General features: G+C 36.0%; 7 protein-coding genes across 13 annotated transcripts; 4 read left to right on the top strand and 3 right to left on the bottom strand.

Annotated features, from left to right (window-relative positions):
• Positions 1 to 11,268: 11,268 nt before the first annotated feature.
• Positions 11,269 to 62,723, bottom strand: LOC132205091 (LIM domain only protein 3-like). 5 transcript variants are annotated; one of them, XM_059633955.1, is made up of 6 exons: positions 62,705 to 62,723; positions 23,744 to 23,843; positions 22,798 to 22,935; positions 22,308 to 22,433; positions 18,222 to 18,363; positions 11,269 to 13,229 (listed from the first exon to the last, which is right to left on the bottom strand). In XM_059633955.1, exons 2-6 carry the CDS (start codon positions 23,824 to 23,826, stop codon positions 13,062 to 13,064), a joined length of 657 nt encoding a protein of 218 aa, XP_059489938.1. In that variant the 5' UTR covers positions 23,827 to 23,843; positions 62,705 to 62,723; the 3' UTR covers positions 11,269 to 13,061. The 5 variants fall into 5 exon arrangements, with proteins under 5 accessions (XP_059489938.1, XP_059489936.1, XP_059489937.1 ...); XM_059633953.1 differs by lacking the exon at positions 62,705 to 62,723 and adding an exon at positions 49,142 to 49,312; XM_059633954.1 differs by lacking the exon at positions 62,705 to 62,723 and adding an exon at positions 27,755 to 31,266.
• LOC132205090 (uncharacterized) lies at positions 49,344 to 52,286 on the top strand. Of its 3 annotated transcripts, none has more exons than XM_059633949.1 (10): positions 49,344 to 49,473; positions 50,323 to 50,521; positions 50,592 to 50,635; positions 50,697 to 50,780; positions 50,861 to 50,969; positions 51,028 to 51,102; positions 51,161 to 51,197; positions 51,257 to 51,321; positions 51,380 to 51,497; positions 51,572 to 52,286. In XM_059633949.1, the coding sequence occupies exons 2-10, from the start codon at positions 50,435 to 50,437 to the stop codon at positions 51,805 to 51,807; spliced, it is 855 nt and encodes a 284-aa protein (XP_059489932.1). In that variant the 5' UTR covers positions 49,344 to 49,473; positions 50,323 to 50,434; the 3' UTR covers positions 51,808 to 52,286. The 3 variants fall into 3 exon arrangements, with proteins under 3 accessions (XP_059489932.1, XP_059489935.1, XP_059489934.1); XM_059633952.1 differs by having other exon boundaries at positions 49,349 to 49,473; positions 50,867 to 50,969; positions 51,572 to 52,280; XM_059633951.1 differs by lacking the exon at positions 49,344 to 49,473 and having other exon boundaries at positions 50,296 to 50,521.
• LOC132205089 (EEF1A lysine methyltransferase 4-like) lies at positions 52,593 to 53,756 on the top strand. The gene is made up of 3 exons (XM_059633948.1): positions 52,593 to 52,898; positions 52,954 to 53,225; positions 53,277 to 53,756. The coding sequence occupies exons 1-3, from the start codon at positions 52,742 to 52,744 to the stop codon at positions 53,454 to 53,456; spliced, it is 609 nt and encodes a 202-aa protein (XP_059489931.1). The 5' UTR covers positions 52,593 to 52,741; the 3' UTR covers positions 53,457 to 53,756.
• On the bottom strand, positions 53,928 to 57,715 carry LOC132203181 (membrane-associated progesterone receptor component 1-like). The gene is made up of 3 exons (XM_059630764.1): positions 57,233 to 57,715; positions 57,022 to 57,171; positions 53,928 to 55,171 (listed from the first exon to the last, which is right to left on the bottom strand). Exons 1-3 carry the CDS (start codon positions 57,558 to 57,560, stop codon positions 55,071 to 55,073), a joined length of 579 nt encoding a protein of 192 aa, XP_059486747.1. The 5' UTR covers positions 57,561 to 57,715; the 3' UTR covers positions 53,928 to 55,070.
• A 232-nt stretch (positions 62,724 to 62,955) lies between the features above and the next one.
• Positions 62,956 to 76,829, top strand: LOC132205308 (endothelial lipase-like). The gene is made up of 5 exons (XM_059634279.1): positions 62,956 to 63,116; positions 68,704 to 68,833; positions 74,738 to 74,886; positions 74,944 to 75,000; positions 76,563 to 76,829. The coding sequence occupies exons 1-5, from the start codon at positions 63,056 to 63,058 to the stop codon at positions 76,760 to 76,762; spliced, it is 597 nt and encodes a 198-aa protein (XP_059490262.1). The 5' UTR covers positions 62,956 to 63,055; the 3' UTR covers positions 76,763 to 76,829.
• An 825-nt stretch (positions 76,830 to 77,654) lies between these two features.
• Positions 77,655 to 82,082, top strand: LOC132205129 (pancreatic lipase-related protein 3-like). The gene is made up of 3 exons (XM_059634010.1): positions 77,655 to 77,868; positions 79,848 to 80,007; positions 81,022 to 82,082. The coding sequence occupies exons 1-3, from the start codon at positions 77,667 to 77,669 to the stop codon at positions 81,200 to 81,202; spliced, it is 543 nt and encodes a 180-aa protein (XP_059489993.1). The 5' UTR covers positions 77,655 to 77,666; the 3' UTR covers positions 81,203 to 82,082.
• A 2,994-nt stretch (positions 82,083 to 85,076) lies between these two features.
• Positions 85,077 to 112,155, bottom strand: LOC132205331 (uncharacterized). The gene is made up of 3 exons (XM_059634313.1): positions 111,849 to 112,155; positions 92,357 to 92,774; positions 85,077 to 86,609 (listed from the first exon to the last, which is right to left on the bottom strand). The coding sequence occupies exons 2-3, from the start codon at positions 92,690 to 92,692 to the stop codon at positions 85,674 to 85,676; spliced, it is 1,272 nt and encodes a 423-aa protein (XP_059490296.1). The 5' UTR covers positions 92,693 to 92,774; positions 111,849 to 112,155; the 3' UTR covers positions 85,077 to 85,673.
• Between the last annotated feature and the right edge of the window lie 260 nt (positions 112,156 to 112,415).

Here is a 112,415-nt window from a genome sequence, read left to right as displayed (position 1 = left end):
TGAAAACACACGTGGCCGCAATAATATTTATTTCTGCCTGTCACTCATATACCAACAATACAATTATACCCGCGTCGAATAAAAACGGAGCGAACTGCAAAGGAAAGGAAGGAAGTTGGCCTTTTTCGGCTTGGCCAACTCCTCTCCATCATTCTCGGCGGAGAGTGATTTGATTTTTTCGATCTCGCTACTCCTGATTACACTTTTATTTAACTGGCTGAAAAATTCAATTACACGGCGGCGATCGTGGGGCATGCTTTTGGCGGGAGGGACGCCGAGGGGTGCGGCGGCCGCCGCGAACTTGGGCAATAAATCTAAGCGGGCCTTTTATTTCACTCGTCATTCTGTCGGAGGCAAGCAACTTTGCACTTAACATTTGCGAGCGAGCGCCACGAAACAAGAAAAATATTCTTTATGATTCGCTCGGCCAAAGTTTGCCGGACTCGCTTTCTCGTCCGAGCAGAGCAAACACACAACAAAACCGGCCGCTCTCGGCAACTGCCAGCGACACACTCGAAAGAAAGAAAGAAAGAAAGCTTCTCCTTTTTAGCCGTCGAGATAAAGTTGAAGACATTGATGCTTTATTTCTGGCAAGTCAAACAAGATACACTCTCTCCGCTTAAGTGGTCTTTGTGAGCGAGCAAAAAGGCTTAACTAAAAGTCACTCGAGTCCAACAGTGGCACACTTTTGCAAGTGCGTACGCCAGTGAAGCTGTGAAGCTGTAAAAATATGAATTGGCATATTCTTCGTAGCTTTTGAAGATTCTGTTTTTAAGCTTATCTCTATTAAATGTATAGGAAGTTGATGGTATAGTTTGTGAATTAAAGCTTACAGAGATATAGTTAAAAAGGCACAATTTATTTGATAAAAGTCCAGTTGGATTAAAAGTTTTGTTAACTTTCGATTCTTGTGAAGAGAAACATTTATGATAGGTTTCAAAGTTAATCCTTTTTTAAATATTCAAGATTCCAATTATATAAATCTCAATAATATTGACTAATTATAATAAATAGCTATGAAATTTGAAATTTTGTTAAATTTTAACATTTAATAATAATTTAATAATTTTAACATGTAATCATTAAATTAAAACGGGATTATTTATAATAAATCAATAATAAATTTGCGGCGCCGATTTGCGGCGCCGATTTGCAACGGAATTTGTTAAAAAATTAAATAAATTCAAACAATTTTTATTCATATTTCTATATTTTTTATAAGAAATTTAATACTAAAACTAATAATAAGTTTCTAAATTTATGAAATATACATTTTACGAGAAAAAATTTGAATCTTTTTTTTTATTTTTTAAAGCTTGCGCTCGTGCTGCACCAATGTGCGGCGCCTATTTGCGGCATCGACGTTGAAATCAAATTTCAAATTTAGTGACCTTTGACCTACACAAAAATAAAATGATACATCAATGTGCCGAAACAGAAGAAAAACACATCAACTACTTATTTTACTAAAGTAGTGTTTTAATAAAAATAAAAATTCCTTTTAAGTTTTAAATAAAAAAAATTGAAAACTACAAAATAACAATTTGCTAATTGTAAGTATCAAACGAATAAAAGAGTTTACAAAGAGCAACCAGCAGATTGTATCTAACAAAGCAGTGTGGAGCGAGTTTAAACCGATAGCGAATTAAATTAAAATTGCAAATTAAAACGGGCGTTTAACAATTTGGTGGCGCGCGGCGATAAAGCGTCGGCGGTGGCGAGCTGGTGGCGCCTCGGATAAAAGAGGCCGCTGGTAATCCAGTGGGCAAACGGCGCTTGCTTTTGGTTAGCACGGCTCTAAACAGGCAATTGTCCGAGATGAGGCAATCAGCGGCGGGCCCAGAGCCAGATAAGCCGGCGAAACGAGCGTCGTGGGACGCATTATGTCGCTACGCCTTGTAAGATTATACGAGTTGGCGCCGCCAGCCAGATTATCATTATTTCTCGCTGAGGCAAAACTTTGATAGAGTCGTAATCGGGGATAATTATGGACGGGGAAATTAGCCCTGGTGGAGCAAAAGAAAAGCGCAAGAAAGTCACAAACTCGGCAAAATCTTGTGCTTTTGGAGAGGAGGAGTTTTATTGCTCGGCCCTTTTGTCTCGGCAGCCTCATAATTGTGCGCCAGCCAGAGATGCAGCAATAATACTTGCCAATGACGCAAGACGCGAAACGACACCCGAAGGTGCCGTTCACTCACGCAAATTAGAATTATTGCCTTGTTTTGTTCATCCACAAGAGCCGAGTGACAAATGTTTGGAGTTATATTTAATTAAATAGTAGACATACACAATGCGAAATTTTTTTTATTTAAATATTTAAAATTTTCAATGGAATTTTAAAAATTATAAAAAGAAACATTGAAATGAACAAAATTGTGTACATCATATACAGTGGGTATGCATGTTTTAAATTTGAAGATTAATTTTCTTTCATTATTATTTTTACACAAAAAACTTTTTTTAGCTGAAGATTTTATGAAAAAATATAATAATAATAAATAAATAAATATATTATAAATAAACAAATGTCCGATCTCATCACTTTCGTGATAAACTCCTCGAGTGCCAATTTCTTCAAAGTTCTGCTTCTGATGTTGTCAAATTAAGTAGTGCAAATCATGCTGCATTTTTCGCCATAAATTCTTATCCTCCGTACACTGTAATGATTCTGGTGAAACGATTCTCAAAAATATAAAAATTCAAGAGAACCAACCATGCGTCAATCAAAAATGCAAACAACTTTGCTTGAAAGAACATATAAATTGAACACAAATGTGATGTCGGTGTTTTTGAACGTCGCCGACTGTTGACTTCGTCGCTCACATACATAAATTCAAACAGAAAAATTAACTGAAAAACCTTTAAAATAATAATTAGAATTCAGTTAAATATTTTTACGCTGATCTATAATTTGCAGAATGCTACGAATTAAGAATATTTTGGTAATTTAGTGCTTGGGCTTGTATTGTAACTTTTTTACTGATAGAAAAAGAATTGACACTCGTAGGAACTTGTATTCATTTTGCCTTTTTGGCGTTCTCCGCACGCGTCTGCCGTATCAGCTGAGGCAAGCAGGCAAGAGCTCTCTTGGAATTACATTCGCGGATTTGCATTAAAATGGCCCGTGATGTATATTTGAGCAGGTCCTGGCTGCGAGAGCGGGGGAATATCTTTCGCCACTGGTGTATAATGGGCCATTACTGTGATTTGCCACGCTCCACCGACTTTTCTCCGCAATCGCCAGAAATGTAGCAGCCGTGGATTAAATGTGTTGTGTGTTATAAAAAGAGGGAAAACGAAAGAAAGAAAGAAGTAGAACCGTATTAAGTCTTTTCCCACTCTCTGTGTTTCTTTGGCGAACTAAAATATTGTGATAAGATTTACTGATGGCTACGTAAACTGAATTTTAATTCGGTCCGCTTTTAATGCAATAATAAAGTTAAACGCAGCAAAGCTCGTGATGTTTAATGTCTTTTATAAACTTTTGCCTCGCAGACTAACTTGAACGAGTTTTATTCTCTTTCTGTCTCTTTCCTCCGCCGCCGCCGCCGTGAAACTTTCCGTGTAATCGTGCGCATTTTATTAATTTCCCTAATTACTCATACAGAGCGCTGCTCGCCCGCAACTTTTAATTGCCCCTTATTCCTTAAACAAATTGCGTTCTGCTCCCTTTTCTCCTTTACTGGTGCCGATTTGCCTGCCGCCGCGACTGGTTAGGCCACCCGCTGTGCACAACTGCCATGCAAATTGCCTACGCAAATAAAATTGCTTTTCGACTTGGTCGATTTTCAAAGTTTAAATTGAATGTCATTTTTTATAGGAAGCATACGATTGCTCTGCCATGAAGTTAAAAATAATAAATCGAAATCTTAAAACCATAAAGGCTAAATCAAAGTTTTATAAGTTGGAAGTTATTGTGTGGTTTGGATTTTTTGTTTTAAATTTAATCAAGATTTACGACCAAAGTTATTATATAATAAACAACAGTACCTTGAAAATACTATACTGACTTTGAGTAATATAAAATTGTTTAATTGGTAATTGGTATGAATGGGTATGAACTATAATTATGGAATAATAACCAGAAAAATAAATAAAAATAGTCCAAAAAATATAATTCATCTTTAAAGTAAACCAGAAATACCATCAATTAATTTTCAAAGAGAGGTTTGCAATATAAAGTAAAAATATAAAATTGTGTGTTATCAGAATCTAATTTAATTAGAAATGATAATTCATTACGGTAGCTGCAAGTAAATATTATTATGCTTTAATGCTGCATCTAATTTTAAGTAAAAACTAGGGATATAACAAAGGTTTGGAAGAAGCAGGAAGTAGGAACAAAATTAAAATAATTTAAATTAGTACTTTTGACTAAACGCCATTTACGTGGAATTAGGTTCCGAGACGCGATTTAGTTCAAAGTACTAATTTAAATTATTTCCCGTTTAGATTGGTTTCTTTCGGTTTTAAATTCTCAAAAAACAATTAAAATAATTTGTGGTTTTAATTCTATGTTGCCCAAGTTGTTTTTCTAATACTATCAGTGTATGAAATCACCATCTTTTCTTCTGTTTGTATTAAACTCAAGATTTTGATAGCTAAAGCATCAAATTTTTAAAATAAAAAAGGCAAAAGGCAAATAATCCAGTCACATATTTGTACCATTTTTTAGTACAGAACAGATAAGGTTAAACTCTGCTTCAATATTTATTTTATATCTTCAGCATAATTAGATTATAAACTATTCAAAATCATAAAGCTAATTTGCATTAACTTTATTATATTATTTTGATCTGTTAGCTTTTTTATGTTATGCACAAGTAAATTATTATTTATTTTTTAGGCATTTTTCATTGACAATTTTCATAATAAGCAATAAAGAAGAAGAAGAATAAAATTCAAACTAAGCGTTTATATATTTTGGAATTATCTACATTTAGTCGTTTTACATTCAAATATGGGTTGGCGTTGGCTAAAGTTAATAATAAAATCAGCGTGTGCGGCGGTGGCGAGCGACTGGCGAAATTGCACAACAAGGGGTGAAATAATGGGGTAGAGCGGGGTGCGCGTTGTTCAGAGCTGCATCTAGTGTATTCAGTTACCACGAGTGGCGTTGTTATACGGCCATTAAGGCGATATCAGATCAGAGCGGCGGCGGCTCACCTCCCCAAAACTCCAAACTCGATTCTCATTTGCGTGGGACAGTCGGCAGCATAATAGCGCAGGGAGAGAGATTCATCGTCTGCTTTTATAAGCCACATCATATACACACAGCACAAAAGGCAGTTTCGCTCTCGCTCGCTATACAACCACCAAGTGCAAATCTGCTGTCAACCTCTATTCAATTACGATCTTATCTGCAAAATAGATGACAGTTATTTCCGAGACTGGCGGCGAGGAGCGACGTAAGACACTGTTCTCTCTCTCTCCTCCCGCTTTTTTCTAGCAGCAAAAGAATAAAAATAAGCGGTGGAAAAAAATGAATGTGTCACGTTGTGATTATTTATATATTTTTGTTGTCAAAAATTCCTCTTCGCAAGTTGTGCTTATTTGTAAAGAGTTTTCTTTTCTCTCATCCGCGCGGCGCGAGAAGAGGAGAGTTTTAATTAATCTCTTCTTTATTATCTTCCATTCTGAAACACATTCGAGCAATTATAAAGAAATTTTAATTAAACGAAATCTCATTAATTTAATCTGCGCGATCTCCATTATATTTTTAATTAAGTTGATTTATTGCGCGTTGAGCAGCGTTGTCTGCAGACCATTGCTGTTCGCTCTGCTTTTCCTCACCTCTTTTCTTAAAGTTGATTTCACTCAATTTTTAAAAGGGTGCATTTTTTTAACAAATTCGATCTTCTATTAAATAAGAAAATTATAATCGATTTCATTTTATGTATTTAATGTTAATATGATATATATTAACAACAAAACATTAATTGAATTTATCCTACTAAATAATTTTAATATTTTATATAACGTTGAATATATTTAATTCTGCTATCGATAATGATCACCAATTATTTAAATTTATTTAAGATTTATTTAATATATAATCACAAGCCATTTATAAAGAACAAATTTAATGTTGCATTCATATAAAAATTTTAAATTGTAAATAAAATTCTCTGAGAACTAGGGAATAAAAAAAATTGTCAGCTTTATTTGAATGACAAAATTTGCAAGATAACCGCTTTTTCCATTCCTTTTTTTTATGACGTGTGAATTTAAATTTAGTGTTTTTACTTTAATAACTATTAATTGAATAATATGAACTGAAAAAATCAATAACAGAGAAGGATATTGATGGGTTGGAATAACATCCATTCCGTTGCTTAAAATTGTGAAGAAAATAGTAAATTACTTTTAACAAATGGGATTTTTGTCATCTCAACTGCATAAAATAAAATTAAAAATTAATTATACTCTCTCGTTTTCTAAAAGCACTTTTAACAACCAGAAACAAAGCCGTTGCCTGATCAAAAATAAAATGCATATCAACCAACGGACAGAAAAGGATCGCATGCAATAATTGTTAAACGGTAGGCGCACCCGAATTAATGAGAATCGCAGACCCTGCGTGACTCAACTTATGCAAATATGAATTTCTCCCCACCACGACGGATCGCTCCTTCTTTTTTGTTAAATTTAAAGCTTAATTTTAATCTGATTAGAAGTGGTGGCAAACGGCCCCGGCGCGCGATCGATACGTGGGGAGAGCGTGAAAAGTCGGTGAGGGATGCCACGGCCCGTCCGGCTCTCCCCACGACCGAGAGCGCGCGACAAAAATGACTTTTGATGGGTGTTCGATGGCATTAGAAGAACTATGGACGTGCTCTCATTCAGGGGGAAGGGCCTGTGTTTGTGTGGGAAAGTCGCGTTTTCAATGTGGAATTGAACCGAAATTAATTCCATCTCATGTGCTCGCTGCCCGGAATACGCGATGCGTGAATTAATTTCATTACTTCCAGCTATCGATTACTGCTGCGGCGGTCAAATAATTTTGATTTATATGGAAAATGACAGTAAGAACTGGTAGCATTTAAACAATATTACTCTTTGCTTTCAAATTTAAATATAATTTATAAAAATAATTTAAATATAATTTTTTTAACAATTTTCACAGTTAAAAAAGTTATTTTTAATGTATAACTTATAATCAACGTACAATTATTATAAATATTTTATTTAATAAATTTTTGCTTCACATTTTCTTTCACCAAAATTCAGCATTAAGCTACTACAAAATTTACCAGATAAAAAAAAAAAATTATAAATTTCATGTGTTATTATCAAGATACTTAATATTATTAACTTGCTAAATGCAGATTAATCTGAATGAAATTGCTGTCGCTAAGGTATGTGAAACAACATTATTTTAAATATTATTAAAAGTTAACTATAATAATAGGCTCCAACATTTCCTGTGCTGAAATAGCTAATTACAAGTCTTATTATTCAATAAATTGATTACTTTTCTTTAAAAAAAATACCCATGAAGCTCTTCAATAATTAGAGATATCTATTCTGTCGGTTAGTTGACCATTAATTTTTTGAAAACCTTTCAAGCCTTTATTGACGAAGAGAATGAAACGGATATTATTAAATACCCCACTGTGGTGAAAATCTTGGTGCCTTTTTCAGCTCTTTTATTTCCTTTCGGCATTTGGCACGCTCCGGTCGTCGTCGTCTCGGTCGTCATCATCATCAGGGCCTGAGACCTATCACCGCAAATAGAAAAACATCTTCGTCAGACCATTAGAGGAGCGCCAACAATGAGAGGCAGAATGTTGGTTGGTTTCGGCGCTGCTTTTTACCCTCCGCACTCCACTTCCTTATATTGCCCTTAATGGCAAGTTGAAAGCGAGCCTCATTTCCGTTTTTAACACAAATATACTCTTTTACCGCTTCTCTCTCGTGCGCGCTCTCTCTTGCAGATATACACTTTCTTGCACACCCGCAAAAGAGTTTCGATGGCTGAATCCCCTCTGAGAGAGGAAGGACCCTAGAAGTATGTGTTTGTGCACTCGAAATTCGCATCTCTCCTGTAATGCGTTTTGGAAAAGACATTTTCGAAAATAGTGAGTAGAATGGAACTTGTGAAGAAATATGGTGCCGCAAACAAGCACTTTCATGGCTAAATTAAATAACTTCATAATGCAAAATTCTTAAATTAAATAGTTTTTTAAAGAAAATATATCGTGTCTGAAGAAAATATATCTCATTTTTTAATTTTTACTATCACCATCAGAATCTTATTAGACAATAGTAAAAAAAAGAAACCATTTATCTTTAGAACATGCGCCACATTTTTCTCAATGATAGTCTCTTCAAGTGTGATCTTTTCCATTCGAAAGTGAATCAATAAAACTTTAAATTATCCAATTTGCCATCTTTTTGCAGCCTTTTTTTATTTCTTTGAGCAAATTTTGACACACAATTATTGAAAGTTCATTGAGACATAATTTTTTTTTTCATTTATATTCTAGCTTTATTTTGAAGATGGAAGAAAGTGCTTATTAGTGTAAAGATTTCATTTAATAAATATTTTTTCATTCAATTATTTTTTTTTCTTCTATTTTTGAGACATAACATATTCAATTTTTAATTAGAAAATTTTTTCTTTATCCAAGCTCTACCTAAATTCATTTACATTTTATTTTTTTGCGATCTCATGTGTGACAGTAAATAAATTTTAAATTTACAAATAAATCTTCAAAATCTTCAGCATTCTCTCTGTTCATTTAATCAAATAAAAAGCCTGCAGATTTCAACATTTTCACAAATGTATGCATCTCATTTTATAATAAAGTTTAAAGTGTCCAGAGGATCGTTTGTATGAAAAAAGCCTGTGCAAACTGAAAAGCAGCAGGAGAAATCGCAAAGGGCCTTTCTGATGCAAAAATGGCTTTTTCGCCGCCCCAGCAGAGCCACCCGCCCGCGTTGGATCCATTTAACATGGTTCACTCTGTGTATGCTCACACAATATATTCCACGTGAAAGAGTTTGGTATAATATTTGCTTAAACTTTTTTTATATTAAACCCCTTAAAAGTACACTTTGAGAAGTGGCGCGGGCGCGTATATAAAAGTTTTCAATTTACACACCATTGCTATTAAAGATAAAAGCTCGAACAGCTCTCTTTCTGCAACTTTTGTACAAGCTCACACACTCAAGCGATCGTTCTCTCTCTGCGAAAAAACACACTACTTTCGCCCGGCATAATGTGGAAAAGTTTTTGAATTGAAATCATTTCCTTATTCGGCGGCGGCGGGCGCAAAAGTAGCGTCGCATTAGTCGTGTTTGGTTTGCGCCTATCTGGGGATTTTCGCGTCATTAAACCGCAGACAAATTCCAATACGCGCGTCTTATTCGCAGCTCGTGTGTGGTACTTTGTGATGCGCGCGCGAGAGTTTGCTTTTTCTTTTATTCGGTATTGACTGAGTGCACTCAGCTGCAGACCAGATAACCCTCTGCAAAAAAAGGGAGGATGAGCCACACCGACGTGTGCGTACGTAACGCCGCCAAAACCCACCCCTTTTCCAACGCACACACGTGCCATCAGATTGTGCATTTTGAATAATGATTTAATCGTGACTCCGCTCATCCCCACGGCTAATTTGCTCCCATGACTGACTTTTCCGTCCCAGCGGTCAAATACAGAAAGTAGATAAATAAATTTAAACATTGTTTTTAATATTTTCCATCTGTCTTGAACTTTGTAATTTTTAATGTAAATTTTATAAACCTTGTACATGCATTGTTAATTTACGTGAACTAAAGTTACAAAAAATTTAAAATCCAGTAAATGAATCAGATTTTATTTCACTAATTTCTAGGCATTGGAAATATTGTGATAATTTTACAACATAGATAATCTCCCCCTTAATGTAGTTGAAACAAATTGCTAATATTTTTCGAAAAATTACTTTGGAGAAAGTTTTTAGCTTCAAATTTTTATAAGAGGAATTTAGGCGTTATTTGCTGTCAATAATTTCACTTGATAGAAAATTCTCCACTATGATACAATGATTAAATTTTTTTTCTCAAAATTTAATATTTACGTGATCCCAACCTAACTTGAAAAGAAATAAAAAATGAAGTGACTGCAGTTGAGTGAAAATTTTAATTTGAGCTTAGTTTGTTACATTATTTAAATAATTATACATAAGCCGAGACTAAATTGAATTAGCGCAGACACACCGTAACAATCCTGAGATTATTTTAACCTATGCCAATTTTTTTTTTAATTTAATAAATTTATATGAATTCCATGAATTCAATAACGAATTTGCATAAGAGAACGTATAACTGAGTCCAAAAGAGGAATTGTTAAAATTGATACCACCTATAATCAAATTGTTGAGCATATGATTATAATGAATTTCAGCATTTAATATTAAAATTTTTAACAAAACATTGAACAAAAGTAAATTCAAAAGTTACTTATATAAACAATTTATTTTCTAATTAAAAATATTAAAATAAAAATATTAATTTTTCTAATAAAATCTACGTAATTAACTATGTTAAGAAAAAACATTAAAATTGTAATTTAAAAAAAAATATCATTACATTGTAAACATTTTAAAAAATGCATGCAATCAAAAAAATCCTCAACATTAAAAATATAAAATATTGCAATTTGACAAGGCCGTTCTTGCGCTTCATCTTAAGCTCATTACCACCATAAAAAAGGCAAATTTCCCTCCGCCATACTTGTGGCGAGCGCGCAAACAAACATCGACGTCGGCGCCGCCGCCAAATTGATAATTCGTGCTGACAAAAGTGGCCCTGGCATCATTTCCTCCGCTTTGGCAGGCAGTCCATTAGCTTTTTGCGGCACGTTTCATTCGAAAAACACACACACACACGCACCGAGATAAGAAAAGTAGCCCTGGTGCGTGTGCCAAACTGCATAATTTAGCTCGGGGGATGGATCTGGCCGGGATGCTGCGCAAGGAAAGCTAGGAAGGGTCGTCGCAAATACAAACCGGCGTTCAAGTCGGTTTTGGATGATGGGTTTAGGGTATAATCAGTGGTCATGCTATCTACCACGCTACAGGATGTGACCAGCTCCAGGGGGGTGGCTTTTTCCATTAAATAATCCTCCACATTAATGCATGACTTATGAGATCTAATACAGATTGAAACAAAAATAATGAGAGACGACGTAGGGCCATTAACTGCCCTCGGCGTGACTCAAACTTGTGTGTTTGCATGGGTGGGTCGGAATGAAAAGGCAAGTCTTGTGTCTATTTATATATCCATTTATTTGATGAAATGATTGATTTTCTTCCACTGTACGTAAGTAAAAGGAGCTATCACAGGTTCAAATTGCTGTCCTTTGCCGTGTGGTCTTCCTCTCTATTGCAAAGCAACAGTGCATGATTTTTTTTATTTATATTTGCTGGATCCAGAGTGGCGTCACATTAATCAACATCAGCTATATCAATACTGCACTACAATTTTACAAAAGTTTTTATTACAACATGTAACAAAAAGACTGGTGAAAGTCTTTGTGATCTTTTAGTTTAGTTCCATGTGTAGATTATTATGATTTTACGATCTTTGTGAATTTAGTCATTCTGATTCATGTTTTGTGCGAGTGAAATAAATATTTAAGTTTCATGCAAAAATATTTTGACTCTATTTTGTTAAGAGTTTGCCATTCCTACAAAAGCCTACAAACTCATCTTTCCTGTGGGAAAACAGACTTTTTCACCAGTCTAGTAACAAATAATCAAAAAATGCATTTTTCTTTTTAACAATTCTTGTGTTTTCTTTCAACCTATAAACTGCGCCACTGATGGATCCGCATATGATAATTATACAATCAAGAGCAAAACAAGAATGTCAACAACGGTGAAATTGTGTGTATGAGATTTTTTGCATATTTATAAATTATATGGCTATGGCGAGAGAGACAAAAAACGCAAATTGGCGTGTACGTCACAGTGAAATTTACCTCGCCGTCAGTAGGGGAAGGGTTAATGCTGCGCACAATGAACAACGATGCTGAAGTATAAACACGACACTTAATGAGCAAGTTATTATGCGTCGACTGCCTGATGAACCAGTTGCCTCTATACTGATAAATAGCTCTACATTTTTTTTGTGTATTATGGGTGTGTGAATGCGAATTATATGTACACATTTTTTAAATTATCGTTGGCCATAAAACCGTCGGCTGCCAAGCCTGGCTGTGGAGGGGGGCGTTAAAAAATAAAAATTCAGAGGACTAGTAAATTAATGAGCAAAATTGATTTTTGAAAGACGAAAAAAAATTAATTACAACCTGCAAACACAATCCGTTCAACACAAAAATTAGAGTTGGTTGATAATTATGGCTTATTTTATATTTTAATTGTATACATTATTTTGGAATCTGGTAGATTCGGTCAAATAAATTAAAAGATATATTTACTAAAATGCCATGGCTATCAAGGTTTGTTTTACAGATTTAAATTTAAAAAGCTCTTTAGAAATTTAATTCTTAATGATTCAATTTATATTTTCAATTTCCTGGATAATAAAGCAATTCATTATTCGGAAAAGAAATTTGAAAAATTCTTTATTATTATTAGCTTAAAAAAATACACAATTAAAATCAACAGATTGAATTAAACTCTCAATACTTCAAAAGAAATTGGAATGTTATTAAATAAATTAAAAATGCAAAATGTCAACAGAGCATTTTAATAATACGTTTGTATTATTGTAATCGATCTCTATACTTAAAGAAAGGTCTACTCATAGCAAACCTTCAACTGATCTGAAAACAACCCGCCCTCCAAGTGCAGCCAAAAAGCAGCGCAGGAAGCGAGGAGAATCATTGTACGAAACACATTGAATTTTCTCTCTTTCTTTATACTGGCGGTCCAGTGTTTTTCGGAGACCAGTGCGTCCGTCCTAGCTCGCCACGACTTGCCTCTCATTTTACTTTTTATTTACACATACACAAAACCGCACTGCGCGAGTTGGTCCTAGCTCTATTTACACAGAGAATGAGGAGCGTCCTTGTCGTATACTTGTCTGCAGGCCGATGGGCAGCCGCGTCTTCAGCTGCCACCCTGAAGCTGCAGCGACGAACATCCCGCAGGACTCTTGGCCGCCGCGCCGCCGCCGCTACCTGACGTGTTGTTGTTCATGTCCCCGAGGCCGCCGCCGCCGCGCGGAGCCGGCCCTGGAGGCATCACGCCGCCGTTCAGCACGCCAGGGGGGGTCGGCTGCAAGCAAAAAACAAACAAACTCCATTAGACGCGCTGCCTCGCCAGTATCACTGGCACACACAAAGTGCTTTTTCTATGGACGCCGCAGTTAAAAGTGGCAGCAATGAGAGTGAGCCAAAGGAATAAATTTTTGCAAACTGTGTTTTTCAAATACGTATTTAAATATTTTCTTTGTGGAAACGGATCATTGTGAATAGAATTAATTTCACATAGGATTTTAAACGTCCGATTTTATTTTTGTTAATTGATCTTCATTTTCATCCATACAATGCGTCTGTAAAAATTTAAAATTAATTTTCAAATTAAGAAAAATTTTGTTATGTGTATGACAGATTTTATAAATTATCCCAATAAAGAAATATAAGAATGTAAAAAAGAGGTCCAATTTTAAAGTTCAAAGTAAAATAAGAATAATTATTTTTTATTTAAATTTATATATATTGTATATTTTTTTTAATTTAATTATGTGGTTATATAAATAAATATGTTTAAATTTAACATTTGACATTAATATCAGAAAAAATTTTAATTTTCATAGATTTTTTTAACAACATATCTCGTTCATGTGTAATTTTTGCGTTAAATATTATATTTATAAACAGCCCATCAATGCTCATTTGAAGAATCAAGAATCAATTGATAGTTAGAACTCGACAAACTGCTCTTGAATATACCTCTCTGTTATGAAATATTATAAGATTCAAGTATAAATATTAATTAATTTGTCTTTACAAATATATTAAGTTTCTTCAGTGTGACTTATATTTAGAAAGGATTTTAAATGAGTTAATCACATTAATTATTGCAAAATAATATTACAATGTGCCAAGGAAATTACTTATCAAAAGTATATTGATTATGCCACCAATTGCGAAACAGCTATAAATAATGAAATATTGACTTCCATGATTTTAGTTTATATAGAAATTGTTGATAAAAGTGAATATTATTTAAGTAATTAAAGTAATTTATAGTTTATTGAATTTATGGATGATGTATTTCGGCAGAGAATACCCGGTGATACATTAATAAATATGAAACTAAAAGTTCTTTTTGTGGTTGCATTTAATAAAATGCTGTCAATCCAACAACAATATCAATTTTATGATAAATAATTAACGTTTTTTTATAGCTCTTGAGGCACTTTACATTTATTTATTTCTTTTTTTTTTAAAGTAAATGGATTTTTGAAAATAAAAATTGTTTTGTGAATAAATCCCCAGATTAAATTATATATTTCTAGGACTCTTTAACCATTTTCGGACCAGAACTATTTGGCTTACAATGAGTGTGAAACTGAGAGGCGACGAGGGTATAATTGCAGGCGAGGACAACGAGTGACGCCTCATTAAAATCCGAGATTGCTGTGCCTTTGTCGGATGGGTGGGCGCGCTTTGCTCGCTCTCGCGTTATTGTGCACATTATAAAATGTGCCATTAATTCCTTTTGAGCTTTGTGACACGTCTGTCTGTTTTGATACGGGTTTCTCTGGTGCCCGGCTCGTTCTCGCTCGCTCTCTCGTCGTTTACCATGGCTGTTAGTGTCGGATAAATAATTACGGGCGCCTGTCGGAATGAGTGACACCCGATAGGCGCTCCATCTCGTTAGCGCGGTCATTATTATTGATGGTGTGTATAACTGTGCGGCGGCGGCGGCGGCGTTATTCAGTCGGGGGTGGGCGGCGGTTATTACACAGCGCCGACCGCGCACCGCCAGAGGAGCTGCTGCCTTTTTGATGATGAAGATACGCCAAATGACGAGCAGCCAGCGACCTTTATGGCGTTTATAACAATCACCCTCAGCAGCCACGGCCGCTTTTTTAATCAGACCAATCTCGGGGCTTCCAATCTTTTGTGCTCGAATTTAATTATTTGGCCGCCCGCGCTGCTCGGAACGCTCGCGATCTTTTTCTTACGGCGGAAAAGCAAGAGGGTCTTGAAAGGTTTCGTCGGCTCCTCTTTCCACTTTGCTGGATATGCAACCGGCGTGGCACGTCTGCATTTGGGTTGCATAACGCTTTAAAACAAGTAATTCCTAGCGATAAAATTGATAATTTAATTTATCAGTCAAGTGCTTATGTATCGTATTTGTACAATTGAATGACAATACAATAAAAAAAAAAAAAAATCAAAACTGGTTTTATAATTTTTCACAACCATTGATTTTGATAAAATTTAATACATTAAATATTTTAATTTTTTATATTTTATTATAGTTTATAATTTAATTTAAAAATCTTTATTTTATTTTGACTTTTTAGAGATTTTACTAGTTCTTATTAGTTGAAATTTTAAACATACTATAAGTAAAACCTGACGCCAATTGTAATGTAAATGTAAGATTAAACACATACATATATGTGCGTTTCATCAAGTGGTTGAGAGAATGTTTTCGTCATATGATTCCGACTTAATTAATTACAATAAATCTTCATTATTTTACCACAAATGCCAATAATAATATTTTGGAGTTCTAATACAGGATGCTTCATGACATTCATATCAAATAAAAATATGCAAGAAACTAGAGGATATTGTTTGTAGCGCAAAGCAAAAATGTTCCCTTAAATGTTTTTTGATATCGGTTGGTTGACACATTTTTTTTACATTTTAAACAAAAATTATTAGAGGAATTTCTTTACATTATGTACATATTTTACATTAATTTAATTGTTTTTTTTTTAATTTTCTCAGTCGTCATTATATGAATTGAAAGCTGTTTCGCTATATTCCAGGAAAAAAGAACCTTTGAAGTTGCAGAACCACGCGTACGTCTCTGGAAATTGTAACTGTGAATGCCAATGAGGCGCGCACAGAACCATCCCTCTGAGTGAGAGGCCCGTGGAATGCTTGTCGACTGTATTCAGTTACAAAGGCTGGTTTAATTAACATCCTCGTGGCTGAGAGTATGATGTGTGTGTAGTGTAACACCCCCTGAAAGTTAGGCCACTAACATCCGGTTAGTGTTTCTAATAATGCTGCAGCGCGTTTATTAGTTTTCTTGCCTTTGCAGCACACGGCCGACCATGCTGAAGTGCACTCGTGGATTTTGGACAATTTCATTAAAATTTGAGTGGTTGGCGAGCGAGCGAGCAAGCGCTTCGAAACACCAGAGATGAAACAAGCCCTTTCCTACGACGGAAGAGACCCACTTAATTCAAAACCTCTCAGAGTGTGGTCCTAAATTAATTTTCAGTCTTAACTTCGCAAGGTAGAAATTAATTACTATCAAACAAAAATAACAAAAATTCTCTCCTCTTGTTATTATTTTTATTAAATTATCAATCAATTTATCAAACTGTGAAATAAATTTTTAAATTTTTTCACTTTAATTTGATCCATGTTTCAATCCAACAATAGATATTTACGTATTAAATAAGTCCAATGTAATAAAATAAGTCAAAAATTAATAAAAAAAAAAAAAAAAAAAACAGACTGTAAAACAATTAAGAAATTTAATTATCTATGTGAATTTTATTTCACTTCAATAAATTTTGAAAAAAAATTGCCTTTATAGGGATTCTGCTAGATTGTGGCAAAATAACTGAATCAGATATCAAATTAATTGTGATTCAATTAATTTTCTAAAAAGGGAAAAATGATTTTTAAAGCTTCTCAGTATTAAATGTATAAATTTTTTGGGAGATTTAAAAATCTTAACTAACTCCACCAATCTTAGTGTTTTTCTTAAATTAGCGCTAAGGTCATCTTTGGGCAGTTTCTCTGCAGATAGAAATAACAAGAGAGGTTCCAACCTTGAGGGAGCCTCCCAAGCAAGGGGGTGTGTGTTGTGAAAATGAAATATAACTCGTGTTCGCTGGTAATAAGCGCCGCGTAATTATCACCTTGATTAATACGCTGTAATTATTTTCGCTGACGGCGAGGGCATTTTAATAAAATGCAAGAATGCCTGCCTTTTTTATGAAATCGGAATTTCATTAGGCCACGCTCGCGCGCCGCGTTTCGTGTGTACTGGCGGGGCGCGCGCGAGACGAGAATTTAATTTAACACGTCATCCCTCACGCCGCTCAAGAATTAGCTAATAACTTGGTGCTGCTGTGTGTTATGAGTGTGAGAGCCGAGCAAGGCGTTATAATATGACATGTTCCTTTATTACACACCAACTTGCGTAATTTATGACGTGTACTCGCTGCGAATGAGCATTGCTTACAAATTGCTAAACTGCCGTGCGGAATATGACATACACAACACACCAAAGATACGGGACGTTGACGGAGTTCAAACTTACAAAAGAATTTCTATCAAGATGCAGACGAGCAACGGGGTGTCATCTCGTCTCTAATGCATCAGATTCCTTATTGAAAATCAGTAAAAAAAAAAATTAAGAAAATTTCATAAATTAAGAATGATTGTGGGGAAAAATTGTGCCTTTATTTTACCAGATTTTTTAAATTTGATTGTTTAGTTGGCAGCAATTTCTAATTGTTATAAATCAAAAAAATTTTACTTTTTTTAACAACGAATCTTCAGAATAATGAATTATTTCATGTGTATATTAATTTATAATATTAATTAGGTGATGAATGAAAAATTTATAGGTTCATCTAGAGGACAGATAAATTCATCCAGCCTATTCTTTGATTATTTATTTCTACGTTAATTTAAATTAATTTTTATTTTTTTAAACAAATATTGGAAAATTAAGGAGAAAAGCAAAGGCCGAGCATCAGCTCTATTATGTTGGCCAAAAAAAAAGATGTCTTCCGCCCGAGCCATAAGGCCCCATGGCTCTGACGGCAGCCGTGTACCAACATAATTTTGGGATGCGCAGCCCTTGGAGAAAAGAAGAATTATCGGTAAATTCTTTTACTTGAAAGCTGGTTAAATTTTATTTTTATCCCCTTGATTCCATTTTTAATTAAAAGTTGAGGATAAATTTTGGCTCACTCTTGAATTTTTCGTGTAGCTGGATGTCGCGTTATAGTGAATGTGAGGCTAAAATAAGGCTAAAAAAGGGAGAGTACCTTACCGGCAGTTGGCTTGCTTGTCGCTTCAGGTGGGCCAGACTGGAAGGGTTGTAGGCCATGTTGGCGAACACGAGTCGCTCCTCGTAGTCGTACTCGCACAGGATTTTGTTCTCGCACAAGTAGAACCGGTCGCCGACGCAAAACCTGCGAGCAAACGGGCGAATTTTAATTAGCGCGTCAAACTCAAAGAATTAAATCGCAGCGCAAATAAATCATTAAAAAGTTTTAATTAATTAGCGCGCCGTTCCCTCCGCCAGAATAAACATTCGCCCGGCGTCGAGGGCGGCGAACAAAAGTTTGCTGAAATGTAATGAATAGCTGGCGCCGCCGTGTGCGTTTCCTTTTATTTTGCTAGGTGCTGATGTAAAATAATAATGATAATTGGATTTTTTTTGTGCCCCGTGAAATGGAGCGCGCGGCGAAAAAGGCGCGTTTTCGCGTGTGCGCGCCGAACAAAGGTAGCAAATCCCCATTTCATTAAGATGGCTTTAATATTTTCCGAGCCTCGTAACTAATTACTTTGCTAACCCCCTTTGTTTGGCCCTCCCATGCTGCTGCATTTATTTTAATACGGGGCCGCCGCTTTTTATTGTTCTCGGCCGCGCTCGCTTGTCAAGATTTTTATTATTTCCTTCTCTCTCTCACTCTCCGCCGTTTTTAATTTCGCCCTTTTTATTTTTCATTTTGCACTAAACCCTAATTAAACAACGCATAATTTTCCGACAGTGCCCGTCTGAATTTTTCACTTTTTATATACGCAATGCACCCTCTCATAATAAACTTTTCTGATATTCGCATTGCTTAAATTTCTAGTCACTTAATGGAGGTGTATTTGAAATGAAGTTCAGAATTCCAAAATGTACGTTAACTTTGAACTCTATTATAGGTATGTATAAATTCCTCTAAATAAAATAGTTGAATGGTTATTATTTTATAGATATTATAACTATATAAAAACGTCTAAATTAATTTTTGAACAATAAAATCTTTGTGGTAGTTTTCAAATTTTCTGTGTAATCCACGCGGTTTATTTAACTTGAATAAGTCGCTGAGAGGTTGATTTTTAAATGTTTTGAGAGTCACATTAATAAAAGTTGATTCATGTTTCATTTCACTAATTTTCCTAAAGCAATTAAAAGTAACAGAGATAATTACTGATTACTCCAAGAGAGTTTGAGCATCTAAATTCATAATATATTTATGATTGTTTCCTATCCCTATATCAAAATAACATCCAGTAGATGTGAACTCAATTTTAATTGATCATTTGCCAGTACTGGGGTTTATGATATACTTATTAAAATATAAATTAAACAAGGAAATAATTTTTTTGTAATTCTCTTGATTTAAGTAAATAACTAATATACAATGTAATTGATTATTAGAAAATATTACAATACCAAAATTTAAAATATATGTGTAATCAGGAAAAACCTATAAAAGTTAATTTTAACAAATACAATATTGTGTAATTGTATTAAAATTATTTATTTTTAAATTTAATGTGTGTTATAATCACCAGAGGCAGTTTCAAAATTTTATATATTCTTTAAATTAAGTGACAGATGAAAATGAAATTGTTATTCCTGCGCTGATATTACCTTGAATTTTTATTATTTGCTTTTTCTTCAATAATATACTGTCATTTAAAAAGGTATTTTATTTAAATTATATTATATTCTTTCATTTATCAAATCATTTTTAGTTTAAACAATTTTATTCGTTATTTTACATGTATTTAGATTATGTTTTCTGCTTCTGAGATGAAATATTATGAATTAATAGAAGAAAATATGTAAACAATTTAATCCTAAATAAGTTTGGTTTTTTCGTCGATACTTGATTTAATTTCAAAACTTGGCGTAAGCTAACTTGATTGTGAAGCACTTTCATTCAAAAGAATAAAAATGTATAGTTATAGTGTTTAAGAAGATAAATTTTTTTTTTCTTAATTTCACACAGTAGTTGCAGAAAATACAGTAATTCATACTCTCGGTTATTTCGGGCTATTTAAAAAAAACCCTTCCTTCAAATTTTAGAGTTTTCCATTCCAGCAAGTTCTTCTGGACTCTTAAGTAAAGCCGTATAATATTTCCCCGATACATAATTCAGGTGTATTGATTAAATTTCTGACACACAATTTCGTTAAGTGCTTTTTTCGATATTAATTCTCAGGCCCGGAGCTGCCTTTGCACTCTCTCTCGCCGAAAGTAGAGAAAGAAAGTTGGAGGGCCGCACACTCGAGGTGGCGTATAAAGTAGTTTTGTGATATTGCTATTACTGGGAGATTGAAATGGATCTGTGTACCGAGGAGAGAGGAAGGCGCCGGTCGGGCTTGCGCCGCGAGTTGGTAGGTACGTCTGGCAAAACATTTAGCGGCCTTCTGGGAAATCACACAAGACTTTGGGGCCGCCGCCGGCAGGGACACCTGCCTGCTTTTGCGCAATGACCGTTTTCATTCATCCTCTCGCAAAAATGCACACCTTTCCTTGCTTTCCAATTAATCACTGCAGCGATAAATTGAAATTATTAAGCCCATCCATAATGCAGCCGAGTAATCGCGTGAGCATCTTTCATTTTCTCTCTTCAGCCTCGACTCGCCCGCCGGCAGCTGATATTAGATTTGTCCATTCAATATTCATGGAAATCAAATTGGATTTCTTAGTGCGAATGCACGGCTCGGCGCGCGCCAACAGAGTGTGTGCATGAAATGAAATCGAAAAGATGGCACACACACCTCTTCCGCAACGTATGCGGCTCCAGATTTGACCGGTTCGCACTTCATTAATAAGCAATGCGCGGAAATTGAACTGACAAAAGCCGTGATATTAAACAAGTTTGAATAAAATTCCCAATGCAGAGCCGTGAAGGACTGAGATTGGTTCATTTTTTTAAAGATATTCAGAGCATTTTTAAAAGTTAAATTCCAATAATTTGAATAAATAAAGTGAGGGCTTTGTTAATATTATTATTACTTTTATTTATTTAATCTGATTTGTTAAGCAATGATTATCAAGCAAAATTTATTAGTTAAATTAAGTTTTGAACGTCATTTTATTTTTGAAAGGCTTTGAATTAAATAAAAAACCATATTCAATGAAAAATTTTGTATTTTGAGCTATGCATAGGTAAATAATCCCCATAAAAAGGTAATTTGCACGTAATTTTGGTATAGGCTCGTGTGAGATTTCGATTTTCTCTTGTTCGAAATGCGACGTATAATATTATCGCTTAAATGGGCAAAAGTGTGTAGTGTCAAGAAGCAATATTGCAAACAGCACATGGCGCGCGCGGTATAATTTTCATATCTGCGACGGAAGAAGGTTTTCGCCGCTCCACGTTATTGTTCTCGGCCGTAACCCGGGCTCAAATTGAAAATGTGCTCCTTATTTATTACAACGTTGGAGAGAAATAAGCTGCATTTCGCACACAAACAAAGTACACTTTGCTTCACTTTACACGAGCGTAATAACGCCGAGTGATGTTCACTTAAAAAAATTCCGGCCGATTGTATAATATGTGAAGCGTTTTATTGATTCCATCGCACACAGCAATTTATGTATCTGTAACCGTGTTTCCCTTTTTTCCTCGCCCGACTATAGCGGCAGTTGGAGATATACAGCAAAACTTTTATTTCTAATACGTTTTTATATTACATAAAGAAAGAACGACTTATATACAGGCGGCCATAAAAGTTTCCTGCTCCCCGAGATATTCTTTCAAACTGTCTGCCATATATCTGATGAGAATGGCTCCTCCTTTTGAAGTCCAATACATTTGCGCTGAATGGACAAATGGAAATTTAAATCGGCCCAGATGCATTACTAAATCATGAGGAGAGAGAGAGAGAGACTGCATGGCGTGCCCATAAATCCAAGACTCCATCAAATCAATGTTCCTCTCCGCGTTTTGCATGGCCTGGACACTTTTGTTTTACGACTTTGAGACCTTTTCTTTTAAATATTTCCCGGGCCCTGCGTTTTATGGCTTTGCAGTGAAATCCGCGCCGCAATTCCGATGTCAGCCGGACCGCGCTTTTAATAATTCAAATAAAAAGAAAGGGAGCAATTTGAGGGCTGCGAACTCACCTGTGATTGCACTGCTGACAGGCGAAGCACTCGAGGTGGTACACGTTGGACCGGGCGCGCATCACCATCTCGAACGCGGGGATCACTTTCGCACAAGCTGCGCAGTAGCCTGTGTTTCCAAATAACCTGCAGACAAATTGGATTCAAATGTTAGAGAACAGAAGATGAGTGAAGGTAATTTAATTTTCAAAAAAACAGAATTTGATAAGGCGAAGAAAAAGTCTTTCTTTAACAAAAACAATTAAATATTAATATTAATCATCAGCGGCAAAGTGCAAAAAAGGTTTTGAAACAAGTCAGTTTAAACTAAAAAAGTTTAATGGAGATTTGTGTTTTACTAAAATTTTTGTTCAGTTTTAAAGTGTTGGTTTTAACAATTTGAATGTCAACCTATACGATTGACTTCAAATAACGACTTGATATGAATTTGATTTTGACCAAAATAGCTTTCCAACTGATTCATTTTTGATTGTAAATTTCATTCACCAACCTGAGGTAATCTCTGCGACAGAGAATGAGATTCGCTTTTGTGTACAAAGTTGAGCCGACCTCGCCTAGTCTGCAGTCACAGCATCCACACTTGAGGCAATCTTCATGCCAGTATCTGTCTAACGCTTGCAGAAGGAATCTGTAAAGATTATACACATTTTTTATATTAAAAGAATAATAAATTTTTAATAACTAATTTCTCCTTTTTTAATAATTTTTGGTTTATCAAATATTTTTATCAGTAATAATTATTCTCCATTCACAATTAGTCACATTCTTCAAAAAGTAAATTCATTTATAAATCACTAAATTTTGTAAATTTAATTCATTAATTTTATAATGTTTCATGTATTGTAATTATTCAACATCATTAATTGAAACAGCCAGTAAATAATTCCAGAAAAGTTGTATATTGACGTATTTGCAATTCTGCGCCTTATTGACAAATAATATGATATCCTGACAAAAAATTTAAATTTTAAACAATTACATTTTTGTTTGAAGAAGTTGACACTCGAGGAGATGATCATGGAAATGAAGCGATCGGGCTTTTCCTCGTTGCAGAAAAATTGTTTTTATTCAAAAACAAATGGTCAAAAACAAATGGCCATATGAATAAAAACAATTTTTCTGCAACGAGGAAAAGCTCGATCGCTTCATTTCCAATTACATTTTTACAATAATATCAGGATTTACAGGTTTGTGCGTAGATACATTAGATTAAAAGAATTTTAAGTCTTAATAAATATAAAATAAATACATTTAATGATTAAAAACAATTAAATATTTAATTAAAGTGTTCATAAAAATCGACATTAATAATAATATCATTAATAGTATTTTATAAAATTGATATTCAAAATTACTAAAAATTACATTAATTTGGGTAAATTTTATATAGTTAGCTATGCAAATGATCCGACAATTACTTTAAAAGAATATTTTACCTTTCAGTGATGCGCTTCCCACATCCAGCACACTCTTGTGAGCCCTTGTTATGTTGCGGTTCCGCCTTCACGTCCATCGTCATCCTGCCTCCGCGGACACCTGTCAACACCAAGAAAAAAGAGACACCAATTAAAGCAACTGTTTGGAAGAAAGGTTCTGGCGAAATTGCGCTGCTAATTTTAATTAAGCCTCGCCAAATTTGATCTGGCCAGCAATCAGGGCGGATTGGCCGAGCAATAAAGCTCTCTGCTGTTTTTTTTTCTCTCTCTCCTGCCGAAGAGAGGAAATTGTATTTTTAAGGAAGGTGGCCGCCGCTAAATGGCCAGTGTTGCTCCATCAAGAGATTAAAAGTTGCCACCGAGGGTTGCCATGGCGACGCATCTGGGGTAGTGTAATGTCTTCCCCTGTACACTAGCGGTAATCGTGTGTTATTCATTAAAGCAATAGCTAAATCCCCGGCGGAATTGTTTGCGCCCCAGCACGGCGAGTGAAAAAACAATGGCTGCTCTCGCTGCCAAATCGATATTAAATTTATATACGTGTGTGCGGTGCGGTTTTATATGTATTAGAAAAAAGACGTGGTGCTCTGGTTTCTTTCAGCGCCTCCATTAGATGCACCGAGAGGATGCAGGCACTAATCGCAATTGTGTGTCTTCTGGGGAAATGCTTTCTTGCGCAGTATCTCTTTCCGCACGTCCATTTGTTGCTTTTGAAACCGCTGAGTAATGAGAAGAAGTTCTACGGAGATTCCAGAAAATTGCCTTTCTCTTCATATTAATGCAGGAGGATAAAATCTTGGGAAATGCGCGGCTGGAAAAGATCTCTGATTGTACTTTTCCTATTACGAAATCTAGCTTGCTTCCTTTTTATTCTTGATGGAAATTGTACAAATGTTAATGATGGCATAATTTTACTCAAAGCTGTTTTTTATTTGTGTAAAGAAGAAATAATATTTTGTCCACAACTGATATACTAATAAAAAAGTCTGCTTGCAGGATGTTTCAAATTATTTGTGTTTACATATTTACAACATAGTTGACCAATAAGTTGATTTTTTAGTTAGATAGTTTTTAAATAAATAGATTTTGTTCAAAATTTTTTGTTTTGATGAATTTTATCGAATAGTAATATTTTTTGTCTACTCATAACTTTGAATTTGAATCAGAATAACATAGAAAATTTCAGAACCTGCGCCTCTGTAGTAACCGATGTTACAAGACAAAAATAAGGTGATAACCTGCATTATTACTTTCAATTGGTTCAACTCTCGAGTACAATATTTATTTGTTAGAAAATCGTAAATAAATAAAAAAAATCTCATTCAAATAAGTTTAACAATTTTATATAAAACATAAAACAACGTTTATAATCATTTAATTTATAATATTACAAACGCAAGAAAAGATTGCATTAAATAAGTTTTTATTATATTTATTATTTATTCTTCTCAGTCTTCTCAGTATTGATAAAAATAAATATATTTTAAATACTGTTCTTGGAAGATTTAAATTTAAGAACTTAAATAATTGTTATAATACCGATGTAGATTTTCTGTTTGCGGCAAAACTATCTTCGTATAGAAATCACAAAAATCAGATACAATCAGATACTTATTAAAGACGCTTATGTTGTTATTGTTCAATTCCTCAACTGGAATGGAATCTTTGGTCCATTTTTTACCAGAGAGATTGCCAGAGATTGTAGAGACGACTAAAAAAAGGGCGCGCTATCAAATTGCAATTGTTGCCGTTGAGCTACGGCGTGCAGAGAATGAATTCCTCGCTCGCCGGCTAGGCATAAGAAAGCAAAATTGAATCCATACATCATGCGCATTTTTCACAGAGAGTATAGCAGGGCCTTTTATAGATTGAAATTTCCATTAATGTTGACGGATAAATATGATAAAACAGCGTGGCGCGCACATAACTTTGGGCCAGAAAAGGGGGGAGAGACTTTTCATCTTTCTCTTTATGTGGCCCAAACAGGGGCACGTCGAGATTATGCGGCCGACCACAATGACGTTAGGCGCCAGCAAAACACATGATAAGAGCATGAATTATGGAATCGCCAAAGATGCTCCTTTCTCATTGTGGCAAAAATCACCGCCGCCGGCTGGGCCTTTTCCTCCAATCTATACATATTCTGCCAAAAAACTTGCCAGTTTCCAAATCTAAATTGGATCGCCAAGGAACGCATCACTCAAGGCAGGGATTTTCAATTCAATTTTCTCTCCAGACTGGGGGAACGTCAATTTTTTGTTATCAAAAATGGAGACTTTGAAGGCCTGTTTTCAATTTTATAAGCATAATTAGCTCAAAAATTGGGGTTTAAATCTAATTTATATAAAAAAACTAAATTGAATAAAATTTTATTGCTTTAATTATCTCATTAAACTTCAGTAAATAAACTGACTGAAATAATAGCTCTATATTGACGGCCACCAGTTTTTTTTTTTTACTATTCGCAAAGTTTAAATCAAAATTAATTAATTTTCAGAAATCCATTGTCATTGTCATTATTATTGCCAAAGGCCATTTAAAAATCATATAAGCGAATTTTTCCTGAGTATATTTATTTCCATATCATTTTGAAAGTAACTCAGAAATATTATTATATCTGCTAGGAATCTTGAGCTGATTGGCCGTGTCAAAGGCACACAATCAAGCCTTGATGCGAGAGACGAGTGCAGCTAAATTAAGGGAGTGCGCCTGCCTCTCTTCTTCAGATGACGACGGAAAATGTTTATTTAAACCGGTTGGGGAAGATTGCTGCGCGCTGCACTCGAAATGTCATTCAGCCGTGGAGCTCTCGAGTGGCTGTCACAAGATAAAGACCTCGCCCACCCCAGGCTTTCTCTCTCTCTGATACACCGGAACCACTTGTAGATCCGTCGAGGATGCTGCTGCCCTTGTTTAGTGTTTGCTTTCACGATTAGCAAAAATGTGTCTCAAAAGCAGACCACCCGTAGCGAGTCCTGTTTGGTGGTCCAGAGAGCAGAGCTGGCCACTTTTGTTTTCCTACAGGCGAAAGACTCGAAAGGGTGAGCAGCGGTCAGATTGCCACACACATATGGTTTGGATTTTCGGCAGAAAACATTTCCAGATTTCTTTTAAGAATTAATGAAAGAAACCAATAATCTCAACCATATGGAAAATTTGAACAAAGCAAGTAAAAAGTAAAGAAATGGAGGGAAAATTGAGACAAAATTAATAATTTTTTCAAGCGGGCCAATTTTGTGATTTTAGAGAAACAGAAATTTTTTATTAAATACCAAATTTAATTTTAATTCTGCTTTACCTCGATGATTTCGTAAGTTGATTTTATTGCTAATAAAAAAGCAAAATATTTGTCACATTTCTGTATATTAAGAAAGTTGATAAAAATTAAACCGACAAAGAAAAGCAGAGACTGCTTATTCAGCAAAAACTTCTTCTTTATGTTTCTTTAAAATCGTTTTAAATATTGAGCAAATGCGGTCTTATATTATTAAGAATATTGGGGCACTTAAATTTAAATAGAACAAACCTCTCTGTTAAATTAAAATAAAAAAATTTATTGTCAAATTTAAAAGAAAAAAGGCTTCTATACAAATTTTCCAATCAAATTTTCAAGTTGCTGAAATATTTACGGCAAAAAAATATGTAACAATTTTATTACCCTCATAATACCAGAATTACCAGCATTTATTTATACAGAAAAAATACGAACTTCTTCTTCCGATCGCAAGGGAAATTGAATGAATATTGAAAAATTTCTGAGTGGATTCTCAATTGTGAGCCCCGCGATCTCTATAATAGGCAGTTCATTTTCATTGACGTTGAGTGGCTCAAATCAGTCCTTCTCATTTTTGCTTAGCAACGTGGCGAGGCCTTTCAAACTCTCATTTTTTTCGCGAACTTTCATTATCTCGGCGCGCGCACAAAAGAATCGCAGCACTTTTTTAATATGGGAAAAAAACGCTTCCTAATCACAAAAGGGGTTGGTGCCGCCGGAATAAATGCAATTATAACCTTTATAAATGTGGTTTCCACAACAGCACGCAATTTCGATTACACCAGCACGTAGTCAAGTTTCATCTCGGGCCCGCAGATTGCTTTTTGCAAAGTTATGTCCCTCAGTATAGCACGAGAGAGAGAGAGAGAATCAATTTTTTAATTATACGACTGAATGCAGGCGGCGCCGCAAAAGGGAGAGTTCCATTTCCCGAAGAATTACCTGCTGCTTGCCTTTGTATTCCCTTGATAATTTTTATTGGTTTTGATTACATCGCGCGCGCCAAACTCCTTTTTTAATCAACTCCGGCGATATTTTTTTACCGTTCCACCGCGGAAAACGAAGAAGAAGCCAATACAATTATTTGCTTTTGCCGTTTCGAATCAATTCCGTCTTCGCAAAAAATAAATTGTACATGCTGAAATAAACATGCACGAGCACTCAATGGAATAACCGAGCGGGGAGGAATTGTAATTATAACGAAACAGCGGCAGCGCTCGGGTAAAAAAATTAATTAAATTCGGAGCCATTAGAGCGGCAGTCAATTTGGCGAAATTGAAGTTTGCAATTAAGGAGTGCGTTTCATGACTCATTTTCCTAATCATAATACACAAATGCGTGCGTATATAACGAAGACTGGCGCGTGTTATAAAATAATTCCCATCAAGCGGCGGCGTTTAGGAATCCGCAGAGCCCCTCACTCTCGCTCGCTACCACAAAATTGGTTTTGTAACGTCACAATAGTCAATAATGTAATTAGTTTGGCGGAGGAGAAGCGACGGCGGCGGCGGTCGGCGGTGGAGAGGTGGAATGATGCCTGGTGCGATATTAACAACGTGGGAGGACTGCAGCAGCAGCAGCAGCACAAAGGGGCTGCCATCCAATTTTCGCAGAGTGCGATAGGGGAAATGAAATAAAAGATGATGCCCGCTCTGTATAATTAAACACATGCCCCGAATCTTAAGCGAATCAAAATTTCATGCACTCGCGATCCGAGCAATTAAATTCAGACCCCCAGACTAATTTGTACAACTTCTTCTCTCGAGAGCAGACTTAATTAGATTTATTTCTAATTCTGTCTCTCAACCGCACAAACATAATTTGTGTTTGGAGTGTGGAACTCTTCAGAGGCCAATTTTAATCATTGCTGGTAGCTTCAAATCTGAAAGGCCCTGCTCTAGTAATGAATTTTATTTTAAAATTTGACTGAAAATAATGGTTGATGAAAAAAACTTTAAATTTTTGATAAATTTGTCAAATATTTTATTAAATTCAAAAGTAATTATTGCAGCCTTTAAAAAATCTGAAAAGCTTAAAAAAATTAATAAACATTCGTAAGATACTTGGGAGATTTTATCATTAAGTTCATAATCACATCAACAAATTTAAATTTTCCAAAGTTTGCAATTTCTTTTGCAGCTCAATTATTGTCCATAAAAACAATTTTCTAAAAAAAAAAGAGGCTTGAATCTTATCGTAATGATCTATCAGGATTTTAACTATGGGATTCTCATTTTCTGACGCTTTTTTTACATTATTTTCACCCTCTCCAAAATTACTTTTCGTCGGAAAAAGGCCACCGCAATTTTTTTATCCGCCCCGGCTAAAGCGCTAAAATTCATTTTGCCTCCTCTCCTTTCTCATGCTCTCAGGGGGAGAGATTTGCCGCTGATAATAACACGGATGGAGATCTTAATTGAAAAACAACTTTCACTTTTGAAGAAAATGCGGCGCATCACGGATTGAATCGAGCGACAAGCGCCGGTTTTTAATTAAAAAGCCAATTAAACGAATTAAAGCGGTGTAAATACACGCGAGCCACTTTAATTAACTAAAGACAACAAAAGTAAGAATTTATGGCTCAATAACAAAAGTATATAAAATTGGCTGGCGAGAATTAAGGCGGGGGTGGCATGAATCTTCCTAATTTCCTCCCCAGGCCTTGCTTCTTTCGAAAGGGGTGGCTGAAAAAGAGGTGGGTTGGCCGAGGCAATCTAAAACAGAGCCTTCTCTCTCTCTGGATTGCAATTACTCGGCGAGTATACGCTTGATTGCAGAACGCGCCAGATTAAACGCGCCGAGTCGCTCTAATATAATGACACCCCTCTCTCGCCAGCCAGCCAGCCTTTGTAGCAATATCGTATTATGTGCGCGCAAAACCCAATCTCTTATTAATTAAAGCTTATTTTAATCCGACCGCCGCCATGTGTGCGTATAATTATAAAATATCAAGGCGCGCAGGGAGGCAGATAATGGAAACACCGCCAGCCAATTTTCCATTTTGAGCGTTTAATTTCGGCGCGGCCATTTGAGTAGTCGGCCCGCTTCATGAGTTCATTATACGCGCGGCGGCGATATTGTCGATCGAGCTAAGTGCGTAATTGCGTGGTGCTTGACTGAATAAGCAAATTCAATCAGGGGATTCGATTTCACCGGGGGTGGCATCTCTCCATATACCGAGCTAGAGCGGCCGCTGCATGCGAGCGAGCGAGCGAGCGCGGATCGAGTTTCAATAACCTAATACATGTATACGCGCGGGGTAACTCGATAAAGCGGCAAAAGTCAATTGAGTCAAAAGTTTCGCCTCTCGTTTGAACTTCAAAATGTCCTGCCTCAAGTGCCCGCCCGGCCACCACTTGGGGAGAGTTTGTGCAGGGGCTAAATTTAACAACCACTTAGACTCGATCAAATTAACCTAGTGGAATTTGAAAATAATTTCGAAAAAATAAATATGAACAAAATTCTGGATTGCAACTTTAGTGTAAAATAAAAGAGCAAAAAAATAAGTTAATAAAATAAAATAATAATATTGAGTGATGAGCATAAATTAAAAAAAAATCGGCTTATTGATTATCGTAATTTCCATTTATCGAATTGCTAAATTTTTATTTAATTAATTACTCGATATCTTTCTCTAAAATTTTCCCAATGTAAAGTAGATTTGAAAAATTTTAAACTATTGTTTGCATATTACAATAATAAACAATATATATTTCATTCCTTTTTTTACTCAATGTTGTGTGTTTTCAATTTCATGAATAAAACTTTCACTGTTGGTTTTATCTCCCTCGGTGGTCGGAAGTGCACTTTTCGTCCTTTGAGAAATTCACATCTCTTGTGAGCAAGATTTTCAACAAATAAACCCAGCCGGTTTGTTTGCTATAATCGCCTTTACACCATCTGCCGAAGATGTGCGCACACAACCTGGACAAACACACACAGCACAAGGATCCCTATTATTTAGCTTCGTCTTATTCTTGAGCCAACTCGCACTTCTTCTCTTCTTTTTTGATAAGCTTATACACACAGCTAGGGAGAGCCTTTGGCACACAAGCGCATACTTTTGGGAGCCAGAGCGACTCGCGTACTCAAACAATCGTGTTAATTTGATAGCTCGCCTACTTCCGTTGCGCGCAAGTGGGCGTAATAACAGCCCCCAACTCCGAACACATTGGATAATCGGCTGAATGTGACCCTTTGGAGGTCAAATTTGCATAGGGCCACTTTCGCGCGCCAGAGAGGACGCGTCGCTCTCTCGCGGATAATTAAAACTAAGTGCTCTCTCCACTCTTTTTTTTTTCTTTATTTCTCTCGCCGCCCCTCCAAACTTTTCTTTATGCGGCGTGAATTTAAGAGCAAAAAGTTGTAAATCAATTAGCCCTCGACTTAACACAGGGGCTCTTTCTCTCTTTCTTTCTTCGTGGAGTCGCGCAAATAAACTGGCAGGCAGGTTCAGCGAGATATGGAGGTGAGGGCACAAACTTGACGTGGGAATGCTCGGCCCAAAGTCAACACCGACGCTGCACACAATTTACAACACTCTCTCTCTCGCGCCAGCCAAATGGGATGCTGATAACGTCTCTCGCCCCAAACTGAGCAAACAGATCCGAGGTGCTTTTTCCTCAATTTCAGTTTGATTGCTTTTAAAGAACTCCTCTCGGTCAGGTCAGACAACTTTGAAATATAAAATGTGAAAAATCTCACATCTAATAACGCTATAAATATTCCAAATTTATAAGTTCTTCCCTACTGTTTGATATTATAATGATACAAACTTTTGATTGTTTGTAATTATTGTTTTTAACCATTTTATTTACTCGTGCTTTTCAAATAATATTATGAGTTGTACATTTTGATCTTGTTCAACAACACGTCAATTTTTCCATTTAAGAATAAGTTCACAACAGCAGGTGACGGAATTATCTTATAAATTCGATTTAGTGTATTATAAGGAGCTGAGTAAAAATTTATGAATTAACATTTTTCACTTTAAAATAAATATTGTTTGAAAAAAAAAGAAAGCTTATAATTTAACTTAAATAAATTAATTTAATACAATATAAAATGTAAATCCTCTAAATAAGTTATTTCAAAAAATTCTAGATATATTATAATATTTAATTGAAAATTTTTGAAACAAACGTGTTGAAAAAAATATTCTTAGAATTGTAACTCTGAATAAATTTTACCGTTTAGCTGCTGGCCCATGATTGGGGCGAGTCACAATGCGCATGCAGTAGCAGCAGCCATTGAAACGGGGGCAAACAAAGGCTGCGTCAATTAAGCCTGCCAGAGCAGCAGCGTTGGTGTTTATTTTAAATTATAATTGCATGTAATGTACGAGGGGCTCGATTTAATTGAAAGTAAATACAGCGAGTGTGTGTGTGTCGCTCTCTGACTCACATAGACTCTCTCGCATGCACACGCACGCACACACACATGCTGCAAATTGACAAATAAATTATTGCACGACTCTCTAATTACGAGAGTGAGGCCCGATGTATATTTTGTCTATCGCCCGCGAGTTTAATAGGATTAAACTCTCATCCAGCGCGCGTGTGTCACTTTTATTATTATATTTTCCGCGCGTTCAGTGACAGTCGAATAATTAGTTCGTTAAATCAAAAAGTTGGAGGGATTCTTGCTTGCTTGCTGGCAGGGAGAGCAAGCGAGATTGAAAGTCTGGCAACGGCGGCGGATACAATTCAATTAAGGCTTTTGATAGATTTCTGTCGTAAAAGCTGCGCAGGAAGGATAATTGATTTTTTGAGGGCATATAAAAAAAATGGTCCGCCCTTTATTATATTTATCCCTGGCAACAATTGACATGTACAAAGGCGAGATTAAAGCGCTGCCAAATTAGTATTTTTTTTCTCATCACTGCGGCAATAATAACCGATTATGATTCAATTTTCCTGCTTTTCGTGCAGGGGATCCAATTTTCCACCGACCGATTTTCCTCCTCCAACTTTAATACACTACCCTGTCTAATTTATCTCGTGCGGAATCGGCCGGGAAAGAGAGAGAGAGAGAGGCCGGCCGGCGATGAGGCGTCAAAACTTCAAAAGTTGCACTGACAGAAAAAATAATAACGTTGGGCTGATGATGTAAGGCGGCGCAGCATCAGCAGCCCCTGCCTTTCTCTCTCTCTCTCTTTCGGCGGCGATTCGCGTGCAACACTCGTTAGAGAGCATGAGAGTGTCGGCGGGGCTGGCTGGCTCACTTTCAGCCGTAGTCAGCACCTCTTCTGGCGTAATCAACGCTTCAATTATCTGGCCACCCCACCCCACAGTCCTCTCCCTTGACGTTGAAAATCAATCAAAAAAGTAATTGAAAACCCCGCTGCCGCCGCCGCCGCTTTCGCAAAGACTAGCACGTATAGCCAGGATGGGACAGCTATTGCCCTCCTCCCTTTCTTTCGTTCGATCAGCCCCGAGAATAATAATTTCCACGAGTGCCATTTTTATATATTAAAGTGGCGAGAATATAAAAATTTACAACGTCCTAGCGAGAGACGGTGCGGATAGAAATCCAATTTCACTTTCCTGACAAAGCTGCTGCTGTGCGGAGGAGAGAGAGAGAATCTAATCTATAAATCTAATCAAGTAATAAGAAGGCGGATAAAAAATTTAATTAAATGGCTAATGCTTTTTTAGACCTCCCAAACGTAATTGGTACATTCAACCAAGTAGAAAATGATGTCTTTTCCTGCAGCCCGGCCAAGCAAAATAATAACCCACTCTTTCGGTGAATCCCTCCTCTCTTTATTTCACCCTCTTGGCGCGCGAATTGACGAATTTAATCGAAATAATTAAACGAGGACGCCGCCGCGCCATAATTTGTATACAGATATTAAAACTGGGCTGCAGGCTTTTCTGAGAGACGAATCTGCAGCAGAGAGAGAGAAGAAAGGGCCGGTAATGGGAGCCGCGAAGCAAATATTATCCCAGCAGGCCCCTTTTAAGTTACTTGAGTAAACAGGCCGGGCTCAGAGATTAATTCTTATTATGGAGAGAGAGGCGCACAAAGCGGCCGGCTTATATATTCAGCGTGTTGTTGAACTTGAAAGTCAATTACACGCAGTGTAAGGACACGCATACATGATAATACACTGCCTCGCCAACGGCTGAATTCGCTTTTCAATGATTTTTTTTTCATCATTACCATATTATAGTAGAGTGGTTGGGTGCGGTGTAAACATTGCAATAATAAGTTTCCCTTTCATAAATATTGCACGCGCGGGCCGCAGGAAATTAACTTTTTGTACGGGAGAGTGGAGGAGGAGGGTGGCGATTGGAATCGCACTCTGGCCAATCAATGCCGATGGAAACTATATCAAATTATTTCCCATCCCTCCGATAAATAAGGCATTTTCCATTAAACTTATTGAATATTTAATGCGGCGACTGCCTCGCCGCGCGCGCGTTTTTTCTTCTCTCCACTTTGTGGAGCAAAAATATTGAGATCGCACTCAGCTCTTGCCACGGCAGCATTTTAATGCGATTTTTCTGAGTGGTAGTGCTGCGCGGAGAGCTTTAATAAAACGTCACTTTTCCGACGTTCCGAGAGAGACGTTGAAATAATTAACTGTGCTTTCTATATCTGCTGGAAAAATAAAAATATACTCACGCAGAGAGAGAAATGTTCATTTTACCAAGTAATTTCTATATTGAAAATATTTTTTTGCCGATAAAACTAAAATTACATCAAAAATAAAAAATAAACTTTTTTTCAAATTATGCTGTGGAAACAAAAATTAGTCACATAGCAAAATGTTTGAACTCACGTGTTTTTTTTTTAATTTTTTAATTATTAATTTATAATTAATTAATTTAAATACATAATTTATGTTCCTTAACATAACCAAAAACAAATAATATTTTAAAATATTAATATAAAGTTATTAATTAAAAGTTTAAATATTATGAACATTGCCTAATTTTGTTTTGCAGTTCCTCTAGCTTCAAAAAGCTCGTCAAATAGCCTGATTTAAGATGTGAACTATAATTTTTAATTAATTTAAAAAATATTAGGAAATGTGCGTGTGCTTATTTGATGATTTTGAACATACTATAGCAGTTGAAAATTAATTTAATTCTAATTATGGAAATTGTTTTAAAGAGATTACAAAAATATATATCCAAATCTACATCATAAAATTGCTTTAGTATATAGACTTTGAAACAACTCACTTACATAAGGTTTCTGCAGACTAACTAATTTATGGCTGGCCTTAAGTGCTTTTAGACCAGCCTGCTTTCAACACTTGAAGGATTTTTCCGCCATTTCTTGTCAGTCTCATTCACAATTGAAAGCTTTCTAGCGTGCGAATTTGGATAAATTAAGGTTTCAACCCCTTTCTACGCGCCACCACGCCGGAGCAGAGAGTGCTTTAAAAGGTTTTCCGAATCCGTCAACCACCAGCAACACACACACAGCCGACGACGCAGAGGGATAATGCACTATATACTGCTCCCTTCTAGTCTCATTTCGTCGGGCGACAGTTCACACGCACGCAGTTGGTAACAATCAAACGCAGCATTGTTGAGGAGACGACGCCAATCAAGCTTCCATTCACACCCCATAATAATTACGCTAATGAGAAGAAGAGACGCGAAATTTCGTGCAGCTGTTGTTTCGTGCGAGCAGACTTTCAGCATTTCCGAGAAACGGGAAAGCTTTTTCTTTGAGTGGTGCTTTCTTTCTCTGTGTATATATATTTTTGTGCACGTGTTGTAAGCCGTTGACTGGTAAATGTAGTTACTTTGTGAGCCTCTCTCGACGCTCTCCGGCGGGTTCTTATTTAAAAACATTTCACTTAAGCTTTTTTCAACTCCAGTGGCGAGGGCGACGGAGGATCTTTTGAAAAGCTCTGATGATGCCATTGCACGGCGACGACGACACACACAAGAAGTTAAATCTTTTGGCAAACGATTCAGTCGAGCATTAGTTTAGCCTCGGAAGAAAAAAGTAGAAAGAGAGCTTTCGCGATGGATATATAAACGTGACAGCTAATTAAGATGCAATATTAATTACCAGCGCTGGCATTTATGAGTTTCTTTCTAGAATGCGCCAACAAACGTCGGCTCTCCCACTAAAGGCCGTCAAGAAGATGAAACTCTGCGGAATTAAAGTGAGCTCTGCTGCTGAGAGGGAGGGAAAATGTGATTACATTAGGCTTTCCCGGAGCCTCCCTGGACGGCCCCCACTAAAAATAATAATAATAATTCGGCCCGTGCGCTTCAATAATCCATTTCGTCTGCTCGAAACTTTTCGGTAAACAGCATATCTCAAGGAGGAGAAAGAGAGAGCAGTACATATTAAAAAAGTTTGCGCACCCACCTCTTTTTCTATCTCTCTCTCCATATAATATTTCTCACTCGGCGGCACACCAGCCTGCACACGCTGCTTATTTTCGCGCAACTCTTTTTCATCCGACTAAACAAATATTCAGTGCACATTAGCGAAATTAAAACGCAGCTCTCGCTTGAACAAAGTAATTTACGCGCTGTGCAAGAAGTGACTATTTTAATTATGCTGCCGTTTTTATAATAACTTTGAAGCTCAAGTTTTAGTTCTACAATTTGCAATGTTCTCAGACAAAAAAATCGTATATATGTATTTTTAAACATTAGTAATTGTGCATTTTATTATTATTAATATTTATTCTCCTCAGTTTTCAAAGTTTAAAATTTTAAAAAGGGATGGGTTTAAAACTAGCAAATAATTTCTAAAACGCCCAATTTATTTTATTGTAATTAAAGTTGTTTTTATAAATTTATTTTTTTTTACTTGAATTTAATAAATTTGTCAATATTAATTTTATCAAAGGGATAGTACAATGTTTATATTTATATTATACAAAATATCAACAATTTATAAATAAAAAATAACAACAAGAAAATTTTCTTATACATATTTAAAAAAAATACTTTACAAGGAAGAAGATTATTATTATAATTATACATTTTGCTGGGCCCATCCGTAATTTTTATTCAAAATTGATATTCATACCTATTTATTAATAACAATATTATGCTTTCTAACGATTCTAATTGAAGATGTTTTTTTGAAAAATTAAATATGGCGATTTTTTTTATTATCTCAGCAGAAAAAAGTGTCATGATCATAATATCATGACTTGGCGCTTTTGCCTCATGACGCAATGGTCACACAAGTGGGACGCACAACGCAATAAATTTTATTGCCATTGTTGTAGTGCGCACGGGACATGTTGTTTTTGTCTGCCTAGACAAGCAGGCAGGGGGTGGGGGGCGAGAGAGCGCATTACCCGTATTATTCTTCATTGCGGCTCATCATACAAAGTATTATAGGAGAGAGGCAGGTTTCGCTGCGCAGCCGGAACGGCATAGCCTTTTAGGGAAATTGAAACCTGCCATATCAAGAAAAAGCTCGGCAGCGTCTACTTAAAACAGATGCCTTAAACAAACCGCCCACCACCGAGAAAGAGAGACTGCGCCGCACCACACACAACTTTCCCCTTAATTCACTCTTCTATCCATTTGCAATGATTGCGGCGGTAAAATTGGCCTTTGCGCACACCATCCAATCACTTTTATTGATGGTAATACATTTATAATGCCGGATTAATTTTGCAGCTTACTTTCCGGGGGAGGGGGAAGCATTATTATTATTATTATTGCCGGTATATTTTATTACGTTGGAGATCGGAGACGTATTTATTTGCTAATGGAAAGGCGCGGCCGGCGCGCTGCACACGTCCATTTCTCTAAGAGGTTGATTGCATTAATCAAATTAATCTATTAGAGTTAAAAGTATTAGGAAAGATAAATCTAAAAGTCGGGTGCTCTCAAAGAAAGCAAGCGGGCGGGCGGGCGGAGAGAGGAGGATATAAAATGTGTTTTATTCGCGGCCGCAAAGAGCTGCGCCGGCGGGAAACTAACTTCTCTCTTTCTCTCTTTCCTCCCTTTCCACATTGGAAACAACAGCTCTCCCATTTTCTTGATTGCATTTTCGTCCAATTTAGGTAATGGCCAGTAAAAGACAAACAATGCCATACAATGAGAGGTGAGATATATCGCGGCGTTGGAAAAAGAGCGAGAGCACTTTGCGCGCGCCACTCCTTTCGCTCGCCCCCGAGTCAGTTCATTTCTTGTGCGACACAGCAATCCACTTGAAAGATTATCTCGGCTCAACTGACACACATCAAAAAGTTATGGCAGTCGCCGCGATCGATTTCGGCCCCCCTCCCAGTCTACATTTTTTTCCCTTATATATGTTTTTTATTCCATCTTCTATTCCATTATTTTATTGCTCCTGAGCAAATTAATAAAATTTGAGCGAATTTTCCGTATTACGCCGCCGTTTTCTGCAAGAAAGCTTTTCCTATTATTACTTTATATTGCTTTCGTTCTCACACAAGCTTGAGCGCCGGGTTCATATCTCTCGTGTGTGTCGTCTAGACACTCGCTCTGCACAGCAAAAACTAATATTACACTGGTGTAACGAAATGGGAGGCCAAATATTGGAGAAAAGAGAGAAGAAAAGTTGTCAACTTTTCCCTCAAATAAAGCGTGTTAAGCAAACATAATTTGTATACGGCTTTTAGAAAGCATATCAGAATCAGATATAAATAATTTGAACTATGTCAATGCAAATTGTTTTTAATTTATTAAGATATTATAAAACCGTCTACAAATTTAAACGCATTATGATCACAAACTTGTTATTTAATAATTACAATTAAGGATATATCATCTCTGCATTTTATAATTTAGTAGCAAATACAGTTTATTCACATGTGAATATATATTACTGTTGATGATAGCAGAATAAAATGAAATAAATGATACATGATAAAATAAAAATTTATATTATTATAAATAAATAATAATTATTTTAAATATTAAATCAGATAAATTAAAAAATTGTAAAATTGGATTTTAATCTTGTTGCAAATAATTACATTTGCATAATTTATGTTAAATAGTGTATACATACTTACTTTTTGGAATTCAGTTCATTCATGTCGTGAATTAAGAATATTTTAAAGTGTTAGTTTTATTAAAATATTTAACATTATGTACGCATGTATCTCATAAGTATGATCCAAGAATTTTTTAATTAATTAATTTCATGTCCTCTCCAGAAAAAAATTACCATCTAATTACAGATAATCAGATTGCGTCAAGTTTTAATGTTGGGAGTCAGTAAGAGTTGTTTAAATTTTGACTCGAAATTTAAATGGTTTGAAACCGGAATTATTAAATATTTTGAAATAATGGAACACGCAGTCCACTTTTCCTCCCTCCATATAATGTTTTGATAATTCTGTTTAAAGCGGACAGCTTTGCATGGAACTTTCAGTTCATTTTGCTCGCTCTCAACACTCCATGCATAAAAGATATTCTCTTTCTTTCATATGGGCGGAATTAGCCGGCCGGCGCGTTTTCCGCTACACACTGCACAATTTTAATTGCCTCGAAAATTGCTCGGAGACAATGAGAGCATTAGGCCCTCGGGGGATCAAGTGCGTCATTATTTGGCGACTTCATTAAAGCTAGAATAATTAGACGGAGCTAGAAAGAGAAAGAGAGAGACACACTCGCAGCTAATTACTGCTGCAAGCTGTGTGTTTTTTTTTTGCGAGCGAGCGAGAGAGGCGGTTGTGTCAACGACAGGCCGTCTGTTGGCAGTGCAACTGCACTGACAATACTATAATTGAAGAGCGGCTCTGGTGACGTGGACAAAGCGCTTTAATTAACTGCTCCAATCACTTCCAATTAGGGATCAATTATCGCGCCAAATGGGCCAAAACGCCGGGCGCGCTTTTCTTTAATTAAAGAGTCACTTTCGAGCTACGGAAAGAACGGGGTGGGTTAGCAAGAGAGAGAAAACTCGGGCGTCTTGTGCTTCTTGTTTTGTTTTGTTCCTCGCCCGCCGCGTCTGCGAGCGAGCGAGCGAGCGAGCGCCCGTTATTACGTGAACACAAAAGTTTTAATTAAGGAAGTAATCATAGGAAAAGTTTTGTGTAATACGTGTTTCTTGGAAATTAATTGGACCCTTTCCCCATCACCGCTCCGCCAGCCATGATGGAATGCCCGGCGGAGAGGGTTGGGTGGACTTTCGTTGGAGGGGGTTGCCTGCCTGCTATATATCGCTTATAGTAATTCCATCTCGCTCGCACACAATGTAAGGAGGGTAGCATATTGGTCCAGCCGTGAGGGGGTGGCTTGACGAGATGATTAGTTTACCAAGCAAACAGCTGAGCGGTAATTACTAAAACGGGTTCTCATTAAGCTCTCTCGGCGTCAGCCACACGGCCCGGCGATTTCATTTAGGATTCCACTCTCGGCCCTCGCTCGCTCTTGCACACACACACACCCGTTCTATTGATCTTTCAAAAAAATTAATTGCGTTCGCTCAATCAATAACAGCGTTGATTAGCCTTATCAGTTTAATCACCGCGCTCCTTTGGCGGTGGCAAGAATAATTCCGGCGCACAAAGCTGTCCGGAGCGCTCTCGCTGGTAATTGCCTGTCAGCCAAAGGTGCTTTCCATTGTTCTTTCCCGATTATTTACACGCGAGTTAATTAAGTTTCCATTTTGCACTCATTCCGGATGTGTGTCGTTAAAATGTAGGCTAATCGCAAAATGTGATGGAAAGTTTAATCAAAACAACTTGATTTCTGGCGGATGGTGAAACTTTTTTGATGGAAAATGTAAATTTCGGTGAAATTGTCAGCTAATTAATGTCAGCGATCAAACGGTGAGCGCATAAAACTTGGTATATTCTCACACTTTTCTTAATTTTAAGTTACAGTAATGGACTTCTTTTCATAATCTCGTCATAGTCCACAGTGTAGTTTAAAATTTTTTTTGGTAAATCTTGAATCTTGAGACTTTTGAAATTTTGCATATCAAACGATTTTCTAATTAAATTCAAAAGCAGCTCAAAGTGGCAGCTTTGCTCGTAGCAGCAAACAATCCAGCAGATTATGAAAATTCAATTAAACACGTCTCAGATTTTCAAAGGCGGGTAAAGAGGCAAAAATGAATTGGAGCTTATTACGGAGAGAAAGCTAGGCAGCGTGCGCGCCGTGTGAGAGACAGCGCGCAGAACTGTTTGTAAATTAATCATCCTGTTAGTGTGCGAGAAAATTTAATTAAGTTGAGGAAGGGATTTGTGTTTATAAGAGAGAATGGGTACGGAGCGAGAGAGAGAAAGAGCTCTGGCTGGTGTGTGTGTGTGTGCTGCGCAGACAGTTTAATGCGCCTTTGCTACAGGCCAAAGTCAACTCCAAATTCGCAGCTCGAGGAAGTGACGTTGATGTAGTCTATGTATTTTGACTAGGCATAGCGCCACGTTTTGTGCTAATTACGCGCCGGAACGGTCCATCTTCTTGGAAAGCTCAGTTTGCGAATAATTATTAAACACGCGGGTATTAAATTTGTGAATGTGTCATGTCAAGTGCTGCCGGGTGTTTGCTCATCAAGCGCGTTTTAATTAGTCGCGAATTAGATACGGCGGTTCAAGGAATTCTCTAATGTCTGTTTTTGACACGCTTGGTGAAACAGAAAAATTCCCAAATGAACTTTGGAGTGTGTGTATTTTGTGCAATTGTTGCAAAGTCAGGTAGATCGACCTGAAGAGAACCACCTGACATTGTGAGCTCCTGCATTATATGCAACCGTGCTTGACACCTGTGTCCGGCGGGAAAACAGCAATAGGCGTAGATATAGGTGAATAAACTGGAGAAAAGTATCTGTTATAATTCACCTCAAGATTAATTAAATTTGAAAATAAAAAACATTGTGCGCTACTTCTGTATGGAATTCGTAAAACATGATGACTTCTAAAAATGACTTCATATAATCATATTATTATACCTTTTTCAATATTAACCCTGGTAATGACTGTGAGCAAAAAATAAAGACTTTTCACCGCTCAATGAATGTATAATTTAATAATTCAAAATTTCAAATTTATTTTTATCAATTCTGCTGTAATAATTTGGACAATCGCAATCGGTAACAATTATTATTTGTAAATTAATAACGCAAAGTTAATAAATTGATGAGATTATTTGAGCATTAATAAAATTTTTCACTTCCAGGCACACAAATATAGAATTTAGAAATAGCTTTCTTGAAATAAAAATATTTTTCCTTCGATTTAGCCAATTTTACTTTGTATTATAATTTATTTTATTATGAATAAAATTCAATAAAAAATACATAACGTTTGGTGGATGTCATCCATTTTTATAGTTTTCCCTTTTTTTGGGTGAATCAGTGCCGATTTACGGAGGAAATTGTAATGCAAATGCGAGTCTCCTTCCTTTGTGCATGTCCGCCTGTCGTAAAACCAAGGGTTCCAAATTCGTCCTCCCCAATAAAAATTGATCAGGACGTGCCGGAGATAAGCGAAAACAAGCGTCATTGCGCGAGTGTGTGTGTGTACGATCAACGCAATTAGCGGCAGGTCACTCTCCTTCAAAGAGCCACCCCAAAACAATGTCCATTTATTGCAGCCATACAAAACAACGTGTACAGGTTTTCGCATCAGAGGCATCAGCAGCGATCAATAGGGAATGCGGGTGATTAACTGAGTGACTGCTTTTCTCTGTGTGCGCCAGAGAGTTGCTGAGAGCGAATTGCTCAATCGTCGCTTCCAATCAAATTAATGACAAAACACTCGGGCTCATTCGAACACACTCACACACGGAAAAGTCAATTTTAATTATAGAGCCAACGGCAGGCAGGGCTGCTGTTTCGCCCGCGTTTATTTATTTAATCACTAGCTGCTCTCTCACTCGCGGTCTGCCTCACTAATGCACTTTTTTAATTAATTTCTAATGACGGGCGGGACTTGTATGTGTGTGCGAATGTGTGCCCGCCAGAGACAGCTAGCCGGGGACGTAATTACATGGCAAGAATTATTTCGAGAGAGCACAGCGTCGATAATTACTTTCAATTATTCATGGCCGTGGTGCCGGCGCTGCTGATTCCACACATCAGCTGCTGCCCACTTCAATCACTAATTGCACTGCTGGCAATCATTAGCGGAAATGAACTAACTGGTCCGTGTGAATGGGTGGTGCATACACTTATCAAAAGAAATAACGCACACATATTAATTAGGACGAGCCGAACAATATTGCCGTAATTGAGCGCAAATAATTAATCCCCACCACCGTTAATTTCATTTAATTCGCACTGATCCGCGAAATGAGATTTGATTTTGCGGCGGCACAGCTTTTGATTTGGCTGCGTTGTTATTATATGTGTTTAGCTTAATTGGACAATCGGAAAAACAAATTCACGCTCGGATCTCATTAGAGGTGGTCATTAAAACTGTTTGTTTGAATAGCAATTAAAATTTTAGGGCCAACGGAATTTTAGTAAAATTATTGAATATTGTTGTATTTCAAATTGATTTATCCATGCTAAATTTTTTGCTATAGTTTCTTATAAATTAATTAAAGAATAAAACCTACCATAATTTAATATCTGAAATATTTGCGTTAAATTTTTTTATTCTTCTCATCTATTATATTTTCAATCATTTTGACCGTTTCCTGTTTTTCATATAAATAAGTTTGATTGAATTCCTTTTGAAACCCCAAAAACCTCTTCAGCTCGGGTCTGATACATCCATCTATTCTCGAGCACGGCTGGCTTTTCAATATCAGCGAAAATCAATACTGAATATATACAAGAGACCCAATTTCCATCAAGCGTGACGAGACTCTGCTCACGCGTTTCATTAATAAAACTCTTCTCCCCGTCCCTCTCGGAAGGATAGCGCGGTCCCAATCGCACATACATACATCTTATATGAATTCAAAATTGCATTACGAGAGAAAGAGAGCGGCACAATGATTTATGAGAGATCAATAATATACACTCGACGAGATGAAAAGCTCTTTGCCTCGCGCCACGTGCTGCTACACTGCAGTGCAAAATAAATTTGATTTGCCTTGTGCTGATGGCGAAACTTTCATCTAAAATCCGTTTTGATGATTCGCTCTTCAATTCATTTATGAGAGTAGATCTTTGGAAATTGTGTGGTTTTAATTTAATTTATGTGAAAATCAAACATTTTTACCTTTAAAAAAATGCATTACTGAACTGTTTTGTCTTCTCTGAAAATCAGACAATTTTATAGTAAAAAATCCTATTTTATATTAAAAAAAAACTTTCTCTTCTGATTTGCTTTTAAAAGGAAATTTTTGAACTAAAATATTAGCGTAAAGAGTCGCGCTCAAAAAATCACGTCATTCACTAGTATTTTTATATCATTCCAAATTAAGATATGGAACAAAAAATTCAGCAGCCTTCACTCACAGGAGAGAGCAGATTTTCCAATTTTAATTATTGATTGGGGGCGCGGTGTGTAGAAAAGAGAATGCCTGCCGTTATTACACTATCTGATCCCTTTTTTATTATTCCTCGTGTCTTGGTGTGCTGCGTCGTTATAGTTTAGAAAACGATATAAGCGACGTATTGAATAAAAAGGCACACAGCAGCCAAGAGAGAGAGAGGGTGTGCGGTTTGAGAGGCGCAGGGGCAACACACGGGGTGGAAGGAGGAAAAGTTATACTAGCCAGCGTGATCCATTTCGCGGGGCTCCGGAGCTGAAATTGCTTTCCAATCCCCTAGACTTTCTATCAGCCGTTTTGATATTTAAGTTTCTCATAAGTTGTTCGCCTATACACAGCAGCAGCAGCGAAGCAGGAGCGAGAGAGGCAGACCCGATCCATACATGGGTAGCCAAAAAAGTATTTTAGACGTTATCGCGAACCAATTCTTATTTCGTGGCGAAATTGCTTTACCCCTCTTGTTCATGTTATTGAGAGGAGATGAAAAAGTGACACATGCACAAAGGAGCAGTAAATTTAGCGCGCGATACATTTTCCTCGATTTTTCTGGCGCAACCGAACGAACGGATATTGGCCGCAGGAAAACTGGCAGTGCCGTCAACTGTTGCGAAATTGGGTCTGCGTGGCAAAAAGTTGAATTCTGTGATGGGGTAATACGTGCAAATATTAACATAAATTAATTTAATAATGTACATTATGATTTTAAAAAATTACAAAAATTACAAAGTGGAATTATCTATTAGTAATTCATGTCAAGAAATTGATTTCTTGCCCTGTTTCTCTATCAAACAGAAATTTTTAAATTTCAAAAGTATAAAAATTTGATGAGAAAGTCCGTTTGAAATAATAAAAAATGAATTTCCTAGATGATTGATTGATTTATTATATTATTTTTATTGATTCTACTAAAATCATACAATTAATTCCAATTTTAAGAATAAAAACTCTATTTAAAGGCATCCTGATTCAATAAGTAAACAAAGTTAATTTTTACAAACTCAGTTGAAAAATGACGAGGTATGGTAATAAAAATGTGATTTTATTGCATAAATAATTTGGACATAATTATCACTTATTTATTATTATGTAATTACAATTGATCGTGACCAAACATACTACCAATTTTTTCTATTTTAATTTTATTAATACATTTCAGTTTAGTGCAGCACGAAATTAATTAATTGCAACGTTTATTATTGTAAAAAACAAAGAAGTGTGAAATTTTGATATCAATTTGTACAAACAAAAGTAAAACAACAATAAAGAATACTATAAAAATAAAAAAAATAAGCTTTAATCTTATTAAATATTTTAAAAAGTAGAATATTAATTTTTAAATAAATAAATATAATTTAAAGAATAATTCTTCACACTTCTTTCTTGCTTAAATTTGGATTATGAAAATAAAAACGACTTGCTCGTCACGTCTGAGCCTCGCGAACTTTCGAGTCGTGGTACATTTTGTGCTGAAATATAAAACGGTGGTGGCGAAAGAGCGCGGCGCGATGCATGGTCTGTGATTAATCTTTGACAAACAGCCAGCGCTGGCTTTTTGTCTAGCACAACAAGAGGCGTCTGATGAGGCAGTCATCGCCACTGCTGCGGTTTGCAGTCTTGCTCTGATGACGAGGTTTTATTATAAATGAACTAATTCAGCTCCAGCCGCCAGAAAAAGAGGAGAGTCGGAGAAAATGCATGTGGACAGCAGTCACCCCTTTACTTGACGCACAATGGGTATCATTTGAAAAAAAAAAAAAGGTGCCAGTTTGAATAGCCACGAATTATGGGTGTGAAGGTCAATTCTTGCAGTGTGTGAGAGAGATTCGGAATCCCCTCTCTGCAAAAAAAGAGCTACGTGTGTGTGTTGGCAACCCCTGCAAATGCCGGCGCTGCTGTAATGCCACCCCATTCAGCATCATCACTACCCCCATTGGTATAAAAATTACCATGACAACTAGAGCTTGATGAATCGCGCGGCATTAGAAACAGATTGTGAATTCATGGCAGGCAACTCTCTCAACTTTTCCTCCGCCGCGAGCGCAGGAAAAAATCTGCTCTCCTCCGGCGCCACCCACTCTAATCAATCTGCTTTTCCGAATGTCCACCAGATTGATTGGCGGCCGCAAAACAAAATTCCGCTCAATTATCCCGGCGGCATTCTGGAAGCGAAAATGCCATTATCTCGCACAGAGATCCCTCTCTTCTCTATTTTCTCTCCACTTGAAATTGAGAGGGTGTGTTTGGCGAGTTTCGCTTCCAAATCCCCAATCAGAAATAGATCCGCATCACATTAACTTGGATAATTGCGTCGGCGAGAGCTAGACGGGACAATGGCTTGCTCTTTCTTAAGTGTCCAATCTCGGAGGAAAATTGTGCCGGGGAGAGATGACGGGGCCAGAGTGGAAAGATATAAATTTATTTTTCCCGCTGGCCGCCGCAAAACCTCACCGCCAATAATGTTATAGACCCGTGCGCGGGCATGGACATTGCTCACGAAAATTAGACAGCGCGATTTATAACTGCTTGATAAATTTCACCTTCCATCGTACATGGTCGGTGGCAGGAAAAGAGCTCCTACTTCAGCTAGCAAAATAGAATTATCTGCGAGAGCGAGAAAAAAGAGTAAAATAATAGGAAAAATCTCGACTCTCCAAAAGTTATTTATCGGTTCAATGGGCTCTAAAAACACCCCCTTATATCCTGAGCTGCTCTCCTCTTTGCTATTACTTTGATGGTCTCTGCTTCTTCCTTCGCAACGCCAGCCAGCAAGCGCATCTCTCAGCAGCGCCCGCAGAGAGAACGAAGAGCAGCATCGCTTGTATGGAACAGCAAATCGCACTTGCGGCACTAAACGTATCAAAAGGTGGGCATCTGCGTAACCGCCCGCAACTCCTGCAAAACTAATTGGCCTTTCAACGTAATGGTAAATTTTATTGATCACAAATATGAAATATTTTAATAAAAAATAATTTTCAATTACATTACGTTTTGAAATTGCATTACTTATTTACGGCAGGCGTTGAGTTCTTTTTTAAAATAATACTAAATATAATACGTGACATTCTTTGTAAAATGATTACAAATTTAAGAGTCTATAATTTTTTTCACAAACGATTTTAAATTTATAATAAAAATATACATCCCATTATACAAAAATAGTTTTTCTCTAGAAATTGCTGGTAAAATTTTCAATTCCTAACGTTCATTTCGACTTATTTATTTAAAACCTGTGATTAAAAGAACGTTTGTTTGATTTCATTATCATTAAAGAGATAAATTAGTTAAGTTTTTTAATCTCTATATAGAGAACCGTACAAGAATCATCCCAAAATAAATTTTTCACGAAACAAGAAATCGCACTGGCTTTTGAGATGACGACGATGACGTGTCATCTACTTTGGCTAATTTTTTTCAATCTTTCAACGAAGCTAAGCCAGTTAGTTTCAAAATTTCAGTATAAAACATATGATATTCGACAATTTACTGAAACTATTTATTTAAAATCTTCTCTAGTGTCCATATCATATTATGTTGGTGGCCACTGGTATGGCGCATAGAGTGTTCACGTCTCGGCAGATTGTGGAATAATTTCCTGCTGGCATATAGAGTGAAGCGGCCCGACACAAAAAGCAGCGCGAAATTCTCGGGCAAATTATTTCCTGCGCCAAGTTATTGGCAGGCGGGCGGGCAGCAGCAGCGACCCAGCACTTTCCTCAAGGTATAGTGGAGTAGCCGGCAGTCGGGCCCAACTTTAATAATAAGGGGGCACGTCAACAGCACCACACACAATTTACAAAGAAGCAGAGAGAGCACACAGAGAGTGTATGGTAATTAGGAGAGTTTTGCCTGCACAAGAGAAGGAAGGTATAGCGGAGCGGAGCAGCCAGCAGCTAATGGCCAATTTGCGTGGTTCGCTCCTCTCGCCGGCAACAACCATTCTAACAACTAACTCGTGATTGCAAAGCTGCTCCTCAAAGAGGCGGGCGGCCCTTATGATAATAATAACACGGGGCGTAATAATAACCGCCTCCAGAGAGAGAAGCATCCCCTCCCTCTCTCTCCACCTTTTCAGCCCCTAATTGGTTTTTGTTTAATTAAAATGATGAATGAACTCAATAATCGACGCCGCGCGCGCACGTGATGGCATCTCTCTCTCTCTCATTCTCCTTCTCATATTATATTAAAAGCAGGCCGCGCCATAGATCACAAACTATTTTTAATATCTACTACCGGGAGAGAAAGAGACGAGTTTTGTGGGTGCTGCGCTTCGGCACCGGGGATCATCCCGTAATAAAAAAGCAATGTAGTAGTAGTTGCAGCAGCAGCAGCCATTCTTTTCCGTTTTTTAATAAAAGAGATGATTTTTCATCACTCTCCTCCACCGCCGCCTGCCACACACTCTGCACTAACTGCCGCCGCCGACGCCGCTCTTTCATTAAAAAAGTTTTCAATTTTAATTTCATTCTCTCTCGTTCTTGCTTGCTTGCTCGCCTGCTTGCAATTTAAGTAAAATAAATTACACAAAGCGGCTGTTAGAATTTCATTAAAAAGCGGCTAAGCTTCTCTTTCTCCCTCTTTTTATACGTAAAAAAGAAAACAAGGCTGAAATTGCCTCGCGCGTCGACGGTGGACGAATTAATTAACAAGTACGAAAAAACAGCGCGTTTCGTTTTAATCAACGCCCCGCGCCGACCCACGTGGCGGCCAATTATCGCAGCCGAAAAATTATAATTGAGATACTTGGTTTTTGAGACTCACCGTGCGTTTTAGTTGCCGGATCCGCGCCGAAACCGTACTCGCCTATGGTGCCGGTGGTTGGGGAGGTCAGAGGTCGGTCTGTCCCGTCCGTCCGTCCAAGAAGTTCGGCTGCTCGCGCTCAGCGTCCTGCGACCAGAGAAGTCACTTCTCGACTGTGTTATCTCTTGTGGATTTTCCCGCACACTAGCGAGTCTCACTGCTCCCCGCGTGCGCCGCCTGCGCGCTTCAACCCTTGCTGCCGGCGAGGGTGGCGCATGCGCCCCCCACCCCTTCCGCCGGCACCCCTCACCTGCCGGCAACCAGACTGGACACTAAGGGACACACAGCACAATGTATTTAAAAATGAATTTAAATTTAATATTGAAATTGAATAACTGCATTAATAAAATTTCATTTTTGTATTTTATATGTTCAGAGAGCTACTGGAAAACTTTATATTCTTGAATTGAAATGCAAAATATTATAACAAACTTTATCTTAAATTTTCATAATGCGCATATTATAAATACAATTATTATGCATAATGAAAAGTTATAAAATAATAGTTTTTAATTTGCATTTTTTTAAGATCTTATTTAAAATAAAAATTTTGAATAAATTTTATTTTTTAAATAATTATTTATTTTAAGCATTTATTAATTTTTATAATATTATTATTCATTGCATCTAATTCCCATATAAATATATGAAAACAAAGAATAACAGAAAATGTTTATTTTGCCAAGTTGTTAATTCTAAAAATATTTATACATTTTACCTTCACTACTTTGGAATAGAGGGAATATTTGGAAAAACGTTTTGCTAGGTTTATCAGTGGCTGCCTTACGATTGTGTTAATGTTGTTTTTATCTGCCACATAACAAGAATCAATTTTTTTCCTTTGCTGAGTTAAATATTTAGAAAAAAATATTGATATGAAATCAAATTACATTTTCTTTATTTATATTCCCTAATATTTCTCGTCTCTCTAATAATCCAGATAAGAAACTATACAAAAATAACTTTTATTCTGCATATGGCAAAAAACATAATTATTCATGTGTAGTAGCATAATGTCATGATAAGAATTATCAGCAAAAACATTAAGAATTCCGGCGATACTTCTTGTCTTTTCCTGTTTCCTCTTCCTTTGCGCAATCCAACCAGTAACGATGAACGTTTTATTTTTTGATAATTCCCAGAGCTCAACCGGCCGAGATTGCGGGCATGGCTTGTGTGCAAATTGCGCGGAGAAGTTAAACATTGCAAAAATCATTCACACGCCGAGATAAAAGAAAATCCGTTTGAGTAGCAATGAGACGTTTAGTACTTTTGATAGTTTTGAGTCAACATGTTTGTCAAATTCAAAGTTCACCAGGACTTCATGATGATGGCGACGAAGTAGGTTTTACATTGCGTTTTAAATTTTCCTCTGGATTGTGTAATTTTTTTATCACATTTTTTGCTGTAGTCTGACGATTTTGCCGTGGTTAACGTTGCTGTTATAAAAGACAGGTATGGTATTAAATTAAAAATTTATTATTAATTTTCTTAATTCTCGTCACCTCTGCTACAGTTTGAAGGAAATTAGGGATGGGGTGAGAGCTTTGGTCAAAAATACACCAGGACATCAATCAGAAGACGCTCTTTCGGATTTGAGGTAAACTAATTTTTTTTTTTTTTTTATAATAATCTCCGGAATAAATGGTACACACATGCTTTTTTTAAATTTATACTTTGAATTAGGACGGGTTTTCAATCTGTACTAGAATATTATGCCAATAATACGTGTCAAACGGGCGTCCAAGAAATGAAGGAAAATTTTAATAATTTTGCAAAGGAAATTAAAGTAAGATTGTTAAAATAATTGAATAGATGATATTTTGAGCTTTTTATACATAATTAAGGAATCTTTGGAGACGACGGAAGAAAATATACTCGCCTCAATTAAGGACCTGAAGGATATTTTGAATGCAAAAAAGGTTAAACGTTATAGAGATTTTATATGTAGTTAATTTTATATTTTATTTACATAAACAGATGAATTCACGGGATGCTCGTTGCAACAATAAAGTGGGTATGTTGTGTAATAATTCAAAATTATTTTGCATATCTTTATTTTAAAATTCAACTCAGGAGAACCGCTTCATACAATAAGACTCCCTAAATCTGATAAAACTTTTTTGATTTACCAAAAAAATGTGAGCAATAATTTGTATTAAATATATTTTTTGTATAATACTAATAAATATGGCGCAGGGTCGTGGAATTGATGGAACCCAAGCAAGGGAAGTTTGCAGCGATCGTGGTATGATTTTGGCCTCGTTCAAAACTTTGGACCATATAAAAGAACTGTGTAGCGTGCTCTCAGACAAAGGTGAAAAATTTGTATTTGAACACAAAAGAATCCATCAAGTCAATTTTTGGAACAAATTATTTTGAATATTTAAGGCTCGGAATGCTGGACATCAGGGAAGGAGCAGGAGCGTTCTGGGAATAAAATTTTCTATTGGCAGACTGGCGAATTAGTTGATCCAACCTTGCTGCTGAATAAAGACCCCGCAACTCCAATTTTTTCGAAGCAGAGTGCAGATCGCTGCATTAACATTTCCAACTGCCAGCTCGCAGTTTCAGTTTGTACTTGGCGCTACACTTGTGTTATTTGCGAAGAGCCCGATTATTGCTAAAATTGTTAAAAATTAAGCAAAAATTTTATTAGCAATCAAAAGTTAAATACTTTTTTTGAAAAAAAAAAATGCAAAATAATTAATATTTTTGGCAGAGATGCTATAGGCACAATTAATGAAAACAATTATATTAATTTTTTGTCTGATTTTGTCATACAAAAAATTTAAAATTGGAAAGAGGAGAACAAGTGATTAAAATAATTTGAAAAATTTAATTATTTTTAATTATGTGTTTTAGAAAATTGCACATTCATTAAATAATATTTTAACAATTTAGAATATCGCATAATTATCAATAACAAGTTTATAGAGCTAAGAGAAACTGTATTCGGATACTACGTAATTCAATATAATTATAAAATATATTTTTGCTATTGTCCGTTAATTCAATAATTAAGAAATTCTAGATTACAAAGTCTGTACTTCTATTGCAATTTTTTTTTTAAGAAGTGAATTTTTATGATGCAACTTTAATTTTCAATATTTGAACATGTATAAAAACTTATGAATAATTGTGACGATAAATAAAATTTAATTGAAAAATTTTCAGATTTTATTAATTTTTCAAGCAAAAAATGTAATTGTCAAAATTTTAATTATTTATTTATTCTCATAAAAATTTTAAAATTACCCTTTTTTGAATGGAAATTGGAAATAATTTCTATACAATAAAATAATTAATATAATTATCATAATTTATAATTTATAAATTTATTATTGCATGCAGCCGATGATACTGCAAGCGCTGCACGCGCATGGTCGGCGCCCCGCCCCCTTCGCCTTCATGCTGATCAGTCTGTCGATTTGTAAACATTGCTTGTATGTACTTAAGTTTTTAAACAAGTACATATTATTTTTTAATAGTGCAGAAAATAGCTATTCAGATTATATCAGAAGTACCACAAATTCAACCCTTTTCTGACCAACTTCAATAATGGACCTTCCACCCTCCAACGAGAGCTACAAGGACGTGAATTACTGGAACGAGCGGTACAAGACCGAGGAAAAGTACGACTGGTTCAAAACGTACAAAGATTTCGTCCACCTTCTGGAGGAGCACGTCAAGAAATCGGACAGAATCCTCATGTTAGGTGTGTTAAAATTTAAATTTTTGGCAATTTTAAATTTATTTAATGGAAATTCCAGGCTGTGGAAACAGTTGTTTGAGTGAACAGATGTTCAACGACGGATTCAAATACATCGTCAACGTGGACTTTTCCGACATTGTTCTTAAGAAAATGCGCCTCAAACTGCCGAGCATGGAGTGGTTAACCATGGACATCAAACACTTGGCCTTCATTGCTGGAAGTTTCGACGTGGTGATTGAAAAAGGAACTCTGGACGCACTTCTCGTCGGAGAAGACGTTTGGCACATTTCCGAAGAAGGGGCAGAAATGATGTCCCAAATCGTTGCAAATGTAAACTTTTTATAAATATCGTTTGTTAAATAAAATCTCCTGGTGTTTTAGGTCAGACACGTTTTAACGCCGTCCGGGAAATTTCTGTCGATCACTTTCGCCCAACCTCATTTTCGGATGCCGCTGATAAGAAAAGAATTTTGGGATGTCAAGTATGAAACTTTTGGAGACGGTTTCCACTACTTCTTCTACGTGGCCAAAATGAAGCAAGAAGCGGATGAAGATAGATGACGATCTTAGAAAAACATTGATTTTTAAATCAAAGTTGCTCAACAACCTTTGAAATTTAGGCAATGTCGAAAGTTTTTATCTTCAATGGGACACCAAATGATTTTGTTCATCAGTTTCCTGAATCTATTCGGAATTAATATCTCAAGACTAACAATCATGCATTTTAAAGGAAATAACAGTTAACATTTTAATGTCATAAGAGCAAAAAAATATTGACCAATTTTCTAATTATAATTTTTAAATGTTGATCGTATAATATACTATTTTACTTTTGAGTTTTATAATAAAGATTATATTTTACATTAACCGGAAACCTCTATTTTATCCCTTGTAACAACAATTTGGTTCTATTTAATTGAAACTCAATGTATAATGAAATGACAATTTTAAAATAATAACAAACATAAAATAATTAGAGTTCTCGGGTTTGAGTTTCTCATAAGTAAGATGGGCAGAAAAAAACAGCCAGAATTTTAATTGAAGCTGCTTCCACATTTATTACAAATGTACAAGTACACGGAACTAATTTCAAAAGGCATTCCATAACCAAAGAGATACACTGATACATTGATTACAAAGTAATGCAAAGGCGGAAATCAGAATTTTCAATTCAAATAGGTGCGTTAAAATTAAGTAAAAACAGGCATCGTTTAACAGTAAACTGGTGAATGTTGGTGCAGCAATTTAATTTAGCGCCCTAATTCAGTCTTAATAAAAATGCTCCATCCGTATTCTTCTGACCAATTCTTGCAGTCGCTTACTTCAACAGTCATTCCAATAGAAAAATACATATCTGAACAGCAACTAAGAGCATTGTCCTCTGTTTGTGTACAAGTGTAGGTGGTGATTGAGTTGCTTTAAAACCGAGGCACATCAGCATTAAAATCATTTCGGTTCATTTACTTGGCGAATCAGTTTCCAACAATCCAGGAACAAAACTCAACAATCAGAATACGTGAGATTTGGGGTTTACAATTTTTTTCTCAGCTAGTTGGCAACTAACAAACGGTTAAAATTTTCATACAAAATTACATTTAAAATGAAAGATTTTCATGCTCGCATCACATATTTTACAAATGACAATGAAAACTAAAATAAGTTGCCTGATCTGGACTAACTGCTTCTGACAAAATGATATGCTGATTCGGGTTGCATTTTTTCTGCATGGTAGAATCTTCGAGGCAAATCCTTCAGTTTTACTTTTAACTATCAGACAATTCCAGTGCCAGCCGGTTATAATGAAAGCACTGAACGAAAGCAAAAATCCACTCCCGTTTTAACTCTTCTTACGAATTAAAATATAAATCTTAAGTGCAAGCCTCCAGCTTCTTCCAACTTCTTCTTAATTTATTAAAAGCCTTAAAAGCAATCGGAAACGAGGCAAAACTAACAACAATGGAATCAATTAAGGATAAAATCGGCACAAATGAACATAATCCTAGAAAGAGACCCAGTACAATTTCCCACACAATTTTTGCCAGCACAGGCCGTGTTGAAAAGAATCGGAGAGAGGCGGTTCCGTGAAAAGTCAATCGGAGTATACTTGATGGAGGTTTGTTTGGAGAGAGGGGTTCTTTTAATTCTTGTAGGTCCCAATTCTTCTCCAGGCATTCCTCATTCGTCCTTGGGCTTTTCCACCGGATCCTCCTCTTCCTCAGAATAATCAGTGGGTTTCTCACCGGGCTTCAGCAGACGACCCACGTAAGTGTATTTTTCTGAAAATACATTAAAAAAATTAATCAAGAAGTCGTTGAAACAAAAATTAATTTGTAAATCAAGATTTGGGGAAGGCAAGGAATAATTTAAAATAGTATCAAAGTGCTTAATTTTGGAGTCGACGATTTTTCTGAAATTTATTTGTCAGAATTGTCTGTGGATATTTTGCAATATTTTTTTCTCAGCGCCTAGCCTTTCTAATTGTAAGGTCAACACTAAATTGCCATACCCAAAAAAACAGCAGCTTCTTGTAATCTTAAATAACAATAAAAAAATATGAAATAAAATCATAAGCAAACTGGAAAATTTATGTAAAATTCTCTTTTATGAAAGAACTAAGATTTCTTTTATAGAGAATTTAGAGGCCAAATCTTTAAAAAGCGATTTTTGGTTTGAGTGCATTTTGGTGAGGGTCAATGCTAAGCCAATAACTCTTATAAGCTTTACGTTGCAGTCATCAACATGACAAAAACTTTTCCACTTGAAATAAACACAAGCAAATGAGAGTGACGCAATCTCATGCGTTTTGGATTTATGAATTTCTGATAAATTGATTCTAGATAAATAAAAACTGTTAATAAAATTCATTCTGATTAATTATTTGCAAGCAAATGCTGAAAACGTTTTTGTATGTCCTTTCAGATAAATAAGAGGTTCCCGCATTTTGTTATTTTTTTGGTTAGCAAAGTATTTTAGACCAATTTATTTTTTACCATAATTCAAATAGGACAAAAAAATAAAGAGTTAAAAAAGTGGGAATATCCAAATTGATCCAAATCATTAATCAGATGTTAAGTCAATAATCGACAGGATGAAAAAAACCTAACTAATTCTGTTTTTTAGAAAAAGGGAATGATTGTTGGAATAAGTAAGTGGGTTACAAGGTTACAGTGCAGTTTTTGGCCAAGGAAAGTTGGCTGCAATCACGCGGCACAAAATGAATGGTTGGAGCCGGGCACTATCGTGGTTTCTCTTTAGATTATTTTTTTCTCTCTCCGCAATTAGTTAGCCACAAATATTTAACTTTAAAACTCCTTAATATAGTAAAAATTGAGAAGGTTTCAATTAAATTTTTAATGATCTAGTTATCAATAGTTTGCAGTGACTTTGAGTTCGGGAGTGAAGAGTTCGTAGCGATTAATGACTTTTGTTATCTTATCAAAAGATTACAACATACCCAAAATATATCATTACGTTATGCCAGCGGCCCTAAAACGTTAGGTTTTCCCCTTGAAAAATTTCAACTTTTTTAATTTGGTGTGTAAGAAATAATTGTTATCATTAAAAGGTTTTTTCAAATATAAATGTTATAAAATAAATAAATAGATTCTCATTGCATGCCTTTTACTATTTGCTTTGAGAAATTCCACATGAATAACAGCTGCAGGGTAAATAGTGGTGTTTACCACTCAAATGAATATAATAGCAAAGTACTGTAAATAATTCTTAGTCGTGTTTCAATACAGCAAACAAGAATTCAATCTTGACTGCAGACTTAATTTATAATTAAATCCAGTAATTTTATTAAAGATTTGTAATTATTGAATCAATAAATAAGTGGCTTTTAAAACGTCAGTGAAGAAACTGGCTGTCAGCAGTCACTAATCAATGCTAATTGAGTGCAAATCAGTCGGCAGTCGGTGAAGAAACAGTTTAATTTTGAAGGTGAATGACTTTCTTTTGAATTCGCGAGTGACTGTGGTCAAAAAAAAAGAGAAGAAAAAAATCTGCACTGTCACCAAACTCTCCCCTTGCCTAGAGAAAAGGATTGTGACGCACGGACTTGTGTAGAAACAAGAGAGGGGTGCATATCTTAAAGCTTAATTGGCTTTAATTGACTGTTAATTACCGGTGAACTGCATTTCCCACTCGCGCACCGACTCCATTTCGGCGGGGGTAAGGTCACTGAGGTCATCGTACTCGTCTTTGCCAGGGCCGACCTGGAAGGTGGCCAAGCCCCTGCTGGCGTCCCTGCCGCCGAAGGCCGCGTACGGTCCGCCTGAAATTGGATTCGAAAGGTCAGAGGAGAGGTCATGCAGTTAGGGTGGGAGGGGGCGAACCTGGGCCGTAGAACCTGCGGCCCCTGGTGACGTCGAAGACCTTCCCGTTGACGGCGATGAGGATGCGGCCGTCGCCGGAGTCGCCGGCGAAGGCGCGCAAATCCTCCACGGTGAAGTCCTTGCGCAGCTTCGGCAGCTCAGGTTCGGACACGTGGGCCGCGGCGGCCGCCGACGGCTGTCGGCTCTTCCAGATTTTGTACAGCAACACGAGGATGAGCCCGACGAGGGCGATGTTGAGGGGACTGGACACGATCTGCAGCAGCACCTCGACCAGCACACTGCCGCCCCCGGCCGGAGCCGCCTCCGCCTCGGGCACCTTCTCGGCCATCTTTCGCTGCGCCTCTTCTTTTTCACTGACGTTTCCTTTTGGCTCGCGATTCGCTTTTCGCAGAATTAACTCTCAAGACAGTGCGATCTGTGTGTGGATGAGTGTGTGCGATTTGATATGAATGCGGAGGCCGCAGAGCGGGGCGTCACGCTCACCGGACGGACACTTTCTCTCCAAGTGTTTGCAAATACGCCCGCAAGATGGTGTCACAATTTACTTTGAATAAAATATTAAAAGCGTTAAAAGAAATTTAATTCTTGTTTATTTCTTTTTCGCTTGCCTCATATTAAAAATGTGATTAATTTTTTTTTTTTTTTTGTATAAATATATAACTTTTCTATTCCTTTAAAAAACGCTAAAAATTTTACATAATAAAAAATGTTGATGCCGATTACAATTTAAATTTTTTTAATTATATTTTTACAGTCTTTGCCTCTATTTAATATATCCCCACTCTCAAAATATCCTATTTTTTTTTTTAAATTTTTAACGAAAGTTTAATTAACACAGATGCTGTTACTTACCCCTTCTTAATTCAAAATTGTTGTTGCATTTAAAAATAGGAAAAATTTCTTCCTATTTCCATTGCTTAGAGCTCCGCAAAATAGCAGGCATGAAATGCAATCAATGTTCAAGACTCTTAACAATTATTGTAGAATTTAAATTTAAATAATAATTTTACATTATGGTTCAAAACCTTTTGCCCCATTTTTTAAACTCGGACAACCATGAGGCGTAAATAAAATATTATAAAATCTAAAAAGCTAATGCAGTTTTTATTTTTATATTAAAATAATCCGTGTAAATTAAATTATTTTGTCAAGAACGCGATGCTATAGAGCGGTCATTTCCTGGTGAATTTAATTCAATATCAGAGTTCCTTATCACAAAAGTTTATTTGTGTATCACTGAGCAATTCTATGAAACGCCTAAACAAAGTCATCAAGGAAAAATTAAGCTGACTTAAAATTCAATTCACCAATCTTCATCTATCACATTTCGCTAATTTTGTCATTTTTTTCAGTAGATTACAAGTGAAGGTTCACGCACCACAAAAATGAGAGAAAATCTATTGTTGCGTTTGGGTTTAACAATCAAATTATGTGGTTCATTTTTGTCATGATTAGCAAACTGGCGTGAACGTTGATAAAAATAATATTTTTAAACAGAGACACTTGATTATTTAACGCTTCTTTGATATTAAAGTGATTACGCTTTTGGGATTTTGATACATGTTTTGCTTAAAATAAATTTTTTTAGTACAGATGCTACGGATTATGAAAAAGAGTATTTATCTGAACAATTTTTTTCTTCATTTTTTTAAATATTCATAGAATAAAAACTAAAAACTTGAAATAATTTAATACATTCACATAACATTACATAATTATTTTTTCCTTTTCATTCGTTCCGGCGTGATTTCGGACTGTCAGCATTGCTCAGCTGTATTTTATGTTTTCACGATCAGGTCACGCACGCAGTTACATAACACACACTTGGCTGCAGATTGAGCAGTGCGCCTTTGTCCATATTTGAATAAAACAACACTTCTGCTGTGCAGATGAGAGATCTTTCGGAGCGCTATAAAGCTGCAGCGCTTCGGGAAAGATAGATAGAGAGGCCTTTCTGCACAAACTCCTAAAGCCCGCGGGCAGTTGCTTCTCCAGCAGCGCACGAAATTATTATTCATGCCGGTGATCACACCAAACTTTTGCGAGCACCTCGGAGCGGATATTCGGAATTTTCTGCAATAATCGCGCCTTTCGGTGAGAGAGAAGTGAAATTACTATTTGCTCCCGAATATATTTCACACACATGCACGACCTTTGAAAGCGCAGGGGGGCCGCCCAGGCCCGCGGATTAAACTTTCACTGATCCAACGTCCGGCGGCGGCCTAATGCAAATCGCGGAGCGCCATTTGAATAATTGAGCCGTGCGCGCACCGTACTTTTTAAGAGAAAGAACAGCCGGTTCGTTTTGTTTGTTTTCTAAATTATTAATTAGCGCCTTTACTCTGGTGTGCGTTGGGCCGTGAGTTTTAGGCACCGCAAAAATTAATGAATGGCACCGCCGCGCGAGCGACGCGCAAAACTGCTGAATTTGGCTTCTGTGCGACACACACGCTGCTGTGCTACTCAAACTTTGGCCCATGCATTATTTTAAGCCTTAAATCCGCCTTAATTGAGCCACTTTTGGGAGAGAGAGGAGGGAGGAGGCCTAGCCTAATTACCATTTGCATGGTGTGTGAATTCCGCTCCTAAGCTGCGCACTGAAAATAACATTCCGCTCGGTGCGCTCATTTGCCGCTAGACAAATTGATTAGTGGCGATTGCAAACTTTTTTTTCATTTGTCCTGTAGATTATATTTCTAAATTCATTCGTATTTTAAATGAAGCATTATTTTTCACCAATTATCATTAATTTCTAATCTTCTGAAAAGCAACAAATTAATTATAATATTCTATATTATGGTTTATTTATTTAATTTTTTTTTTAAATCGACAAAACAGTTTGGCTTCAAAATTGATAATTGTTATCTGAAATCAAGTGAAAAATTTAAGAGCATGACTGTGGTCTATTTTATGAGCAAAAAGCAAATTACTTAAAATAACCAGCAATAACTAGTTGATCTGTTTGATTTTTGTTTGTTCATTTTTTATACAAAACCTTGACTTGACTAAAAATAAGTTTATAACTTAACAAAATATTTCTTTCCCAAAATATTTATGTTGTTTTTTAATGCCCTGAGAACAAAAAAATTACAATAATTATAAACATTGAAATATGTGAAGCAAGAGTGTTCAAGTAGTACAGGTCACGCATGACGTCAAGAAGATGCGGACGCTGAACTGAACTGCCCACACCAATTATTAAAAGTTGTTTACATCTCACATATTTTTTAATTCTTATGCAAATTAAATTAAAAACTAAATTGCTTCTACTTTTTCTTTTTCTTCAACTTTTTTAGGCTTTTGGCGTAAAAAATTCTGACGCTCGGAATATTTAAGCCACCCCAGATTAAAATTTTAGATGGCTTGATTAATTATTTTAGATGTCATGAATTGACTGTTTTTATTCGGCCAAACCAAAATTCCACGTTATACAAGCCCCGAAATTAAAATTTGCATATGTGTCATTATCGCTGGATGTGCAATTTTTTTCGACCAAAAGCAGCAGAGCAGGTATGCGTCACTTTAATTAAAATTTTGATGAAAATTTTAAATGGCGTGACGCTCTGCAATATGCGAATGGAATCTCATTTTCATCAACATGAACAAGAGCAGGCGTCCCAAAAATTAATAAACCTCCAAATTACATTTGTGCGGCGACGCCAGCACAATATTAAAAGCTCAGGAGACCGTAATTTTAATTATTAACAATTCGCAACTGCCGGATTGAAAAGAACACGTAAACAAAAGGTCTCTCTACACGCATTGTTGTAAACTCTGCATATGTATGTAAAAAAGAGAACGAAAAAAACGAGAGAAACAGGATGTTTTCAGTCGAGCACAACATCCACTCTGTTTATAAATAAAAGTTTTGAAATTTTCAACAGCCACTCGTCCGATTTCATTGCACAAACTTGGCCGTTCGTATAAAATTGATTCGCACAGCCAAATAAGCTTTTACTTGGTTCGCTTCTCCAATTGCAGCGTGGGCAATAAAAAGCAGGCAATGGGCAATCAAACGTTGGCCGGTTCTCTTCATACATCACGAGATGCTTCACTCTCCAGATGACGTAACAAATAATCTCTCCGCAAAATTCAATCAGCGAAAGTTTTCTGCCTCCTCTCATTAAAATAAAAAACGAATTGCTTTTGCCGTCGCTCCAATAAACGCTCAGATCGGCTGATTTAATTTTCGAGCGCGGCATGCAAACAGCAGAGCCTCGCCCGAAAGTTGATTCGCCGCTGTGCACTTTGCTAATTAAACGCTCGGTCAGTAAATGACGCACACGCAACACAAGTTTTGCTTCAATTAATATTTTATCTCGTGCTTTGAAATTGTGCAATTTACTTGCAAAATTTCCGTTTTGCATATTCAGGCGGAATTTTTATTTGCCTCAGCAGTCATTTGACGCATTTCAGTGGAAATATGAATTTCTCAAGGCTCCGCCTGTTGCAAAAATCTCTTACGTTACACAAATCACATTCTCTAAGTTGTTTGCCCCTTTGTTATATTATTCAACTTTTAATGATTTTGATCTTACATACAAGAGTAATCTAAAATTTCATGCATTTTCCAACATCAGACAAAATAATATTATATTACAGCCCATTGACTATTTCAGTTTTTTTTCTGCAAATTTTTGCAATTAGCATTTTCTCTTTTTAAACGATGTAGTAAATTTAATTCATTTCATTTTTCTCCAAATTATGAAAAATTGGTTGGAGAAAAATAGGCACACAGTGCTATAGTGAACAACTTACTGAAACTCATAACCAAGTAATTGCCAAGAGGCGATAAATGCGCAATTACTCGCCGCACTGCAGCCTAAACTACGGGAAACAACTGAAAAAACCGGAAGAAACAAACTAATTCACACAATTTTTTACTTCCATATTATGAACTTCTTCCCAGCTTATTCTACTCTACAAAATCAGAGCAAAAATGTTTATATATGACTTTCAATTTGTCATTTAGGCATTTTTTTTGTTAATATATAGGATTGTTAATTTCTCAGCATATAATTAATTATTAAACTCACGCGAGAGTATGGCAACCATCATTAAACAAGCATAATTTTTGAATATCTCTTCACACATGTCACACAATGAGGTAAATTTATAACTAATGAATCTTAATTTTGTATTGGAACTAATGTATCAATTTACTAAAAAATAATTACTACGATTTGCTACATATTTTTTAATAATTTAAATACAAAATTACTTAATTTATATGAAAAAAATATTTAAAGATAAAGCTTAATAAAATAATAAGGAATAAAATAATTAGAATATTATCAGGTAAAATATATTTGTAAATTTAAATTTTTTTTCTACTACTTTTATTTGTTTAGAAAATAAACTTTCAATGTACGACTAACGTTGGATTATATTATTATTACAAAATGCTCTTGCTCACATCAAAAAGTAATTCGAGTGAAAAATTAGCCACTGCGTGCAAATAAAATTTCTCACGTCAAGCCTGTCCGTGTTAGTCGAACGAAGTGCATCGGACAGTTGTCGGCGTGATGGCGTGGAGAAATTTCGAGCGCAACCCTGAGGCGTCCGGGCGGGCGATCGTGAGGAAGAAAAAACTGGTAACATACGCGATCTCCGAAAAGAGACAAGAGCGGTCAGCAGCCAAGCACATGCAATGCCGCGAGATTATACGTGAGTTTGTAGAGGGGAAAGTGGTCCTGCTTTTCGGCAACGCGAGGTGCGTTTCTTTGATATTTCAGTGCCGTACTACTCTCTCCTCGGGAGGAGCACCTTGCTGCTCCGAGTGTTTTGTGTAGTTGGATTTTGTGTTTCTGTGAACGGTTCGAGATGGACCCGCCACACGGATTCGGAATTTGGATGCTCTGCATTCTCAGCGGCTGGCCTGGTGGTATTGTCAAAAATTTTAATTTTATTTGAAATTATTTACTTTTATATTTTGTTCTATCTAAAACTTGCCATTAGAGGTGTGGCATGTAAGCCAATTGTGATTAAATTTATTTTAATTTGCTTAAAAATCTATTTTTCACTAGATCTATGAAAATTGTGTAATTTTTTATTAAAAATATGTGCCAATATACAACATTTTTCAACAAGAAATTCTTTGGACTTTATTTCAAATTTGTGGAATAATTAAGTAATTTAACACTAACATTAAGACTTTTTTCAAAACTATAACTTTTAATACATTGTTTCTGTATTTAAATTGGTACAAAGTAGAAACTACGCAGAGGAATTTAATAAGAAAAACATAGACTTAAATTTTAAGTACACCTTTGAATGGCTGAAAATTCAGTTTCTTTATATAAAACATATAGCTAATCTAAATTCAAATATCCTCTTACTTTCACTGCCTTTGATAAAAACGATTTTTATGATGATTTTATCCTAAAAAACTTCTGTTATCTGCAAACTTTTTAGCACTTATTGTTAAGAGGTATAAAAATTTGTATTGAATTTCTATTTCAGTTTCAAAATTAACTTCACTTATAACATAGTTAACTTTAATGTAAATATAGAGTGGTGCTTTAGGAAAAAGAAACTAAATACAATTTATTTAATTTCTGTTTAAAATAATCAAAGAAAATATTTCTAGCCTTTTATATTAATGGTATATTTTTTTCAAAGAATGAGGAATTATTTTATTCCCCTGCTTTATTAAAAAAAATAGCTTCTTAAGACAAAATTATTCCTACTATGCAGCCATCTGCACGACGATACCCTTTTCAACCCGCATCCTTAATTATTCAAGCAAGGCCAGATCAAAAAGATAATATTGAACATTTATGGCGCCCGAGCGCACCACCGCAAACTGGGATAATATTATGCATTATTCAGCCCTGGCTAGATGAGGTGCACACATTGTGCGTGCGCCACCGCGAGACCCGCCTTTCTTCCTTCCATATCTTTTTCTTTCTTTCTTTCTTGGGACGGAATTCTTTCTCTGCGGCAAAACTTTAGTCTTTTCAACCCCGTGGCTATATATGCCGTACACGCAGATGAAGATTTATGGGATCTTTTGAATCTGAATTTCGTTTGTCAAAACAATATGGAAGAAAAGGGACTGCAGTTTTTATATATCGATTCCTGCGGTGGTCTCTGTTTTATGGTCGCTTGGTGGAGTAGTTTTTAGCTCGGAGAGATAGACCCTCGTGAAAAAGCAGCACCATGTCGGTTTTGCAAAAGCAATAGCGTAAATTTTTAAACCCTAGCTCTGTGTGAGTTAAAATATACTTTAATCACATTTCCGTATTGCGGCATATTATGTGCTGTCCAAAAACTTAAAAGTAGTGTAACGCAGCTAGGCACCGTTCTGAATTTGCAAAATAATTGGATGCTGAGAGCTTTGAAAGCTGTATATTAAAATTTCACGTAACACTGACCATACAAGTTACAAAATCCTTGTAAGGTTTTTTTGTATGTTAGTTGATAGAAAACTGATGCAAAAAAACATGTTCAATTTTTTTAATTTGTTGAAACTTACAATAAATTTAAAAATTATATGGTATTTTCTATGGAAGCAAAAATTTATAAAAATTAGAATAAGTTTATAAACAGTAAAATGCTTGTTATTTTTATTTTTAATAAATTTTGTTTTCTAATAAATAATTGCTCAGCAAAAAAACTTTAATTCATTATAAAAGTTCAAATTTAAGTTCAATTATTATGATTTTAGTTTTTTTATAATTGAATAATATCATGAATTACTTGTAACTCAGTGTTAGTCTCGCTGCAAATAACCAATTCGATTAGTTAACTCTGATTTGCAAGATTATGGTCATGAGAAATATAAAAATTGCAAAATTAGGCTCTTCGAAGAGCGCTAGTCGAGATGCATTTCAAGGTTTCTCACGCACCGTTCGATGCTTGACCCATTAATGCATCTCTCTATATATTTGCGGCTCCCCAGGCGGTTTATCCGCATAGAGCGTTTCTGTCAATATAATCTCGTGCCGCAATTCAATAATCAGCATCAAGCAGCCCTTGCGAGAGGTGTCAGTTTCGTAAGCCGCGATTAATTTGATGCGTCAGTTTGCAATAAACGTCACCTTTGACACGCGCGCGGCGGATATTCACCTTTAGTACGCAGGAGACAAATCGATTTTCTTCTTTTCATGATTAATTGGACGGCTGTTAGTAATTTATTGTTTGCATGAGTACCACACTTGTTATTAATTTACTTCCACCATGATTAGGCGAAACCGATTCATTCATTCATTGCTGCAGTTTTTGTTTATTGTGTCTGCATTATAATGATATAGTATATTTGGTGAATGACTCGACAATGCATTTCATCTCTTGGCAAGGAGCTGCCGCCGAGAATTGTTGCACTGTCACTTTGTGTACATACAAAAATTCCTTTTGTAATGTATCTTCTATGGGATGAGCAGCCAGCCCCACCTAAAAAGATCCCACCGTTTTGTCGAACAGAAGAGGAAAGTGTCACAAAAACAACCTTGCATGCGAGTTAACGTGTGTGGCGTGTGTGTGTTCTCATCATTATCCTAACCAAGTGCAAACAAACTTCTAACCGTGGAGAAATTTTCAACTTTATATAACTATTACAAAAGAGAGCCACTTTGCAGATTATGCAAAATTAGAAGTAACTTCATAATTTAGCTTTAAAAACGGTCCCACCTGCGTTAATGCACAATTTTTATTTTACAAAGTGCTAATTTGTCTTCAATACTAATCACAATTAGGTGGACCACCTTGGATACTAATAAATCAATTCATTTTCGCCATTAAAAAGTAATTTGACATTGTATTATGCAGGTGCAGGGAGGAGTTCTATGTTAACACAAATCTTTTACATCTTCGGGAATTCTTATTTTTAGTTGCCAGTCGTAAATTCATAAGAATTGGCTTTAAATTCCGTTTAAAGACAAGCTATAAAGCCAAAGTTTGCCGATTTACACCAAGAACTTTTGTAACTAAACACATAAGATCCAGTTTAAAAACTGCAGACAGTGCAGACTGACTTGAAAGAGTTGTTCTCCATGACACATTTCTTTGCGAATTTCTCTCTTGTTACTCGTTTTTAATGTGCAAAAATAATTCATGTAGATTTGTTTGCGTAATATTTAGTATTTTAGGAAAATTACTTATAAATTTTTAATTGTGTATCAGAATCTGAATAATATAATTTAAGTTTTAAATCTTATTGAAAGTAACAAGCCAATTTTTATTTTATTTTTCCGCATTAATATTTATGGAGAAAGAAACAGCTATAAAATTATAATATTTCATCTGATTGTACTTAAAATAATTTGATAGTAGAGTGAAACCCAATTTCTTAGCTACCTTTTTGATCCAGCATTTTTTTCAATTCTATTGCTTGCCAAATTCACAAACAACAGTTTTTACTGGAATAATAAAAAGTATCTGGAGAATATTTTATACAGTCCGCAAATTATGAATGCCATATTATTTTATTACATTGTCAGGGAGAATTCCATTCTGGATTAAAATAATTATTTCATTTGCAATTAATTTTTCTTCCTAAAAAAAAAACCATTTTGCGGAAAAATCATTGTCCCTGAAAGAGCAGGTGACCACAAAAGAGAGCGGAATTTCCTAATTGTACGCAGGCGAGAGAGCGCTGGAATTTGTATTAAAATAAAAATGCCACACCAGAGTGCACAAAAACGCTCTTCCTTGATCAAAAGCAGACACGTAAACGCGTGTGTATAATTTTCGGAGCTTTTTCCTGCGTGATAATTTATACCTCGTGTATAATATGTGCGGCGGCGGCGGCTGATGTAAACCACACCGCACTTTGCTTTCCCTTTCAAGGCACCGGTCTCGTCGCCGGTTCCTCCGTCGGCTCACATATACTATGGGCCTCTCTTTTTGCTCACCTTTACAGAGAATGGCATGCATATGTGCTCCGTGTGCGTGCGGTATATATTTTGGCCTGGTAATGACAAAATTATTACCCAATTAGGGTTATCACCGACCGAGAAAGGTTATATTGTTGTGAAAGTTTTCGGCGGTTTATTTTCGAAGAGAGAAAAAAAGAAATATATGGTGAGAATTTATAGACAGCGAGGTGCTGAGAGACGTTTTTATGGACGCGGTTATTATTAGTCACACATGTGCAAAGTGTGACGTTGAAAAGGGCTTGTTTGAATAAATCATTTCGGAAATAGAAACTCTTGTGTCTGTGTGAATCGCACGTGTATGATTATCATAATTATCGTAAAAACGTAGCCATCTAGAACAGAATTACAAATGTTCAAAGAAAATTTATCGTTTTTAAACAGCCACTTAAAAATAAAAATACACTGCACGACAATAGGAATTACCAGAATTATATTATTTTAATCAATTTACTTTAAAATGTATTTTTTTCTGAAGTAAAATATTTTAATTAATACCTTAGGTGACATATATTTAAAATACATCTCTCATTTGAAATCATAAACTTTTCTAATATTTGCAGATTTATAGTGTTAGAATTTTTCGCTCGGTCAATTTCTATTAAATAATAATTAATAGATTACACAGATTACATTTATTATATCTGTAATATTATTATGTTAAGTACAAGCATTTTAGATTTTTCCTTGCTCCTTAAATTTTACTTAATATTGTAAATAGAAACGCAACAAATTGAAAATATTATTGCTATTGAATAGTAGTTAAATAAGTGTTTAACTAGTGTCAGTTCTACATAAAATTTTGTAAATTATGATTTACATACCAGAAACACAAGTTGAAAAGCATAAAATTGTCAAGTTCCTGCATTATCAAAATTAAAAATTAAAAATAATACATAATATATGTTTTATGCAAAATAAGCAATAAAAAACTTATAATTTACTATTAGAATTTTAAAATTCTTAGTATAATTCATAAAATACTACGCAAACTGCACGGCATGCAATACATTTGGCAAACTCTCCATGTCCGTTACAAAGTCATAAAACATCCAGCAGCACTCACGATTTTACGACATGAATTTCCAACAAGTGCGCAGGCGAGCCTCGTAATTATTTGATAATCCACCGAAATAAAATTATCGATCGCCGTCAAAAAGCTTTCAGTGGTCGGGAAATGTACTCACCTGAAGTTTGTTTTTAAAATTAGATTGTCACGAACACACATTATTTGGGACCACTCATGACGAGAAACGGTTCATTCATCACAGAATCACGAACACCACCCAACTCGGCCCGCGTGATAATTGGAGAGTGCGATAAAACATGATATTTCAATTGGAGAAGTAATAACGCTTTGATAAATTGTCTCGTCACGAGCTTGACATCGGGCGAAGAGAACGAGTCCAATTAAAAATATGGCGTTTGAAAAAGCCGCTCGCTCGCTCTCTCTCTCTCGGATATAATGAACGAGAAAATAAATATTGATTATGATTCAACGAGAAGAAAGGCCCATTTCGGGCGAAATGAGCTGCGCTTCGTCACGGACCGGTTATGTCATTACTAATTTGCTTTCTTATTTTTTTTTCCTCGCAGGTCCACCTGGCCGCCTCTTGAACGGCGACGCGTGGGTCCAGATCGCGCCGGTGCAAAAAGGAAGCGGCGTCTGCCCCGAAATCAGACCTGGAATCGACGTCACCTTTCACTTGTACCAGTTTTACGATGGGTAAGTCTGATATTTTGTAAATGTCAAGTGGTGATTCATCTCGAGCTTTAAAACAGGAAATATGCTTGTGAGAGTGCAATTTTTAATTTTAAATGCGAGCAGCATTTTCCATACTTTTGAGCATAAAAACAATTTTCATTTTCAAGCGAGCATCTGAAACTAATACATAGACGATGTCTAGGGCTAGAAGGGGTTGATCGAAGGATGCTTTTAAAAAAATAAAAATCGGACCCTTGATAAGAATTTTTTGCTACAAAACCCAAAATTCATTCAACGAAGAAAACTAAATAACAATATTCACATTTACATTGCATGGCATAAAAAAAATATAAATATTTTACACTTTTAAAATTTCCTAAGAAATGAAGTAATTACCTAACACTTAAATTTGACCAAAAAAACATAATTAAAAACTACAGAAATTAAATCTGTAAAAGAATGCGGCAAAAAAACGGCAGTGCTTTTATTATTACGTTGGTGAAAATTGTTTAGGAAGCACATTTTTGTTGGCTCCGCAATTGCGAAAGAGCGGGCATTAGCCTAATGTATTCTGGTTGCATATATCCCTGGTGAGGAAAGGTCAAGTTTTTTTTTATCTCAATGCGCCCAGCCGCGGCGAGCGATAAAAAAACGAAAGTGTTTAAGCCAAGTTTTAAGCAGCAATCTCTCGGCGCTTTCTCATATTTTCAACTGTGTAGTGCGAGCTCTTTTTAATTAGATCATCAAAGGAGCGAGTTATCTCGGTAATCACTTCCAGATCATTGTTTCCCTATACGCCTGAGCGCCTCGAACAAAAATTCAATCTCTTGTGTATTTTGTTAAAGTTGCTTGCTAATGAACAGGAAATTTCAATTTATATTTTTTTCCTTGGTTAATTTTTTAGACAAGAATTTAAAGAACACGCCAGTTTTTTTAGCAAAACAGAATCTATTGCTGAGGCAAAATAATGATGAAAAAAAATGATGCGGCAAACAATAATATCGAATTGCCGCACTGCAATTCCCTCAATATAAAATTCAAATAAACACCCCGGACAAGCAGATAACCCCGATTTTTATCTCGTCCTCGTTAATTTGCATAAATATCGTCAGTCGCAATTCAGAGAGGGAATTGCCAATAATTGTGTCCGCACGTTTTATTTGCATCAGCTACGGACGGACAATCCAGAGTGCAAATAATGTGCTCTCCTCAGCGCACTCACTTAGTTGGTCGCCCGAGTAAATTTATTCAACTCTTGCGCGCCCAGCACTACTTACAAACGTAATGAATAAATCACCATCTCACGAAACGTACCCTCTGCTGGGGTGCTCGCTTATGGATCAGTGCGGGGCGCACGTGTGTTTTATTGAGGGTAAAATGTTGAGGTACAAACGCGAATGATGGTCTCAATTGTTCGACTTACTTGGCTTTGTTTTAGTTTCAGCCAGATCATATCATGATTTATAAAATTTTTTCATTTCAAATAATCAATTAAAACACGCTACTTTGATGATATTATTATTTTTCACAATTCATTTTGTTTGTCTACAAATTAATGACCTTAATTTTATTTGTCAATAGATTAGAATTTTCAAAACAACTGAGATTTACCTTTTATATCGTTTCCGTTTCATTTTTCATTGTTAGTTATAATAAGATTATTTTATATTATTGACTATGCAAAAAAGGAAGACAAGCTTATAAACAAGTCTGTTAGAATAAAAATGAGTGAGAATGGACAGCATCTAATTTTTTTACCTTTATAAAATCAATGTTTACGTAATTAAATAAATTTATGGCGTGATAAGATTTAATTCACAATCAATGTAAAAAACAAAAAAAAATTAATAATCTAAAATAAAAATTTAACATATTTAAAAAGTTAAAATATAAGATTTATTATACTGTTTAAGTTTTATGTCATTATAATTTACTAAAATATTTAATTTCTTATAATTTATCTTTCCTAAAACTTTTAAACAACATAAAATAAATGTGTCTTTTTATAATATTACGTTGTTGCCTGGTAAACTTTAAATTTTATTCATAAAAACAGCCAAAATATTGAGCGCGATAAAAGATAAAATCATAGTGTTGAACTATTGTGGATTATGGATTATTGATAGAAGAATGAAAATAATTTCATTTTTCTACACAACGCAGTTGTTTAACTCCAAACCTGGACTGAACTTCAAACACTCTGAATTCTAAAGGTATCAAAACGTCTGATCTACTTAATATAGGATATTTCAACTTTCTCATTTTTTTTTTCAATTCGGAAAGTCAACGAAATTAGCAACTTTTTAGACACATTCCACTCGATCTACTTTGCAGCAATAATATTTTTACGTCTTACACAGTCGTAAAAATTTATTGTTGTTTGTTTTATAGCGATTTATGATAAGGAAATTCTATATTGATTTAAATTTATTCTCTTGGGAATTTTGTGAAAAATTGTTGCGTATTAATTTTTACTGTAAATCCACTTTCACAAATCTTTCCAAGTGGCATTTCTTACAGTATAAGCGGCTTCTGAAATTCTTATACAATTAGATTTCATTTGAATATCAGTTATGATATCACTTTTTTTGTCAGCGAAAACAATTTTGGAGTCGTAAGCACTTTTGGTTTTCAACGAGTTGAGACGTGCTCGCTCAGAGTGTGCAGCTGAGCACGTCACCGCAGGCATGACGAGATAATTTGTTAACTTCATTCAAATCAGATGCGCGCGGCACAGGCAGATTTTTCTGCTTTTTACTGCGTTTTTATGCCTCGTCTTTCACTAGAGAGAGCACCGAGCACGTTATTGACCACATTCAGCAGCAGTTTTCCGCAGGTTTATTTTTTCAATCCGCTGTGAAATTATGCGATAAAAAAAACACACCCACAGCTTTTCAATAGAACGACGAGAGACTCATTACTTTTCCCATTGGCGAGAGAGCGACTCGGGAAAAATATTTTATATACGCAAATTTCGCCTTTTATAAAAGTTTCAAGGGTTATTCGCAGACTCTCCAAAAAAAGGAATAAAAAGCGACAGAATTAATTTGAAAGGAGAAAAATTTCGTTTATAAAGAGGCAGTCGCTGGTGCTCCGCTTTGATGATTAAAAGTCGAGGTGCCTTTTTGTTTTCTGTATCTGGAGATCAGCGCGAGCACACACAAAACTTTATCAGCGAATATAAAATAATTCGAGCCCACAGCGCTACTTTGTGCCATGCATGTGGTCGGTCGGCTCAATTAACTTTCTTTTTTGGAAAGAGACGCGGCCGCGCGGCGAACCTGCAAGTTTCACGCACGCCAAAATTACACACCGCGTGCGAGCACGACCTTTGTCTTGCAGGGGGGCCTCTAATTAGGCGAACATATGTATTTATTTCTATTTACTTAGAGAACTATGTGTGTAGGGCTGGGAATTACAGTCGACTTCAAACATTTTTTTTATTGAAAACAATATTTAAGCAGAAACAATTAAGAAATCAAATTATAGCTTTTTATTTTGCAAATTAAGAAATTTTAATTATCGATTAGGGTAAAAATTGAAATTAAACCTGACTTTTATTAATTTTTTTTTTTTAATTTTTAAAAAAGAATAGGTAATGATAATTATTGTGTAAAAAAAATCAGTAAAAACATTCATATTGCACCATCCAATATGTTGTGAAAAGTTTTGGGTCAGACTAAAAAATAGAGTGTTGAAAAAAATTCTTGCTCAAATAAAACTCATAATGTTAATTAAAATCAATTTCCTTAATTGAAAAATGATTTAATTAAACAAAAGTGCTGTTTGAAATAAAGTTTATTTTACATTAGCATAATTAATTATGTCACATGAAAATAATTTTAAATTCAAATCAACTGATCAACTGACATGCCGAGAGACAAGTTGTAAAATATAACAAATTGTTCCAGCAAATATGAGATATTTAAGCAACACGAAAATATTGGCATAAATTGAATACAACAATTTATATGTATTTATGAGCCATAATTTATAATTTTTGATAACACTTTGCAAAACGAAGTAGATCGAATTACATCAGTCGAATTTTTCCCCACTACGGACTTTTTCAGCTTTTTTTTTATTTTTAAGATGATATTTTTCGTAATTGTGTGTCTTTCTTTGGTGCTTTGTGTGTTTACAAGGCCAGGAAATTGCTGGGTCAAAAATTAATGTGTCCTTTCGCTCTTTCCTGCACACATTATTTTAATCTAGCGCACCGATCGGCGGCGCGGGCAAATTGCTAGGAACGCGTTAGTAGATTTTATCCTGAGCATGTCAAAAACCAATAAAAGTAACAGCTTCTGTGTTCATGAATGTTTGGGGCGTTATTCTTTGGAAATCTGCAAACGCTCTCTCAGCAGCGGCTTGTTTCACTGGCGTTTGATAAAAGCAATTTTGTAATCATGCATCATTTGCTTTCAAATCAACGGCAGGAAAGTCATGCCTGACATGAGCGTGAACGTTTTCCTCCTCGTGATTTGCAAATCAGCTGCCCAAATACACATCATATCAAGAATAGCAGAGGAAACTAGGAATGGGGGTGGAAGAAAGTGAGTGCTTTTTTTTGTTAAACAAAAGCACAACACTGGCCGACCATGGTTTCAATTTGCAACTAAATTCAATGTTAAAAAAATTTAACTTTTTTCAAAATTTTATATTTGTACGTTACATAATAATAATGTAATTCTGTTTTATTTAGCAACCAAAGCACAATCAGCCAATTTTATCAATAATACTTAATAACCCAAATAAATAATTAGCCCAAAATAATTTGAATTTTATATAAACTCTAAAATTTTATTGTGTTATTATAATTAAAAAATCTTTACCTTTGTTAATCACCTAAAAAGGGTACCTCTGTTGTTCTCGTCATCTTTATTAGGTCAACGAAAGCACTTTCATCTTTTTCGTGTGTGTGTCTGTAATAAATGGGCTGCTGGCGAATCATGATGCACGATCCATCCCTGGGAAACACATGGGAACGGAAAAGTGTTTTAACCTCTTTAGAGCTACACGCCGCCGCCTCGCCTCCAGGGGTCTATATCGTAGTTTTGCTAGCTGAACTCCATTCTACTCAACTCACTCCAAGTAAAAAGACCAAGTTATGAAATGGGCTTTCGGTGTTCCGGCCAGGTGCAATGCACTTCGGAGGCTCCTCTATGGCATCAATAATTCACGAGACAACCCGCCAAGCTCACTCGAATATAAGACCTAATAAAGCAGGTCATTAATAAAAAGCGCCATTGTTGTACTTAAAGTGTATTGATTTGAAAATATGTCACGAAAACTAGCTCTTGCAGTTGGCCAACCTGAATAATTTAATAAATCTTTTACATATTTTTTGGTATAAAAAAGGCCTATAATATCAACTATTTCTTTTAAAGTGGCTGAACCAGTTTTGGTTTGTGCCTGCGTCGATGAGTAGGTGAAACAAGATGATGACTGCCAAAAATAGATTTACAAATTTAAGAAACACAAGAAAATTAAATGCGAGATATTTTTAATCTTCTCAATACTTGAAATTGCATTTTCGGCAATTAAAAAATGGGTTGAAATGAATTCCAGATGGAAATATTTAATTGCAGAATTTGCAAGTCTCGTCACATTTTATTTATATTTTTCCAAAAGAAAAAGAAATGTTTATTTATTTACATTTCGGACAGAAAGATACTTTTAACATAACATTGAAGTCTCTCTTGTTGAATGATTAATTTTGAACCTAATTAAGGTATCCAATTTAAACAGCTCACAGCTCGATTCGTTGCTCTAATGGAAGTCCGATCGCATTTTAATTTAAGGTGAATGGTTTATTGTGTTGGTGCGAGAGAGGTCATTTGCATGCGTTATTTGACCTCCCGCTGCCGAGCCCGTTAGTGCACAGTGTGCCCCGCTTTAATCAATAATCTCCTGCTTCCTTGATAGACACGACGCAGACAAGTACAAAACGCTCATCCCTTACGACAAAGAAAACTTGGCCGCCTCAGGTTTCAACCCCAATTACCCGACCGTATTCTATGCGCACGGCTATTTGGCAGGACCGGAGTCGATCGAAACGAGAACTGTGAGAAGAGGCGAGTTGCGTCACACGCCGATTATCAAAATAATTAATCAGCTCTAATTTTTTGCAGCCTACGCCGCCAGGGGAGGTTTCAATTTCGTCACAGTCGGATGGAGACCACTCGCAGGTGAGCGACAAAATTTAATTTTTTTTTTTGTTAAATGAAAAAGAGTCGAGATATATAATATTATGTTATATAAAAACATGTTTGCTGTTTTTTGCTCCCCGTCTAATTCAAAAATTCGCTGCAATTTTTTTTTCTCCGCCGGCAAATGAGTTTTCCGCGTCAGCGTTTTTTTTACAACACAGCCTGTGCACCTCAGTTTTTTCCCAGTGTTCATGACTGAGTATAAAAAAAAAACATAGAGTGACGCCCAGTTCAATTATACTTGACGCACTCTCGCTGCTGATGGTTGACGGACTCCTCGCTTGGATGCGGAGCCTACAGTTTAATCGTCTGGGGAGCCAAACCACGAAAAATTGAATAAAAATCTTTATCTACATTTATCTCATTTTTTAAAGCTGCGATAAGTTTATTATCATTTTTGTAAGAATATAGGTTATTACAAGAGATAAAAGTAGGTAAAGAAACGAAGTACAGACAAATTAAAGCTTTTCAAATAATAATATTATATATTAATTTTTTGTTATAAAACACTTTAAAATTTAATTTTAAACATCATATTAAAATTTAATTTCGTTTTTATAATATTTTTATTTTTGATATTATAATTATTAATAATTATTCTCATTTTTATTAATAAAATTTTATGTAATTATTTTCATTAAAACGTTTTGATACATAAACTTTTTTTTAACATATTTTTTTCAATAAATAATTATTTTTCCACTCCTCAAAGATTACTTTAGAATAATTTCAAAAAGAAATTTGGAAGTAGTTATAGACAAAATTTAATATGTACTCGAATCAAAACCGAAATTTACTTACAAGGTTTTCCTTTCCACCGTTGAGGGTGGGACAAAAATTAATTTCAAAAATAGCGTGGATCGATGCAATTTCGAGACGAGCGTATCAAGCAGGTTGCATTTACTTCTTGAGATCTTCAATTGCCACTTTTCATATTAATCTTTTTGAACGAAAATTCTAAGAACTTTATTTCACCTTTATAAACATAGTTAAATTAAATCTTCCATGACATAATCTGTAATAAAAAATTTCTCCTTTTTGCTCAAGTTGAAATTGATTTTCGATTTGCAGTGAAACAGTTGCTGCAGAAATGTGCAAAGCATTTTCCAGGTGATAAGTTACTCGGTCTATCTAAAGTATCTAAAGAGCAGCCAGCGCATTCTCGTGTATGCACCAGTGGGTAATTTGCGAGTTAATAAACACACCGGATCGTTCTCCCGCCGCGACTTCATTACACGCTGCTTACGTCAAAATACTGGGGTGAAGTGACACGTGTGCGAGTTTAATCTCGCGCCCAGCTCTGCATATAATCGGGCTAATTTGAATGAAAAAAAAGGGGTGCGAGATGCTATCCAAGAGGCTGCGCTGCAGTTTCTTTGGGGCGTAATTTATGTTGGCAACCCACTTGGCACACTGGTTGCATACTTGGCCCGCGGGGCTTTTTATTTGCATGCTTATAAAACACACACACAGGGCGGGCCAGTGTCAGGCCGCTGCGGATTTTCCAATTATAAAAAGCGAGTCCTCTCTGTTTGTTGCAGCCGGTCCGTTTTACCAGACGGCCGTGGAAAATGTGAGCCCCCTGGGCTATCAGATCGCGCGAATGCTTGACTTCGTCGAGAGGAATGCCGGACCACTGAAGGACCTGCACTTGATCGGCAATAACCTTGGTGCCCACGCCATGGGGGTGGCTGCCGGCAAGACCAACGTTGTCAGGGTCCCAAGGATCACAGGCGAGTAAAAAAATTGTGTGCGATTCCACGCATGGTACATAGAACGGAAAAATAAAATATACAAATATCTGATTTGTGCATAAAAAGTGTTAAAGAAATTCCTGAAATAGGGCTTGGGATAAACGGCAAATTACTTTTTTAACTCTCTTTTAAGATAATAAACTTGGGTTTTTAACACTTGGAGCATTAATTCTTTATTTAATTAAATTTAAAATACATTTTTTTCAACAATTTATTTTCTTTAAATCAATCATCTTTTTGGACTTCTTCGTATTTATTGAACAAACTGATGTTAATTAAGTAAAATCCATATTGGATCTTTAATTGACTTTTAATGAGGTAAAATTTTCAATAATTAAGTTGAATTTATCAAAAAATAGTTCTTTTTCCCTCTCTCTGACCTACTCGTGAAATTCCAGTCCCAAAAACTATGGTGAGTTCTAAAACTTCAGGAACTGAAACTTAAATCAAAAATTAGTATTTAATTCAATTTTGAGGATATTTTAAGTTATAGTTGTTAGAACTTGCATTTCGACGCAATTTTTACGCACAAGAACAATTCTTTGACTAAAATAAAAATGGATTTTAAGAACAAAAATTATTTTCTTTATTCAAAATTTGTATCAATATTTTTGGACAATTAATTATTTATTTTGCATAATTTTATTGAAGGAAAACACAAGTTCTTTTTTATGACCAAAAATACATGGACATCTTCATAATATCCAAGCAACACAGCTATAAAAATCAGATATGCATGTTTATTTTTTCGTCAAATCTTGCGTGGCATCATATTTTTTCTGCCTCCCCGCACACTTTTTATTTGCTCCTAGGAGACTAAAAAGTAAGGATTTGTGTGTGTGTTTATGTGTGTGATGGCGTTTATTTCTGGCGACAGGTTTCGATCCGCTGATGGCAAATATCTCAACGTTCCCTGTCGAAGAAAGGCTGGATCCGGGGGACGCGTATTTCGTGGACGTAATCGACACCGACAGCCCATCAGAGCGGAGGCCGCACGACTTTGGGCACGCCAATTTCTACATCAGCAGACCCAAGCCAAGCAAGTGCCATGTGCCCAGAATTCTGCGCGCACCGACTAACTACTACCGCAAAGGTGATTAACCTCATTATCTCTCCGCAAGGGTCACCTGCGCCTAATTATCAAACTCCTCCCTGCAAATATGTGTTCATCCGAACTTGCTCCTCGTTCCCTTGCTTCTCCAAAACAAACGCAAGCCGGAAAATTCATTTTTGATATACAAACTTTTTGCTTGTTAAATTTTTCAGTAATACTCATAAAATTGTTGAAAAACATAAAAAAAATATATAAATCTTCAAATTTATCTACATCAGAAATATTAAATAAAACTAATTAATAAAGGTCGTCATGGAATTTTGATAATAACTAATTTTTTCTGTTGGCGACTATTTATTAATTTTTTCAAGATTTTGATTTTAATTACGAAAATAAAAAGTTGCATGATTATTATTTAAGCTATTTTGAGAAAATCGAGTAAATTAAATATTTTCAAACAAATAAGATAAGATTAAATATCTCACTACAATATTAATATTATTATTTTTGTGAATATCCGCAAAGTGAATGTCTTTGCTATTTTTTTTTCTCTCGTCCGGGTTCTACTTTTCCAGAAATATGAATTTTAGAAGTCGGCTCTTTTATTCTTTTATACTAATGTATGCTTTTTCCACCCCAAAAAAGTTTATTCTACTCACAGTCCACAAACCGTTATCTCTTTTGTATAATGACCTCAGTTGTGATATATAACATTTTTTTTTCCGCTGTAAAAATAGCCCACTTTGTTAAGCGGATACTTTTCTGTTTGGAGGAAACACAGCTCGGCTGAAAGGGCACGGCCTACACATTTACGTCAGGCCTGCCCATTTAAATGCCGATACAAAAGCGAGACAATACCCAAGTAATGCATTCGCGACGTAATAATCCGCCCACAGACTTTGCATAAACACTCGATGAGATAGATCTGGAAGCAATTTCCAATCTCAATCAATCGCTGACGCAAGTTTATAAGTTCTGGATCGCTTTTTCACTTGGAAATGAAGCGTGTCGGGGCCGAAATTGCATGTTTGGAAGTGATGAGCGCCGACACGAGATCGACCCGCTTACGAATAAGAAACACTTTTTTCATAACACGTTCCGAAATCTGCCGACCGGCGAAAGAGAGATGAAAAGCGGCGAATCCAATAAAAATACAATTTACGCAAATCAGTGTTCGCCGCGTCGGCTCTCTGCCGGAAATAGCCGCGGGAGGTCTATTTTGGTCGAAAATCGATCACATTGGTGCACATATGGGAATCCATCGCTTGTCCGGAAAATCACATTTTTCCTCTAAAGAAACGGCCGAAAATAATTGTCAACATGGATCAGTTTCTTTTCTGTTGAACCAAAAATATTTAAAATATATTTGAACAAGGCGAAAGGCAATAAATTTTTGCTTTCATGAATAGTCCTCGAATTTACATTGAAAAAATTCATCAAATTGTTCAAAGATGGAAAAAGTAGGTTGTCAATCTTTTCACCTTTTTGTTAGAAATAAAAAAAAAACTACAAATAAATATAAAAATAGAAAATTGCCAATTTAGAATTTCTAAAATAACATATTATTTTATGAAAAATTGTCAATTTCACCAGATTTTCCATCTAAATTGAGTAAATAACAACCTATAGTTTTACCTAAAATCACAGATTTTGAAATTTTTGTCTTTAATCAAGGTCTTTGTTTTTAAATTTCAACAACATATAATGTTGAAGTATAAAATTTGCCTTTTTGCGTGCTTATTTGCCATGTATTTCACCTGAAAAAGATCTAAATAGGTGCTAATTTCACCCATAAAGTATTTTTTTTTTTCAAGATTAGCTTAGATTTCAATGTATTTCCACCAAATTTATCACAATAAAAATGAAATTTAATTATTTAAAAAAGCGCACACACAATTTAGATAACTTTTTTCGCAATTCCGGAAATGTGAGTTTTGGACAATCAATGGCAACCGGCACAAACGCTCTCTTTCATTATTTTTATTGCTTTTACTAACACGAAATGTTATTTTTTGCAGAATTCTGCGGCCACGGACGCGCCTTCGAGGTGTACGCGCGCAGTGTCATGTTCGAGAACGCGTTCCCGGCGATGCGTTGCGCGAGCTACGCGGCGTACAGACAGGGGTTGTGCCGCGAGCCCGAGGAAGCGGTGCCCATGGGATTCAAGGCGCCGAACAGGTAGGACGGCAGCTGTCGCTTTTATCAAATTATATGTGTAGCAGCAAGAAGTGCCGCTGAGAGAAGAGCCACACCGATGGCGCAATCTCGCACAAAAAGCGGTGGCTTTCACGAAACCCCTTTGCCGCCGCCGCCGCCTGAAAGGGAAAAATATACACGTGTTCTATTAGAAGGAGGGAAACCCGCCTCCCTTCATCGATTCACACATGGCACGAAGAGGGCACAATTGTGCGAAGTTACCAATAGTCTTGCAATACAAGTAGAAATCCATTCTGTAGAATTTTATTCATTGTCAGTGCTATTGAAAATTGGTTTGATTCAAAATAATAAAAAAGGCATTAATATATGAATAAAAAAATGGATAAATATGCAAAACTCAGATAAATTAAACCTCCACTTGGTAATTATTAATTGTTATGATCATATAAAATTATTGTACAAAGTGCTTGAAAGGGGAAATATTTAATTAATCAATTTTTACAATGATTCAAATTAAACTTAATTAACATCTGTGTATCCTAATTTGATTCTTTCTTTCTATTTTTTGAGTAAAAAAACAGTCAAATTTTCAGAACTTCTATACCTGAATTTCCTTTCTGGGCAAAAAAGGCTTTATATTGATTTATATTTATAAAGAGTGAGCTTAAATATTTTCTTACAAACATTCGCTACTCAATAATTAATTTTAAGTTCAACTCCCAACTTTATAGAAATAATCTATTATTGAGAAAAAAAATGAAAAAGGAAAGCAGTTGAAGGCGAAACGGAGTTAATTTTTTAATTATACAAAATATTATTTCGCCAGAGATGAGAAAGAAATCTAAATTTTTTGCTAGAAACCTTTTGTTATTGTTGAAACGCTGCTCAAGCCGTAATATAAAATAAAAAATTAGAAAATCCAGAGAAAATTAGTTTTTAATTAAAATCAAAGAAATCTCATTTGGTACGCTGTGATTGATTTTGTATACCTGCAGCGCACACCTCATTAATCTTGCCGAAAAAATTATGTTCCAGCGCCCGCGGCAGCTACTTTCTTTTTAACGAGAAGGAACTCTTCGGTCTGGGAAACGCAGTCGATGCTACTCTACAAACATCAAACCAAATTGGGCAGCGCCGCGCCACTTCGCCGGCGGGCGGAAACCCATTCCTTTGGAAGCAACTCCAAGATTTCTTCGCTCCGCCTCGCCGATATTAAAAATACTGAAAGACACCAAAAATTATGAATAGTTAAAAATGAAGGATAAATCCTGTGAGGCATGAAAATCTAAAAACAATTCGAACCGCATCATTTTGAAAAGATTAAAAAATTAAAATCAGAACAAATATTTAAGGAGCTTCCCAAAACATTTTTACATTGGTTTTTTAGGCTATGTAAATTTTGAAAATTGACAGGTTATTTTATGAAAAAACCATGTTGTTTAAAATCTTTACAAAAAGTTCTTCCAGAAACTCTCAAGTGAAATTTAATCATCAAAATTACAATTTGACGACTTTTTAACTTTGTATTTATTTTTGCATAAATCTTCTCATTATATAAGAGGTGTACAATTTTTTTTGCTTTTATAGCTCTGAGAGAGCAGGCGTTTGTTGGTGTCAATTGTGAGTGTGAAGCGCGTCTGGCAAATTAATCAGACGCAGACTGCTGTGACAAATTGTGTGATGCTGTTTGCGAGGCAGATGCTGTGAATAGTGCGAAAATTATTCATCAGCTCTAGCGTCGCTCGCTCTGTGTATGTTCAAACGCTAGAGAGAGCCAGTTCTAAATATATGCACGAGAATTGCTCAGAGTAAACATAAACATTTGGCTATGTGCGCTCTACATGTATGTATATAAATGCGGTTTGTTATTCGGCTGGCAAATTCTTGTTTGTTTGCACCGTTTGTTAATGTATTGTTGTGTATTTTACCATCAGCATGGTCATTGAGTGTGAACCAAATTTAGCTCATTGTGAGGAAAATTATTTTCCCGTCTGTTGTGCAAATACTCAAAATGCTGGTTCGAATGAAAAATTATTAAATAAACGTATATACATTAACAATCAATAAAACTTGGTTTTCCTGATGGATTTTTTTTATGAAACCGTTGCTGCAATCTCGTTATAGACTTTTGTTGTATATTTAAATTTTTAACAACATCGATTCATGATTTTGATAAGAAATATTTAATTATTTTACCTCAAAAATTTTATCGCAGGAATTTTTTAATACCAAAAAATTTCTTTATAAAGATTTGTCTACGTAAAAGTTGATTTTTATTTATTTTTTAATTTTTTCATTTTATATACAGCACACTTATTTTATTACTACTGATTTAAATTACAAAAATTTTTTTTATATTATATAGCCAAAAAAGTTAAATCAGTTCTTTTAATTTTGATAATTATGAATTTATTATTTTAATTTTTAATAATTATACATTTCATGAATGTTGTAAGTATATGTATATTATGCATTTTTTATTATTTATTAAATAATAATTTTGATTGTTATAAATTTTATGTTGGCCTTTTGAAGGAGTATAGTGTGTTGAAAAAATAATGGCAAAATATCACCTGCGATTATTATTATTTATATCGATTTATATTATCAACATAAAATGTGTCTAGATCTTTAATGCTAAACGGTTATCTCAAATTAATCTACTTCTTCGTCTATCGCTAATTAATAAAGGGTAATTTACCTGAAATAAATAATACTCAGAACCATTATAATTCCACTAACTCCTGAATTTATTATCATTTTCTCATAAGAATAAAGTAAATGTCACTCTCCCTCCTGATAAGCACACCCACACACACTCCTATTCAACGCGCACTCGCATATAATTGTGATGGCGGATGATTAGTTTCATAATTACTGAACATATCACGCGCTCTTCTTCTTGCTTCTCTTCTCGTTTAAATACTTTCTCCTTTGCATGCTGTTTCAAATGCACTTATAATAGATTTGAAAATTTTCTTGTTGTGATTTTCAAATTGATTTTAAATACGTCCATAGTTTGGATTTCATTTGTAGCTCGAAATCGCCCCTATTGATTTTTGTTTATATATAATTAGCGTTTTATTTAATGTAAATTGTCTTGTTTGCTAAATTTTGTTTAATTTTAAAGCTCTAATTATTTCTCGCTCTCTCGTAAAAGGTAAATTGTGAGATTTTAAAGTGACTTTGATAAAAGTGCCTTTTTTAAAAATACACGTTTGCGTCCAAGTTCTGAACCGCGCGTCATGCGCAGGTTCGCACAGATAGTGGGTCAGCGTCGATGCCATGTATTTTGATTACTTGATAAAATCAGCCCCCCTGTTTAAAATACGCACCAAACCTTTTTTGTTGACTATTTTTATTCACGTCTCGCACTTACTCAGGCGAATTTGTACATCTGGAACATTGAGTTTCTATAACATTAATATTGTAACGACGAAAATTTAATATAATTTCTCTCCCGAACGGAAATTTTGATTTGGCTTTTTTGAATAATATTTATTTATGCTAACAATAAAAACGGATTTTATTGTTTCTGGTCATGCGCAGCTAAGAGTCACAGATGAGTGGCGTAATACATTGAATGGTACACGATTCCTGAAATAATATTGCTTCAAAGAACAAGAATTACAACAGACTAGGGCAGCGAAATTGATTTACTTTTTGCAACATAATTTGCCATAATTATTGTCATTCAATTCTTAAATAACAACAAAGAATTAAGTAATTTAAATCTTTTATAATTAATAAAAAAGCAAGACATTTTCCTCAAAATTTATTTACCATTCAGTCTTTTTGAAATTTTACCATTGCATCAAGGTATAGTATTGCTCTCAAATAAGCTTTCAAACAAATATTCCACTGCCCCATTAACAACGTGAATGCAAAGGAGAATCAGGAATTTTTTGTCATAAATTTAAATACACTCGAACTGCACATTTGAGTAAAAATTTTAAATATTTACACCGAAAGTTTACATATTATTTTTAAAAATTTAATTTTTCTCCCACAGATAATAGAATCAGTTTTTCCATTTCAAGACATTATTATTACTACGGAATGGAATGAAACGGCGAGAGTCCGAGTTTTACAAAAAATGTTCCTGGGTGTAGAAATACAGAGGAGCTCTCTTTCTATTTTGAAAAGTACCAGCATTTAGCCGGCGGGTATGTAGCGAAAATTTGAAATGCTGCCTGTTTTTTGTAATATCCGTCCTTTTGGCCCGGTTATTATACTCTCTGGCACTGATGTTATCTGCAGGTCACACACTCAAAAAAGGTCCACTCATCCGCACTGCTTTTTACAAAAGTAATTTTGATACAGCCGTGTATGTCGTGTGAGTGAGGAGAGTTCTATTCGAAAAAGTATAGTGCTCTATATAGTGGAAGGTCCGCCGCGCAAACGAGATGTGTTTATAGTCCAAGGACCGCCTCTCTTTTGTGGGTGTATAGCTATGAATTATTTATCGTCTCAACACACCGTCAGCTATTGATTTGTCGAGAGGAGTGTCGGCATATCATTTTATTATTCATTGTCCATAAAATGCGGCGGCATTACCTTGAAAAGTAAAGCACCGTGCTCGCCTGCCCACCAAGCTGGCCGGCCAATCCACCGAATATCCGAAAGGGTGTATCTTTGATATTATAGAATTTTACGACGTTTCCCCCCCATGCAGAATGTTGTGCCGTTTCGTGAAAACCCTTTTCAAAACTCGAGACATTTATTTTGTCCATCTCTCTTGGGCCAGAAGAAAAATCGATCGTTTTTACAACCTTGCTCAAAATTTTCATGGTAGATACAAAGCTTATCAAATTTGGTCGAGTATTTTAACTTATTTTTCAGTCAAACGCGAACCTGTCAAAAACGTGGAGGGTTCCTTTTTATTACGAGAAAAGGCAGAGTCCATTTGAGAGTAGGAAAAGAAGTGTGGGGATTTGTACAGAAGATATAATACAAGGTTGCAAAAAATGTTTTTAATAAATTTCATATCTTACAATTCTGTAAATGGATTTTATTGTTGATCAAATTTCATTTAAGTTACTTTTCACATTATTTACAATAGGTTTGAGTAAAGTGAGAAGTAAAATTAAATCATTCAAAAAAAAAAGATCAGTTTTATGTATTGTCTTAAAAAAAGAAAACTGTGGAGAAGAAGTGATAGAAAAATTATTTTTACAACAAAAATAAAAAAGGTACGTGGTTTGCAACCTTGGCAAAATTTGATACTTTCCAAAATCTGGTTCTTAATGTACATAAACAGGGAGAATATAAATAACGAAAATTGGTTACCAGTTAGATCTAAAATTTTCAGGCAAAAAAAAAATCAAATTTCTAGCTGGGATTCCAGCCTTATATAAATCGCAGACTATATATTTCCAATTTAGGAAGTATATTTTATATACAAAACATTTTTTTGGAAATAAGTTGAACATAAATATTGCCGTGAAATATATAATTATGAGTAATTTTGATTTGTCAACCTCTCCTTCACCTTGGACACTAAAAGGATCCGCCTTCTCTCATCGTTTTATCAATTTCATCTAATTTATACGGTGGTTCTTGGTAAAGTTGCAAACGTGCTGCCTTGAACGTATATTCTGATTATTTTAAATAGTCAACTGAATCTGCCGCGAGTTAAGCTCGTCATCACGCTATAAGGCTATGGTGCCGTACCTACGCCACAATAGTCAGATCTGCGTCTGGCGCGACGTACTAGTGTCTTTGTTATTGTTATCGAAACTGCTCGATTTGCAGTCGAGAGAAATGAGGGCGCAATGGCTGCCCGTGTCCGAGTTGTTGCCGTCCAGCTCGCCGCAACGCAGCAAGTGATTTGGCAATCGCGAGAACTGGGACGGCGAGCAGAGCATCTGCGCCTGCAGCGATGTCGGGGGCGACGAGCCGAAAAAACTTTCGGGCTGCGACTGCTGTTGCTGGACCGGCGGCGGCGGCGGCTGTTGCCGCACGGACGTCGGCTGCGGCGACGGCACGTGGGCGTGGTTCAGGTGGTTCATGTGCACAGGGGAGGGGGGAAGGTTGGTCGGCAGGGCTTGGTAGTGGTTGGCCAGGGTCAGGTCTGCCCCTGAGTTGGCGAACGCCTCCCTCTCCTGCTGCATCAGTTTGATCTTCTGCAGCATCTCCCTGATTTCGTAGTGCAGAATGCCCAAGAAGGTGAGTTTGACGAAGGCCACCACGCAGTAGCCGATGACCAACAACATGTCGGAATTCGACCTGAGCCACCTGACCAGGTGCTGCTCGCAACCCAGGGAGAAGACTTCGCAGCGTTGCCTGCTCTGAAGGATGATGGTCTCGTTGGCCAGCGACCCTGAGGTGGTGGTCTCGAGAACCATCACGGGTCGGCAGCAGCTCTGTGGCACCAGGATGCTCTCGTCACCCTCGTTACTCCACCCCCACCAACCCTGCAGGTTGTGCGGAACGATGATTGTGGTGTTGTTGCCTCCCTCGCCAGGACTCTGCGGCGTCAGGGGGAGAAAGTCGCGAGGTCCTGCCACGCCGCAGCACTTGGCGCTCCGCTGCAGAGTGTCCCACACGTCTGTGAAGTCTGCGTTGGACGAGTACTCGTCTGCGATGCGAGCCTGCAGCGTCGGTTTGATTTCGGCGCAGATCTGCAACAAGCGGAATGAAAGAGAGATTTAGATCTGGGCCTTTGTTTGCGCTGCTGGGTTTCGTGGCATGCATCAAGGCGACAGCGCCATTTGCTCTGATCGCAAACTCAAAAGCTCAAAGCATAGCTGCACAGAGGGTGCCTTTAGGGGATTTGGTGATAATCAGGCATGGGCGTGTGGCGACGAGGGGCCCAATTCGATTTAAACTAGGCCAGCCAGATTGCTGTGTCTATCATCAGGAACAACATGCTTCAGAAATTTGGAAATGACATACTAAAAAATTCAATTTTAATATATAAATGAATTAAGCTGCTTTATTAAATTATAATTCAATTTCCTATAATTAAAGCATGAGCACGAAATTACATTTGGGAAAACTTAATTTCAATGTAATTTATAATTTACAAAAGCAAAATGTACTGTATTTCAAAATTTATTTAAAAAAAAACTGGACATATTTGAATTGCTCTTTATTCCTTATTGTTAGATGGAAATTGTTTACGGTTTTTTTTTATTTTTGCATTATTTTTATACCAAAACCTAATAAAAACATAAATTTAATTGGAAAAACAGTTAAATCACAAAACACTGGCCAAAATATTAATTTAATTCAACATTTTAATCACTTATTGTGGAGATTTTTTCATCTTTGCTCCCTGATGTCTCACTTCCCTTTATATGAAAATAAATCTCCTTCTGCAGATAATTCCACCCCAACATCGCTCATGCCGATGACACGTTGATTGTGCAAACACTGAAAAATTGCACGCTCGTCATCGCAATTTATTACCTCTGAGAAAGCAACTGGGCGCGCGTGTTGGAGGCCAGTGTCATTTCCGACTTGAACTTATATCTCGGAAAATCGATGGCATCTTGTGCCCTATCTCGGCCGGCTCTGGCAGACACCGCTCCTGTTTCTCTTTTCCGCTTTCCGCGAGGCAATTTTTCAACAAAAGTTGCCGGCTGACAACCATCCCGTATGTGACTAAATCAAGATAGGCCGGCTTTGGTGCGCGGCGTGCCTTTGAACGACCGCACTCTCTTTCCAACTCCCTCAGCTGCGTCTTTAATTGAGAACACGGTCGGGCCATGACTGGACCGAATGAAAACTGTCAAGACTGGTGCTGCGGCAACAATGGCAGCAGCAAATAAATCCAGAGTTGCCGCAGCAAACACTTAAGCTCATTACGGCAAAACCGCACGCGCCCTCGCTAGCCGGCCGGCCTGTGTTAAATCTCCTACTGGTTATGCTGTCCGCTCAACATTTGAACTCGCCGCGTTGCATAAGCAGCGAGCGGCAGGCGTTGTCTAATTAAACGGGCACTGAGCGAGCTTTGTTGTTTAATCAGCTCGGAATGCACATGCCGTATAATTCACGCTCATGCTCTTTCATCCGCACAAAAGGCATTGGAATAATTAAAGCTTAAAAGTCGTGACTTGGAAAATTAATTAGCAAGCTGACCTTTTCCGTTTTTGTCAAAAGCTGAATTACTCAGAGACAATAAATATGACTGAGGGAAGCTTTTTCATTTAAAATACGCCAGCGTCGTTCTTTATAAGCTTTTTTAAATTACCTTCTTTTCAAAAAATGCTAAACGCAAAAATTGCAAATTTAAAAAACTATTTTCAATTTAAATTAGAATAATGATCATGTAAAAAAATGAAAACTTTATAAAAATACAACTTTTAAATTTTTATCAGAATCTTTGGGTTAGAATTCATCTTTTTTTTTCATACCAAAAATAACGGAATTGTTTACTTTTAAAATTTACTGCGGGTGCCATAATCCTTAATCCACAAGCATAAGAGTAAGAGCAATGAAAACTTTGAAAATTAATAAGCCCATCAATTGTGTCAAACACATTTTGCTGGGAAAATGTTATTTTTTCTAATAAAATGTTATATAAAAGGAGTAATTTCAATTCTCTTAGAGTTTCATATCAAATTTTAAGTGTTTTATGTTAATGAACAATTTTATTTTTGTATATGGAGTCAATTTTTAAGTTTTAGTCAAAGTACATTTGTCTCAAAATTCATCAAATATAAAATTTTGCCATTTATTTTTATTTTTATGCGGAAATTTCTGCTCCAGAAAAGCTCTAGCGAAAGAAATAAAAAAAATTCTCTCAGTTTTATCCGTTCTTATGAAAACAAAAAATAGAGAAGCGCACATTTTGTATACAAAAAAAGTCGGAGAATATTCATTTTTAAAGCACTTAGAGAGCAAGTTGTCGATTCGTCGCTTGCCGTGGACGCAGTTTCATTAAAAACCACTCAGCAAGATGAGAGCTCTTTTGCAAACACGGCGAGGGGTTGCTTTCTTTGCCATTGCTATGCTTGCTGACTGCACGATTGCAAAAAGAGAGAGACGCTTTTACACATATTATAGGCCTTGACACACGCGCGAGCACCAAGTTAACCCCTCGGTTGTTGCAATGATTTGCACGGCCGAGAGATACAATTTGTTCTCACCTTGTCCGCATCAAATTTCCGACGCCAGATTGGCATGTGAATAATTCATCAGGCTGTTTGCCTAGAGGTCGGTCGGCGGATCTAATTTCTGCTGGGAATTCGTTCTTCTCTCGCCGAGAATCTTAAAGCCAGTCACTCATGGCTGCAATGTAAATAAAAATTCCATTTGCAGTGACGCGCGCTGCTCTCTGGCCTGCCCGGGATAAAGTTAGCAAGAGACGCAACAAGACACCCGGCTGGAAATGTTCCGGGCCAATTTCGCAGCCGCGCTATCAAATTTTCCGCCAGAAAGAGAGATTAAACTTTTTAAACAAAACCAGGCGAAACTTGAAGAAAAATATAACTAACGTGCGCGGCTCCCAGAGCAGGCAGTCCAATTTCGCGCTAATTTATGCTTGCGTGCCCACTCTTTCCTTGTATACGCTCCCGTGGATCCGCTGCAATTATCATTCTATAATTACGACAGAAGTCGGCCTTTTCCCTGCGAGGCAGATAAAAAGTTTAAAAGTTGGAACTGCTGAAAGAAGGGTCTGCTTTTTGTTTCCTTTTGAAGTCAAAGCTGTTCATTTTAAACAATACACGCACATTATAAATGCTTTCATTGACCCTTTTTTTATAGAAACTTATTTTTTTGTTTGGTAATTAAGATTAATTCTAAGAACAAATACGATAGTTCAAGGGATAATTATATCATTTAAAAAAAAAACCTCCTAACAATTAGAATAAGTAAAGTGTTAGTAAATTTAAAATTTCATAATCAATTCCTATTTAAATCATGATCCAGTATGGTTTACATTTAAAAATACAAACCTTACAATAATGTATGCATAAATTTGATAAAAAATTTATTTGTAAAATACTGTACAATTTTGTTATATTTTTAATATAAGAGGGAAATAAAATTTTTAAAATATTATTATTTAAATTTTTAATTATTTTGTTTTTTGTAGAACAAAATCAGCTACAGCCACAGCCTACAATAATTTTAACAACTATAATTATTATTTACTTTTTTATTGATTTCATAACCTGGTACTTTGTCGTCAGCTGATTATAAATCTCAGGATTATTCACTCGATCAACCCGTAGGTTAAAAAACTTGATTGATTAGTTCATTAATTTAAAGCAAAATTAAATAATCTCAGCCTCTTTTTCTGGAAAGTATCAGGAAAAAACGATCAAGTTTGAAACTTCCGTACAAGGCATGCTCCTTTGTTGCAAAATTTTTCAAGCTTTTACCATTATTTCTCATTTTTTTTCTACTTTCGTCCTTTTTATTTCGTAAGATAAAAGAGATGAAAAAATCTCTAGAACGTTTGGCCTAATTAACGGATTGCCAACGGGATTGACGGATTGCTGATTTAATGGTCGTTTAAAAGGGGGCCGAGCGAGCGCACAATGAAGCGTGCGGCGGCCAGAGTCCATTGTCTCCCTCGTTCGTTTGTTCCAAATTAATGCCCGCCCGACGAGGAGGTCTCTATATTTAGTGCCCGAGTCAGATAGAGCGGCCCCGAGCAAGTTTTTGCTCTAGACCTCAATTGGGATTCTGCAGCCATACTCGAAATGTCACAGAGTATAAACTTTGGAGGTCAACTTGATGTTGTCAAGTTTGACGTCACGTGGTGGAACGTACGTGTTCTCGAGCAATTCCGTGATTGTCGCCGTCTTTTACTTCACTTGACGTTTTTAATTACAAAGTGCAGCTTTTCCAGCTTTCTGCATCGTAGAACTGCAGAACCCATATATTTCCTACACATAATTCTGTATGTGAAAAACGTTTCATCGATTTTGTTTTCGCTAAAAAATCATCACTGATTATTTTATTCGCCGATGGAAATTATGCCCAAGGCCTAAAAAAATAGTTAAAAATGCCAAGTTTTGTATTCTTTTTTCATTAATTAACGTTAAATTAGCACCAAATTTTAATTCATCGTCACCGAAAGATTTTAAGTTAATAAAAATCTGAAAATTTTGGAATTTTGAAAAATATTTTTCGCCAGTCATAATGATCAGAGAATTTAAAAGTTGAGCAGACAGACGTGTGAAAGAGATGAAAGACGCATAAAACGCGGCTGTTGTTTTCTTTCGCGCGTTCTCATCGGCGCAGAAAATTGAGATTTGACTGCGCCTTTGAGGAGATACACAAAAGCTGTATACGAATAGCTGAATGTTTACTCGTTAAAATTGAATGCATGCAGCTTTGGATTTCGTGTTTTCGTGGCTGTTTGTTCAAAACAAGCACAAACAAGCCGCCGAACGTGTGTATGCTGCTGAAAGGCTGCAAAAGTGTGCTAAACGTTCTTCCAATTTATAAATATTCACAAGTCAAACGCACGCGCTTCCCAGCGAGCAACTCTGAAAGGACCGACCCGACATCAAAGCATTTCACGTGTACGTACCCTGCCTGCTCTCAATGGCAGGCGCCGTGTGTTCGCGTATTTTAAGTTTGTTTTTCTTCAACAGGTAAAACAAAAACACGAAAGAAAAACCCTTTCGGCCCCTCTTTGTTGAGCTCCGACCAAAGTCCATTGGCGGAGCAAAGTAAATACTGCAAAAACTGCTAAAATTTGCGGTTTCAAAGGTCTTTTTTCTAGCAAAAAAAAAAAGAGCAAAAATACGGAGAGAGAAAACACACGTGAGAGGTAATTTTTTCCGCTAATTGACTTTTTTCACATAAAAAAACAGGAATTTCAGTTATTCAATAATTAATCAATCCAATGATCTCGCAAATTCAAATTTTGCCCTCTTTGGCTAGCAACTCAAATTTTTCTTCCAAGCCTGTGTATCAAAAATAATTTTTTTTTTTTTTATTTCTTAATTATTTATAATGATTTTGCTAGAAAGTTGTTTGTTTTAAAAATATCAGTAAAATATAGAGGGAAAAGTATTGTTGTTTCGCCCTTTTCCCCAATTTTCTACTCGTTTTGAAATATATAGAAATGGCGCTATGTATATAATTTACACTTTTTTTCTTTTTTAATAATTTAATTTTAAAATGGGCTGTGCTACATGAAGGAATAATCATTTTTATGTTCTCCTTTGAAAAGGCTTAAATGTTATTTTTAAAATTTTGTTTCAAAAAATATTTCCAATTTTCCATCTCCTACCTCCCAGCACTAGTTTAGCAAAAAAAAGTTTGGGCTGTAAATTTTTCAATGAAAAGTTTCCCAAAAGTGATTATTTTTTACGTCTGAAAACATTCCAGAAAAGCGTATTCAACTTTTTGAATATTAATCTTACGGGACAGCAACAAATTTAAAAATATGTTTTTTTACCTGGTCAAACCTGAGGATCCAGCTGAGGCCGATGAGGACGTCGCCGCAGAGGAGGAGGAAAAGCAGGAGCCAGTAGAGCTCGAGGAGGCGCTCGTTCAGTCTGAGGGCGCCGATGCAGCCGAGCACCTGGACGGCGCCGCCCTGCGCGATCAGCGCCAGGTAGGCGTAGAGGAAAGTGGGTTGGTAGAGGAAACGCACGGCGGGGATGAGCGCGCGTCGCGGGTCCGCGAGCGTGCGTCCGGCGACGCACGCGAAGCCCACGACGCTCGCCAGCAGCGCCACGTTGCACGCGTAGATCCAAAGGCGGTAGTAGCGCATAGCCCTCTTCAAGAGCATCTCGCATATCACAGGCGGCTCCACTTTGTGCAGCGACTCGCGCGGCTCACCTCGCGACCACCAGACAAATGTTCCACTCCATCTGCAACAACCAACGACACACATCGATTAGAGACCGGCTCGGCCACATGATGCCCCAAACACACAAAACGGGATGTTGCGCAAAGGCCGCGGCGTACAATGCGGACACTCATTTTTCCCTTAGATTGAACAAATATTTTATATAATATATTTTTTATGTAGTTGAAAAAAGACCAACTTAAAAATTTTTCACGTTTAATAAATATTTTAAAATTTATAAAGATTTTTTTAAACAATTCTTAAATATAAATTATTCAAAATTATTTATTGTAAAAATATTTATTTCAAACAAATATTTATAGATTTATTGAAATAGTCTTGATAATTTTGTTTTTAACTCCATGATTGTCATCTACAGTTAAATTTTCTTTCTTTGATTATTTTTAAAGCTCTGAACGTGGATGGAAATTCAGATTAGTAAATCAACATAACATTTTCCTTCTAGATTTTTAATGCTAGAGTTCAAGTTTGTTAATTATCATCTCTGCATAGATTCTAAATATTTTTCAAATATCGTAAGATTCATTGAAAATTGATGGCAATTCATAAATATTAAGAATTCCAATCCATTAGCTAAATTTTCAAAAATTGTTCACCATGGGACAATTACAAATTAAACCATAAAATAGAGTAATAATTTGATAACTATTAAATTTGTATTTAATTAAATTGATTAAAATTCATATTTTATCATCAACTTCTTGATAAGGACAATTAAAAATTATTCCATAAATCATCATTTTGTAGCTTAATGGTTTTTTCTGTTTCAATATTTCATGGAAAGGGTTTTTAAGTAAAAAAAATTGGGATTATTTCTTTAATTGATGTGAAGATTTATAATTAATTTATAGCCCTTTAAATATTTCGCTCTAGAAAACCTAATTTGTTTTAATGAGAAATTTGAAAAATCTAATTTTATAAACACCGTGAAAATTTCAATAATCTTTAAATTAATTTTTTTATCACTGGTTGTTTTTAACTTCGGTTGGGGCCCAAAAAGGTTGTTTAAGCAAATATGCTTTTTCTGTGCAAAAGCTGAGAACTTTTCATGGAAAGGCGGCGATAAATCGTGATGACCTTTGACCGTCGCACCCACACACTCGCCGCCAAATTTGTTTTGTCCCCTCAACTGTGGCGTGTTCGCACCCCCGTAAAATAACTCTCAGCCGTCCGCAATAAAGCCCGAGCATGCGAATTTATGTTTCTCCAGCGTTTTGCGGTTCTTGTGTGTGTGTGAAAATGTTGGATGCGCCAGCCGAAGCAAGTCACTTTATTTTGCAAGTCATGAAGTGGCTGTTCCCAAGATCAATTTTCACGTGCCGCTGCTGCGAGAAGATCACGAACGCGTCGGATGTGTGCGGTGGAGACGAGGGTGGTTGGGTGGGTTGGCTTTTTTTTGCGACGGAGCGATGTGCGGAATTTACTTTTGTGCGCGCACTAGTGTGTGGGAGTTAATAAATTTCGAGAGCAAGGTGCTCTCCGCCTCTTTTCGATTCAAAGCGACTTTGAAACTCTGCACTTGCTTTGACTCTTCGTCTCAACTTTTCTAATTAAATTACGACTAGATAATATAATTTACAATGGCGCCCATTGTATTCGTGCATCCTTCTGTCGCCATTATTTATTGACACAATGAGACACTCGCCGGCCACACATTGTTTTCCCGACCGCTCTTTACACTGCAGCTCTCGCCCTGTCGTTCAAAATTACCAGCACTAGTCGTCGGCTCAAGTGAGAGCTGCGCTCGCTATGTCTGAGCTAAATTAACCGCTATTTTGAAATGAATTCAAACCTAACAGTTTGACTTATACATGGGTCTGCCAAAAGCATGCTTTTGCGAGAAGCAGAAATGGAAATTATTTTATCAAAAACTTCACTTTGACCAGAGCTAATTTTTATTTGTTTACTTTCCAGAAAATTAATTAATCAATTTTGTTTTATGGGCATTGCCCGTTTATTTAATTTCACTTTCTTTTCAAGATAAAAAAAAGACATCTAGAGATAATAAAAAATAATAATCTTAAATAAATTTAAGGTATTTTTTCTGTCAAAAAGCGATAAAAAAATGTTCTTCTTGTAACTTTAAATGCTGGTGGCTAACCAAGTTGTTTTAATGATATAGTTTTAGACATATTTTATTTAATATTTCATTTAATACTGCCAAAAAAATTTACAATATAATTTGTTTCAAGACAAATATTTTAAGTAATGGTTGGTTTTAATTATTTGAATTCTATTTTAGTCAATTTTAGCTTTAGATTTTGAGCTTATAATTGTATGATTAATCCTCATGTTATGTAATTGAAAGAGGGGCAAAACAAATGCGTCTATTGGCTAAAACATTTTAGTCTAAATTAAATTTACATACTTTTGATCGTAATTCACTTTACAGGAATAAAGATATTTGGTATAAATGTTTACGATTCCAATGATAAACAGTTTTTGCAGCATATACTCCAGAGAAAATTCGACAAATGAAAAATAAAAGGCGTCTTAAAGTTGCCTTTGCAATGTTAAGGAGGCAATCGTGTAAATTGGTCAGTTGGTTTACCCTTTTAGGAGGAGCAGTTGAATATAAATTTCGCGAAAATCGATGCGGTTGCGCAAGGAAAGAGATGTTTCTTTAGAGTAAAGTGTGTTTGTTTTCTCCTTCTCTCAGTCCGCTCATTTCGCAGCCACGCCGCTCGTATAGTAATTGGAGCGATAAATTCGAGCGGGGGGCACTTCATTTCCAACACACACACAGACTATACGTATTCGTCTTGTGCAGCTCTTCCGAGAGGATCTCTCTATATATATAAACGGCGGTCGAAATTATAAGGAAATATTCTCCGCGGTTATAAGCCGCTTGGAATGGGGTGCTGGGAAATCGAGTGGAAATAACACATGTAGAGAGCGAATTAGAGCAAAAAAACGGAGAGAGACGTTTTTATTTGGTATAATCACGATAATAGCATTGGCAGCAGAGCTGGATGGATCCCTCTCTCGCGAGTGGCTTGCCATGGGGATAAAGAAAAGAACAGAAAAATTATCGTGGATTTGCGTCACACACCGCTTTTTGTGCTTTACGGCCCCTGCAGTGCACGTCGGTCGGACCCCTGGATCCGTGTGTGGAAAATCCTGAAATGCTTTTTTTTCTTCGGCTCTTTTCCTGCGTCGCCCTAGATTGCAGCTCTTGAGCTTAAACGACGCGAACATCGCGGCGCCAAACTGCCGTTAAATTTCACACAAACTGGGCTAAATGTTTAGTCTTTGTTTCACGCGCTGATTTGCATACGTCCTTGAGCTCGCAGAGAGGAAACTGTCCAACGCACTGCGTAGAAAATGCTAATATTGCAAACGGAAGCAGAGGCGCATCAAATTGAATTGTTTCGCAAGTTGAAACGGTCGTTGAGATAAACGATCCTCCCTAATCTGTATTTGAAAAAGAAACGATGGAGGAGTTTTCAAATTAAATTCTTGTTCAAGACTGAAAAGTTTGGTTATGCTTCAATCATGTGAAATCAAAATCAATTTTGCACGTTAATTAGATTATGATTAACGCTTATATTTTTTTAACCCTTTCTATTTGATAAATTAAAATTTATTTAAAAAAAAAGAAAATAAAAATTAAATTAAAATTTTCCATTAACGTATCAATTGCTTTCCAACTTTTTTTTTTTAAACCATGGAATTTTTCTTTTCTCAACCAAACGAAGTAAATAAAAAGTTTTGTTCTCTTGAAGTCGGAGGGCGGAAGTGATAAATTCCTGGCAAGCAGCAGACAAATACACATTTCAACGCCTCAACAGAGAGTTGTCACAATAGGCATGAAATATCGTTTTATATAAATCATTTTCGCAACAATGCCGTTTGAAATTCGCACGAGAGAACAAAGATCTTATCTTTAAAGCGGCAGAGGCGCGACGGAGCGGAGCTGCTCGGTGCGTGTGTGCGTCACGCAGAGAAGCAATTTGCCTAAATCGATTCCAAATTGGCGCTCTGGAAGGAGCAATAAACAAGTTGTAAAATTACCCTTTTTTACTCTCGCGTTAGTCCCGGCGCGTTCAGACACAGATAATAGTTTTTCGGTGAATATAAAAACGCGGCCGCCTCTTCATGGACGCGCGTCATTACACAAGTGTGCGGAAAAAAAGCAGTAATGAGGAAAAAAGAGCTGCAATGAAATGTAAAACTTTTATACGTCTTCCTTTTCTCCTCGACTCGAATAACGTTTGCGCGCAAACAGGGGCACGGCTAGAAAGAGACGCGCAATTTGTAAATCTAGGCTTTCATTACCCTGCCATGCTAGCTGGGTCAAGATTTATCACCGTCTTCAAGGCTCGTTTCTTTAATTCGTCACTCACTAAACTGCCCTTTCAGCCCAAACTTTGACTAATTTCTCACCCTAATTGCACGCTTTTATGTCTCTCCAGCCTCCATCCACTGGTCTGAGCAAAAACGACATGACGCTGGAACGCTTTTAACTGCACTGCACATTGTGGCGAGGATTTAAATTATGCTGGTCTCGTCAGGAAAATTATTCTTAATGAGGGCATGAAGAGTTAAAAGAACATAAATAGCGCCAAACGGTGACAAGATTTTATTTTGTTCAAAGAGTGAATTAAATTTTAAATTACGTGCAATTTGCATGGTAAAATTATTACATTATTAGTACCTAATCCATTTTAATTTTCAAATAATTTATTAATTGCAATACGATTTAACTAATAACAGTAGTCAATCAAAAAGCAATCTCAGTCTTTCTGACACAATGAAGAGAAGTGTTCTCTGAACAATATTTTTTTATAAAATAAAATCAATATTAATAATATTAAAATTATTAATATCTTTTAATATTGAAACTAATAGTTAATAGTGTTAAAAATTTAAGCAATTTTAATATTATAAATAATTTAAATATAAATAATTATTTTCATTAACACGTTTTAAAAATAAAAGTACGCACATTTTTTAATTTAATTTAATTATTTAAATGTACAGATAAAGTTGTTTTCTAACCTATTATCTTTCGCATGTTGAAATGTGATAAAACATAAAATTAAAATTTAATGACTGGTTAAATACTTTTAAAAGTCCTTTACTTTTGTTAGAATAATGAAACTTTTTTTTGTTTGGAGCAAACGCAATGCTTTGTGAGAAAATTTAAGGACATTAATGTTGCATACTGCATAGTTTTATTTTTTTCATTGATCATGATTTAGAAAATGTCTCCTGTTCTATTATATTTTAAAAGACAATATTCTGATATTATTAATATCTTATTTATAAGACTGCTTGTATACTAATGAATTATTTTTACATAACAAACTGTTTAAAACATTTTGTTAAAGGAACCTATCCTAAATGTTCATGCTTTAACTGTTTTGTAATTGTTAACCAGCTTTGCACCTTTTTCACTTGAAACCCAATTACGAAAAGCCACCTACACAACACGATCTTCCAGTTTCCAATTAAGGCGCAAATTGTATCCATCGCAAAACTGATACAACACGCGCGCGCGCGCAAGAGAAATAACCGCTCATAAATTAGGCAGAATAACGCCCGGTTATAAAAGTTAATGACGCAAAAGCGGCGGAAAGGAAAACACAATTGGCGAAACGGCTCAAGTGCGAGTCGGGTTTTAAAAGGCAATAGAAATGCGAAAAGCGTTCGCGTCCCTCGGCAGGTAACAAGCGCGAGCGAGCAACACCAGTAGAAATTCGGTATAAATAGAGCTATTTCCAGCGCGGCGCAACTGCGTCAACGCTTTTGTAGAAAAAGCTAGCGGCGCGCGCGCGTGTGGTCAGTAGAAAATCGTGCGTGTTTATTTCTCCTGGCCAACCATTTCAATATGTGCATCGAATAATTATGGAGAGATGATTTTATTTCAGCTGTCAAACGCAGAGAGATGAGTGCGATCGACCTGGAAAGAGAAACAGACGCTCCATTTGCATAAAACCGATATTTGGCCTGCGTGTTTTTTTTCGCCCTCGCTCGCATCTGCTGCTGTGACGCGCCGCAGCTCCAATTCGAAAACAGAGCTTTAATGGGTATTGCTAAGCCGGCGGCTTTTGTAGACCTGCCGAACTCTGGCCTCGACTGGGGGGATTATTATCGATGCATTTTGTAATTAGAGCTTGATTGAAACTGCTGTTGCGGCTGATTTTGCGTTTGTTGGTTGCTGCGGCTCACTGGGCCGAGGATTACGTGCCCAAAAGGGGTGGAGATTTGCACACCGCGTACTTCTTGGAATATGCCCCAGCATTTGTGTTTACCGCATCAAATTGTGAAATTAGGGCGATCCAAAAGCCTAACCCAGCCTGTGTTTTTGTTACAGTCGGTAGAAAAATAAAGAACGATAAAAATTTTATGGCGGTTATTTTTAGAAATTAACTAACTCTGCTCAAATAAACGGCGATTTATTTGCTTAAATATTAACATCCGATTGTAGAGATTCACTTGATCACTTCTGTTCAGACTTTTGAGGTAGCTAAAAGTAAATTTACAAATCGATATTGCGTCTTATGGGGAGTTTTTCTCCTAAAATCTGCCTGATTAAAATAACATAATGAAAAGTTTATCTCCAAAATACAACTTATTTAATTAGGAATTGGAAGCGAATATTGATGATAATATTATGCCTCATATAAGGTAAAATTTAACTAGGTAAAATTGTTAATAAAAGGTGCTTGAACCGTATTAGGCATTTCCATCTTACTAATTACGAATTTAGAGTTAATGTAGACTGTAATAAAAATTAAAATCTTTATATTAAATCAATAAAACAGTAGGAGATTTTAAGAACAATATTAAACAGTTATTTTATTTTTTCATTTTCGATTTTCTTCCATCAAAATAAATTAATGTGCAGCCATCATGAAATGAGAAACTGAAATGGTATTTGATCCAAACAAGGCGATCAAGTTATACCAAACGTCCTTGAATCTAACGCAACGTACCACCAAGCATTGAGGGTATAAGCTATATAAATTTAATACCGAGCATTAGTGTTGTGTTCAGAGAGCAAATCTGCTGCCGAGATTCATTGTCGTTTCGGTCTAACAACGTTGTGCTGTAAGGACAAATTATTGCTTTTCCGGCTGAATAGAGAGTGTGCACTGAGCGAGGTATGATTATGTATCTCTGCGGGATTAATCTGGAAACAAACTAGGGATTGCTGATTATAGTTTAATTACTTCAACTGCTTTTTCATCAATTGTTTTTTATTAGTAGAGCTGCCAAGCAACTTCATTGCTATTTTAGTATTAATTTTTTTATTAAATTTACTCTAATTTATCATCAATATTACTTTTATTTCTTTACATTGAATAAATAAATTATTAATAATCTTTTAAACAAACATTGATTTAAAAAAATTAAAATAATTTTTACGGATTAAAAAATAATTTATAAATATATTCATTATAATGAGTTTCAAATATACTTCAAAATAATTTTACTTAAAGCTTGTTTTCAATTTTTTTTTAATTAGTTCAAAAACAGTCACGAAATAACTTTTTATTAATGATCTCAATTCCAGAGTAAAATGAGCACAATTTCAACTGGTTTTATGTTAAAATTATATTAAATTATTAAAATTTATTATTGAAAAAGAATCATTCACCTCAAAATCAATCAAATCACCTTTTTTAAATCTCAATCTGATTTCATTCAAATTATCTTCTTTAATAAAATTATCATAAATGACAAAAACAATAACTAAAAAAGTTTTACATTTCAAATTAAAAATACAAAATGCTGAATCGAGAAAAAATTAATTGCATGCGCGTTTGTGATTACTCGATTGGCCGGGTGCGCGTCGGCGAGACTAATTTTGAAGGGCCCCGAGCAACGTCAATTTCAAGTTTCCTGCTCCAGGCGAATCAATTTCGACGCGCAGCTCCCATCCTCCATTTATTCCACGCATTTGCAACGCGCCCGCCACTACCAGTTAATACAATCCAACTCCCGGTCTCAATCGAGTTTTTGCTAACAACGTTGAAGCCTCGGGGACTAGAGAGACAATTATATATCCTGGGCGCACAATTATTCTCTCCACTGCGGATGATTTTATCAAAACATACATACAAATGTATTATTTGCTTACTACGCACAATTTCCAGGACAGACTTTGAGGCGCTGGCCCGCAAAATGTAATTGGCGCCGAATGTGTTAAATGAAAACAATGCATTGTTGAGACGGAGCCAGGCTGCCACTTCCAATTCGGTCTGTCTGACTGGAGGAAGACGTACTGCAGAGAGAGCGGTCGGTGCACATACAAGTTTATTTACTTTTGGCGGTCGAACCACACAATTGTTGAGACCGACAGACTTGTGAGATTCGCTTCCATTCGATTTCGGCGGAGAAAGGAAAGCCAGCAAAAAATTGCATTGGCACTCGCTCGTGTGAACTTCTATGTACAGGATATTGAGGAAATTTTCTATTTATTCCAAAACATGGCCGTTTGTTTTTTTTCTTCATCGGCGGAAATCGTTTGAGAAAGAGGACCGGATTTGTTTGCTTTTTGTGATTTGACGCGCTTAACTTTTTCCAAACTTTCAAGAGTGGTGTCCTGTTCTGTTAGAAACTTGTTCCTCTGGAGAATTGTGAAAAAAATTAACTTTCAGAGAGGTGACAATCCAAATCTTTCGCACGCAATTTTAAACTTCAAAAAGCGACGTAAAATAGAAGCGCCAAGTTGCATAATATACGTGTAGAATTTTCTTTCTCCTCAATTTAAATAATTTGTTTTACTTTACCTTAATTTCTGAATATAATCTGTAACTAAAAATGCAAATCTTTCCATAAAAAAGATAATATTTATCTCCTTTTTCTATTCGGGAATATCTTTATTCAAATGCAATATAAACTTGTTTTCACGTAGAACCAAAATAGAAACAATAATTATACAGTTCCGAGAAAAAAGGCTTGTGGGTTAATGATCAAAAATCTAAAACAATTAAAACCTCTTCAGAAAGTAATTATTGCGGAAACCGCCGACAATTACATATTCTTAACCTTTACCACTCCCATTCCGATCGTCTCAGCACCTTGAGAGATTCGGAGATGATTAATGGCTCTCGGCCGCATTCGCAATCCGCGATTTTCCCCTTGAGAGAGCGCGCGCGAGCGAAGAAATGTGTGTTTGCCGGAATGACCCAATTCCCCGGCAGCTCCTGTGCTATTTCGCAGCCGATAAATGTTGATCTTTGACCTTTTTGTTCCACCGCCGCGTGTGACACTGGGTCAACAACTTGATTAATTTATCAGCAGTTCCCTTTTCTCGGAGGAAACTCGAGCCTGCTTTGCATGCGATAATTCTCAAGTGGAGTAATTTTTCATCGCGGCATGGATCAAATTCCTCATTAATTAGGAAAGGTCGGGCTACGAAATCCTAATCTCTGGCAGCTTAGAGTTGAAGTGTCGCGCATTAATTATTTGCCTTGGCGAAAAATCATTAAGCCGCACGTCTCTGCTCTCTTCTGGCGAATAAAAGGGCTGCCGGGAAACAATGAATAATTCAGCAGCGCCACCGCAGCATCATGTATATACACCCCTATATCTACGTGGTGTGTTTTTGCATCGGGTATCGAATTTCCATGGCGCGCACACGTTTCTAATTGGAGCATCATCGCAAATAATGCCAATTTGCAGCCGCCATTTCCACTTTCCTTTCTTTCTTTTTTTTCTCTCTGACAGGAGCCGCCGGCGGTTCGCCTCTCTCTTTCTCTATCTTTGCAGCTCGCTCGTGTGTTGTTATTATTGTTGTTCTCCACTATCGCACACACCCTTTCGGCGCTTTATTATACGGGATGATCCTGCTTTTATTCTGCAGATCCTCCGTCATCCCCGATGACACGATGCGGAAGAACATTTAGGACAATGGGCCCCTTCACTTTTATTGCTTCAAAGTGTGCAAATTTTGTGCAGTTTTATTACGAGATACGCCGAGTGTAACAAAGTGACAGCCGCGCATGACTGATAAATTTAACAGCCTCGGGCATTTGCATAATCAGCTCGCAACCATTAATTAGCATGCCAAACAAATTACCATTGATGCCTCCCGCCTTTGCCGGTGGCATGTGCAATCGAATCAAACTCAATAGCATTTCATTCAATTTTCACCTATACAAAATTTAAATTATTGATCCATTTTTTACCTCATTTCTTATTTGATTAAAATAAAATTAAACTATTAGTTTTCAAATTTAAATGTATAAGGAACGGAGAGATTGAAATTACGCTCGGGCAGAAATAAAATTTAGTTGCAAATTGTGTTTGCAAATTTAAAACAAGTTTGTTGGAAATTTGTGTATTTTCAGTACTAACTCCAGGAAACTAATTTGAAAGAATAATAATTTTCTTTCCAGTTTTCGGAGAATATTTTATGCAAATAAATATTCAACGTCCTAATTTATTCTAGTGTATAAAAATTTATACGCCGGATATTGATATTTTCCAATGCGTCTTTAAATTTAAACATATTCTTTCGTCTGCTGGCCCACTTTCGAGCGATTGATCATTACACAAAAAGGCCATTAACCTGATTGTCGACCAAAAAGACATTTATAGTAAATCAAGGCACAACAGATCCATATCGGTGCCGATTCTTTTTTTACTTTGTCCGAGTGCTATCCTGATGATGACATAAAAGTATAGTCTCCAGCTGTAGGGTTTCGTGCTGAAACAACCTCGCCACCCGCGTTGAGACAAAAATTAGATTGCATAAATAAATGATTGTGTTGCGGTTTATTTGGTCAAAGACCGCCGGACGTTGTTATGCAAATTCAGCGAACCAAGCCGGTTGCATAACTTATCAGCTTTCAAACTGCACCTCAGCTTTCAGCTTTGCCCTGTGTGCGTATATCAAAGGTGCATGAGACAACTTTGCGCCACTCTTGATTATACGCCGGTGGTCGAGGCCGACAAGTTTTGTGACCCGCAAAGGGTCAAACGGCGCAAGTAGTTTATACATTTGCGGAAATAAAGCCGCCAGAGCAATAAGTGCCCCTCGTCTTTATTGTGAGCTTTTCATTAATGTTCGATGAAAGGAAGCACTCTCTGGTTGTTTGCTAGGGAGCTGAAGTATAAAGATCGCTCAGAAGTAACGTGTATGATCGAGTGCTTGGCAAAAAGAGTGGTCGTTTTTCTCCAGAGCTGGCAAAGACATGAATCGAACGTTATTGAGGAAAAATAATGAACGAGTCTCTCTGAAAGAATGAAAGTAGGAAAATATCAACCATTGTAAAAAACGCTCGGGGGTTTAGCTAGAAAAAGATTTTATGATTATAGCATTTGATTATAAATAAACGATTTATGTACAATTTTCATTGATATTAAAAGGTACTACATAATTATTACGGTAAAAACTATAATTATATAAAATAGATTGAATGTTCAAAATTTTTAATCATGGCTGAAGGATGCTTTTGAAAGGGTAACGTGACGACCCATCGAATCGATATCCAAACCAAAATTATTGCAGCACGCAACCCTAGCAAAAATATCGACGCTACTGCTTAATGGAATCATAAAGGGATTTTTCCTCCTCAGACCGTTTGGCGAAAAAGCTTTTAGCAATGAGGAAAATGCCCGTATTTTATTCCATCAACATCTCCTTGAGTTTTACGCAAATAGCTTCGCCGTATTGAAAATAATTTATTTAAAGTTTGCCATCCGTCGCTGACATTTTACCTTTTAACGTGAGTTCAGAAAAGCATTCAACATTCACTTCCAAGAAATTAATACTCTGTTTTACTGTTTTTAGCTAAATTTGAGCAAAATTCAAAAATGGAGAACTCGGATTATCCAAGAATAACAGAAATGATTTTAAAAAGCCATAGATTTCAAACTGGAGCTCTAACAAAAATTTACAAATTAAGCAGTGGATATGATGCAATCACAATCAACTATTGATAAAATTCATATTTATTTTCTCGAGCCTCTTGAGACCAATATTTTCATCTAGCATCATTGAATTTAAATTTAAAAAATTTGCATTAAATCAACTACCTAAAAAGCAAATTATTTAACTTGGCTTATTATATTTTTCATATTAAAATCGAATATTTTTTTTTAATTATTTTACCTACAAATCAAAGTTTTTCCCTATCATATTCAAGTCAATTTTTAAATAAAGATTTAATTATGTAGCAACTTGAAATTTTTATGGAGAGTAAACTTTTAATATATTCAACTTAACTTTAAAATGTCACACTTGCTATCAATTATAACTAATAACCATGCTTGAAGGAGACTAAAACTTCAGAGTGTTTTTTTTTCCGGCGATTAAATTATGGCCCTTTCGGCTCTTGTCACCAAAAACCGCACGCGCCGTAAACCGTTTAATGGCGTAAAATGGGTAAAAATCCTCTTGTGCCCTCACTATTTTCGTGCGCCATTAAACAAGAGCGACTGTGGCCGAAAATAAGGCGATAAAAAGGGACTCTTCTTTGGCCGTCTCATTTCGCGCTTGCTTTACTGCCCGGCCAGAGCAAATACCTGAGTAGACCGTGTACGTACATACGGTGTACATAAGAAGCCGTAAAAGGGTGCGAGAGTAATAAAGAGATATTTTTCGACGCCGCCGCCGCCGCCGCGAGGAGTTAGCAGTATTAGGGTATTAAACGTGATTTATAAAACAACAGCGCGCCGCAGTCAGCGCCTCGGGGAGTAAATCACTGTCGCGTTTCTCTATGTATATAAAAGTACATACAGCACGTAGCACCAATTCAGCCCCAACCGACCTGAACGCCAACACGCCAAGTGGATCGGGCCTCCAAGGACGTTGCGAAAAAACTCACATACCCCATTCATCTACAATAGCAAAAATTCTAATCCTCCACGTACATTGTTGGGGCAGTGTTATAATGTTTAATGTTGATTAACTGCACGCGAAACGTGCACAGGGTCATGATAAGTCAGGTATTAACTGCTGTTGTCCGTATATTATTTTGTTTATATTTTTGTGTGTTAGATTTGAAACGTAAATTTGTGTCAAATGCACGCTGATAATAAAAATTTATGAGAATTTAAGTGCTGAGATTATTATAAATGCCTTATATGCTATGGTGTGAGCAAAATAACAATAAAAATAGAACAAAATATTAAAAGAGGATTTAAAATTATAAGTACTGCATTATTTTCATAACTTTATTTCATAAAATTAAAGGACCTAAGGATTTTCAGAGCAATTTCTTGAGTTGAATTCTGATCGTTCCTTTCATAAAGATTTTTTTGATAATTGCATTTGTTAAAAAATCCCTTTCCAAGTTTGAAGAACTTGGAGCTCATTAACTTTTGTGCTAAAATAATTTTTTGCCTTCAATTTTTTAATCAATGTTCTATGAAAGTAGTGAAATTTATGTTTAGTGTGAACTCTAGTGTTGAAAGAAACTTGGTCTTAAAGGATACAAATAATTAATGCACATTTAGTATTGCATAACCCACCACCTTTTTCTATTTATAATTCAAATTAGTTCTTTCCGAATTGATTTAATTTCAATCCAATGAAACATTTAATTTGGTTGAAAGGAATTTCCGTTTACAATCAAAGTTCTCTAAACGTTCAAACTCCAAAGAATATTTTAAATGAATTTTTTTTCAGTAGCATTTTTCTTTCATCTTTCATTTCTAATAAAACTTATATAAATCCCATCTTTGGCAAATAGTAGAGCTGTGAAGAATTTTGCAAAAAAAGAATTAGTATTACCAATCGGCTCTTATATAATATGACAAATCTTGCACATCCTCCAAGTTCCGTCCTCATTATTTGCAGCCTTGAAGTATAAAACTTTCCCCCGAGATAAATTCTTGGCAATATGTCTGCTCTGAAAGACTGGAGTAAAAAAGTGTATTATCCCGACCAGCAGCCGCCTTTTGTTTTATAGATATGGCCGGAAATTTCAATCTGGCCCTTTCTTTTGCCCAGTGGACTCTCTCATCAGCGTCGGGGTCCGAGCCGCGATTGTGCCAGGAAATGAGAAGTAAATTTTTTACGCCCAAGAAGCCCGGGGCTTTTTTCGTTTTTCACTTCCCCTGCATACCGTGTACATACGTACTTGCTGCACATTAGTCTGTCCCGCCCATTTTTATTTATTATTATTGTCGTGGCTGGTTGCCTTAATGTCAGTCCAAGAGCGCACGAGCGTGCATTCATCAATAATAGAGTATCAACAGCGGCGGCAAATATATACATGCAGCACAAAAACACAAGAAGTTTCTTTGCCGAGCACACGGTTCAAGGTTTATTCTCGGGCGCGCTTTAAATTTTCAACACCCGTCCTCCGAGTTGGTGCCACTCACCCCCGGCTTGCAAGTCTCAGATGGTGCGGTTCGCAATTGCAGCTGCGTGTGTTTCGCGCCCCGTGTGCCTCTAATTAAATTAAACTTGCACGAAGGGAACGCAGATTTGAAAGTTAATTTTTCATGCGCAGCCCGCTGCTCCTTTGTGAGCCTGTTTTGGAAAAATTCAACCGGCCTTTTCTACAGCTAAAATTTTATTTATAATTTAGTATAGATCTATATTACCTACAATCTAAATGAAGCAAAAACTTATATGTAATTTAAAATTATATGTTTAAATAAAAAACATTATTTAGCAAAAAAATATTACTAAAAATGCAACTTTTTTTATAATATCATTTAAAATTTTATTAAACAACATTAAAAAGTATTTTTAATTTTTTTATTATTTTATTTTTAATGTAAATAACTAAAAATTTAATTGTTTAAGAAGGTAGCAATTAATATTGATTTGCCAAATATCATAATTTTTACATATAAAAAACTTGACCAACAATACATTTGAAAAGGATAACAACTTCAATTAATTTTGGTCTTTTGGTAGTGGTAAATATTGTTTTATCAAATTAAATTATCCTTAACAGAAAAGAAGAATAGCAAAAAAAAAAAAAATCATATGAAATGGGTTACTCTACACCGCTCTACACGAGTCAAATCCCTCGATATCTATTCAACAATCAAGAAGTTGTGATTTACTTCTTATAAATAAGAAATTTATATATTTACATTTTGTAGTTGTGCTTTAATAAGTATGTATGTTGAATACTCATTGAGTGTATAAACTTATATTTATATATAAACTTATATTATAAACTTCAATTTGAAACAAATATCTTAAAGTTTCTGGATCTAGCTATTGATGATTTAGAAACGATGTTACACAAAATTAAGTTTTTCAATAAAAAAAGAGAAACAAATTATCCTATACTTCATTTTTTTTTTACCAATTCTTAAAATATCTTATGTTCAATATAAAAATTTGAAATCAGAAAATCGGGTTCATTGTTTTTGTTTTCAATTGTTGTTCTTAAATTTTAAATTTTTGATAATTACCACCAACTTCTATGCACAGAAAATAAACGTTCAAATTGGCAAGAAACTTGTTAACGCGATTATTAAAACTTATTGTCGGCACGCTCTATTAATCCATGGAAAGGTTTTGCACGGAAACTCTTTCATGTACTCACGGTAATTTGTAAATTACTAGCTCGCTTTAGAACACATACATGCTGTGTGTATACCACATTAAAACTCTTATCTTAATTAAATCGCTATTAAAGTTGCTGCCGGGTTGAATTAATAAAAAAGTGCCGTGTCTTTCTCTCTCTCTCTCTCTCTCTCTGCCCGGGATGGGAACTTGTTATTTTTCCGCATAAAAGTCTCAACTTTGCACACAGACTCGTTCTGCGAGACTAATTGCGCTCTTTGTTAATGAAGACCCTTCCTTTATGTAAAATCTTTGAAATGCTCACACAGCAGAGAGAGAGCCCGTCCCGCAAAACGCGCGGCCTCTTTCATTATACCGCAACCCTTGAGAACTTTTTTTTCGCAATTCAGAAACAACTTTCTAATTATTTCCATTTTTTATACGAGCTCTCTAGCACCCTCGACCGTGTTTCATTTTCTGCGGATTTATTGCGGCATTGGCGGGTTGAAGGGTCATTTTTATTGATCTGCATATATAAAAAAAAATCTAGCTCTGCCAGCTCTGGTATGAAAAGAGCAGAATTGTACATTGAATTTTTTTCAGCTGACCGAAGCAGACGGAACGTTTTTTCGACCTTACTTGAGCCTCTCTTTTTTAATATTAATAGCAAACGAGGCAAGTTTTAATAAAAATGCAAAAGATGGCCAACTTTTTTTCCTCCCTTTTTCTCCTCTCACAGCCATTGTAAAATTTTTAAACTGCTCTCTGCATGCACCGCCGGCTCGCAATACTCTCTCTCTCTCTTCTTTAATCTGCCTCCATTGGCATGAATATTAAAACCCTCTAGTGAGAGCTAGCGACACACATTTTTGCGTCGGCACAAACACACAATGCTTTCTGCGCTGTGAAACCCCTTTGGCGAGAGAGAGCGAAATCAGAAAGCAGCCTGTTTTGTTTATTCAGCGCGTCATTGTGTTTTCAAAGACTGCAGCAACAAAAAGCCTAAAATATTGCAGCAGCGCCCGACTCTACACACACACATTACGCAAGCGTCTCTTCTCTCCTAGGGGGAGCAGACGAAATGTATGGACCGAATAAAAAAAGTTGGGGGCCATGCGAGGATATAATCCTTAATTGAATTTATTAGCATTCAATCTTCGGGATTCCAATTGGATTAAAACAAAAAGGATTAGTTTAATTTAAAAAACACAACAAGCCTTTAGAAAATGAAATAATTAATTTGTTTAAATTAATAATAAGATTCAACAGTGAAATAGACTTGATAATTGATTATAATATCAATAAAAGAATGTTCAATTGATAAAATTTAGAACCCTCTGTGGTATGTTATGATAACTCTTTAGGAATTTTTGCAAGATCTTTACCTCCCCAAAATTTATTTATATCTAATTTGCAATATTTGCAACAACTTTAGATATATAAACAAAACCTAAAAAATACAGCTTAAACAAATTTTTTTAATATATAAATACTAAAATTTAATAAAAGTTTATGTCAATATATTATATATACTTAAAAAATATTTAGTTATTTATCTTTTTGTTCAAATTTTTGATGCTACAAAAAAATATTTGTTAAATTTGTTATATACTTTGTAAGAAATTATTATGTTACAAGGAATTTAAAACATTTTTAAACTTTAAAACCGTAATTTAGTGGGAATGAAGCTCTTTGATAAATTTCTCTGTGTTGGCAAGGTTGTAAGTTTTAATATCTATGATCGCAATAAAGCAAAAATTTTCTCGGACTTGCATAAAGCCCTTTTTGTGTAAAAAGTGAGCCCCGCGCTCTACTCTGATCAGCCAATTACGTGTGCTTAATCCAATTTGCGCTTTGTGTGTGCTTTGCTTTTCTTTCACTTTGATGCCTCCGCTCTTTCTAGTCCCTTTTTGCACTTTCAAAGCCGGATAGCGAGGTCCTGGGGTCAGGAAAAACAACAACTGACACCCTTTGTAGCCGTGCGCGCTATTAATAGGGTTGAAAAATGCCCGGCCTTTCTCATTATAATCAGCTGTTCGCAAAGGCAGCGTGGCTCGGATTTCCACAGCTGTCTGCAAATCCCGTCAAGCAGGAAAATTGCGTTTTCCGGCGGGGAAAGGACGATCGTTACATCCATCAAGGTTGCTGAACTAGATGCAAAAATTGACTTTGTAATCTCACCGGGCAAGGAAACTCTGTGTATTATTGTGTGGGCAATGCACTCGTCCGAGCCGCACATTCCCCGGCTATCTGCGCATGAATAATTAATGCAAATCCATAAAATCCAAAGACCAGAGTTCACGGCGCGAATCTATATTTGCTCTTTTTTCAGCCTCGCTACTGCCTCCGTTTCACATCAAAAGAAAGAGTCTCGTGTGTCTTTCTCCTTTTCGTTGCAAACACAAAGATCTTTTATAAAGGGCGATCTGGTACTCAACTCGAGATAAACTGCTGAACACACATTTTGCACGATTGCATTGTTTTCGGGACACTGTCAAAAAGGGTCTGTCCTCTCAAAGTGAAGAGTGGGCGTCTTTGAGTAAAATTTACATAGGGAAAATTTGGTTAAAATTGCAATTTGGGTTCAAATTTTGAAAACAGTGTCTTGCCTTTTCTTCTATTTTTAATAAATTCCCATATCATAAATGGGATTTTTCATTTGAGTGCATTTAATATTTTTTTGGTACATTAATTTGAAGAATATTGCATTAAAAATTATTGTTCTTCATGACTTAAATCAGTCCAGAGAAGAGAGGCAAATAACAACATAAAAAATTCATAAATTTGTAGCAAATGAACTGGGAATTTCCAAGAAATTTTTCCACTGACATTTCAATTTTTGAAAACTAGTTCCATCAAATTTTATAAGACCAAAATCCAAATTTTGGAATGGGACTAAAAGACCATAACAGTAAATTGATTTTGGCAATTCCATCCAGCCTAGCTGATTATTACGCTTAAAAGAAAACATGACTGAAATTTTCATAGCTTTCTTTGTTCTGCTAGAATAATTTGCACAATGTTTTTTACACATTTTTTAAATCATTCCTAACATTTAAAGTATGACAAAAAATTGTACACCTCAATTTTGTTAAATTTGATATGTCTTAAATTTTGTTCAGGTTTTTATGCATTTAATGAATCAAATGTACAAATGTAATCAGTATTCTATGCCCTTTTTCAGTGGAATTAATTACTTATAATAAAGTGATTTAGTGATGAGTGAAGCGTTTTTAAATTACATTTCAACAAAATTCCGGTTGTTATTTTTGAAATGTAGAAGCACGAAAAATTAATATATAATGTAACAATACAAAAGTATTACTTAATTATTGCAAGAAAGCTATAAATATTTATATTTATTTATTAAAATAAATAAAAAATAAGTAATTTTTTAAATTAAAATATTTCAAAATTAATAATTTTTTGAAGTTAATTATAAACTATTGTAATTTTATAAAGCTATAATAAATATAAAGCTAATAATTTTATAATTAAAAGTTTCTTTTAATTAAAACATTTGTGTGTTTTAAATCACTTTCAAATTCGAGATGATATAAAAAATTTGAGCATTGGTGTATTTTGTGACGTTTCCAGGGCTACGCAGTATATTCCCATATCCCCGAGCCAAGATCGACTCACCTGTTCGCCTACGTGGTGAGAGAGCGTTGGGGAGGACACCGGTGCGCGAGAGCACAAATCAAATCACACTGGCGAAAAAGCACGCAACGCCGGCTGATCTCTCTGTCTGTCTGACTGGACCGAGAATTCACAACGAGAGTAATTTTTGTTTGGCGGCACAGCAGCGACTGACACGTCGTCGCACCACTACCTGGCCGACCAGAAGAGAAGTCATGTCGCGCGCACGGGCCACGCAAGAGGGCGGGGGTGGTCTACGTCATGGTCACTCTCGGCGCCGAAGAATCGCAGCAGTGCTCGGCCAGCGGCGGCTCCGACACAAATGAAGCAAGGCTGGCCATAACCACACGGAAGCTCGTGTGCCGTAACCTATAATACATGCGCCTTGACGTCGGTCTCTGGCTGCCCCTCTAGCTCCTCGCTCGCTGCGCCGCCGAGCCGCAGCGCTCGATAAATTGATAAACACACGCCCGCCACCCCATCCATCTGCTATCAATGCCTCCAAGGGCGCTTCCTGTCACCCCCGACGTCTCCAATTAGTAATCTCGGGCCTAGCCTGCTTATGCCTAG

This window comes from Neocloeon triangulifer, unplaced genomic scaffold, assembly GCF_031216515.1.
Source record: "Neocloeon triangulifer isolate White Clay Creek 2 clone unplaced genomic scaffold, ASM3121651v1 ptg000002l, whole genome shotgun sequence".
NCBI classification, from domain to species: Eukaryota; Metazoa; Arthropoda; class Insecta; order Ephemeroptera; family Baetidae; genus Neocloeon; species Neocloeon triangulifer.
Note: the sequence above shows the minus strand (reverse complement) of the source record. Positions and strands in the feature narration are given on the sequence as shown.

Bases quoted from the DNA above. Each gene is read 5' to 3' on its own strand.
- LOC132205091 (XM_059633955.1), bottom strand. From the start codon at position 23,826: ATGACGATGGACGTGAAGGCGGAACCGCAACATAACAAGGGCTCACAA. The intron at 22,936-23,743 runs GTAAAATATTCT...TAATCTTTACAG, and splicing joins GGGAAGCGCATCACTGAAAG to ATTCCTTCTGCAAGCGTTAG. The intron at 18,364-22,307 runs GTGAGTTCGCAG...GTTTGCTCGCAG, and splicing joins TGTCAGCAGTGCAATCACAG to GTTTTGCGTCGGCGACCGGT.
- LOC132205090 (XM_059633949.1), top strand. From the start codon at position 50,435: ATGAGACGTTTAGTACTTTTGATAGTTTTGAGTCAACATGTTTGTCAA. The intron at 50,636-50,696 runs GTATGGTATTAA...CCTCTGCTACAG, and splicing joins GTTGCTGTTATAAAAGACAG to TTTGAAGGAAATTAGGGATG. The intron at 51,103-51,160 runs GTTAAACGTTAT...TTACATAAACAG, and splicing joins ATATTTTGAATGCAAAAAAG to ATGAATTCACGGGATGCTCG.
- LOC132205089 (XM_059633948.1), top strand. From the start codon at position 52,742: ATGGACCTTCCACCCTCCAACGAGAGCTACAAGGACGTGAATTACTGG. The intron at 52,899-52,953 runs GTGTGTTAAAAT...TGGAAATTCCAG, and splicing joins GGACAGAATCCTCATGTTAG to GCTGTGGAAACAGTTGTTTG. The intron at 53,226-53,276 runs GTAAACTTTTTA...CTGGTGTTTTAG, and splicing joins TGTCCCAAATCGTTGCAAAT to GTCAGACACGTTTTAACGCC.
- LOC132203181 (XM_059630764.1), bottom strand. From the start codon at position 57,560: ATGGCCGAGAAGGTGCCCGAGGCGGAGGCGGCTCCGGCCGGGGGCGGC. The intron at 57,172-57,232 runs GTTCGCCCCCTC...ATCCAATTTCAG, and splicing joins CCGCAGGTTCTACGGCCCAG to GCGGACCGTACGCGGCCTTC. The intron at 55,172-57,021 runs GTAATTAACAGT...ATGTATTTTCAG, and splicing joins GTGGGAAATGCAGTTCACCG to AAAAATACACTTACGTGGGT.
- LOC132205308 (XM_059634279.1), top strand. From the start codon at position 63,056: ATGGACCCGCCACACGGATTCGGAATTTGGATGCTCTGCATTCTCAGC. The intron at 68,834-74,737 runs GTAAGTCTGATA...CTTCCTTGATAG, and splicing joins TTGTACCAGTTTTACGATGG to ACACGACGCAGACAAGTACA. The intron at 75,001-76,562 runs GTGAGCGACAAA...TGTTTGTTGCAG, and splicing joins CGGATGGAGACCACTCGCAG to CCGGTCCGTTTTACCAGACG.
- LOC132205129 (XM_059634010.1), top strand. From the start codon at position 77,667: ATGGCAAATATCTCAACGTTCCCTGTCGAAGAAAGGCTGGATCCGGGG. The intron at 77,869-79,847 runs GTGATTAACCTC...TATTTTTTGCAG, and splicing joins GACTAACTACTACCGCAAAG to AATTCTGCGGCCACGGACGC. The intron at 80,008-81,021 runs GTAGGACGGCAG...ATTATGTTCCAG, and splicing joins GGATTCAAGGCGCCGAACAG to CGCCCGCGGCAGCTACTTTC.
- LOC132205331 (XM_059634313.1), bottom strand. From the start codon at position 92,692: ATGCTCTTGAAGAGGGCTATGCGCTACTACCGCCTTTGGATCTACGCG. The intron at 86,610-92,356 runs GTAAAAAAACAT...CGCTTGTTGCAG, and splicing joins GGATCCTCAGGTTTGACCAG to ATCTGCGCCGAAATCAAACC.